Below are 144179 nucleotides of genomic sequence, written 5' to 3' on the forward strand. Positions count from 1 at the left end.
CTTAACTCACTCTGATGAACACATAAACATAGAAAAACAGAAAACAAGTCCAAACAATGAAATAATTGCAAAATTTTATTCTGAGTGTCCAGAAGTAACATTGTAAGGATATGTTCACTTTTTTTTAAGTTTATATCATGTTGCAGAAGAAAATAATGGAAAATCTCCAAATGAGCTTAACTCACTCCAATGCGCAAGTAAACATAGAAAAACAGAAAACAAGTCCAAACAATGAAATAATTGCAACATTTTACACTGAGTGTCCAGAAGTAACATTGTAAAGATGTTATGTTCACTTGTTAAGTTTTATATCATGTGGAAGGAGAAAAAAATGGAAAATCTCCAAATGAGCTTAACTCACTCTAATGTACACATAAACATAGAAAAACAGAAAACAAGTCCAAACAATGAAATAATTGCAAAATTTTGGACTGAGTGTCCAGAAGTAACAATGTAAAGATGTTATGTCAACTTTTTAAGGTTTATATCAAGTGGCAGGAGAAAAAAATGGAAAATCTCCAAATGAGATTAATGTACACATAAACATAGACAAACAGAAAACAAGTCCAAACAATGAAATAATTCCAACATTTTACACTGAATGTCCAGAAGTCACATTGTAAAGATGTTATGTTCACTTTTTAAGGTTTATATCATGTGGTAGGAGAAAAAAATGGAAAATCTCCAAAGTTTGTATCATGTGGCAGGAGAAAAAAATGGAAAATCTCCAAATGAGCTTAACTCACTCCAAAGCGCAAGTAAACATAGAAAAACTGAAAACAAGTCCAAAAAATGAAATAATTGCAAAATTTTACACTGAGTGTTCCAGACGTTTTTCTCCTGCCACATGATATAAACCTTAAAAAGTGAACATAACATCTTTACAGTGTTACTTCTGGACACTCAGTGTAAAATGTTGCAATTATTTCATTGTTTGGACTTGTTTTCTGTTTTTCTATGTTTATGTGTACATTAGAGTTAGTTAAGCTCATTTGGAGATTTTCCATTTTTTTCTCCTGCCACATGATATAAACCTTAAAAAGTGAACATAACATCTTTACAATGTTACTTCTGGCCATTCAGTGTAAAATTTTGCAATTATTTTATTGTTTGGACTTCTTTTCTGTTTTTCTTTGTTTACTTGCGCATTGGAGTGAGTTAAGCTCATTTGGAGATTTTCCATTTTTTTCTCCTGGCACATGATATAAACTTAAAAAAGTGAACATAACATCTTTACAATGTTACTTCTGGACACTCACTGTAAAATTTTGCAATTATTTCATTGTTTGGACTTGTTTTCTGTTTGTCTATGTTTATGTGTACATTAATCTCATTTGGAGATTTTCCATTTTTTTCTCCTGCCACATGATATAAACTTAAAAAAGTGAACATAATGTCTTTACAATGTTACTTCTGGACACTCAGTGTAAAATTTTGCAATTATTTCATTGTTTGGACTTGTTTTCTGTTTTTCTATGTTTATGTGTACATTAGAGTGAGTTAAGCTCATTTGGAGATTTTCCATTTTTTTCTCCTGCCACATGATATAAACCTAAAAAAGTGAACATAATGTCTTTACAATGTTACTTCTGGACACTCAGTGTAAAATTTTGCAATTATTTCATTGTTTGGACTTGTTTTCTGTTTTTCTATGTTTATGTGTTCATTCGAGTGAGTTAAGCTCATTTGGTTATTTTCCATTTTTTTCTCCTGCCACATGATATAAACCTTAAAAAGTGAACATAACATCTTTACAATGTTACTTCTGGACACTCAGTATAAAATTTTGCAATTATTTCATTGTTTGGACTTGTTTTCTGTTTTTCTATGTTTATGTGTACATTAGAGTTAGTTAAGCTCATTTGGAGATTTTCCATTTTTATCTCCTGCCACATGATATTAACCTTAAAAAGTGAACATAATGTCTTTACAATGTTACTTCTGGACACTCAGTGTAAAATTGTGCGATTATTACATTGTTTGGACTTGTTTTCTGTTTTTCTATGTTTATGTGTACATTAGAGTGAGTTAAGCTCATTTGGAGATTTTCCATTTTTTTCTCCTGCCACATGATATAAACTTAAAAAAGTGAACATAACAACTTTAAAATGTTACTTCTGGACACTCAGTGTAAAATTTTGCAATTATTTCATTGTTTGGACTTGTTTTCTGTTTGTCTATGTTTATGTGTACATTAAGCTCATTTGGAGATTTTCCATTTTTTTCTCCTGCCACATGATATGAACTTAAAAAAGTGAACATAATGTCTTTACAATGTTACTTCTGGACACTCAGTGTAAAATTTTGCAATTATTTCATTGTTTGGACTTGTTTTCTGTTTTTCTATGTTTATGTGTTCATCAGAGTGAGTTAAGCTCATTTGGAGATTTTCCATTTTTTTCTCCTGCCATATGATATAAACCTTAAAAAGTGAACATAACATCTTTACAATGTTACTTCTGGACATTCAGTGTAAAATGTTGGAATTATTTCATTGTTTGGACTTGTTTTCTGTTTGTCTATGTTTATGTGTTCATCAGAGTGAGTTAAGCTCATTTGGAGATTTTCCATTTTTATCTCCTGCCAAATGATATAAACCTTAAAAAGTGAACATAACATCTTTACAATGTTACTTCTGGACATTCAGTGTAAAATGTTGGAATTATTTCATTGTTTGGACTTGTTTTCTGTTTGTCTATGTTTATGTGTTCATCAGAGTGAGTTAAGCTCATTTGGAGATTTTCCATTTTTTTCTCCTGCCACATGATATAAACCTTAAAAAGTGAACATAACATCTTTACAATGTTACTTCTGGACACTCAGTGTAAAATTTTGCAATGATTTCATTGTTTGGACTTGTTTTCTGTTTTTCTATGTTGACTTGCGCATTGGAGTGAGTCAAGCTCATTTGGAGATTTTCCATTTGTTTCTCCTGCCACATGATATAAACCTGAAAAAGTGAACATAACATCTTTACAATGTTACTTCTGGACACTCAGTGTAAAATGTTGCAATTATTTCATTGTTTGGACTTGTTTTCTGTTTTTCTATGTTTATGTGTTCATTAGAGTGAGTTAAGCTCATTTGGAGATTTTCCATTTTTTTCTCCTGCCACATGATATAAACCTTAAAAAGTGAACATAACATCTTTACAATGTTACTTCTGGACACAGTGTAAAATTTTGCAATTATTTCATTGTTTGGACTTGTTTTCTGTTTTTCTATGTTTATGTGTACATTAGAGTGAGTTAAGCTCATTTGGAGATTTTAAATTTTTTTCTCCTGCTACATGATATAAACCTTAAAAAGTGAACATAACAACTTTAAAATGTTACTTCTGGACACTCAGTGTAAAATTTTGCAATTATTTCATTGTTTGGACTTGTTTTCTGTTTTTCTATGTTTACTTGCGCATTGGAGTGAGTTAAGCTCATTTGGAGATTTTCCATCTTTTTTCTCCTTCCACTTAGTATAAACCTTAAAAAGTGAACATAACATCTTTACAATGTTACTTCTGGAAACTCAGTGTAAAATTTTGCAATTATTTCATTGTTCGGACTTGTTTTCTGTTTTTCTATGTTGACTTGCGCATTGGAGTGAGTTAAGCTCATTTGGAGATTTTCCATTTTTTTCTCCTGCCACATGATATAAACCTTAAAAAGTGAACATAACATCTTTACAATGTTACTTCTGGACACTCAGTGTAAAATTTTATAATTATTTCATTGTTTGGACTTGTTTTCTGTTTTTCTATGTTGACTTGCGCATTAGAGTGAGTTAAGCTCATTTGGAGATTTTCCATTTTTTTCTCCTGCCACATGATATAAACCTTAAAAAGTGAACATAACATCTTTACAATGTTACTTCTGGACACAGTGTAAAATTTTGCAATTATTTCATTGTTTGGACTTGTTTTCTGTTTTTCTATGTTTATGTGTACATTAGAGTGAGTTAAGCTCATTTGGAGATTTTAAATTTTTTTCTCCTGCTACATGATATAAACCTTAAAAAGTGAACATAACAACTTTAAAATGTTACTTCTGGACACTCAGTGTAAAATTTTGCAATTATTTCATTGTTTGGACTTGTTTTCTGTTTGTCTATGTTTATGTGTACATTAAGCTCATTTGGAGATTTTCCATTTTTTTCTCCTGCCACATGATATGAACTTAAAAAAGTGAACATAATGTCTTTACAATGTTACTTCTGGACACTCAGTGTAAAATTTTGCAATTATTTCATTGTTTGGACTTGTTTTCTGTTTTTCTATGTTTATGTGTTCATCAGAGTGAGTTAAGCTCATTTGGAGATTTTCCATTTTTTTCTCCTGCCATATGATATAAACCTTAAAAAGTGAACATAACATCTTTACAATGTTACTTCTGGACATTCAGTGTAAAATGTTGGAATTATTTCATTGTTTGGACTTGTTTTCTGTTTGTCTATGTTTATGTGTTCATCAGAGTGAGTTAAGCTCATTTGGAGATTTTCCATTTTTTTCTCCTGCCACATGATATTAACCTTAAAAAGTGAACATAACATCTTTACAATGTTACTTCTGGACACTCAGTGTAAAATTTTGCAATGATTTCATTGTTTGGACTTGTTTTCTGTTTTTCTATGTTGACTTGCGCATTGGAGTGAGTCAAGCTCATTTGGAGATTTTCCATTTGTTTCTCCTGCCACATGATATAAACCTTAAAAAGTGAACATTCTATCTTTACAATGTTACTTCTGGACACTCAGTGTAAAAATGTGCAATTATTTCTTTGTTTGGACTTGTTTTCTGTTTTTCTATGTTTACTTGCGCATTGGAGTGAGTTAAGCTCATTTGGAGATTTTCCATTTTTTTCTCCTGCCACATGATATAAACCTTAAAAAGTGAACATAACATCTTTAAAAATGTTACTTCTGGACACTCACTGCAAAATGTTGCAATTATTTCATTGTTTGGACTTGTTTTCTGTTTTTCTATGTTTACTTGAGCATTGGAGTGAGTAAAGCTCATTTGGAGATTTTCCTTTTTTTTCTCCTACCACATGATATATGTGTACATGAACCTTAAAAAGTGAACATAACATCTTTACAATGTTACTTCTGGACACTCAGTGTAAAATGTTGCAATTATTTCATTGTTTGGACTTGTTTTCTGTTTTTCTATGTTTATGTGTTCATTAGAGTGAGTTAAGCTCATTTGGAGATTTTCCATTTTTTTCTCCTGCCACATGATATAAACCTTAAAAAGTGAACATAACATCTTTACAATGTTACTTCTGGACACTCAGTGTAAAATGTTGCAATTATTTCATTGTTTGGACTTGTTTTCTGTTTTTCTATGTTTATGTGTTCATTAGAGTGAGTTAAGCTCATTTGGAGATTTTCCATTTTTTTCCTGCTGCCACATGATATAATCCTTAAAAAGTGAACATAACATTTTTACAATGTTACTTCTGGACACTCAGTGTATAATTTTACAATTATTTAATTGTTTGGACTTGTTTTCTGTTTTTCTATGTTTATGTGTACATTAGAGTGAGTTAAGCTCATTTGGAGATTTTCCATTTTTTTTCTCCTGCCACATGATATAAACTTAAAAAAGTGAACAAAACATCTTTACAGTGTTACTTCTGGACACTCAGTGTAAAATGTTGCAATTATTTCATTGTTTGGACTTGTTTTCTGTTTTTCTATGTTTATGTGTACATTAGAGTGAGTTAAGCTCATTTGGATATTTTCATTTTTTTCTCCTGCCACATGATATAAACTTAAAAAAGTGAACATAACATTCTTACAATGTTACTTCTGGACACTCAGTGTAAAATTTTGCAACTATTTCATTATTTGGACTTGTTTTCTGTTTTTCTATGTTTATGTGTACATTAGAGTGAGTTAAGCTCATTTGGAGATTTTCCATTTTTTTCTCCTGCCACATGATATAAACCTTAAAAAGTGAACATAACATCTTTACAATGTTACTTCTGGACACTCAATGTAAAATTTTGCAACTATTTCATTATTTGGACTTGTTTTCTGTTTTTCTATGTTTGTGTGTACATTAGAGTGAGTTAGGCTCATTTGGAGATTTTCCATTTTTTTCTCCTACCACATGATGTAAACCTTAAAAAGTGAACATAACATCTTTACAATGTTACTTCTGGACACTCAGTGTAACATCTTGCAATTATTTCATTGCTTGGACTTGTTTTCTGTTTTTCTATGTTTACTTGCGCATTGGAGTGAGTTAAGCTCATTTGGAGATTTTCCATTTTTTTCTCCTGCCACTTGATATAAACCTTAAAAAGTGAACATAACATCTTTACAATGTTACTTCTGGACACTCAGTGTAAAATTTTGCAATTATTTCATTGTTTGGACTTGTTTTCTGTTTTTCTATGTTTATGTGTACATTAGAGTGAGTTAAGCTCATTTGGAGATTTTCCATTTTTTTCTCCTGCCACATGATATAAACCTTAAAAAGTGAACATAACATCTTTACAATGTTACTTCTTGACACTCAGTGTAAAATTTTGCAATTATTTCATTGTTTGGACTTGTTTTCTGTTTTTCTATGTTTACTTGCGCATTGGAGTGAGTTAAGCTCATTTGGAGATTTTCCATTTTTTTCTCCTGCCACATGATATAAACCTTAAAGTGATAATAATATCTTTACAATGTTACTTCTGGACACTCAGTGTAAAATTTTGCAATTATTTCATTGTTTGGACTTGTTTTCTGTTTTTCTATGTTTATGTGTACATTAGAGTCAGTTAAGCTCATTTGGAGATTTTCCATTTTTTTCTCCTGCCACATGCTATAAACCTTAAACATTGAGCATAACATCTTTACAATGTTACTTCTGGACACTCAGTGTAAAATTTTGCAATTATTTCATTGTTTGGACTTGTTTTCTGTTTTTCTATGTTTACTTGCGCATTGGAGTGAGTTAAGCTCATTTGGAGATTTTCCATTTTTTTCTCCTGCCACATGATATAAACCTTAAAAATTGAGCATAACATCTTTACAATGTTACTTCTGGACACTCAGTGTAAAATTTTGCAATTATTTCATTGTTTGGACTTGTTTTCTGTTTTTCTATGTTTATGTGTACATTAGAGTGAGTTAAGCTCATTTGGAGATTTTCCATTTTTTTCTCCTGCCACATGATATAAACCTTAAAAAGTGAACATAACATCTTTACAATGTTACTTCTGGACACTCAGTGTATAATTTTGCAATTATTTCATTGTCTGGACTTGTTTTCTGTTTTTCTATGTTTATGTGTACATTAGAGTGAGATAAGCTCATTTGGAGATTTTCCATTTTTTTCTCCTGCCACATGATATAAACTTAAAAAAGTGAACATAACATTCTTACAATGTTACTTCTGGACACTCAGTGTAAAATGTTGCAATTATTTCATTGTTTGGACTTGTTTTCTGTTTTTCTATGTTTATGTGTACATTAGAGTGAGTTAAGCTCATTTGGAGATTTTCCATTTTTTTCTCCTGCCACATGCTATAAACCTTAAAAATTGAGCATAACATCTTTACAATGTTACTTCTGGACACTCAGTGTAAAATTTTGCAATTAGTTCATTGTCTGGACTTGTTTTCTGTTTTTCTATGTGTATGTGTACATTAGAGTGAGTTAAGCTCATTTGGAGATTTTCCATTTTTTTCTCCTGCCACATGATATAAACCTTAAAATGTGAAAATAACATCTTTACAATGTTACTTCTGGACACTCAGTGTAAAATGTTGCAATTATTTCATTGTTTGGACTTGTTTTCTGTTTTTCTATGTTTATGTGTACATTAGAGTGAGTTAAGCTCATTTGGAGATTTTCCATTTTTTTCTCCTGCCACATGATATAAACTTAAAAAAGTGAACATAACATTCTTACAATGTTACTTCTGGACACTCAGTGTAAAATGTTCCAATTATTTCATTGTTTGGACTTGTTTTCTGTTTTTCTATGTTTATGTGTACATTAGAGTGAGTTAAGCTCATTTGGAGATTTTCCATTTTTTTCTCCTGCCACATGATATAAACCTTAAAAAGTGAACATAACATCTTTACAATATTACTTCTGGACACTCAGTGTATAATTTTGCAATTATTTCATTGTCTGGACTTGTTTTCTGTTTTTCTATGTTTATGTGTACATTAGAGTGAGTTAAGCTCATTTGGAGATTTTCCATTTTTTTCTCCTGCCACATGATATAAACTTAAAAAAGTGAACATAACATTCTTACAATGTTACTTCTGGACACTCAGTGTAAAATGTTGCAATTATTTCATTGTTTGGACTTGTTTTCTGTTTTTCTATGTTTATGTGTACATTAGAGTGAGTTAAGCTCATTTGGAGATTTTCCATTTTTTTCTCCTGCCACATGCTATAAACCTTAAAAATTGAGCATAACATCTTTACAATGTTACTTCTGGACACTCAGTGTAAAATTTTGCAATTATTTCATTGTTTGGACTTGTTTTCTGTTTTTCTATGTTTATGTGTACATTAGAGTGAGTTAAGCTCATTTGGAGATTTTCCATTTTTTTTCTCCTGCCACATGATATAAACTTAAAAAAGTGAACATAACATTCTTACAATGTTACTTCTGGACACTCAGTGTAAAAATGTTGCAATTATTTCATTGTTTGGACTTGTTTTCTGTTTTTCTATGTTCATGTGTACATTAGAGTGAGTTAAGCTCATTTGGAGATTTTCAATTTTTTTTCTCCTGCCACATGCTATAAACCTTAAAAATTGAGCATAACATCTTTACAATGTTACTTCTGGACACTCAGTGTAAAATTTTGCAATTAGTTCATTGTCTGGACCTGTTTTCTGTTTTTCTATGTGTATGTGTACATTAGAGTGAGTTAAGCTCATTTGGAGATTTTCCATTTTTTTCTCCTGCCACATGATATAAACCTTAAAAAGTGAACATAACATCTTAACAATGTTACTTCTGGACACTCAGTTTAAAATTTAGCAATTATTTCATTGTTTGGACTTGTTTTCTGTTTTTCTATGTTTACTTGCGCATTGGAGTGAGTTAAGCTCATTTGGAGATTTTCCATCTTTTTTCTCCTTCCACTTAGTATAAACCTTAAAAAGTGAACATGACATCTTTACAATGTTACTTCTGGAAACTCAGTGTAAAATCTTGCAATTATTTCATTGTTCGGACTTGTTTTCTGTTTTTCTATGTTGACTTGCGCATTGGAGTGAGTTAAGCTCATTTGGAGATTTTCCATTTTTTTCTCCTGCCACATGATATAAACCTTAAAAAGTGAACATAACATCTTTACAATGTTACTTCTGGACACTCAGTGTAAAATTTTGCAATTATTTCATTGTTTGGACTTGTTTTCTGTTTTTCTATGTTGACTTGCGTTGGAGTGAGTTAAGCTCATTTGGAGATTTTCCATTTTTTTCTCCTGCCACATGATATAAACCTTAAAAAGTGAACATAACATCTTTACAATGTTACTTCTGGACACTAAGTGTAAAATTTTGCAATTATTTCATTGTTTGGACTTGTTTTCTGTTTTTCTATGTTTACTTGCGCATTGGAGTGAGTTAAGCTCATTTGGAGATTTTCCATTTTTTTCTCCTGCCACATGATATAAACCTTAAAGTGATAATAATATCTTTACAATGTTACTTCTGGACACTCAGTGTAAAATTTTGCAATTAGTTCATTGTGTGGACTTGTTTTCTGTTTTTCTATGTTTATGTGTACATTAGAGTGAGTTAAGCTCATTTGGAGATTTTCAATTTTTTTCTCCTTCCACATGATATAAACCTTAAAAAGTGAACATAACATCTTTAAAATGTTACTTCTGGACACTCAGTGTAAAATTTTGCAATTATTTCATTATTTGGACTTGTTTTCTGTTTTTCTATGTTTACTTGCGCATTGGAGTGAGTTAAGCTCATTTGGAGATTTTCCATTTTTTTCTCCTGCCACATGATATAAACCTTAAAGTGATAATAATATCTTTACAATGTTACTTCTGGACACTCAGTGTAAAATGTTGCAATTATTTCATTGTTTGGACTTGTTTTCTGTTTTTCTATGTTCATGTGTACATTAGAGTGAGTTAAGCTCATTTGGAGATTTTCCATTTTTTTCTCCTGCCACATGCTATAAACCTTAAAAATTGAGCATAACATCTTTACAATGTTACTTCTGGACACTCAGTGTAAAATTTTGCAATTAGTTCATTGTCTGGACTTGTTTTCTGTTTTTCTATGTGTATGTGTACATTAGAGTGAGTTAAGCTCATTTGGAGATTTTCCATTTTTTTCTCCTGCCACATGATATAAACCTTAAAAAGTGAACATAACATCTTTACAATGTTACTTCTGGACACTCAGTTTAAAATTTAGCAATTATTTCATTGTTTGGACTTGTTTTCTGTTTTTCTATGTTTACTTGCGCATTGGAGTGAGTTAAGCTCATTTGGAGATTTTCCATCTTTTTTCTCCTGCCACATGATATAAACCTTAAAAAGTGAACATAACATCTTTACAATGTTACTTCTGGACACTCAGTGTAAAATTTTATAATTATTTCATTGTTTGGACTTGTTTTCTGTTTTTCTATGTTGACTTGCGCATTGGAGTGAGTTAAGCTCATTTGGAGATTTTCCAATTTTTTTCTCCTGCCACATGATATAAACCTTAAAAAGTGAACATAACATCTTTACAATGTTACTTCTGGACACTCAGTGTAAAATTTTGCAGTTATTTCATTGTTTGGACTTGTTTTCTGTTTTTCTATGTTGACTTGCGCATTGGAGTGAGTTAAGCTCATTTGGAGATTTTCCATTTTTTTCTCCTGCCACATGATATAAACCTTAAAAAGTGAACATAACATCTTTACAATGTTACTTCTGGACACTCAGTGTAAAAATGTTGCAATTATTTCATTGTTTGGACTTGTTTTCTGTTTTTCTATGTTCATGTGTACATTAGAGTGAGTTAAGCTCATTTGGAGATTTTCCATTTTTTTTCTCCTGCCACATGATATAAACTTAAAAAAGTGAACATAACATTCTTACAATGTTACTTCTGGACACTCAGTGTAAAAATGTTGCAATTATTTCATTGTTTGGACTTGTTTTCTGTTTTTCTATGTTCATGTGTACATTAGAGTGAGTTAAGCTCATTTGGAGATTTTCAATTTTTTTTCTCCTGCCACATGCTATAAACCTTAAAAATTGAGCATAACATCTTTACAATGTTACTTCTGGACACTCAGTGTAAAATTTTGCAATTAGTTCATTGTCTGGACCTGTTTTCTGTTTTTCTATGTGTATGTGTACATTAGAGTGAGTTAAGCTCATTTGGAGATTTTCCATTTTTTTCTCCTGCCACATGATATAAACCTTAAAAAGTGAACATAACATCTTAACAATGTTACTTCTGGACACTCAGTTTAAAATTTAGCAATTATTTCATTGTTTGGACTTGTTTTCTGTTTTTCTATGTTTACTTGCGCATTGGAGTGAGTTAAGCTCATTTGGAGATTTTCCATCTTTTTTCTCCTTCCACTTAGTATAAACCTTAAAAAGTGAACATGACATCTTTACAATGTTACTTCTGGAAACTCAGTGTAAAATCTTGCAATTATTTCATTGTTCGGACTTGTTTTCTGTTTTTCTATGTTGACTTGCGCATTGGAGTGAGTTAAGCTCATTTGGAGATTTTCCATTTTTTTCTCCTGCCACATGATATAAACCTTAAAAAGTGAACATAACATCTTTACAATGTTACTTCTGGACACTCAGTGTAAAATTTTGCAATTATTTCATTGTTTGGACTTGTTTTCTGTTTTTCTATGTTGACTTGCGTTGGAGTGAGTTAAGCTCATTTGGAGATTTTCCATTTTTTTCTCCTGCCACATGATATAAACCTTAAAAAGTGAACATAACATCTTTACAATGTTACTTCTGGACACTAAGTGTAAAATTTTGCAATTATTTCATTGTTTGGACTTGTTTTCTGTTTTTCTATGTTTACTTGCGCATTGGAGTGAGTTAAGCTCATTTGGAGATTTTCCATTTTTTTCTCCTGCCACATGATATAAACCTTAAAGTGATAATAATATCTTTACAATGTTACTTCTGGACACTCAGTGTAAAATTTTGCAATTAGTTCATTGTGTGGACTTGTTTTCTGTTTTTCTATGTTTATGTGTACATTAGAGTGAGTTAAGCTCATTTGGAGATTTTCAATTTTTTTCTCCTTCCACATGATATAAACCTTAAAAAGTGAACATAACATCTTTAAAATGTTACTTCTGGACACTCAGTGTAAAATTTTGCAATTATTTCATTATTTGGACTTGTTTTCTGTTTTTCTATGTTTACTTGCGCATTGGAGTGAGTTAAGCTCATTTGGAGATTTTCCATTTTTTTCTCCTGCCACATGATATAAACCTTAAAGTGATAATAATATCTTTACAATGTTACTTCTGGACACTCAGTGTAAAATGTTGCAATTATTTCATTGTTTGGACTTGTTTTCTGTTTTTCTATGTTCATGTGTACATTAGAGTGAGTTAAGCTCATTTGGAGATTTTCCATTTTTTTCTCCTGCCACATGCTATAAACCTTAAAAATTGAGCATAACATCTTTACAATGTTACTTCTGGACACTCAGTGTAAAATTTTGCAATTAGTTCATTGTCTGGACTTGTTTTCTGTTTTTCTATGTGTATGTGTACATTAGAGTGAGTTAAGCTCATTTGGAGATTTTCCATTTTTTTCTCCTGCCACATGATATAAACCTTAAAAAGTGAACATAACATCTTTACAATGTTACTTCTGGACACTCAGTTTAAAATTTAGCAATTATTTCATTGTTTGGACTTGTTTTCTGTTTTTCTATGTTTACTTGCGCATTGGAGTGAGTTAAGCTCATTTGGAGATTTTCCATCTTTTTTCTCCTGCCACATGATATAAACCTTAAAAAGTGAACATAACATCTTTACAATGTTACTTCTGGACACTCAGTGTAAAATTTTATAATTATTTCATTGTTTGGACTTGTTTTCTGTTTTTCTATGTTGACTTGCGCATTGGAGTGAGTTAAGCTCATTTGGAGATTTTCCAATTTTTTTCTCCTGCCACATGATATAAACCTTAAAAAGTGAACATAACATCTTTACAATGTTACTTCTGGACACTCAGTGTAAAATTTTGCAGTTATTTCATTGTTTGGACTTGTTTTCTGTTTTTCTATGTTGACTTGCGCATTGGAGTGAGTTAAGCTCATTTGGAGATTTTCCATTTTTTTCTCCTGCCACATGATATAAACCTTAAAAAGTGAACATAACATCTTTACAATGTTACTTCTGGACACTCAGTGTAAAATTTTGCAATTATTTCATTGTTTGGACTTGTTTTCTGTTTTTCTATGTTTACTTGCGCATTGGAGTGAGTTAAGCTCATTTGGAGATTTTCCATTTTTTTCTCCTGCCACATGATATAAACCTTAAAGTGATAATAATATCTTTACAATGTTACTTCTGGACACTCAGTGTAAAATTTTGCAATTAGTTCATTGTGTGGACTTGTTTTCTGTTTTTCTATGTTTATGTGTACATTAGAGTGAGTTAAGCTCATTTGGAGATTTTCCATTTTTTTCTCCTGCCACATGATATAAACTTAAAAAAGTGAACATAACATTCTTACAATGTTACTTCTGGACACTCAGTGTAAAATGTTGCAATTATTTCATTGTTTGGACTTGTTTTCTGTTTTTCTATGTTTATGTGTACATTAGAGTGAGTTAAGCTCATTTGGAGATTTTCCATTTTTTTCTCCTGCCACATGCTATAAACCTTAAAAATTGAGCATAACATCTTTACAATGTTACTTCTGGACACTCAGTGTAAAATTTTGCAATTATTTCATTGTTTGGACTTGTTTTCTGTTTTTCTATGTTTATGTGTACATTAGAGTGAGTTAAGCTCATTTGGAGATTTTCCATTTTTTTTCTCCTGCCACATGATATAAACTTAAAAAAGTGAACATAACATTCTTACAATGTTACTTCTGGACACTCAGTGTAAAAATGTTGCAATTATTTCATTGTTTGGACTTGTTTTCTGTTTTTCTATGTTCATGTGTACATTAGAGTGAGTTAAGCTCATTTGGAGATTTTCAATTTTTTTTCTCCTGCCACATGCTATAAACCTTAAAAATTGAGCATAACATCTTTACAATGTTACTTCTGGACACTCAGTGTAAAATTTTGCAATTAGTTCATTGTCTGGACCTGTTTTCTGTTTTTCTATGTGTATGTGTACATTAGAGTGAGTTAAGCTCATTTGGAGATTTTCCATTTTTTTCTCCTGCCACATGATATAAACCTTAAAAAGTGAACATAACATCTTAACAATGTTACTTCTGGACACTCAGTTTAAAATTTAGCAATTATTTCATTGTTTGGACTTGTTTTCTGTTTTTCTATGTTTACTTGCGCATTGGAGTGAGTTAAGCTCATTTGGAGATTTTCCATCTTTTTTCTCCTTCCACTTAGTATAAACCTTAAAAAGTGAACATGACATCTTTACAATGTTACTTCTGGAAACTCAGTGTAAAATCTTGCAATTATTTCATTGTTCGGACTTGTTTTCTGTTTTTCTATGTTGACTTGCGCATTGGAGTGAGTTAAGCTCATTTGGAGATTTTCCATTTTTTTCTCCTGCCACATGATATAAACCTTAAAAAGTGAACATAACATCTTTACAATGTTACTTCTGGACACTCAGTGTAAAATTTTGCAATTATTTCATTGTTTGGACTTGTTTTCTGTTTTTCTATGTTGACTTGCGTTGGAGTGAGTTAAGCTCATTTGGAGATTTTCCATTTTTTTCTCCTGCCACATGATATAAACCTTAAAAAGTGAACATAACATCTTTACAATGTTACTTCTGGACACTAAGTGTAAAATTTTGCAATTATTTCATTGTTTGGACTTGTTTTCTGTTTTTCTATGTTTACTTGCGCATTGGAGTGAGTTAAGCTCATTTGGAGATTTTCCATTTTTTTCTCCTGCCACATGATATAAACCTTAAAGTGATAATAATATCTTTACAATGTTACTTCTGGACACTCAGTGTAAAATTTTGCAATTAGTTCATTGTGTGGACTTGTTTTCTGTTTTTCTATGTTTATGTGTACATTAGAGTGAGTTAAGCTCATTTGGAGATTTTCAATTTTTTTCTCCTTCCACATGATATAAACCTTAAAAAGTGAACATAACATCTTTAAAATGTTACTTCTGGACACTCAGTGTAAAATTTTGCAATTATTTCATTATTTGGACTTGTTTTCTGTTTTTCTATGTTTACTTGCGCATTGGAGTGAGTTAAGCTCATTTGGAGATTTTCCATTTTTTTCTCCTGCCACATGATATAAACCTTAAAGTGATAATAATATCTTTACAATGTTACTTCTGGACACTCAGTGTAAAATGTTGCAATTATTTCATTGTTTGGACTTGTTTTCTGTTTTTCTATGTTCATGTGTACATTAGAGTGAGTTAAGCTCATTTGGAGATTTTCCATTTTTTTCTCCTGCCACATGCTATAAACCTTAAAAATTGAGCATAACATCTTTACAATGTTACTTCTGGACACTCAGTGTAAAATTTTGCAATTAGTTCATTGTCTGGACTTGTTTTCTGTTTTTCTATGTGTATGTGTACATTAGAGTGAGTTAAGCTCATTTGGAGATTTTCCATTTTTTTCTCCTGCCACATGATATAAACCTTAAAAAGTGAACATAACATCTTTACAATGTTACTTCTGGACACTCAGTTTAAAATTTAGCAATTATTTCATTGTTTGGACTTGTTTTCTGTTTTTCTATGTTTACTTGCGCATTGGAGTGAGTTAAGCTCATTTGGAGATTTTCCATCTTTTTTCTCCTGCCACATGATATAAACCTTAAAAAGTGAACATAACATCTTTACAATGTTACTTCTGGACACTCAGTGTAAAATTTTATAATTATTTCATTGTTTGGACTTGTTTTCTGTTTTTCTATGTTGACTTGCGCATTGGAGTGAGTTAAGCTCATTTGGAGATTTTCCAATTTTTTTCTCCTGCCACATGATATAAACCTTAAAAAGTGAACATAACATCTTTACAATGTTACTTCTGGACACTCAGTGTAAAATTTTGCAGTTATTTCATTGTTTGGACTTGTTTTCTGTTTTTCTATGTTGACTTGCGCATTGGAGTGAGTTAAGCTCATTTGGAGATTTTCCATTTTTTTCTCCTGCCACATGATATAAACCTTAAAAAGTGAACATAACATCTTTACAATGTTACTTCTGGACACTCAGTGTAAAAATGTTGCAATTATTTCATTGTTTGGACTTGTTTTCTGTTTTTCTATGTTCATGTGTACATTAGAGTGAGTTAAGCTCATTTGGAGATTTTCCATTTTTTTTCTCCTGCCACATGATATAAACTTAAAAAAGTGAACATAACATTCTTACAATGTTACTTCTGGACACTCAGTGTAAAAATGTTGCAATTATTTCATTGTTTGGACTTGTTTTCTGTTTTTCTATGTTCATGTGTACATTAGAGTGAGTTAAGCTCATTTGGAGATTTTCAATTTTTTTTCTCCTGCCACATGCTATAAACCTTAAAAATTGAGCATAACATCTTTACAATGTTACTTCTGGACACTCAGTGTAAAATTTTGCAATTAGTTCATTGTCTGGACCTGTTTTCTGTTTTTCTATGTGTATGTGTACATTAGAGTGAGTTAAGCTCATTTGGAGATTTTCCATTTTTTTCTCCTGCCACATGATATAAACCTTAAAAAGTGAACATAACATCTTAACAATGTTACTTCTGGACACTCAGTTTAAAATTTAGCAATTATTTCATTGTTTGGACTTGTTTTCTGTTTTTCTATGTTTACTTGCGCATTGGAGTGAGTTAAGCTCATTTGGAGATTTTCCATCTTTTTTCTCCTTCCACTTAGTATAAACCTTAAAAAGTGAACATGACATCTTTACAATGTTACTTCTGGAAACTCAGTGTAAAATCTTGCAATTATTTCATTGTTCGGACTTGTTTTCTGTTTTTCTATGTTGACTTGCGCATTGGAGTGAGTTAAGCTCATTTGGAGATTTTCCATTTTTTTCTCCTGCCACATGATATAAACCTTAAAAAGTGAACATAACATCTTTACAATGTTACTTCTGGACACTCAGTGTAAAATTTTGCAATTATTTCATTGTTTGGACTTGTTTTCTGTTTTTCTATGTTGACTTGCGTTGGAGTGAGTTAAGCTCATTTGGAGATTTTCCATTTTTTTCTCCTGCCACATGATATAAACCTTAAAAAGTGAACATAACATCTTTACAATGTTACTTCTGGACACTAAGTGTAAAATTTTGCAATTATTTCATTGTTTGGACTTGTTTTCTGTTTTTCTATGTTTACTTGCGCATTGGAGTGAGTTAAGCTCATTTGGAGATTTTCCATTTTTTTCTCCTGCCACATGATATAAACCTTAAAGTGATAATAATATCTTTACAATGTTACTTCTGGACACTCAGTGTAAAATTTTGCAATTAGTTCATTGTGTGGACTTGTTTTCTGTTTTTCTATGTTTATGTGTACATTAGAGTGAGTTAAGCTCATTTGGAGATTTTCAATTTTTTTCTCCTTCCACATGATATAAACCTTAAAAAGTGAACATAACATCTTTAAAATGTTACTTCTGGACACTCAGTGTAAAATTTTGCAATTATTTCATTATTTGGACTTGTTTTCTGTTTTTCTATGTTTACTTGCGCATTGGAGTGAGTTAAGCTCATTTGGAGATTTTCCATTTTTTTCTCCTGCCACATGATATAAACCTTAAAGTGATAATAATATCTTTACAATGTTACTTCTGGACACTCAGTGTAAAATGTTGCAATTATTTCATTGTTTGGACTTGTTTTCTGTTTTTCTATGTTCATGTGTACATTAGAGTGAGTTAAGCTCATTTGGAGATTTTCCATTTTTTTCTCCTGCCACATGCTATAAACCTTAAAAATTGAGCATAACATCTTTACAATGTTACTTCTGGACACTCAGTGTAAAATTTTGCAATTAGTTCATTGTCTGGACTTGTTTTCTGTTTTTCTATGTGTATGTGTACATTAGAGTGAGTTAAGCTCATTTGGAGATTTTCCATTTTTTTCTCCTGCCACATGATATAAACCTTAAAAAGTGAACATAACATCTTTACAATGTTACTTCTGGACACTCAGTTTAAAATTTAGCAATTATTTCATTGTTTGGACTTGTTTTCTGTTTTTCTATGTTTACTTGCGCATTGGAGTGAGTTAAGCTCATTTGGAGATTTTCCATCTTTTTTCTCCTGCCACATGATATAAACCTTAAAAAGTGAACATAACATCTTTACAATGTTACTTCTGGACACTCAGTGTAAAATTTTATAATTATTTCATTGTTTGGACTTGTTTTCTGTTTTTCTATGTTGACTTGCGCATTGGAGTGAGTTAAGCTCATTTGGAGATTTTCCAATTTTTTTCTCCTGCCACATGATATAAACCTTAAAAAGTGAACATAACATCTTTACAATGTTACTTCTGGACACTCAGTGTAAAATTTTGCAGTTATTTCATTGTTTGGACTTGTTTTCTGTTTTTCTATGTTGACTTGCGCATTGGAGTGAGTTAAGCTCATTTGGAGATTTTCCATTTTTTTCTCCTGCCACATGATATAAACCTTAAAAAGTGAACATAACATCTTTACAATGTTACTTCTGGACACTCAGTGTAAAATTTTGCAATTATTTCATTGTTTGGACTTGTTTTCTGTTTTTCTATGTTTACTTGCGCATTGGAGTGAGTTAAGCTCATTTGGAGATTTTCCATTTTTTTCTCCTGCCACATGATATAAACCTTAAAGTGATAATAATATCTTTACAATGTTACTTCTGGACACTCAGTGTAAAATTTTGCAATTAGTTCATTGTGTGGACTTGTTTTCTGTTTTTCTATGTTTATGTGTACATTAGAGTGAGTTAAGCTCATTTGGAGATTTTCAATTTTTTTCTCCTTCCACATGATATAAACCTTAAAAAGTGAACATAACATCTTTAAAATGTTACTTCTGGACACTCAGTGTAAAATTTTGCAATTATTTCATTATTTGGACTTGTTTTCTGTTTTTCTATGTTTACTTGCGCATTGGAGTGAGTTAAGCTCATTTGGAGATTTTCCATTTTTTTCTCCTGCCACATGATATAAACCTTAAAGTGATAATAATATCTTTACAATGTTACTTCTGGACACTCAGTGTAAAATTTTGCAATTATTTCATTGTGTGGACTTGTTTTCTGTTTTTCTATGTTTATGTGTACATTAGAGTGAGTTAGGCTCATTTGGAGATTTTCCATGTTTTTCTCCTACCACATGATATAAACCTTAAAAAGTGAACATAACATTCTTACAATGTTACTTCTGGACACTCAGTGTAAAATGTTGCAATTATTTCATTGTTTGGACTTGTTTTCTGTTTTTCTATGATTATGTGTACATTAGAGTGAGTTAAGCTCATTTGGAGATTTTCCATTTTTTTCTCCTGCCACATGCTATAAACCTTAAAAATTGAGCATAACATCTTTACAATGTTACTTCTGGACACTCAGTGTAAAATTTTGCAATTATTTCATTGTTTGGACTTGTTTTCTGTTTTTCTATGTTTATGTGTACATTAGAGTGAGTTAAGCTCATTTGGAGATTTTCCATTTTTTTTCTCCTGCCACATGATATAAACTTAAAAAAGTGAACATAACATTCTTACAATGTTACTTCTGGACACTCAGTGTCAAATGTTGCAATTATTTCATTGTTTGGACTTGTTTTCTGTTTTTCTATGTTCATGTGTACATTAGAGTGAGTTAAGCTCATTTGGAGATTTTCCATTTTTTTCTCCTGCCACATGCTATAAACCTTAAAAATTGAGCATAACATCTTTACAATGTTACTTCTGGACACTCAGTGTAAAATTTTGCAATTAGTTCATTGTCTGGACTTGTTTTCTGTTGTTCTATGTGTATGTGTACATTAGAGTGAGTTAAGCTCATTTGGAGATTTTCCATTTTTTTCTCCTGCCACATGATATAAACCTTAAAAAGTGAACATAACATCTTAACAATGTTACTTCTGGACACTCAGTTTAAAATTTAGCAATTATTTCATTGTTTGGACTTGTTTTCTGTTTTTCTATGTTTACTTGCGCATTGGAGTGAGTTAAGCTCATTTGGAGATTTTCCATCTTTTTTCTCCTTCCACTTAGTATAAACCTTAAAAAGTGAACATAACATCTTTACAATGTTACTTCTGGAAACTCAGTGTAAAATTTTGCAATTATTTCATTGTTCGGACTTGTTTTCTGTTTTTCTATGTTGACTTGCGCATTGGAGTGAGTTAAGCTCATTTGGAGATTTTCCATTTTTTTCTCCTGCCACATGATATAAACCTTAAAAAGTGAACATAACATCTTTACAATGTTACTTCTGGACACTCAGTGTAAAATTTTGCAATTATTTCATTGTTTGGACTTGTTTTCTGTTTTTCTATGTTGACTTGCGCATTGGAGTGAGTTAAGCTCATTTGGAGATTTTCCAATTTTTTTCTCCTGCCACATGATATAAACCTTAAAAAGTGAACATAACATCTTTACAATGTTACTTCTGGACACTCAGTGTAAAATTTTGCAGTTATTTCATTGTTTGGACTTGTTTTCTGTTTTTCTATGTTGACTTGCGCATTGGAGTGAGTTAAGCTCATTTGGAGATTTTCCATTTTTTTCTCCTGCCACATGATATAAACCTTAAAAAGTGAACATAACATCTTTACAATGTTACTTCTGGACACTCAGTGTAAAATTTTGCAATTATTTCATTGTTTGGACTTGTTTTCTGTTTTTCTATGTTTACTTGCGCATTGGAGTGAGTTAAGCTCATTTGGAGATTTTCCATTTTTTTCTCCTGCCACATGATATAAACCTTAAAGTGATAATAATATCTTTACAATGTTACTTCTGGACACTCAGTGTAAAATTTTGCAATTAGTTCATTGTGTGGACTTGTTTTCTGTTTTTCTATGTTTATGTGTACATTAGAGTGAGTTAAGCTCATTTGGAGATTTTCAATTTTTTTCTCCTTCCACATGATATAAACCTTAAAAAGTGAACATAACATCTTTAAAATGTTACTTCTGGACACTCAGTGTAAAATTTTGCAATTATTTCATTATTTGGACTTGTTTTCTGTTTTTCTATGTTTACTTGCGCATTGGAGTGAGTTAAGCTCATTTGGAGATTTTCCATTTTTTTCTCCTGCCACATGATATAAACCTTAAAGTGATAATAATATCTTTACAATGTTACTTCTGGACACTCAGTGTAAAATTTTGCAATTATTTCATTGTGTGGACTTGTTTTCTGTTTTTCTATGTTTATGTGTACATTAGAGTGAGTTAGGCTCATTTGGAGATTTTCCATGTTTTTCTCCTACCACATGATGTAAACCTTAAAAAGTGAACATAACATCTTTACAATGTTACTTCTGGACACTCAGTGTAACATTTTGCAATTATTTCATTGTTTGGACTTGTTTTCTGTTTTTCTATGTTTATGTGTACATTAGAGTGAGTTAAGCTCATTTGGAGATTTTCCATTTTTTTCTCCTGCCACATTATATAAACCTTAAAATGTGAAAATAACATCTTTACAATGTTACTTCTGGACACTCAGTGTAAAATTTTGCAGTTATTTCATTGTTTGGACTTGTTTTCTGTTTTTCTATGTTGACTTGCGCATTGGAGTGAGTTAAGCTCATTTGGAGATTTTCCATTTTTTTCTCCTGCCACATGATATAAACCTTAAAAAGTGAACATAACATCTTTAAAATGTTACTTCTGGACACTCAGTGTAAAATTTTGCAATTATTTCATTGTTTGGACTTGTTTTCTGTTTTTCTATGTTTACTTGCGCATTGGAGTGAGTTAAGCTCATTTGGAGATTTTCCATTTTTTTCTCCTGCCACATGATATAAACCTTAAAGTGAACATAATGTCTTTACAATGTTACTTCTGGACACTCAGTGTAAAATTTTGCAATTAGTTCATTGTGTGGACTTGTTTTCTGTTTTTCTATGTTTATGTGTACATTAGAGTGAGTTAAGCTCATTTGGAGATTTTCAATTTTTTTCTCCTTCCACATGATATAAACCTTAAAAAGTGAACATAACATCTTTAAAATGTTACTTCTGGACACTCAGTGTAAAATTTTACAATTATTTCATTATTTGGACTTGTTTTCTGTTTTTCTATGTTTACTTGCGCATTGGAGTGAGTTAAGCTCATTTGGAGATTTTCCATTTTTTTCTCCTGCCACATGATATAAACCTTAAAGTGATAATAATATCTTTACAATGTTACTTCTGGACACTCAGTGTAACATTTTGCAATTATTTCATTGTTTGGACTTGTTTTCTGTTTTTCTATGTTTATGTGTACATTAGAGTGAGTTAAGCTCATTTGGAGATTTTCCATTTTTTTCTCCTGCCACATTATATAAACCTTAAAATGTGAAAATAACATCTTTAAAATGTTACTTCTGGACACTCAGTGTAAAATTTTGCAATTATTTCATTGTTTGGACTTGTTTTCTGTTTTTCTATGTTTATGTGTACATTAGAGTGAGTTAAGCTCATTTGGAGATTTTCCATTTTTTTCTCCTGCCACATGATATAAACCTTAAAAAGTGAACATAACATCTTAACAATGTCACTTCTGGACACTCAGTTTAAAATTTAGCAATTATTTCATTGTTTGGACTTGTTTTCTGTTTTTCTATGTTTACTTGCGCATTGGAGTGAGTTAAGCTCATTTGGAGATTTTCCATTTTTTTCCCCTGCCACATGATATAAACCTTAAAAAGTGAACATAACATCTTTGCAATGTTACTTCTGGACACTCAGTGTAAAATTTTGCAATTATTTCATTGTTTGGACTTGTTTTCTGTTTTTCTATGTTGACTTGCGCATTGGAGTGAGTTAAGCTCATTTGGAGATTTTCCATTTTTTTCTCCTGCCACATGATATAAACCTTAAAAAGTGAACATAACATCTTTACAATGTTACTTCTGGACACTCAGTGTAAAATTTTGCAGTTATTTCATTGTTTGGACTTGTTTTCTGTTTTTCTATGTTGACTTGCGCATTGGAGTGAGTTAAGCTCATTTGGAGATTTTCCATTTTTTTCTCCTGCCACATGATATAAACCTTAAAAAGTGAACATAACATCTTTACAATGTTACTTCTGGACACTCAGTGTAAAATTTTGCAATTATTTCATTGTTTGGACTTGTTTTCTGTTTTTCTATGTTTACTTGCGCATTGGAGTGAGTTAAGCTCATTTGGAGATTTTCCATTTTTTTCTCCTGCCACATGATATAAACCTTAAAGTGATAATAATATCTTTACAATGTTACTTCTGGACACTCAGTGTAACATTTTGCAATTATTTCATTGTGTGGACTTGTTTTCTGTTTTTCTATGTTTATGTGTACATTAGAGTGAGTTAAGCTCATTTGGAGATTTTCCATCTTTTTTCTCCTTCCACATGATATAAACCTTAAAAAGTGAACATAACATCTTTAAAATGTTACTTCTGGACACTCAGTGTAAAATTTTGCAATTATTTCATTATTTGGACTTGTTTTCTGTTTTTCTATGTTTACTTGCGCATTGGAGTGAGTTAAGCTCATTTGGAGATTTTCCATTTTTTTCTCCTGCCACATGATATAAACCTTAAAGTGATAATAATATCTTTACAATGTTACTTCTGGACACTCAGTGTAAAATTTTGCAATTATTTCATTGTGTGGACTTGTTTTCTGTTTTTCTATGTTTATGTGTACATTAGAGTGAGTTAAGCTCATTTGGAGATTTTCCATTTTTTTCTCCTTACACATGATATAAACCTTAAAAAGTGAACATAACATCTTGAAAATGTTACTTCTGGACACTCAGTGTAAAATTTTGCAATTATTTCATTGTTTGGACTTGTTTTCCGTTTTTCTATGTTTACTTGCGCATTGGAGTGAGTTCAGCTCATTTGGAGATTTTCCATTTTTTTCTCCTGCCGCATGATTTAAACCTTAAAAAGTGAACATTGTAAGTGAAAAATATTATTCGGCCTTCTCTAAAGTTATCAGCTCCCATTCCTAAGCACAAGCCTAAACAATTCAGGACAGCGCCTGCTGAAACTGTTGTTGTCACATTGACCTCGGTATAGCACTGTTGTCTGCAGAATTCGTCTCTTCATGTTTTCGCTGAGCCTGACCGGAATGGGGCAGAGGACTGACGCTACTGCGCAGTCCTCCCCAAGGTCAGCTCCATGTATCAGCAGAGGAAGCACCTTTAAGTATCCTAACTCTGGGACTCACAGGCAGACTGACAGAGGATGCCCAACTGTTAACATACTTGTTTTATGTTCGGCATTGTCTCAGTTCTCCTCAGATCTGAGCTGCTTCTAATAAAGCTTTTCAACTTAACACATATCTGACTCCAGGAAACTCCATCTTTGGTCGACTCACTTAATAATCAAATCTCCGCAACAAATTGGCGTCACGAACAGGATTTCAACAGAACTACAGACTGGTAAGTGCAACATTCTTAGTTTGCCTTACCATGTCTGAGTTTGACGAAATCCAAAGAACTGTGTAGTTAAAGGGGATTGATTATCGACTGATTTACAATTAATAAGTGTGAACAATTCTTGTAAATATTCAAATAATAATAGCGTTATTTTGTTCAAAAGTAGAACAAAAGTGTTTCTTTGGGGAGGAGTGTGTGGGTATGTAGTATAAGATTATTGTCACATTATATGAGTGACGTTTTGGTTTCCGGTTCAGCATCAAGCTGTGTCCGGCACAGGGGGCCTCGTGAGAACCAAATCATCGGAAAATTAAGTTTTCGGGGGGATGAAAAAAGCCGCCTCGTTTGGTGTCAAGACCGAGAATCTGCCCTGTGTCCTGTGGGAAACGGGGTACGCCCAAATTCCATGTGCACATGGTGTAGAAATAATCACTCATAACCCACACAGGTCCCAGAAACAAAAGAAAATTAAAAGGAGTGAGGAGTCTCTGATGCTGTTGAAAAGCTAACGCCTTGTTTTTTAAGTGTCTATATAGGAATTGGTCAGTTTAGGGTGAAGAATAAATAGGATAATAAAATAACAATCTAAACTGTGACTCTATTCCAGAGAACGACTGCACAGAAAACCTTGATACACTGTTCTGTCTGCTCCTCTTGCAGAAAGATACTAAAATTCAAAACAGCTACTGTTTTTATGACCTTATCTATCCTCTCACTAATGTCTGTACACTCATGATGGTCTAATTAAGAATTTGCCATGACAATTTGTTGTCAGAAGGGGGATCGAGTAGAGTGGTGGTCTGAGGCTCCATGGACAGCGAATGGCCAACCTGGAGACAAAATCTCTCCAGCCTCCACCCTCCATTTGTGTAGAGATGGGAGGGCTGATGTGAGGTCTCAGATCGTCACCACTGAATCTTAACAAACTCAGTTCATCTTAACATCGTAAACATTTCCTGAGTGGTGTAGATAAGGAGAAAAAAAAAATTAAATAACAAAAGTATAGAAAAGTAGGCAAAGTGAAGAATGATTGCAGAAACATTTGTCGAGGACATACATATATTACAGACTAAAAAGAAAAAAGAAAAAGAAAAAGTTCATATTTTGCGACCACCATACTCGCACAGTTCCTCTCTCTGTCCACAGATCACTGCACTGAAACTGACCTGACATCCACTCCTGCCCGCCATCGAGACACCAACCACCAGGACTCAAAGACCCTCCCACCGTTCAGACAGCTCCACCCAGAAGGGAGATTGAAGTGTCAGATTCCTCCTCCCCTGACTCCTCCTTTAACCCCCCATAGGCCCAACGTCTACATCATCATGAGAAATGGGCGTCACAGGGGACGGGCAACGACTACACACATGCTGAAGAAGAAATGGTGTGTAAGGCCAGACAGGAGGAGAGGGTGAGACTGTGATAACACTTCAAAGCCTCTACAACAAATCCACTGTGTCATATGATGATGATGATGGTGATGATGATGATGATGATGATGATGATGATAATAATTAAGGTGACCATGGTGCAGAACACACCTTGCCTATGGTCAAAGTGGCCATTCTTGAGCACTCAACACTGGTGTTCAGGTCCCGAACGGTGCTGACATCACTGCAGCTACTAAAACATCTGTCAAACTTTTGAGTATGGCCTCAAGTTTGGTGAGCAAATGATGATTTTCTGCTCTGATACTCTGCAAGAACTATGCAGACATGCTAACCACACCCAAGATCAACTTCAATGGAAGAAGAAAGACTAAAATGAAAATATGTAAAAGAACTGCATGGTGCCAATTATGATGAACATTCTTTGACATGACGAGCTACAAACCAGTCAACAAGCTCGAGAAGGGGGCAGGAGGAAGGAGAGGTGACTCAGTGAACGTGTCTAACTGTGATACAAAAGGAGGGAGGTAACACACACACACACACCACTGCAAAGAAGAATTGCTTGCTAATGCAGAAAACAATACAGATTCACACAATCTTATTGCACAATCCAGTATGTGCATTACTCAGAAAATACACCCCCATGCACACATACATGATCAGCGTACATGCTGAGTACATTTTGTCTACATACATTTCTTGTAGACACTAGAATTAAAGCAGAATTTACTGAAACCCCAAACTGAGTGGACATTATGTGCACTACAAAGGTTCCTCTGGTCAAAAAGATCAATGAATGAGTAACTGTAACTGAAAGGAGAAGGCTTTTAAACATGCTTTTCTGTTTTGTCACATGTAGATTTGATAGGGAACGGCCTTGATGGTCAGACTAGGAATGTCTTTCTGTTTCCACACCTGATGGTGGCGTTGTCAGAAAATGCATGCATTCTAAGCTCAACACACACACACACACACATGTTCATGTCAGTGCCACACAGTTGTAATATGCAAGTGAATGGAAGTTTCAGTTTCCACTGTTTCTGTTAACATTTTGATAGAAGCACAATCTGATGTTTCTCTGTAGTAGACTGATTTTAGGTCAATTGATGAGTTGCACTGCACTGAACTTGTGTCTGTCTGTCCTGATGAAGCCAACAGTTGGTTTAAAAATAATAATAATGATACATACACACATGTTCTGGTCAGCACATAGATGACATGGGTGTGCATTGGCTATATCACTTATTTCTGCACAGTTTGAACTTTATGATGTCATCAGTGCCTCACTAGATAAACAAAAACAAAACAAAAAAACATTGTGATGATGCAAAGGTCTTTTTGTTGAAAGACACATGCAAGCTCGCAAGTGACAGAGAACACATCATAAATCTGGTTTGATTTCTCCAACAGGTGTGCACTCCCAGACTGGACCTCTGTTAAATGCTGATGCATTTTTGTTTGTTGATGTTTCTGTTTTGTTACTAACACAGTCTGTGGTTATGTTGTATCTATGCTGTTTGTTCTTAATCATGCTGTTCTGTCCTCAGGTTCTGCTCCTGTCCACTACTCAGTTCTAGACACTGAGCTTGTGGCTCTTGATGAAGCCTTTAGATTAGCAGCTGGTTAAACTAGTTAAACAGTGTACAAATCTACACTGATTCATGCTATGGATGTAACCACTCGAACTGTTAAATTACTAAATGATTATTGTCATAAATCTTAATATAAGTCACTGCAGAACTGATAATAGTTCATGTTCAGTGGGGAAGGAGATGAAAATATTTAGTTCTGGTCCAAATAATCAGTTAAAATTCATCCCATGTTTTGGTATGTATATGTGTCCAGCCATGGCAAAAGGGTTCACATGTCTACTTCGGGACATTTGGAGTTATTTACATAATCCGAAAGTGTGATATCTAAGCCTTCCAATAATGTCAACCCCATGTCCATCTGATCATTTTTGAGGAAGATGTGGTCATTTGAATGTAGGCACTCCTCAAACTGCTTTAGGGAGAAATTCAGCCTGAAAGATTTCGACCCTCTTGAGGAGCCAGGCCAATAGCTGCTCATTTGCATCACATTAACATGGTCACAACCCCCCACCCAGTCTACCTGTCAGTGACATCTGATGTCTGTTAGCCCACAGGACAGTGACAGTGTAGCAGTTTGGGAAAAAAAAAGGAATGAATGTAGTTCATGTCAATGTAAGGCAAGGCAAGGCAAGTTTATTTGTATAGCACATTTCAACAAGGTAATTCAAAGGGCTTTACATAAAGCATTAAAAAGCATAGAAAAGAGACATTTATAAAATCAGATATAACATCAAAATAAAAACAAGCAGGTAAAATTTAAAGATTAAGATTAAAAAATAAAATAGATACAAATAAAATAAAAAGATACAAAATAAAATCAAGAGTATATATAAGGTATAGAGGTTACAGTGCACTATTGGAAATTACTGAAATGCAGCGGCAAACAGAAAAGTCTTCACTCTTGATTTAAAAGAGGTGAGAGTTTCAGCAGACCTACAGTTTTCTGGGAGTTTGTTCCAGATATATGGTGCATAGAACTAAAATAAAGAAATAAAATATATCTAAGTGTGTGAAGGAATATTTTCCAGACCATGGACTATATTATCATCTTCAATACCAGTTCCTCCCCCACAATGTGGCTGTACCCACTCTGTCCATCACAGTTGATATGCGGACTAAATGATGACATCCCAAACGCACCCTCTTCTGCTTACTCTTCTGTGCTGTAACCTATGGTGCTGGGCATGTGAAGTATTTTGCCTCATCAGAACAGAAAGGCCGGATACGTCTGCCTGTCCATGGTCAGTCCAGGTGGGGCCAGGACAGGAAGACTGTCAACAGGGGGCAGAACTCCTGGGTTGCGCAGTAGCTGAAACTCGATAGGCTCTGCATCACTGTGAGTTTGAGCAAGCACCACACCAGGGGCTTCATGTACAAAGACTTGCGTGGATTTCCTACTAAATCTTGGCGTACGCCAAAACCCAGAAACTGTCGTACGCACAAATAAATTCAGATGTATCAAAGTGTGCGTACGCATGGATCCAATCACATTTCCTTTGTACATCCCAAATCAACGTGGAATTGAGCGCACATGCAGAGGTGCTAAACTCCTCCCCGTCCACGCCCCATTTACATATGCAAATCAATTTAAATATGCCCTGCGATTCACCTCTTTGATCAAATAACGCACTGAACAGAGAAAAGTAAAGGAATTTCACACAGTCTGAGCAAGAGATTCAAGAGTGAATGAAAAAAGTGAATGAAAACGCGCAGGGAGATTTTGTTTAACACCCTGTCAACTGGTATAAATATGACAAAAAAGACGTAAGTGGGAGCGTGTGTGTGAGTCTGTGGGATCAGAGCAGCGCACACACACACACACACACACACACACACACAATACACTCACAATACACATCGCTCATGCGTAAAGATGGCAGGACATTAAACACTTTGACTCATGTTTAATTTTTTTTTTTTTTTAATTTCTCACAATTAAAGAATGCAGAAGTGCGCCGCGGCTGACATTTCCAACTTTACGCCCGCTTTTACTGACATGGATACTGAACACAGAGAGACAATCAGGGGCTTGTTAGAAAGCTCTGTAGCTCTAATTTCACCAGCAGAAAAAAGCAAAGTAAACCAAAAACATGATATGTGAATGCGCACATGCCCAAATGTGCATGGCGCTGGTTTTCATCATATTTTATTTCAATTAAAATAATAAACTATTTACTCACCCAGAAGCCACCCATCGCGCACTGTTCCAGCCTCCAGCCTGTTCAATTTGCGCATCACATATGATTTGAACATTGATGGAATGAAAATGTTTCCTATTAACGTAAACGCATTCTGTGACGGCGCTTTTATAGCGATGTTTGTGATGTTTGAACTGTGAGAAACACAGAGTTGTGTGGAGTACTGTGTGAACTCAACTGACAAATGTTATTTGTACTATTTACATTGTTCATATTTAAAAGTCACATGGAGCTTTAAGCTATTCATAAAACAAAGCATTCAGAGATGGCAGGCAACAAGCCTCTGGCGGCCTCTGTTGGTCATATTAGCAAGTGCAAGTGTGGAAGCACAAACAAACACACACACACAGAACCACTAAAAACAATACTTCACTCCCACTCTGTGCTGATGTGTTTACCAACGAGTCACAAGCAGCCACTTCTGACACAAAACACATCTAACGGTGTCTCATATAGAAAGAAATTAAAAACATGACACAGTTAAAATGCTGATGTACTTTTATTTACATTTTTAAACAAAATTACACTTTGTGTGCTTCTTTTATTTTTCATCTTCAAAGACTTCCCAACAGCTGAAATGACAACTAAGCTCATCACTTATGCTTAGGATCATATTCTCATTTTTTCTCTTTCCAATATCTGACCCAGTGAAGTTCACCTGCATCACACAGAAACTGGTTTCTAAGCTCATTCTGGGCATAAGCAGATTAATGGATAGCAAACGAATCAAAATACAAAAGAAAGAAATAACAAGGGAAAACAGAGGTAAAGGCAATAAAGGTATAAGTTTAATATTTTGGAAAGATAATGCCTAGACAAAGAACAAAGACTTCAGACAAAGCATTTGGTTTTGCACCAAAAAAAAACAACAACAGGTTATAATAATAATTATATTGACTTTGGCTAGATGTCAACTCAACTCTGGACCACCAGTAAAGAAAAACAAGAACCAACCAATCACAAATTCTTCACCAAACAGTTTCTCTGTCACTGGAGGTTTTCATTCCACTCTAAACCAATGAGAAGTTTTCTTGGTATAAACTGGCAGCTAAAGAGTTCAGATGAGTTCCCACCGCTAAATGTGAAAGTAACCTTTATTTAATATATTTGTTTATATACATACATATGTGTGAATATATATTGATATATATATATCAATATATATACACACATACATACACACATACAGTGGTATGCAAAAGTTTGGTCACCGCTGTAAATGTTCATGATTTTCCTTTATAAATCATTGGTTGTTTGGATAAGAAATTTCAGTTAAATATATCATATTGGAGACAAACACAGTGATATTTGAGAAGTGAAATAAAGTTTATATGATTTACAGAAAATGTGCAATAATTATTTAAACAAAATTAGTCATGAAATAGTCAAGAAAAATGTTGCGCATCCTCCTTTTGCAGAAATAACAGCCTCTAAACGCTTCCTATAGCTTCCAATTAGTCTGGATTCTGGCAGAAGGTATTTTGGACCATTCTTCTTTACAAAACATCTCCAGTTCAATCAGGTTTGATGGTTTCCGAGCATGGACAGTCCGCTTTAAATCACACCACAACTTTTCAATAATATTCAGGTCTGAGGACTGAGATGGCCATTCCAGAACTTTGTATTTGTTCCTCTACATGAATGCCTTAGTAGATTTTGAGCAGTGTTTAGGGTCGTTGTCTTGTTAAAAGATCCAGCCCCGGCACAACTTCACCTTTGTCACTGATTCCTGGACATTGTTCTCCAGAATCTGCTGATATTGAGTGGAATCCATGCGACCCTCAACTTTAACAAGATTCACAGTCCCTGCACTGGCCACACAGCCCCACAGCATGATGGAACCACCACCAAATTTTACTGTAGGTAGCAAGTGTTTTTCTTGGAATGCTCTATTTTAGTTTCATCAGTCCACAGCACCTTATTCCAACATGAAGCTGGCTTGTCCAAATGTGCTTTAGCATACCTCAAACGACTCTGTGACGGGTGCAGAGAAAAGGCTTTTTCTGCATTACTCTTCCATACAGCATCTCCTTGTGTAAAGTGCGCTGGATAGTTGAACGATGCACAGTGACACCATCTGCAGCGAGATGATGTTGTAGGTCTTTGGACTAGATTGCAGTTGTACAGTTTACACCTATTGGTCTGTATCCAGTAATGTCCAATAAACATTTAACAAACTTAGTACCTCCTGGATTAAAACTATCAAATGTAATTCATTGCGGGTCGCCAGAAATGTTTTTGCGGGCCGCCATTGGCCCCCGGGCCACACTTTGAGAACCAATGCCCTAAACCATGATATTGAACAATCATTGTTTTCAGGTCATTTGAGTTGTTTTGAGGCTGCCATGTTGCCACTCTTCAGAGAAGATGCAGAGGAGAAAACACTTATGCAAAAGGAGGATGCACAAATGTATTCTTTTGTGGTGCCTAAATTTATGCACGACTCATTTTTTTTTTTTTTTAATAATTCTTGCAGACTTTCTGTAAATCATATAAACTTTATTTCACTTCTCAAATATCACTGTGTTTGTCTCCTATATGATATATTTAACTGACATTTCTAATCCAAACAACCAATGTATAAAGGAAAATCATGAAAATTTACAGGGGTGCCCAAACTTTTGCACACCACTGTATACATATACTTATGTGTACATACAGCACAAACAGAAATAATAATGAAAAAAAAGTTTTTGGTAACAACACCTGGAGCCTACATCAACATTGTGTGCCAGCTTATATTATAATTACATCTGTTAAACCTATCATTGAGAGCAAAGACCAAGGTTCAGCTACATGCAGCATGGCCCACTTTGAACAATGGACAGTCCTTCAGACTGGACACACAGAAAGACACCAAACTCTGTCCTGGCACAGAATTCTGATGGAAAACTGGTCTTAACTGATCAGTTAATATAGAAATGTCTCTGTTGTAGCCATTCAAAGTGTGAAGTGATGACTGTGTCCTACAGTGTCCTGCTTTTCAGTCTGATTTATACACCATCACATGACACTTGATAACTGTTGCTCGATAAAACCTAACCTAACCTAAGTCGCACATTTTCAATCAATGCAGGTTTCAGTCTCCATGTGACAACACTATAGGTGTGTTTCAATCTTTGATCAATGCAAATTTCATGGCTTTGACAAATAACAATATCAGCCTGATATAGGCTTCTTTTGGATCATAACAGAGTTGACATTTCCATGTTTTCCTTTATTATTCTGAACAGTATCAGAACACTATCAAGCCAATGTGTAGGATGAACGATTTAAGAGAGTAATATGGAGAAGATGTCTTGGTCTGACGGGTGAAGATAAAATGTCAGTGGAAAACTGCAACACTTTTTTTTTATCGTTAAATATATTTGTAAGTGTCATGCAATGGCGTATAAATGTTACTTTTTTTCTCCCTTGGTCTCTGGCAACACATGAATGACACACCGCTTGCTCCGCTAACACTGTTTATATTCCCTGCATCTAAAAGGCCAATTCCTGTGGATCCATTACTACTAGATGCTTGAGCTCTTCAAGTGATCACCACACTCCAAATGCACTACAACTCTGCACAGGACTGGGTGATCCGTGGCCACATTTACCTGTGAGATTTACTCAGTCCTATCAGACTCGAGTTTCTTTAGTGGTTCAGAGTGCATCGATCTGGAACATGGAATAAATATCTTAGACTTGTCATGTGTTTTAGGAGAGTAAAGGGTGTTGGCAACAAAATAAAACTACTGTGTTTGCAATTCCTCTGGTAGAGCTGACGAGGATCATAGGGAATGTGTGTGTGTGTGTGTGTGTGTGTGTGTGGGACCATCAGCATGAGTAGCCATGAATGAGTTGGCTGGGAGGGGCTTATATCCGTGAAACCGTTACACTGCTCTCGTGTGTATTTTGTGTAGGCTTTAACGAAACAAACACCAGGCTGTGTTGCATCGTTCCCTGCATTGAGGAATGTTCAACATCTGCCAATAAAATCATGTTATATGATTATTAAAAGCGCTGGCCTGCTGTTCACCCAACAATGGTGGACAACGTGTTGCCATTGCTTTAGCAACATTAGCAACTCTTTCTACATAGTCAGCCATGACAAACAAGCTGCCTCCAGCTCCGGGTATGTGTGAGTGCAGTGTTACAGTTGCTAAACATTGATTAGGCCACAACACTGACCGAAAAACAATGAATCGAAGATTAGAGTTCTACTTGTGTGTGTAATCTTGTATCTGGATCTCTGTTTGAGTCTCACAGTGACAGCGATGGATCAAGTTCATCCTCTGTCTCACACTCAGACATGGGGTGTCTTATTATTGCAGAGAATTGTGTGAAACTGTTGCTTTTCTAGTCTCCCCTGTGGAAGACCAATGCTGTCAACCAGGCTTAGCAGAGCAAGGGGAAGAGTAACAGGCGCAGGGGAGGTGCGTATTTATGTGTGAGTTTGTGTGTGCATTTAAGGATGTGTTATATTGTGATCCGTATGTACTGTATGTATATGGGTGTGTGCGTGTAGGCTTAAAACAGTGTAAGAGCCTCTCATAGCAGCACACATTTTCGTTTCTTCTTGGGCTCTGGGGGCTCCAATGCAGCCAATATCGCCTCATCAAACACATTCTTTAGGCCTTTCTGTGAACACAAACACACAAACACATGGGCTCAATGAGGCAGCATTGCAAAACAGACACACACAAGGCTGAAATAAAAAGAAAAAAAGGGGGAAGCACTTTTCAACTGAACAGAGGGAAAATAAATCAGAGAACAAACAAAAAAAATGGATAGTTCAGGTTTGATTAATTGTAGTTGGTTGAGGTGTTTGTGTGGAGTGGAGTTGGTAAAGTGCATAAAGTTTTTTGCATTTCCATTTCCACCAGAATGTCCACCCCTTGGGGTTTCAAAGTAAAATGTTTGCTCCACTCACTGATTGGGCTGATTGGACGACAAAAAACATCACTCTGTTTCGGTGCTTCAACAGGGTATATGCAGGAAGTTAATTGCAATACCTTTTTCAGACGTTTTCAAGACCTTCTCAAAATATTCTAAGACATTATCACCACTTCAAGCTGTAATCAGCAACACATTTTTTTTTTAACTTGTTTTAAGTTTTAACTTAAAACAGTTTTAGCTTGCAATTAAATCTATAGAGCACAACCAGACAAAGGAACTCATAAGCTGGAAAGGAACAAAGCTCAAAATAATAAATTAAACCCTGTTCTATTCAAGTATTTTACAAAGAGGCTTCGATCTAACAGAGGTGCCAACAGGGTATACACAGATTCTGTTGCTTCTCTTCACCTTTTTAAAATGTTTTTTTTTTTTACACCTGCTCTATATAAGCCCTTGATTCCCCACCCTGCGGCCATTCATTGAGTCAGAGTTAACTTATGTGTCAGTACCTCATACCAACACACTTCTAGATCCTCAACGACCCCGTTATAAACCTTTTAATGAGGTAAAAACATAATGTGAAACCTGCTGGGAAACAAAAACATCTGAATAAATAACTCCTTTTTCTTGAATGTGGTTGTATCGATTAGTTTTGCAAAACAGGTCGGGGACAAAGTGTCAACAACATAAATCCATGCATGCTGAAGTGCAAAGTGCAGCTGAATTAAAAGAAAGTAATGGGAAAACACACAACAAAAGCCCTGATGCTACAACACAAAAGAAAAACGAAAAACAGCTATTGTGTCACACACCTCCTGTGTTTGTCCCTGGATCTGCCTGTTGATAAATCACTGACATTTTAAAGCATAAAGACTATGCTCATTGCTTTTTCCCCTGAGCAAAGCTGCTTCCACCATGAGCTCAGCCATGTGAAGTAACCAGAGCTGCTCTAATGCAGTAAACCAGCAAAGGCCTTCAGCGTTGCTAAATTCAGTTCACTAACCCTGCTTCATTCTTCTCTGACAAAGCACTGAGAAAAGAAGGGAGCCAGACAGGAGAGCAAGTTCATGTGTCTTTTATTAAATCATTATACAGGCCATCTCACACAATCATAGATTTAATTGAAATGATCTTTTACCTGCCAAGACAGCAGGACGTGCACCACAACTGATGCCACATTCATATTTAAAATACATACTGCAGAGCTTTCACTTTGTCCACATTATGATAAGCTGCTTAAAATCATTTACATGTATTTTTCCTTCATCGATCTTCACTGAATACTCCATTGATGACAAATGGGGCTGCAACAACTAATTAATTACTAAATTAATTTCTCCTCTATGACAGTAAACTGGATATTTGAGGACACTTTCAATTTGAGTTTTGTTTGATTGATGAATCCGTATGGATGAAATGATTCCTTCATTGACTGATGGGATTCTAAATCTGACAGTAGATTTAGTTAGATTCTGTTTAGTTAGCAGCTGTAAAATGATGCTTGAGTTTGCTTTAGGCATGTTAGTGCAGCAGATTAATGGCATATATCAAGAGAATCATTCAAATTGGTATACAAGCATGACATTTGGCACAGATACTCACAGATAGGGTCACTTTTTGGGAAAAATGTGCTGGCCACCTAAAAATTCCACATGGCGTCCATTTTTTTCAAGCATAATATTTTGTGAAAATACTCTTAAGACTGTTTTTTTTCTTTTTTTTTTATGTGCTCATGTTCAAAATGGCAACCATTTTTCAAGATGGCTGCCATTTCTTTTGAATCCTTACATACATTTTTCAAATGGTGATGCTATCATCAAATTGGGTACAAACATTCTTCAAGGAACATTCTCATGGAAAAAGGTGTGTGTCTGTAAAAAATTCAAGATGGCGACCATTTTCAAGATGGCCACCATTTCTGTCAGAGCTCAAATTAATGTGTTAAGATTTTGCTGAATAGAGTGATCGTCATTAAACAAACAGGGCACACAATTCACTGCTGTGGAGCATGTGGTTCAGTGTTAGCTGATCTAGTTTTACTTAAACTGTAGTTCTTGACTAGTAGTAATAGTATACCCAAGTTTAGTGGTTACTCTGTGGCAGTGGTGGCTAATTGTGGCAATTTTTTCTGATAATGATTAAGGTGACCCATTCAATAAGTGCATAAAGCAAGACAGTATCAATTTGTTGTTAGATGATTAACAGAGTCCTTCTTGTGTCCACTAGATGGCAACTTGATAAACTTAAAATTATTTACATGAATCAAATGTTGTATGATGTAAAATAGCTAAACAGAACACAAGACATGTCCAGCAACCACATAAAGACAGGGGCAGCATATGAAGTCAAGTATTTATTAACTGACCAAGGATCAAGAGCTTTCACAACCTTTACCAGATACATACAACAAACATTATGACAAGATAGTGCAGTCAAATTATTCATTAAGTGTAAGGGAAAGTGCAGAATTGGATCTTTAAATGTGTTGATAAAGGCATCTTAGAATAATACACTCTTACACAAAACAGTCTGATTTGCGTGAAGTTTAACCTGCAGTTAACCCCTGAGCGATACAAACATGTTAGCAAACAAGCTAACGAACGTCGCCTCAAATGACTGCTGTCCGCTGCTACGAGCCATAAACAGCTGTACTTATCAGTTAGTGCTGGGACCGGTTAAACCAGCACAATCCTCTGTGTATTTTTACAGTGAGCTTCGCTGAGAGTGCTGCCATCAGAGAGGCCAACAACTTATCGGGGGATGTGATGTGAAGAGAAAATATCCCCTCCTCTCTTTGCTTTGTTTACATATGACGCAAGTATGTTAGTGCATGCACATAAATCCTCATTGAAAATGCATTGGAGGGTATGTTTTTCGAAAAAAAACTTTTTTTAACATGAGAGTCAGTGGGAGAATTTTTGGGCGATTCTCCACATCAATCAAATCGCCCCAAAAGAGGCAGGACAATAAAACATGACTTGAATCTTATGATTCTGATCATCCCTATTAGGGATGGGACTTTTTTGTCAACAAATCGACCGACAATCGACACGCGCGCACCTCGACAAAAAAATGAAAAGTAAAAAAAGTCGAAGTGTCACAAACACGTAAATTTCACAACCACGGAGGTCAAAGAAGCTGTGCACGAAAAGATGATCCTGCTGTCCAGGCTCTCTGCGCTCCGACATGATGTTTTCTCGCGTCACCGGCTGGTTCTCTCGAGTGGCTGCGCGCGTCGAAGCGTGTGTGTGTGTGTGCGTGCAGTGCGAACGAGGTTGCGCTTAAGTTTAGGACGGGGGTGGGTGAGCGACATAACACAAGCGCTACACAAATGAAGACGGCATCTCACCCAGTCAGGATCACTGTACTTCACTCTGGTGGTCACCTAACGAGCGCAGGTTCAAAAACCTGAGCCGTCTGCGAGTGGCGACACACGCGTTCGAGCGGAGAGTCTGCTTTTTTAACTTTTTTTTACCCCTCATTTTTATTATCGCTGTTCTGATGGTCAATAATGGACATTACAGCCAGTGTTACTTACAATGTAATGTTTATTTTTTACTAAGTTTGTATAGGTTTTTTACAAGTTATTTACAGTATTTTATTGTTCTTTACGTTTATATTTTCACATACTTTATTTATCTCTCCGTTCCTACAACAATATAAAGAGAAAATTAGAATTTTTTTGGCATATTGGTAATTAATCGTGATTAATCATGATTAATCCACAGCTACCCTGTGATTAATCTGATTAAAAATGTTTATCTTTTGACAGCCCTAATTAAAAGTATTTTATATGTTCAACAAGGAAGTACACCGCTGTTCCAATTGAGCAGTACATACATATTGAACAGTACATACTTCCCATACTCAAGTATGCAAGTATGTACTTGAGTATTGAGAAAGGGCCATTATGACTATTTGGCAGAAATGGTGGCCATCTTGAAAATGGTCACCATCCTAAATTTTGAGTGACACATTCCTTTTTCCAAAAGAGTGTTAATATCTGCCTAATGTTATGCTTACATCACCATTTGAACAATCGAAAAATAATTAATATTCGACAGGAACGGTGGCCATCTTTAAAAAATGGCGGCCTGCTTGAATTTTTGAGGGACAAGCATATTTTCCATTAATATGTCCTTTAGAGAGTATTTGTATCAAATGTTATGCTTGGTTCACTGAATAATTGATATAATAAGCATTGAATAGCAATCTTGAAAAATGGCCACCATATTTAATTTTTGAGTGGCCAATGCCTTTTTCCAAAATAGTGGCCCTTAGAGAGTATATGTGCCAAATTTCATGCTTGTACACCAAAGTGAACAATATTTTTTTTTTACTAATCTGCTGCACTGTGTGCTAACAAACAGTTCAAAATATACAGCCTAGAAGTGCACCAGACAGTTGTCCAGCAGAGGGAGATGTGAGCACATCTTGGTCAGGATGCATACTCTCTTCAGCTGTTTATCTTTGTGCCCTATTTGTGGACAGAGAGTTGTGATCCCAAAATGCAGGTACTAACTTGTGGATGACACTCAACAATTAATTATTTTACGAGCAATCAAGCCATTGGCAGGTTTAAAAGGATTCTACTTACACCAAACTAAGCTTTCAATGCATCAGAGCAGTTTTTGCTGCATTCCCAGTATCTGTCCCTCAACATATTCCTGTCTCCTTACACTGCATGGTTTAGCTTAGCATCAGCATTGAAAAACTTGTGTAGGATAAACAGCGTGTTTCCAAACAATGATAGGTCAATTTAAATCATCACTCAATCATCAAGAGAAAAGGGTGAGTAGGGCTGTCATGATAAATGCATAAATGAAAAGCCACAGTATTAATGAGTCTATCACAGGAGAAGACAAGATACCGCACAATCACACATGACGTCATGACGTATTAAGTTTCAGACACCGGTGGCTAAATGTGCGGTGTCCCTTTTACGAGCAGCATGTGTTGAACTGGTGTGCAGTGAACGTAGGGCTGGGCGATATGGCCTCAAATCAATATCACAATATATTGAGCAGCTCACCTCGATAACGATAAATGAACGACAAGTTCTAAGACGCTAGATGACGTCATCACCTAATTTGCATAATTGACCATGTATATGTGTGTGTGTGTTTTATGTCTGATATGTATCAAATGCAGTGATTTATTTTGTGTGAGACTGAGTAAAGAAACATTTACACCACTCTGACTGACTGCCTGAGCCCTTGATCAAGCATTTGTGTTTTTAATCCCTTGTTGTGTTCGCGTGGTATGTATTGTGTGAAGGTGTAAAAACCTGCGGCCATGAACATATCATCATTTAAAAACCAGGAAGCGTATCGTCATTAGCAACATATGCGGATCTCAGCGGTTCTGTTTTTGTTGTAAATTAGACTGTGGCAGCAGGTACAACAAGCTCCTGCTCTGGGGAGGACGTACTTAAAAATTGTCAGGTTTAAATCGGGCTCGGGCAGCACCCGCTGCTTGTTGAGAGGGATACGTGCTTTCACCACAAAAGTCTCCAATAACACCAAAAGTCGGGAGATTTGTCACAAGTCACTTTTGACAAAAAAAAGTCGCCAGGAGGAGTCAGAAAGTCACCAGATTTAGCGACAAAGTAAGCAAGTTGGCAAAATTGCTACCGCACCCGCCGCGGTTGCCGCTTCGTCTTTCCTCACTGTCTCTTTCCCTACTTGTTACTGAGGGCGTGGAGTCACATGACTACACACGCTGTACACAGCCGAGTGTCTTAAAGTGACATGAAGAGGCCGGCAGCCTGCCTACATACACACACAGACACAGTGAACGTATTGTGTCATTTCCTCTGAGACTGATGTTACACTGTGTCTACTAGTACTGCTCTCCACCACAACTCCACTGACTTTGTGTTTGACTACCGTGACAATCAGGCTTCTGGAAATATACTCGCCACAGTCCTCACTGTCTTTTAGCGACACTCTCTCTGACTCAGTTCCACATAGTCACATAATATGGTCATTATACCGTATTAGCCTAGTGGTGAACTTAGCAGTGATGGCTTCTGATAATATCACATTCCGCTGTTTAAAGTCACATTCATTTACTGCAATAAAAATTCCTTTACCGTGACAGCCCTAAAGACGACCCCTTTATCTATTCCTTGTTTATTTACTATAATTGAATTTGTAAGTCAGATCTAGACCTCGATGTGATAGTTCAGGTTTTCTATTATAATAAAAAATTAAATTCTGTTTTGGCTTTGCCATTTTTATAAAATGAGCGTTTTAAAGCTCCAATATAAAATGTGAAACAAGTGAAGAGGTCTGTATATTTGAATGCACTGTATTTGCAGCCATAGTCGTATTCTTATGCTCTTTTATCAGACATCAAGAGTAGTACAAAAAATACATAGCATTAGAAATAGAAGCTCTGTTTAGTGTTGAGATCGATCCCAGTGTGACGTCTCACTGTAGTACAAACCCTATCATTAATTACTACTCCATGTACAATGACTCCTGTACAAGAGCCACATTAATGAGTACTTGGCCTAAGTGAGAAAACTAAAAAAAGCATTTGTAGCAATCAACGTTTATAAATCAGGTGGAAAAGAGATTAAAGAGTAAAATCGAGCAAAACAAATGTCAGCAGTTACAAGTTGGAACAAGTTAAGCAAGTTATTTGGGGGAAAAACAAATATTAGTCATATAACAATGCAGTGTCTCTACAGACTAGTAGTTTGTGGCGAGAGTCAGACTGGTTGGTATCAGAAAAACGGAGGATTAGTTATTTGGCTGAGGCTAGTCAAGATAAAGCAGCACATGTAAATAGAGAGAGTGTGAAGGGGTAGAGGGAAGGAGGAAAATAAAAAATGCAGAGACTGATGGCAGAGCAATGGCAAAGGGAGTTTAAAATATACAGCATTTCCTCTTTCTCTGCGTCTCAGGTGGCTCGAGGGCAGCTAGGATAGCTTCATCAAATACATTCTTCAGCCCTCGCTACGAAGACAGGAGAAGGAAGAGAACAAGAGTATGATTAGCATGGCAAACACAGAAAGTAAGAGATGGCAGAGGAGGAGAGGAACATGGCAGTACAGGGACAGAACACAGGGCTTTCCTCTAAGACACAGACTAGCTAGCCATAGTACAAAAGTAGCCAGCTGGGGGGGGGGGTGTAATAATGCGAAAATTTACACTCGTCTTAAGTATAATAATAATAATAACACCACATTCATACTTATTTTTCTTTTATTGAGAATTTGGAGTAAAATAATATACATATACAACTAAAAAGTTGCTGTTGCGTAATTCTACTATTTAGGCCGGGAAAACGGATACGTCAATTTTCAGGTATGAGGGATCCTTATGATATTGTTTTGCAATTGCTTTGAGCAAACATGGAGGACTTTGACAGCGATGACTTTTCTGATGGCAGTGATTTTGAGGAGTTTCTCGGCTGCGATGACACTGTTGCTGATGATTTTGAACGCGGTGAACCAATAGACCGTGATTTATGTTTGAGACATAATGTTTGAAGACGACGAGGTCGAAGAAACAGACGAGGAGTTTCAAGGTTTTGAAAGTGACTGGAAGACTGAGAATTACCACCCTCATCGACAGAGTGCTTTCAACCTCACACCAGGGGTGAAAGTTGATTTACCTGCTGATGCCACACAGCTGCAGGCATTCACTCATATTTTTACGGAGGAACTATGAGATCATCTCGTTTCGAGACTAATAATTACAGTGACCAGGTTCAACAAACTCCATCAAGAGCAAATGTGGTCACACGTGACTGTGAGGGAGACGAAGAGATTTATTGGGATGTGTATGGGCATGGGATTCCTTGCGCTGCCAGTACTAAGATATTACTGGTGACAGAATAAACACCTCTAAATAATAATAATAATGATAATAATAATAATAATAATAATAATAATAATGCGTCCTTCTGAGCTAATGGGTAGCTCAGAAGGACGATCTCACGTTCTGTATGTGGCAGGACACAAAAACTGTCATGGTGCTGTCCAAGCATCACGATCCAACTCAGATGGGGACAGTGAATCGAAGAAAAGACGGAGCCAACCACGTCCCGGTGGTAGTGCTAGCTTCCCTCGCAGACTACCAGAAGTACATGAAAGGTTTGTTTGACTTTTGTTGGTCTTTTGAGTGCAAATGTGTCATGTGTCAAGAGTGTCAACTGAGTGTCGTTTGTGTTCCAGGCGTCTTTCTCATTTAACCTCAGATGCCCGAACCTTAGCCACCATGCAGGATGCAGCACAGGTTGGGCTGGGGCGTATGCCGTCCGTTGAGCCAGCCATTGCCTCCCTCATTTTGGCTCCTGATGAGGCCTTGAGGCCGGATGCCAGATGTCCCCGACCACAGTGCAGGGTCACAGACGACCTTCTTTCGAAGGCCTATGATGCGGCAGCACGTATGGGTCGTATTGGGAACTCCCTCTCCCATCTACTGCTGAGCCTGTCAACCTCTCTGCAACAGGCTCAAGTGGATCCTTCACTGCAGAGTCTAAGCGATGCCTCTTTACAGGCATTCACTTTCATGTCGAGAGAGTTAGGACGGACAATGTCCACTCTTGTCCAGACTCGCCGCCAGGTTTGGCTTGCTCAGTCGCCCCTGTCTGAATCATGTAGGAAGGTTCTTCTTGCTGTGCCAGTGGAACCAGGGGATCTTTTTGGCCCAGCTGCCTTGGAAGCACTGGAGAGGGCGGCCCAGGCCACGCAGACCAGGCAGCGGCTTTCTGGCCTTCGCAGAAGAGTCTCCACTCCTAGCAGGTCTAGGGGCCCCGCTGCTGTTCCCCGGCAGCACTCTCAGCCACCTGCTGGTGGCCTACGGAGGTCTCAGCGGCCTGCTCAGCGGCCTGCTCAGCAACCTGCTGACGGGTTTCGGGCCCCTGAGCGCCTGCCGTCTTGGCAGCCTCGTGCGCCGCAGCCTATCCGCCGTCCCCCCAGAGCCTCCGGAGGCCGGGGGGGCAGGCGCTAGGGGTGCGGGGCCGGCCGTCGGATGTTTTTCCCATCAGCAGCTCAGTTACTGGGCTGCCTGTACTTCAGACCCGTGGGTGGTTTCCACCTTGACCCGGGGGTACGAATTGCAGTTCCGACGCCGGCCCCTAGCCTTCGGCCGGGTCAATATGACTGTCGTCAGCGACCCGGCGAAGGCCTTAGCTCTAAATCAGGAGTTGTCTGCCCTCCTGGCCAAGGGCGCAATCGAACCAGTGGACCCTCTGCTACGTCCCGGGGGGCTCTACTCAAGGTACTTTCTTGTGGCGAAGAAAGATGGCGGATTCCGTCCCATTCTCGACCTGAGGGGACTCAACAGGTTCCTGAAGGTTCTGCCTTTTCATATGCTGACTGTGTCAGACACGCTTCGTGTGGTTGCCAGGGGAGAGTGGTTCACCACTGTCGACCTGAGGGACGCATACTTCCATGTCCCAATTGCATTGTACCACCGGCACTTCCTCAGGTTTGCCTTCCGCGGACAGCATTTTCAGTTCAGGGTACTTCCCTTTGGTCTCTCCCTTTCCCCGAGAGTTTTCACCAGGGTTGTAGCAGCAGCTCTGGCACCCCTGCAGAAGCAGGGCATGAAGGTCCTGCCGTATTTGGACGACTGGCTGGTATGCGCACCGTCCCGACCCCAGGTGGCTCAGGATACAGCCCGGCTAATTATGCACGTGGGCCGGCTGGGCCTGAACGTGAATTTTCAAAAAAAGCGGCCTGGACCCATCCCAACGGGTCATATACTTGGGATGGTTCTGGACTCGGTAGCCATGATGGCCTCTCTGGCACCTCGGCGTGTGGACGATATCCTCCTCCGCCTTCCCCTCTTCAGGGTTGGCAGGATGGTGCCGTTTATTCAGTTTCTCCGGCTCTTGGGAAAGCTGACCGCTGCTTCGTCTGTCGTTCCCTTGGGCTTGCTGTCTCTGCGCCCTCTTCAAATGTGGCTGAACAACCTCCACTTGGACCCCAAGTGGCACGGTTACCGGAAGGTCAGGGTGTCTCGGCAGTGCCTCCTCTCTCTGTCCCCATGGGGACAGAGGGAGTTTCTGTCTATGGGCGTACCGATGGGAACTATTCCATCCCGCCGGGAGGTGGTCACAACCGACGCCTGCCTCTCGGGGTGGGGCGCGGTGTGGCAGGGCAGGACTGTCCAGGGTCGGTGGCCGGCCCAGCACCACATGCACATCAATGCACTGGAGCTCCAAGCTGTGCAACTGGCACTCGTTCACTTTCTGCCTCAACTGGAAGGCAAACATGTGCTTGTTCGATCGGACAACAGGTCCACAGTTGCCCAGATCAACCACCAGGGGGGCACCCGGTCTGCACAACTACTCCGGCTATCTCGGAGCCTGTTGACTTGGGCATATCCCCGCCTGGCCAGTTTGCGAGCAGTCTTCATTCCAGGGGAACAGAACCAGGTCGCAGATTTTCTGTCGCGACAAAAGCTCCCACCGGGGGAGTGGCAGCTCCACCCGCAGGTGGTGGAGATGATATGGGGTCTTTTTGGCAGGGCGGAAGTGGACCTCTTCGCCTCGGCGGAGTCGGCACATTGCCCCCTCTGGTTCCCCTGGATGGAGGTGACCAGCCCCCTCGGCCAGGACCCTTTGGCTCACGATTGGCCGCAGAGACCACTGTATGCTTTCCCGCCACTGCCCCTGATTCTTCCTACGCTCCAGCGGGTGCTTTTGCAGGGCCACAGACTCCTTCTGGTGGCCCCCTTTTGGCCAGGGAGACTCTGGTTTCCACTGCTGCACAGCCTCTGCTGCAGCTCCCCATGGCGCCTCCCCTGCAGGAAGGACCTCCTTTCGCAGCGGCGGGGTCAGATTTGGCATCCGGATCCCGGTCGCCTCCAGCTCTGGGTTTGGCCGCTTCAGGGCCCGACCCTCTACTGAGGGAATGTACTGCGGGAGTCAGGGGTACTATTCTGAACGCCAGGGCCCCATCTACCCGGGTTCAGTATGAGAACAGGTGGAAGCTGTTCTCTGACTGGTGCAGGGATAAGACAGAAGACCCAGTGCGTTGCTCTGTGGCGACTGTTCTTGAGTTTCTGCAGTCTCTGCTGGATCGTGGTCGTTCTCATTCCACTTTGAGAGTCTATACAGCTGCTATTTCTTCCAGACATGAAATGGTCGAGGGTTCTACAGTAGGGTGCCACAGACTGGTGTCCCTCTTCCTTAAAGGGACACTGAGGCTGCGTCCTCCAAGGACCCTGAGGGCTCCAGCATGGGACTTGCCCCTGGTGCTGGAGGCCATGCGGTCACCTCCCTTTGAGCCTCTGACCCAAGTGGAGCTGAAATGGCTTTCTATGAAGGCTGCTTTTCTGCTCGCCATTACCTCCGCGAAGAGGGTCGGGGAGTTACATGCCCTGTCAGTGGCTGATACCTGCCTGCGATGGAACCCTGATGGTTCAGGTGTGGTCCTGTGGCCGAATGTGGCGTTCCTGCCCAAGGTGCTTTCACGTACGCATCTCAACCAGCCTATTCAGCTCGCACGCTTTGGCTCCCTGTCTGAGGAGGGTAGGTCGGAGCTGCTATGCCCGGTCCGGGCACTAGAAGCTTATGTTGCTGCTACGGCCGGTATACGGCGGTCGGAGCAGCTGTTTGTGTGTCATAGTGGCCCTAACAGAGGTTGTGCACTTTCCAAACAGAGGCTGTCCCACTGGGTTGTCAATGCCATCATGCAAGCCTATAAGGCCAGTGGCTGCCCCCCGCCATCCGGGGTGAGGTGCCACTCCACCAGAAGTGTCTCTACATCATGGGCGGCGCTGAGAGGGGTGCCCTTGGAGTCAATCTGTGCTGCGGCATCATGGACGTCGCCTGGCACATTTGCACGGTTTTATCGTGTCAACGTCGCTGCTCCGCATCTGATGGATGTGATCCTACGTCCGAGCTCTACTGTCTCTGATGAGTGAGGTGGGTGTCAGATTCTTTGTGACCTTGTTGGTATGAGTCATCCAGTGCCTTAAGCACCGCCTCTGGCGGTCAGTAAGGATGAAATAGAACGAAAGTTACGAATGTAACTACGGTTCTATGAATCCTGGAGGACCGCCAGAGCGTCCAGTCACTCAGAATCCTTGTGTTCTCGCGAGAAGATTCTGGGAACTGAGCCTCCGATGACACCGGAAGTTATAGCCTTCCCGGTGTCACGGGGAGGGTCACAAGTGACTATGTTGATATTAGGTACTCGAAATGCGCATGCGCGAGGTGGAGATATCCAGTGCTTTAAGCACCGCCTCTGGCGGTCATCCAGGATTCATAGAACCGTAGTTACATTCGTAACTTTCGTTTTACAGGCACATTTTCAAGGCCTTTCAGGCCTAAATGGGTTAAGCCTTCCTCTTCATGTTCTTTCTCCTCAATGAGGTTGACTTGGGTTCCAGTGCTGATAAGTGTTGGCATGTTGACCTCAGCATAATCTTTACCCCCAATTCTACGAAGAGTTTTGAGAGATGGTAGGTTCCTGGTGGGTTTCTGCCCCCACAGCTTGGTGGCTTCATTTCATTACAATCATGTAATTTTTAAGGTTGCTCCTCAGTCTGGTTTTTATTCTTTTAACAGCACTAGCACCCCTTTCTACCACTGCATTAGAGAGCGGTTGACACAAGCAAATTGTAGCCATGGCCAAGCCTCTTCCAGGATAGCTTGTTCCTTGACATTTTTTTCCAAGATGAAAGCTGTCATTGAGATATATTCACCTTACAGCACAAGGGTTGGAACTCTCCAACCTGCCATAACATATTTAAAGTTACTCCATTGTGCTAAAGCCTGGTCTGTGTTCAACTTCAGTTGCTCACAGATAACTTTAATGTGATCATCTCCATAGTTCAGAAACTATACATCTGAGCTCATATGGAGGCAGGTAGGGTCAAAGACAAAGCAGGCCTGGAACACAGGACAGGCCTCCTTGAACAGATTATCCAGGTTTTTCTGTTCTACGCTGTAGCTCTGGACCAATGTTTTAAAGGTCACATAGAGTGGTCCTGTTGCACATATATGTGAGTTATGGAGGTCTACTTACATATATTAAGTTATTTTTATGGTCAAAATCCTCCTAGTTGATGTAAACGAGCCGATTGAAATCTGTCCTTTTCGAAGCGCTTGTCAGTCGCGCTATTTCAGCCATAAATCTCGCCCGAGAAGACAGAGTGTGTTGTGATTGGCCAGCCAGCGTAGAGCCTTCCCACCTGTGTTGTGATTGGCCAGGTATCTGGAAGTGACGTAATCTATCACGTCAGCTCTCAGAAGCGCAGCTCCCTCTCTGGAGCGGTGGATGCATTGCTACTCATTATCAAAACATTGTTTTAACAGTGTTTAAAAATAGCTTCGTCACGACTCCCCGCCGCAGTCCCTTTATGACTTTAAACCGGAGTCAGACCCAGAGTCAGAAGACACTGTTGCTCGTGAAACACCTCCACAACGGACGTTATTCTTCTTCTGCGGTTCAATGTACGCAACCGGATGTGCCCGGACTACCGCCCGGAGCAGGACGATCGGTTGTTCAGGAGAACCGCTGCTTACGTAACTATAACAGGATTTTCAGTGATCTCGTTTAGCCCCGAGATTACAATAAAACACAACATTCTCAGCAGTGGCTGAACTGTTTGTTTCGAACCGTCAGGCTTCATAAACAAGGTAATGACGCAGATACACACCAAAAAAAACAGCGATAATAGGAACTTCCGGTCTAGTTCCGCTTTAAGAAAAAGCATGATTTTAGGATCCTTTTCACCACTGAGTTCTAAAGCTGCATATTGACCATCATAAGCAACATACACAAACGATCAAGACCAACTCAGCAATACAACCTATTTACACAAAACCATACAAAAATAATAAATAAAACCATTATAAACCATATAACCCAAAACCACATAAACAAGCTATATTAAAAATCAAGTTTTTAGTACAATATTCTATATTTACTCAAAAACAAAGGGGACAGACAATTCCAATTAAAAACATACCTAAAAACATGACATGAAAATGAGGAAGACAGGCTACTGAGGAACAGAGCAGTAGGAATGGCATGATACCACTTCTTCGTTAATATGGTGTGCATGGTGGTGCTGGTGCATTTACCACCGACAGACATTCAAGCTATTTCAAAGAGATAATTCTCCAACTATATAACAAATATTCTTCTCCCATAAAGAAGAAAATAACAGCCGATGACATGACTCAGCTCAAATGATGTTACTGATTTTTATTTACATTCACAGTCTGTGGATAGAGAAGCTTGCGATATATGGGATTTTAGGATTTACATTTTTCATCTGTCCAATATCTGATCCAGTAATTTTGTCCAGTATGGGATCAATGGCGAGTATCTTATTAGCTCAGCAGTAAGACAGAGTAAGAAAACATAGAAAACACAAACCATATGAAGAGTCCTGACCAGTCAATATTTCTACCAGTGTTGTGCAAGTTGACACTTTTCATTAACTAGTTCAAAGTTCAGTTCACACATGATCAAAGGGAACTGTTCACGTTCATAGTTCACCATTTCAATTTTGAACTAGGTCAAACGTTCAGTTAATATTTTTTTAGGTAAGAAATGAAAGAGAAAAACTGAACTTTTTTTTCCAAACTATGACAAATTGAAATCGAAATTGAGGTCGTTTTTCAGAGCAGGTGGACATAACTTGCACAGAAAGGTTAGGTTTTTAATGTCGGCGTCTTGGCAAGACAGTGGGTAAAATGTCCGTAAAATAATAATTGGAGCCGGTATCACCTGTGTTCTCTGTGTCTGTAACTTTTCTCCTTTCACTTCCATTTGCCATTTTCAGAGTAGACTGCTGCCTGCGCTGCTCCAGCAAAGAGTATGGGTGTATAAAAGGCTATTATTTTGCAGTGCCCATAGGCCCTCCTTCCTCCTGACATGTGTGCCGTCTGTGGTGAGCACTTGTTTAAAGGGCTGTAAAGTCCAAGTCGACTGGTCGACTAATTGGTCGTCATGTTCTGGGTCGACTAAATGTTTTAAAAATTATTATTATTATTTTTTAATGGTGAATTTCAATAGAAGGAAAGTACTAAGTGCTTATGGGGGTGTTTTAGAGCACCCATGTTTCACAGGTAACAGCATGTCTTCAGAGAACACCCCCCTTGTTTTCCACTATCTTGGTTTAGGCCAGCCCAGTGGGTTGTTGTCTCTCCACGGCTTACGAGAGACAGACAGATTAGCGTTGCCATTAATTAGACGGATTTTGAGCTTTTCATTTTAGACTACAGTCAGTCCTCCTGTCGCATCCATGTCAAAGACATCAGTGTGGCAGCATTTTTCAAAAGTAGATGACGGTAAAAAAGCGGAATGCAAACTTTGCAAGCAACAGTTTGCTTTTCACAGCTCTACTACAAACATGGCATATCACTTAAAAATGGTAAGCTAAGGTTTTGAGTAAATGAACATATCAGAATTGGCATATTTCAATGTTTTAGTCTAATAATCGTTGATTGGTTTTATAACTGCAGGCGCACCTGCCCACAACAGCGGCATCGTCCCACGGTCTATTTGTGTTTCAGCCACGAAGCTGAGCTCCTATGTTCAGTCTCACTCTGTGTGAGGACATGCTCAGAGACAAATAATCTAAATATTCCTCAACAGTTATTGTGCTGATATTACTAGTTGACATTTTCGGATATCACGGGCTATGGTATTACGCAGATGAACGTAATGCAAAACGCTGTCAGAACCGTCAGACTCTGTTGAACTCCAGCCGCAGCGCGGCTCTTAATTTGAAAAGAGCTGCACACTTTTTTAATTTAAAAAGATGGTTGATTTACAGCCCTACTCGTTTTCTATGCGGAGGGCGGTGTTCAATTACGTGCTCCATGTTTATATTGAGATGTGTGAATTTAGGTAGTTTTGGGGATAAACATGGATGAATACACAGGAGATAATTGTGTCTAAATTTATGTTTACTGTTCATGTGAATAGCTTCAAGAAATTCTTAAGGCAGAAATAATATTATTTCAGAACTGTCTGTGTACGCGTGAGTGTCAAAATAAAGCCTCACAGCACAGAAGAGATTCTGGTCTGCTCTCCTTGTGTCCTGACCGACACACCATCTTGGATGCTGTAATTCCCCTAAACGAATCAGCTGTAGTCCCTTAGCTCCCTGACAACGAGAGTCCGGCGTTGCTATGCTCATTGTTATGGCTTGTGTGCGCAATGCATAGGTAACAGAGTGAAGCGAAGAGTTGCGCCGGTGGGCAGTGAGTGACAACGACATGCTGTTTGTAAAGTGCGAGCAGGTCGTGTCACTCGACTCATCAGGAGAAAACAAATTCCATAATGTTTAATTGGACCTCAATATTGACGTTCATTTCACACAATCTGAACTAATTTACCTTAAAGTTTTTTTTATTTACAAATGTGTTGCGTTCAGTTCAAATTTCACAGAGAAATTGAACACAAAAATTATCCTTTTTCATTCATAAAACTTAAATCAAAAGTAATAGTTGTCACTGTCACTAAACCAGCATGCAAAACAAAAATCATGTTAACACTTTCTATGAATACCATATCTATAGTGCATTATGAGAGCATTCAACTGTTGATATAGTGCATCATAAAGCATTATGTGTGTTTATGAGTGTAGTCATAATGCATTATGATCGATTACGACGAGCATTATAATTTACAATGAATGCGCTCCTAATGCACTATACTGTAGATGTGGTATTCATAGAAAGTTTTACCAACATCATTTCAACCACAGCATGCACAGGCCAGGGGAAAATGCACAGGTTCCTCATTTCCTCCACTTTCTTAATGTTGTTAATATGATGGTGTACATCCTGTGTGTGTGCATGTGACTATAATCATGTTTGTGCACACAATAAAGCATCTTATTACCTGTGTGAGGGCTGAGCATTCCACATATTTCACAGCCTTGAGGTCTCTCGCCAGCTTCTCAGCCGTCTCTGGAGTGATGGGTTTCTGCTTGTTCTTGGCCAGCTTCTCTATAGTTGAGGGATCATCCCGCAAATCGATCTGTGTCCCAACTAGGAGGAAGGGGGTCTTTGGGCAGTGATGGGTGATCTCTGGAACCCACTGGAAACACAAACCAAGAATGGGGCAACAATAAGCAGACTTCCGAGTAGTAGCACTTAAACAGCAGTCTAATGTGAGCACGAGCAGACATTGTTCCTAATGAGCTACTACTTGACTTCCTGTTAATCCACAGATGAGTTCCTATACAATGCTTAGTTTTTCCAAGCATACTGATGTGATCATTAATGCCTCCGTCTATTGTAGGATGCTTGCTGCCTGTGGAGGTCCACATCATAGTACCACACACGCAAAGGTGACTTTGTGCTTAACACTGTTCAATTGCGTGGGTGTCCCCCCACCATCAAAACATGTATGAATGTGAAGACACATTCGGTCAGGTTGCTCCACTGTAGTGCTCAATCGCAGCGGCTCTGATCAACCCTCCATCTTGTGCAATTTTAGTTCCATCATGACAATAAAGATCCTTCCTTCCACTGAGTTTTATACATGACTTCACAACATAAAGTTTCTGCCAGGTAATCATTTTACTTGCATACATTTTTTTTCTGTTCATATTTGATCCGAAAACTGCTAAAACAGTCAGGTCCATAAATACTGGGACATCGACACAATTCTCTTCTTTTTGGCTCTATACACCACTACAATTGATTTGAAATGAAACTAACAAGATGTGCTTTAACTGCACACATTCAGCTTTAATTTGAGGGTATTTACAAATCAGGTGAACGGTCTAAGAAATACAACACTTTGTATATGTGCCTACCACTTTTTAGGGGACCAAAAGTAATAGGACAATTGACTGAAAAGCTATTTCATGGACAGGTGTGAGCTATTCCCTCATTATGTCATCTTCAATTAAGCAGGTAAAAGTTCTGGAGTTGATTCCAGTAGTGACATTTGCATTTGGAATCTGTTGCTGTTAACTCTTAAAGGGATAGTTCGGAATTTTGAACATAAGACCTATTTTCCAACTCAGCCGGTGTGATGGAGACCTCTGGAGACGTTTTCAAGAAATGTCATTCAGTTCTTGTAGTTGCAGAGTTCGCTGATGCTATGGCTAGCGCAAGACAATGATACAAGTTAGCATGGCATTAAAAACACTCATACCGACTCCACAGTGCTCCCGAGGCAAATCGATTGTAACGGCAGACTATCGATGTACATATCTGTGTTGATAGAATAATATTTGAAACAAAACTAACGTTGCATCGCATGAATTTTTGAGGGACTACTTTCTCAGCACTATACTTCCGGCAGCAGAATCAGTCCGCCGCTGCCGGAAGTATGACGCGCTGCTGCTGAGACATAAATCCTTCAAATTGCGAGGTTGGTTTTATTTCAAACATTCTATCAACACAGATATGTACATCGATAGTCTGCCGTTACACAGTCGGCCATTTGTCTGATATAAGCATGTGCGCCGTGACACACAGATATCAGTACTGACACATATCAGACATAACATATATATATACAGTGGTATTCAAAAGTTTGGGCACCACTGTGATTTTCCTTTATAAATCATTGGTTGTTTTGGATAAGATTTCAGTTAAATATATCATATAGGAGACAGGAGAAGTGAAATAAAGTTTATATGATTTACAGAAAGTGTGCAAGAATTATTTAAACAAAATTAGCAAGTGCATACATTTAGGCACCCTTTTCATTTTATTTATTTCAATACATTTAGCACTAATTATTGGAACTCAAAATTGGTTTGGTAACCTCAGTGACCCTTGACCTCCATACACAGGTGAATCAAATCATGAGAAAGGGTATTTAAGGAGGCCAATTGTAAGTGTTTCTCCTCTTTGCATCTTCTCTGAAGAGTGGCAACATGGGAGCCTCAAAACAACTCTCAAATGACCTGAAAACAATGATTGTTCAACATCTTGGTTTAGGGGAAGGATACAGAAAGCTATCTCAGAGAAACAATGACAAACGCAGACCACAAAGACTGACATATTGTGAATTAGGGCTGCAGCGTTGGCGCGTCATGTTGTTGTAAATCACACACCGGACGCTTCATGCTCATCTGTAACTGCAGTGCAAACAAACACGACCAAACACACACTCGAGCTATACACAGGATGTGCTGGGGGCAGTACTGCTCGCTGTTTACATCCCGAAGCAGAGAAGAAGAACGCACAAATTTGCTCGAAAACAGATCCAAAGTTTGGGAACATTTCATGTTATATGCAATCTCTGTGAAGCACAACTCTCATTCCATGGTAGCACTACGGCGATGCACGAACACCTTAAACGCTGACACCCCAGAGCCACTGTATCATTGCGTACGGGTTAGAGTAGTACTGCAGAGAAGTGAGTTCACAAATGAGACGAACCCTCCTCTCTCTCTCTGACCACTTGCTGCCTGCTTTGGGTTTGGTTTGTGTTACTTTGTTTAATCCTCACCACACCTCACTTACAAACCACACTGCACACATTACTGACTTTACAGATTACAGACTTCGTTATTAGGTTGTTTTGGAGTTGTATTTATAAATAAAATTCAGTTTAAGTTACTTTAAAAATGTGTGGTCTCCCTCTTTGTCTTGCTCTCTGAGCCAGGGCTATGACACAAATAACTTTGATACCTCATAGATATTTTTAAATCACATGCTCATTTATTAATTAACCATCGGCCTATGATGCAAGTACATAATATGTTTGTGTCTATCAGTCGGAAAATCATGGAAGAAGCTAGCTTAGCGAACGCTAGTTCACCTACGTTAATGGAAATAATCAGTGAATTACAGGCGAAGCTGCTTCGACATACTTAATTTCAGTCCCTGTCGACACTAGCATTTATAATGAATTATAAACCATTTTGACTTATCAACTGTGTGATTTGGAGCATATTAATTTGATATTTAAGCTGTAAGAAATCTGTGATTAATTGTTTCAGGTATTTAACTGTAAATGTCGTGTTATTAACCCATTGATGGCGTATTGCCACATTTCTACCATTAAAGCCGGGAGTGCTGCTGCATAATTCTACCATTGACACGAGGAAAGCGGATACGTCAATTTTCAGGTATAAGGGTTCCTCATGACATTGTTTTGAAATGTGTTCGAGCAAACATAGAGGACTTTGGTAGCAAAGAGATTTCGTAAGGCAGTGATTTGAGGAGTTTCTCGGCTTCGATAACATCATTGCTGATGACTTCGAACGTGCTGAACCAATCGACCTGGATTTATGGTTAAGACATAATTATGTTTGAAGACGAGGAGGTCGCCGATAACGACAATAAGTTTGAAGGTTTTGAAAGTGACCTAAGACGGAGAATTACCACCGTGTTTACAACCGCACACCAGGGGTGACAGTGGATTTACCTGCAGATGCCACAGCGCTGTAAGCACTATCAACGTCACATGTGAAGCAGACTGTTACAGTCATTACATGCTGTTCTTGTTCTTCACAGTCCATCAGGACTAAATCAAGGCACTGACACAAGTTGATATTACTTTATTTGCTTATTCTTTTTTTAATTGAAAATAGCGCTGTTCACTTTACTTTAAAAAACATTTTTTGTGAAGGTGTAATTAACTAAATCTCAATTTCCCAGGTGTAAGCTCTCAAATACTTTTTGAATGTAATTCCTATCTGCTACAGAGGCTGAGACATCAATCATTTAGTAGGCATTGACACTGAATTTGAAGCTCAGGTTTTCGAGGTCCTTTCTGAAATCACCCAGAGGTTTGACAGGCATTTTTTCCAGGCGGTTCAGGCCTCAGTCCACTGTATGTAGGTTAAACAGAAGACCAAAATAGGTGCTAACGAATATAATCGTGATTAATCGACAAAATCATCAATAGACTAGTCGACAACAAAAAATTTAACTTTCTTTGACCAGAGGAATTCAAACATTTTTCATGACAATAATGATAAATATGTGACAAATAAATGGGCTTAACTTGCCTTCTCTTTAACATTTTCAAAGGAGGAGGGGGACACGACGGAGAAACAGACGAGGAAGACGTCTGTCTGAGGATAACTCAGAGGTCGTAACCTGTCATAATCTTCCTGACCTGGAGAAACAAAAGAAAAACATGTTTCACACCAACAAAACTAGAGCTGAAACAATTATTCGATGAATCGATTATTAATCGATTACTAAATTAATAGGCAACTATTTTGATAATCGATCATCGGTTTGAAGCTTTTTTCATGATTAAAACAAGATTTCTGATTGTTTTAGCTTCTTAAATGTGAATGTTTTCTTTGTTTCTTTGCTCCACATAAACAAAGAAATCATTAAAACTGAATCATTTTGGTTTATGGACAAAACAAGACATTCAAGAACATTGTCATTTCCAGGTTTGACAAACTCTGATCAACGTTTTTTAACATTTCATGGACCAACTGATTCATCGATCAATCGAGAAAATAATCGACAGATTACGAAAATAATCGTTAGTTGCAGCTCTAAACAAAACTAAATTTTTTTTTAAAAACTAAGGCCTTTTGCACACCATACAGTTTCTTTCATGTTCACCTGTATCTAGTCAGTGCTAACTTTCACATCAGTGACTGAGTGATATCATGGCTTTTATTCTAAGTTGATTTTGTCTTCTATTGCTTTCACAACAAACCAATCAGAACACATGAACACATTGAAAACATGACATGAATAAAATGTCCATATGAGGAAACAAACAAATGGAACGTCCATCACATCTTCAGTCTGTCTGGCAGTAGGGCTGTAATCAACCAAAGAAACTATAAGTCGACTAAAGCCCTGAAATTAAGACTAAAAATCATATAATCGGGGGCTCTTTTCAAACTAAAAGAGCCGCACTGCGGCTGGAGTTCAACAGAGTCTGACGGTTCTGACAACGTTTTGCATTACGTTCATCTGCGTAATACCATAGCCCGTGATATCTGAAAATGTCAACTAGTAATATCAGCACAATAACTGTTGAGGAATATTTAGATTATTTGTCTCTGTGCATGTCCTCACACAGAGTGAGACTGAACATAGGAGCTCAGCTTCGCGGCTGAGACACAAACAGACTGCGGGACGCTGCCGCTGTTCCGGGCAGGTGCGCCTGCAGTTATAAAACAAATCAACGATTATTAGACTAAAACATTGAAATATGCCAATTCTGATATGTTCATTAACTCAAAACGGCAACCTTAGCTTACCGTTTTTAAGTGATATGCAAACCAAAAGCAAACTGTTGCTTGCAAAGTTTGCATTCCACTTTTTTTTACCGCCATCTACTTTTGAAAAATGCTGCCACACTGCTGATGTCTTTGACAGGGATGCGACAGGAGGATTGACTGTAGCCTAAAATGAAAAGCTCAAAATTCATGTCTAATTTATTGCAACGCTAATCTGTCTGTCTCTCATTAGCCACGGCGCACATTACAACAACACAGTGGGTTGGACTAAACCAAAATAGTGGAAAACAATTCCTCAAAATTATCATCCAAGAACCACCATCATCACTATATGCTGACTCCACCCATTTCTCCCTGTTGGGCTTCTTCTTTTTTTTTTTTAATCACTGATCCTTGTTAATTTATTTGTTCAATCACATTGTGATTAAATGCAAATAGTGAAGGTGCATCAAAATCTATGTCAGAGTAAATGTGTGTATTCACAAAGACACTGCAACTAGTTATTTCCGAGACATAACTTGGACTTCAAGCAAAACCCTAACCCTAAAAAAGAGATGGCTTGAAAATGAAAATACATACCTGCTGTATCAAACAAGCCCAGAGTGTAGGGTTCGCCTCCAATCATTACTGTAACAGCATAGTTATCAAACACCTGCAACGCAGACAAAAAACTCAAGTGAGTCATCATAAAGTAGTGAACAATTAATGAAATATATTTGACACTGCTGTAAAAAGGTCCAATGTTTCTTTGCCGGGTTCACCCAGTGCTTTGGAAGTTAATACATCTGATAATTTGATTGCAGAGCATTAATGCACAGTATTTTATTTTTGAATTTTAATTGAATCATGGGGTACCAAGAGCTCCCCAATCCTGTGCTATACAAGTCTTTTAAGCTGATAAACAATTACCAATGAGATCAGCTCACAGGGCTCGGCTAAACTTTCACACAAAACTTGCAATTTAATCATAAAACAGTATCAATGTTAAATTGTTCATTAAGCTAGAAACTGATTGAGTTTAACCATCAACTGAGATTAACAGCTAAAATTTGAACTAGGCTTCCTCTTTTCTTCTACTTTGGTGTTTGGTGGCAGTTGTCGTCTGTAATGTTGCATTATTGCACTATTATAGTTAGGCATACACTTACCGTAGGCACATATTCAGAGGGAAACTTGTTTGTGGTGTAAGAGATGAGCAGGCAGGTTTTACCCACAGCACCGTCACCAACTACAACACACTTGATGGTCTGCATAGCTGCGTTCTACAGTCTTTTCTATTCATTCAAGATCTGAAACATAAAAACAAATGGAGAGAAAAACCTTTTTAATTCACAGTACTAATACGTTGTAGACACTCTCCCCATAAGATATCAATACCTATAATCTACAGAGAACACACATAAATGAACTATGAACTAAGGCCCGCATACAAATCTCTGTATGGACACGGGAGGTTCATGAACATTTTCTGACATTTTATGGACCAAACAATTACTTTAATTAAAAGAATAAACAGATTAATCGATTATAAAAAAAAAGAATCATAAGTTGCAGCCCAAACTAAAATCAGTGTCAATGTACTTCACAGTCACTCCACATTTTGTGGCTGTGTTCGTGTAGATTTAAATCCATTTGGATGGAGTACATATGATAGAAAAGAGAAAACACCAGATTGGCATTGTTCCCCATCCATAACATTCTCAAGAAAAAAGCTGGAAATCCAATCAACAACAATACTTTACACAATAAAAGATGTTAATGACTACTGGCTCATATGAGTTATTATACCACACTCATAAGTTACCAAAAGGTTAACATTATTAAGTTGTAGTACAGGTTTTTTGAAGTGTGGTTGTTTGAAGTTCTGACAATGCTGTCAACGCTGTGAGCACCCCCGGCTTGTTTCCTGTGCAAGCAACCAGCATGAGACATGGATACAGCAGGGACCCCAGAGATTCAGATTTTAGCAATTTAACAAAAGGATAACCAAATAAAATCTTAAGAATGCTTTTGAAAAATGCTCACTATGCCACAAGTCCATCAAGAAAATCAGTGTGTTTTTAGCTCTCCTTAATCTCTTTCATAAATCCAAACAAAGTATTTTAAACATTGAAATAAAAAAAATAACACATTTGAACTTGTTGATGGGGGCAGCACTGCATCGATAACTGTGTGCTGTGATGTAAAACCACTGATTTTCTCTATGGAAGTTGGTGCAGAGTGAAAAAAATGGTTTACAAAGCCATACTACTGCCCAGTAGGGAAAAATAGCAGTAAACGTAGTTCTTATAATATCACAGATGTATGATTTTATTAAGCGAGCCTGATTTGCCCGCATTTTATTTCATAAGCTGCATCGCAAATAAACAATCCTATTTTCTCTCTCGCTGCAAACACAGCCTTGTCGCTGCCTTCTCTCTTACCACATGAAGTGCCTTTACATCACGTGATTCAGTGGAGTTGGAAGGCCGCCTGCATTTGAGAGTCTACAAGCGTGTAAAGAGTGAGTATGGCACAGGACATAGAAGAAAGTGTGTGCTAAGGAGAAAATGGATGGTGGTTGTGACGAGAATTACACAACCACCTGACCCGAGCTTGTGCCAAAAAATAGGTCTGCATTCGGCTTGTCACTCGCGAAAGCAGGCTTTCAGCAGTTCTGTGCTAAATACACCAGACTCCTCGATTAAAGGTGAAGTAAGTAGTTTATAGTGACATCTAGAGGAGAGGCTGAAATTTACAACAACGAACTGCTCCTCTGCTCACCCCCTCCCTTTCCTGAGCGCTACGGTATCCTCAGCCGGTCAAATGTCGTCCTCGTCGTCTTTCTCCGTGTCAGCAGATGAGGTTCTAGTATTTATTCAGACAACGAGAAGGAGGGGGAGAGGGCGAGGATGAGTTAATTGTCATCGGGACGATCAATATTCTCTCTCGGGACGACCACGGGACGAAAGAGAATTTTGACTGACTACATTTTTCTGTTTAAGTTTTCAACACTTTCTGTGAACCAGAACGGGTTCGCGGTCGGTGTGAAATACTAATGTGAAAAGGTAAATGGCTGCGCGCTCATGTTTGTGTTGTTCAGTGAGACGCAGAAACTGCTCCTCTCTCACTGTGCGCCGCTGGAGCCGCAGCGCGGCTGTCTGCTTTGCGCGCCCGCACTGCATGTAAACATTTCATTAATGTTGACATGTTTGTTTCACTCACTGAATGAAGCCCCGCCAGGCTTAGCGTTGCTTGTTTATTTATTTAAAATAGATTTTTTTATACACCACGGCTTTTTCTATACCGGGGAACAAGAGCGCATGCGCCCCCATGTAATCAGCGCAGCACACGCATGTCCAGGTGCCGATTGAAACCCAAGTCACATTATCAAGTGCGTCATTATTACGGTTACATCATTCTTGTCAATAAAGATGTTATATTTAGGGATACACCGATAATTCGGCGGTCGAAACAGAGCGAGTTCACTGTGGAACATCACCTGTTAAACGATGGAAAGTCTCCAAACCAGTATGCGCAGAGAGAGAGAGAGCGAGCGAGAGAGAGAGATCTGCGCTCTTGGTCATTAGTTAATTTACATATTTTTGTGTAGGTAATATGTTGTGAAATATGTTTAAACTTAAATAAACTACATCTACAAGTAGTTATGTCTGGTTGTATTTGTTCGTCCTGTTATTGACGTCATGCTGTCATCACCTGACAGTCTGGCTGATTTAAAGCCCCCAGATGCAGCAGATGCAGCGCACACCAGATGCGCGCGTCATTGATATCATGCGCAAATACAGATATTCGCATATTTGTGTTTTTTCAAAAGTCATTTTTGAGTAATTTTGACAGCCCTAAACAGCCTCATGCAAATCTCAATGCATGGCCCTCCTCATGATGACTACAACCCACTAAATGCAGTCACTAAATGGTGGAGTAGTGGCATTAGGTCCGGTAGCCCACAGTTCTGTGACTGAGTGTGTTGGTTGTCATCTACAACACAACAAATCTAGTCTGGAAATAAATAAATTATTTATTATCAACATAATGTATTGTGTTTTTATTATATTATCAGTAAGTAACAACTGAAAATGTAAAAAAAGATTTTCGGGACGAATCAGGATGATTCGGGACGGTTCAAAATGTTTTTCGGGACGTTTCCGGGACGGTGGTGAAAAAAGTTTTAATCCCTGCAAAGTAAAAAAGAAATGTGGTGCTTTTAGGATGGAATGGCTGTCGGAGAATGTGGAAACAGGAGAACAAGTGGTGAAACTGGGTGAGATTTTTTATTTTTCGAGTGAGACAGGTCCGCTCTGCAAAACATGCAGCGAAGCCAAAGTAAGAAGCAAGTTTTCGGATGGAAAAATGTGGACTGAATGGAAGTTGGACTACCTCAAACGTCATATTCAGCAGAAAGCTAATTTGAAAGCTGTTGGAATTGTACGAAGACTCAAGATGGGACAGGGAATCGGCCAAAGCCGGTAGCTCAGCGGTTGAGTGGTAAACCCTCAAAAATATTAAAAGTAAACTAATGGAAATTGCTGTTGTAATTTGATTCTTTTAATAAGCCATGCAACTTGCTATGATCCCATGTGTTGAACAGGTGTGATACTGGTGTGTGGCTACAGCGTGCACAACTGTTGCTCACAGTGATCCTCAGTGCGCTCAGGGAGCTTGCGTATATGCTCAGACACATGAAAAATTAAAGGGAACATTGACAGCCCTACATTACATACACATGTTGCATGAGTTAAACTCATTGACAGCTCTCTAATATATAAGACTCAGCTTTAAGTCGCATCCCTTCATTTCAAATGCCAATGATCACAGAATTTGACAGACAGAAAAACAACAAAGCTGGTGGTGCCCTGAACCTTTTGCACAGTACTGTATGTATACACACACTAAGGGATGTCACGGTTAACGGTGTAACGGTAAACCGCGATAAAATTATTGACGATAATAATTACCGTCTTCATTTCAAAAAAAATTATTATCTCGGTGACTCTGCGGGCTCAAGCTAGCACGATGTCTGCCGTTAGCATCGCTAGCGGAAGCGGCACTGTGAAACAATAATCTATCCAGTCGTGCTTTGCAGCCATTGCCCCGTATGAAAAACTATCAAAGCGGAGCAAAAATATAACAAACGCTATTAGTTATTGCTTCGCTAAAGACCCCAGGTACGAGCTCCATGGTAGAAAATACTTTTCTCAGACGGTACTGCCACAGCTTTATGATGAATGCCGTTGTAAGCTAAAAAAAAAACTATAATTGGGTAAATGATAGAATAACTGACTGGTTTACACTACATATTGTGCAATTTTGGCTCAGATTTCGTTCTACTTTTAAAATATATCTAGAGATCTACCTTAAACTTTCAGGTAGCATTTGTGCCAGGGCCATGTTTACTGTTTTTGTACTGGAAATGTTCACTAGTGTCCAGCCAAAGCAATTTAATGTGATAGTTGTCACAGCTGTTTATATACAATGTTTCAATAAGTAAAATATTGTATTATTGTGTAAAGGGAGATGACTCATGTTTACATTACATCATTAAACTTTATTATAAAGTTTCAGTGAATCTCAAATTTCCATATCGCTCAGCCCTACATATACGTATATGAAAACTCACCCATGACAGTATAGCGCGGTGCTGGCGTCACGTCATCATCTCAGACAACTACCGTGTGTGTCCTGCTCTCTTTCAGCTGGTGAATAATCCATCTGTTTGTTGTTTTTGTGACGATGAAGTCTGCTAACACGTTAGCATAAAGATCGCTAGCTTAAAATGCTAACAGTCCACACCCCAGCAGTCTCTGTGCTTTCGCTGTCATTGTGAAGATGTTCAGCCACAGACAATTAGTGTCATGTTCTCCTTGTCTTCCTTTGTCAAACAAAGCTTTTGTTGATGACTGCTTTGATGACAATCACACTTTAATTTCGCACTGCACACACATAAGCACAGGAAAGTTCCAGGCCTATCTCTCCCCCTCCCTCGCTCTCTCTGAGTGAGAGCTGCATATTAATTAGCCATGTGTATTCTCCGTGATCGTCAGCTGATTGGCTGAAAAAGCAACAAAGGCTCTGGAATGTGAGATCACCACACCGAAACTAGGAGTGATTCACAGTGATAAAACAACCTTAATTCAAACACAAAGTTTATGGTTTTAAGACCCACAATACTGTGTCAATAATGTTAACATGATAGTACAGCTGCAGCGCCCACCGCCAGCATATTAAAAATGCATAGTATTTAGGACTATCAATGCTTTCTGAACATATTCACACACTTTTTAAAAAATACCGCGATAATACCGAAAACCGCGATAATTTTGGTCACAATAACCGTGAGGTGCAATTTTCATACCGTGACACCCCTACACACACTAGGTATTTTACCGAACCGTTTGGTACGCCCTGTTTGGTTCAATACACATCGGCAAACAGTGTTATTTCGGTACGTTTTGGCCCGTTGCAAAACGTTATCAAAACTTTGTATAGCCGTGCAATTTGATCCAATTTGCTCTCACGTCTCCAGGAGCGGAGACATGAGAGCAGCAATGCACTTGCCACTCATGCCACAGAAACAATGTTTGAAGAGGCACCGTCTTCGTTTAAGTGTGGGGTTATTTTGGATTCAGCGCAAACTACGATGTGAATGAGAAAATGACTGTCAACAAACAAACCACGGTGTGAAAGCATTACGTTGCAAGCATCAATTATGCACCGCAGTGAAGTTAGTTTTAAGTTGGATATCCGACAGACATTCACTCCGGGTAAACGTCTTTAGCCTCTCATCACGAGGCTGAAGTTGGCTCCACATTCACCTACAGCGAGACTCTGAGCAGCCTCTCATTTATGTCATCATCACCATTCTCTTTCACTTGGAGCAGCACGGTGTATTTGTAGTTGTAGTTTCTGTGAGTGGTTTAAAATTGTGTTTATTTGTATTGGATAGCACTAAACTTTACGTTTAAAGCTCACATAGAGTGGTCCTGTTTAAGATTAAGAGTCCCGCAGTGGGGAAATTTCCAATCTCTGCATTTTAACCCATCCGTGAGTTACTGAACACACAGAGAGGTGAAGTACGTGCTAACCCAGAGCAGTGAGCTGCCTGTATTCAGCGGCGCTCGGGAAGCAGGGTGCCTTGCTCAAGGGCACTTCAGCTGCGGACAGGTCAGGGTTCGAACCGGCCTGAGCACATATATGCTAGTTATGGAGGTCTACTTACATACATCAACTTGTTTTTATGGTCAAAAACCTCCTAGTTGCTGTAAACGAGCTGATAGAAATCCTCTTTTCTGACGGTGTTTCCCAGTCCCAACATTTGAGACTCAACTCTCTCACCCAGAAGACAGAGTCTTGTGATTGGCCAGTATATTCAGCACACCCGCTCTCAGAAGCACAGCTCCCCAGACTTTTAGCCAGCAGGGCGTTCGGGCGCCCCGTACTGAAAATAATAAGAAATCAGACGCCCTACTTTTAGGCAGGACGCCCGAAAGACGCGCTATTTTTCCCCCGGTAACCACCAAAACGATGTTGTGATGACGCACGGGTATAGACTAGGGCTGTCAAAAGATTAAAATTTTTAATCAGATTAATCACAGGGTAGCTGTGGATTAATCACGATTAATCACGATTAATTACCATTCGTAAATATGCCAGAAAAAATTCAGATTTTCTCTTTATATTGTTGTAGGAACGGAGAGATAAATGAAGTATGTGAAAATATAAATGTAAAGAACAATAAAATACTGTAAATAACTTGTAAAAACCTATACAAACTTAGTAAAAATTAACATTACATTGTAAAGAACCCACATTATAAGACAATATAAATAAATAGAAAAAATAAAATACTGTAAATAACTTTGAAAAAACTTTTTTTTTTAAAACTACACATTGCACTGTAAATAACTGACATTATAAACAAAATATAAAGTATAGAAGTTATATAGTTTTCTTGGGGGAACTAAACCCACAGCAGGAGAAGCACTGCTTCCACTAGTTAGCGTCAGCTAGCATTCTGACGCTAATGTTAGCTGCTGTCTGTGTCCCCGTTAGTTAGACAGTGACTGTTAATGTTATGATTATATCATTATCTGCGCCAGTAGCGCCACTTACAACTGTGTCTTTCTTTCTTTTTTCTTCCTCTTCTAACTACCTGATTGATAACTCCTCTTCATTTTCCTTCAGCTTCACACAGGTTAACATGAGGAGACGTGGGGCCCCGTTAGGGAGGTTTCCTACTGAGATGTCATTGCAAATCAACCACTGTTGTTTAAGGGGGACAGGGATGCGGCTGCTCACTGATGCATTAAGGTCCGAGTGTCGGGAGCCCCCCTATCGGCTCGGGGCCCCAAGCAGTTGCCTGTCTTGCCTGTTCATAAACTGCACGTCTACCCGTAGCGCGTTAATGCGATAAAAAAATTAACGCGTTAATTCCACAAATTAATCATCCTGCCTTAACGCGTTAATTTTGACAGCCCTAGTATAGACCTAACGAGCGTGTGCTGGCAGCAAAAACTACGGCCAGCACGTGCTCATTAGGTGTCCACCAGAGTGAAGTACAGTGATCTTGACTGGATGAAATGCCGTCTTCAGTTGTGTAGCGCTTGTGTTATGTCCCCCACCCCCGTCGTAAACTTAAGCGCAACCTCGTTCGCACTGCACACACACACACACGATTGGACGCGCACAGCCACTCGAGAGAACGAGCCGGTGACGCGCGCCCCATCATCTAAGAGAGCAGGGAGCCTCCTCAACCTCCGTGGTCATGAACTTTTACCTGTTTGTGACACTTCGACTTTTTTTTACTCACAATTTATTTTTATTTATTTTTTTTGGGGGGGGGGGGTCCGGAGGGCAAGGGGGGTAACACCCTCTAAAAAAATCCTAGCTAAATGCCTGCAGCTCCCCTCTCTGAAACGGTGGATGCACTGCTACTCATTATCAAATCATTGTTTTAACAATGTTTAAAAATAACTTCTTCACGACTCACAGACCGAGAGTCAGAAGACACTGTCGCCCGTGAAACACCTCCACAACGGACGTTATTCTTCTTCTACGGTTCAATGTACGCAACCGGATGTGCACGGACTAGTGCCCGGACCAGGACGATCTGCTGTTCCAGAGAACCGGTGTTTACATAACCGGACTGGGTTTTTTCAGAGATCTCGCTGAGCCCGAGATTACAATAAAACACAGCGTTCTCAGCAGTGGCTGCTATTGTTAAGACAAAGTTTGTGGTGTGATTATATCTGTGCTTTTAATTATTTTTACAATGTAATATTGCCTTTGCTAGTCTGAGTAGTTTTATATTAAGATATCCAAAACGTACCGTTACCGTGGCCCAAAAACCCTGATGCATAGTAGGGATCGACCAATTATCGGCCTGGCCGATAATATCGGCCGATATTCGGCATTTTTGCGATAATCGGCATCGGCCGTTTTTTTCACCGATAACCGATATAATTAATTAAAGTATTTTAAAACGCCCTCCTTTGGCTCTGATGCAGCGTCTCTGCCTGAAGTCACCACTCTCTTGGTTGTGTAACAATGTCCCGCCCACAACTCTCACTGATTGGCTAGTTGGCGCAAGTGAGTCAGTGACAGCCAATCAATCCACACTGAAGCCTCTACATGCAGCGCCACAGACTCGGAGGAGAAGCGGCGGACTGCTCCGGTGAGCAGCAGAAAGGTAAGGTAGTGAGAGTTTCAAAGCCCTCTAGGATGTTGACAGTTTTAAAAAATACCACAGCCTTATCCTCTAGTATAAGGGAGGAAAACCTGCGCTTTGGCTCTGGAGATTAAACTACTTCCACACATGTATCGCTACATTAATTGCCGCGACTGCTTTAGAGCTGGGGCCAGACGCACAATAATAATAGGAGACCCTTACGGTTATCATTACTTTGTGGGAATAATTCATCTCCTAACGTGTCTCACCCCGTGGGGCGGCTCCCGGTTGATCAATAAACACCCGCGGTGATTATAGCCTATAAGTTTAACAGCACACGCTAACGTGTCCTTGTTTGTTTTCAGTCGCCTCTCCCTCAGCGCTCTCTTTTTTCAATCAATAAATTTACCGTCGCGTCTACAACTCACGTGTGTAAAGTAGACTTTATTGTTTTAATTTCCAATTGCCAAGTGCCTTATTCTTATTTATGTAATATGACATACAGTTCTAAGAACAAGATTGTACATTTAATCTTCTGAGATTCCAAATATGACTTAATTTCTCTAAATATATAAATAAATATAATAATAAATAAGGAACTATAAGTGAAAAACTCTGTTAAGCACTGAAAGTTGTGTCTTTATTTACTCATTATGCTGTTTGATGTAAACATTTTCATAAATAACTATTAAATCTTTAAAATGAATGTAGTGAGCCAAGGTTCAGGCCACCCTCTTTATTGGTTTGCTCTAAATCAGGCTGAATCAGATGTAGACTAACTGAGAGAACATAAGAGATCATTAATTAAATGTTATTCATGTAGGCTATCATAAGAATATGATGTAGTGGAAGTTTAATAGACAGTTTTGCTCTAATAAATGAATATATATTTTCTCTTTTAATTCTCACTCTTTCTTTTTGTCTCTCTTTCTCTAAATCCTCATTACAGATGGATGGATCCAAGAATTGGGTGAAAAGTACAGTATGGCAGTATTTCACAAAGCCAACCCCAGGAAGGGCAGTGTGTAATACCTGCAAAGACATTAATGATTATGTGATTATGTTATTATGTTAATTATGTGTTCATGTTTTTTTACAAAAAGTTAAGGCCATTTTGTCAGTGTAAACAAACCGTATACTGTATTCAATTTAATCCCAGGTGTGTTTCTCAAAATTTTGACACTAAAATGTTCATTTTTACTGCAAATAAATATCGGTTCTACATATCGGCTATCGGTTTCACTTGGTTATTAATAATCGGTATCGGTATCGGCCCTGAAAAACCCATATCGGTCAATCCCTAATGCATAGCGAAACGTGGGAAAACTATACCGTTGCATCCCTAACACACACACACACACACACACACACATACATACAGTACATACACATAATATTTGATCAAACGTTTAGCGCTGCAGCCTATTAAACTACTTACCCTTGAAAAAACTTCTTATTTGCACCACTGCTGCCTGATTGAGGATGAGATGAGAGATCATGCTATAGACCTCTCAGTATGGTGAAACCAGTCATGTTGTCCTAAACACAAAACAGCAAGTTCAGGGAAATTAACTTGTTTTATATCCTGCTAAGGATGCACTATATAATCTATATATAATCAGTATATCATAGTGATGGGATCGTCAGTTCATTTGAGTGAACTGAATCACTTGAATCAGTTCATTAAAATGATTCGTTCAAAAGATTTGTCCACCGAATCGTTCAGTTCTAAGCAGGAGCCTCAGTGCCCCGCTACGTGACTCACCTCCTCCCTGAGTGCAGTACGTGCGCGCCGCGGGTCATAGAGTGAGTGAGTGACAGCGCGGACGAGATTCATGTCCTCAGCGTCAGTACACCTGCTCTCTGTGTGTCAGTTCATCCCTCAGCATCAGTTCACCTCCTCCCTGTGTGTCAGTTCGTCTCTCAGCGTCAGGTCACCTCCTCCCTGTGTGTCAGTTCGTCTCTCAGCGTCAGTTCACCTCCTCCGTGTGTCAGTTCGTCTCTCAGCGTCAGTTCACCTCCTCCCTGTGTGTCAGTTCGTCTCTCAGCGTCAGTTCACCTCCTCCCTGTGTGTCAGTTTGTCTCTCAGCGTCAGTTCACCTCCTCCCTGTGTGTCAGTTTGTACCTCAGCGTCAGTTCACCTCCTCTGTGTGTCAGTTCGTACCTCAGCGACAGTACACCAGTTCTGTGTGTCAGTTCGTACCTCAGCGACAGTACACCAGTTCTGTGTGTCAGTTCGTACCTCAGCGTCAGTTCACCTCCTCCCTGTGTGTCAGTTAGTCTCTCAGCGTCAGTTCACCTCCTCCCTGTGTGTCAGTTCGTCTCTCAGCGTCAGTTCACCTCCTCCCTGTGTGTCAGTTCGTCTCTCAGCGTCAGTTCACCTCCTCCCTGTGTCAGTTCGTCTCTCAGCGTCAGTTCACCTCCTCCCTGTGTCAGTTCGTCTCTCAGCGTCAGTTCACCTCCTCCCTGTGTGTCAGTTCGTACCTCAGCGTCAGTTCACCTCCTCTGTGTGTCAGTTCGTACCTCAGCGACAGTACACCAGTTCTCTGTGTCAGTTCGTACCTCAGCGACAGTTCACCTCCTCCCTGTGTGTCAGTTCATCTCTCAGCGTCAGTTCACCTCCTCTGTGTGTGTCAGTTCATCCCTCAGCATCAGTTCACCTCCTCTGTGTGTGTCAGTTTATCCCTCAGCGTCAGTTCACCTCATCTGTGTGTCAGTTCATCCCTCAGCGTCAGTTCACCTCATCTGTGTGTCAGTTCATCCCTCAGCGTCAGTTCGTACCTCATCGTCAGTTCACCTCCTCTCTGTCTCTCAGTTCGTTCGTACGCGCGAATCATGAGTGAGTCAGTGTATTGACAGTGTACGAATCACAGCAGCACGGCCGGGCAGACACAGTTCACAGTCACTCCCTCTCCCTCCCCGCTCGGCGCTCGGGGCACGTTGGCTGGCGTAGTTTGCCGAAGATTCACGAGTGAGTGACGGCGACGGCGAATAACTTCACGAGTGATTCACAGGACCCGGCAGTTCCACTCCCGGCTGCCACGCTCGCTGCTGAGCTCAACTGAACTAAAAATGGAACGAATCAATTCATGAAGTGATCCCATTCAGTTCGTTCACTCAAATGATCCGTACTTTCGAACGAATCACTCCTGACCGACACAACACTAGTATATCATGGGCATGGGAAATAAAGCAATCTATATCATCTATATCTACTAGGGATGCACCGATTGCCATTTTTGGGGCCGATTCCGATTTCCGATTTTTCCAGAAGTTTGACCTGCCGATACCGATTTTAGCCGATTCCGATTTAAATTTTTTAAACCACTTTACAGCATACAGAAAGATATATATTTTTGCATATTTTCTTTAATATAAAATTTTAACATAGAAATACAATCAGTTCACATCCAATATCCAACTAAAAATACAAAAACGAATCACTACCTGTATGTGTAGTTTATTTAAAACTACGTGTCGGGAGTCCCCCTATCGGCTCGGGGCCCCAAGCAGTTGCCGCCGCCTTGCCTGTTCATAAACTGCACGTCTACCCGTAGCGCGATGAAAGTGAGAAAGTGAGTTAATGCGTTAAAAAAAATGAACGCGTTAATTCCACAAATTAATCATCCTGCGCTAACGCGTTAATTTTGACAGCCCTAGTTTATATATTTGTTTCAATCACTGAACGAAGCCTGTCAGATTTGGGACAAGAGTCAGGATCTTAAATCACTTGCACAAAACTTTTGATCAGCACTCAGCATTTGTTTGTTTGTAGGCCTGTCACGATAACAAATTTTGCTGGACGATAAATTGTCTCAGAAATTATTGCGATAATCGATAATATTGTTGTTCTGAGATAATTTTCATCTAATACAATGATAATGGTATAATAATGCAGGTACACCTTTTCAAAGAGAAATAAACTTTTATTTTTAAAGAATATTTAACACTAGAACACAATAAATTAACAAACAAGCAAAAGCAATAAATAAAATGGGTGAGCTGCACTCTGCTGTGGTAGGCTACGCCAGGAGTCCCGCCTCCCCACACACCATGCGACTGACAAGTGACTGACATGAGGGTTCACTCCTCGTTACTCTGGCTTTACACGGCAACGCTCCAGGGTGAAACAGACAAAATATTTTATCAGATGTGCCTTTCGTTTAGACGGCGACTGCGTTTTTGGGGCTTAAAAACGCAAAAAAATGAACCCACCCTCCAAAGAGGAAATCTTAAAAACGCTCCAATGTCTCGTTCCCGTCTAAAGGGTTGAAAACGTGTTTTCTGAGCTGCTCACGCTGGCACGACGTTGAAGTTGGCACCACATTCGACGCTGAAGTTGGCACCACATTCGCCTCAGGTTCTCTAAAGAGAACCGGGGACGAATGTGGTGCCAACTTCAGCGTCGTCACGCTGGCTATCCTCCGACGCTGATGTCAGATCCATGTGCAGTTACAGACAAACAACAACAAACATGTGGATTAGAATCCATCAGTCGCACATTCAAGTCGCCTTAGCTGCTCTGATACCTATCCAGGATTCATTTCAGCAATGTTTTGGTTTTTGACTGTGGGCGACTCAGCGCTACTAGAGAGAAGTAGAAGGAAGTTTCAGCGCATGCGCGCACTCCTGGTGTTGTTGTATGGCAGTGCTTCACAGCACCACCTAGCCACCTGGCATGCATACTACATCAAATTTCACACAGTTTAGGACCCGAGAGAGAGAGACGGGGAAAACAAAAAAGCATGCAAATGACATTTATCGCGGCCAGAAAAATGATCGAGCTAATTTTAATTATCGTGCGATAAATTGATTTATTGAATATCGCGACAGGCCTATTTGTTTGTCATTTAAACGTGTGCGCGCAGAGAGCGCGAGGCATTGTTGGCACGGGGCGGGAGAGAGAGAAACACACACAGAGAGAGAGAGAGAGAGCGAGCAAAGAGAGAGAGAGAAAGAGAGAAAGAGAGAGAGCGAGAGAGTGAGGTAATTTACTTATTGTTGTGTGTAGGTAATATGTTGTGAAATATGTTTAAGCTTAAATAAACTACACATACAGGTAGTGATTCGTTTTTGTATTTTTAGTTGGATATTGGATGTGAACAACATGGTTCCATAACACTGCACTTTTAAGATGTGCGTGAATATTCCACAGCATTATTTAGTTCTATTTTATAGTGGTAATTCAAAAAGTCACACTTTAAGTTATTATGTTCCATGGTAGCATGTTCAAATGTATCATGACAATTGCTTTTGTATTTTTATATATACTTCTATTTTATAGTGATTCGTTTTGTATTTTTAGTTGGATATTGGATGTGAACTGATTGTATTTCTATGTTAAAATGTTCTATTAAAGAGAAAAGATGCATAAATATATATCTTTCTGTATGCTGAAAAGTGGTTTAAAAAATTTTGATCGGAATCGGCTAAAATCGGTATCGGCAGGTCAAACTTCTTGAAAAATCGGAAATCAGAATCGGCCCCAAAAATGGCAATCGGTGCATCCCTACCAGAAACAGTGTTTTGGTAACACTGAATTTTTTTGGGGGGGGGATAAAACGTGCTTTATGAGCAAGCTCAAAGTTTCCTTCTCCTATTTTGATGTACAGGTGCATCTCAATAAATTCCATACTCTAAATGAAATACAAAACTTGCTCTCATTTGAAAAGAGGACTTTGGACCACTGAGCAATAGTCCAGTTCTTCTTCTCCTTAGCCCAGGTAAGACACCTCTGAAGTTGTCTGGGGTTCAGGAGTGGCTTAACAAGAGGAATATGACAACTGTAGCCAAATTCCCGGGCACGTCTGTGTGTGGTGGCTCTTGATGCCTTAAACCCAGCCTCGGTCCATTCCTTGTGAAGTTCACCAAAATTCTTGAATCGTTTTTTCCTGACAAGCCTCTCAAGGCTGCGGTTCTCTCGGTTGGTTGTGCATTTTTCTTCCATACTTTTTCCTTCCACTCAACTTTCTGTTAATGTGCTTGGATACAGCACTCTGCGAACAGCCAGCTTCTTTGGCGATGAATTTTAGTGGCTTACCTTCCTTGTAAAGGATTCAATGATTGTCTTCTATAAGAACAGCAGTCTTCCCCATGATTGTGTAGCTTTGTGAATCAAACTGAGAGACATGAAGGCTCTGGAAACCTTTGCAGGTGTTTTGAGTTGATTAGCTGATGTGACACCATAAAGTTACAGTAGTGAACTTTAAAGACTTAAACTACTTCGGTCTGTGTGTATTGAATGTATATAATACACAAGTTTCATTATTTGAGTTGAATTACTGAAAGAAATTAACTTTGCCATGATATTCAAATTTATTGAGATGCACCTGTATATCTGTAGCAGCATAACAGCAACAAATAAAGACAAAGATTGTACAGGGAACGTTCTGTTTCTGTGTGGATAACACCATAAAGCCGACCTAGACAGGAAGTTCCAATTAACTATGTTTTTTGGTGATCTACCTCAAACATTTCAGCCACTGCTGAGAACGCTGTGTTGTTTTGTAATCTCGGGGGTTAGCGAGATCTCTGAAAAAACCTGATCTGTTTACGTAAACAGCGGTTCTCCTGAACAGCAGATCGTCCTGGTTCGGGTACTAGTCCGTTGTGGAGGTGTCTCACTTGCAACAGTGTCTTCTGACTCTGGGTCTGACTCCCCACCGCAGACCCTTTTACGCGGTGGGGACGCCATTGTCTCCCCGTGACAAAGCCATTGTCACGGGGAGTCGTGACAAAGCCATTTTTAAACATTGTTAAAACAATGTTTCGATAATGCAGCAGGGATCAGCTCCGCCTCTGTGGACGCTGGGTGCTCACATTGAGCCGGCACAGAGCAGCGCTATCTCGGCCTGTCCTGAGGACCAATCGCAGCTCTTGCCTTCTCCGTTGTCCCTTGATGGAGTGACGGACACTTAAAAAATATTTTGTGCAGTCGGAGACGACGCAGAGGCTTTTCGACAGTCTCTGCGTCGACGCAGAGTCTCTGCGTAACCTACGCAGAGCACTTTACGTATAAAGTATAAATTGGGCTTAACTGTCGCCACTTATCACCTATTGTCATGCACCGTCGTCACAACCCCCGCTCTGTATACCCCATAGTAATGTCCATTTACCCGTTGTTACTGCGTTTCACCGTAATGCATAGAGTGACCACGGTTTTTGGCTTCTCGCGATCATAAAAACATTAAAATCAAAGAAAACCGATTAATGCGCAGCGCGACGTGCATCCCATGCTAGAAAAAGACCCTGAACGCACCAGTGTTACTACGGCTCCAACTGACGTGTGTGGATCAATAATAAGAGGAGAGAACGTGGAAACAGGACAGAAAGGCAGCCTTTGGTTGAGAAGAAATGTAGGACAACATCAACATCTTTCTGCAGTGCTTTCAAACGCGTGCTCCTCATATCACTGATCCACACGTCACTTGCTAACTGCAGGCACGTAACTGGTGCGTTCAAGGTGTCCCTCCAGCATAGGAATTTACACACATGATCAACAACAAAGGAGCTACGGTGGAGCTGTGAAGTACTCTGCCTGGCGGGGTGCCAACATTCACGGTGAAATGTCTGCACTGTCGTCACTTGGTCGGGAGGTGTAAAAATCGCCTATACCAAAGTGGAACCACTAAAACATGACTGAGTCTTGTTTTTTCACATTTTGGGGACTGGTATGGCCCACTGAGTCCCAAATATAAGTACTAAAAGATTAAAAAGTTGATTTTGCACAACAGGGGACCTTAATGTTGACCCCTGTCAACATTAAACTCAAAATGTCGAGAATAAAGTTTAAATGTCATGAAGACTTTAATCTCGACAGAGATTTAGGGTGAATTCCAATTCCTTGCTTAACCCTCAATCTTAACCCTCAATCTCACAAATGCGCGCTCCCTCTAGTGCTAGTGCTGTCCCGATTCTCAGAAAAATTAAGTTGAGGGGCAAGTTTAAGGACTGTATCGCCCTCAATATTGAGATTTTCAGAGACCACCCTTGGGAGCAAGGGCTACCCAGAATGCATTGTGTGTTTTCACAACAAAGATGGCGTCGAAAGCAGCGAAACGAGTATGCTACAAATTAAGTATTTTCTTTGTTAATAGAGATATAACAATTATGAAAACCATTGTATTATCTTAATTTAGGCCCATATTATGGATTACTGACGTCATTGTTGCGTAACATTTATTTTTTATTTTACCTACCTTATTTTTATGCTACCTGGATATTTGGACCAATGTTCCAAGGGTTCAACATATTTTAACGTACGACGATCATAATAATTGTGATTGTTATGCAGACTCATACGTCAGGATTTTGGGACGTATATTGATATTACGCCATTACATTCCCACCAAACTACAACAAAGTTAAGCCTCGGGCAACAAGTAAAAAACATTTATAAAATTTGTTTTACATCTAATGGAAAGTGTATTTGCATTTTTTTTAAAAAGAAGAAAAAACATCAGTTAATAAGTAGATACGTAGATAAGTGAATGTAACTGATATACAAACTTGCAAGCAAAAACATCCAAGTTTGTGTCCATGGACAACAGCCACACGTTTGTGTTCATTGGTCAGCATGTACTACTGAGGACTTAAATATGCCGAGAGCAGGCTGATGTGGGACTTCATCCTACATAAAGCCTATTTCCACACTGGAGGGAACACTGCGTACATGTATTAAATAACTTGCATTAAAATCACAAAACGTCATCAGATCTGAGCAGAGAGCATGTCTGTACAAACTTAACCATGATATAATTAACAACCACTGATTACGATTGGATTATCCAAGTTTTTCGCTCCAGGTTAATCTCAAAATATTCCGTTATGAACAGAAGCGCACGCTCAGCTATGGGTCTTCACATACGACCCCGAGTAAGAAGATTTCCCCGTGCTATTCTCTCAAAATACTGAGCATTGGTGGAAAAATGCAAATCTGTGAGATCGGCATGGTGACCACGAACGATTTGAGAAACTCAAAACGATACTAATCAGCATGAACGACACAGTAAAACCATGTAAATGTCGCATAGCGGGAATGACGACAGGCAAAAGAGTGACCATATCCAAGCCCAGATGCACGCAGCCTTCGCTGCTGTATTTCGGCCTCAATCTGGCCTTCTTCCTGTCGGTGGTTTGAACAGACAAGCCACCAGCTGTCCGTGTTCTTAATAACCTCAGTCACTTTTGCAACACAACACACGATTGTACAATTAATGTCGGCTTCAATTCACCAGGAAAAAAAACAGTGGCTACGGGTTTGTTACGCTTTTTTATGGAGCTCCGTTGTGATTTATGTGCTAGCGATTTGACTTTACTTACATACTGACAAATGCCATATTTAAATGAAACCACCAATCGATTCGACGAGGTGTGTGAACTCAGTTCGACGACAGTGATTTGCTTAGCAGTCCCTAACATTTGTGTCCTCCACTGTCGGCTTCCTGGCTAAGCTAACCTTAGCGGATGCTGGTGGTCAAATTATGCATCTTAACTGATGATTACAGGTAATAAATCACGCGAGTACACAGCACATGTACTGTTGACGAGATTCAAACTACACGTCAACCACAGCTGCATGATAATTACATAAATATTTACATATTTCTCTTACCGTATCCTCTATTTGGGTCTTTACGCCGGGCGTTGTCAGCTCAGCGCTAGGGGCTTCCCAGTCCACGGAACAGGGACACGTTGCGTTGCATGAACTACTACGTAATTACGTTGATTGAGTTTTACAAAAATAAAAAAAATAAATTTTTTCTACATGAAAAAATATATTTTTTAAAGAGTGGATGTAAAAATTAGAAACGTATAGGAAAAAATAATATCAATTAAATAAACATTTAATTTAATCAAAAAATGATTTTAGTAAATGCAGAATGGAAAAAGGGGAAATATTTCCCAAAAATACATGCACATTTAAACCCAATGGTCTAGTTATGTACGTGATTTTACATACACACCGAGGGCAGTGTCTAAATTCAACACGACCTACATAACTGGACTGTACTGTCTCTGTCTGCCACTTGAGGGCAGTGTAACCCAACGACCAATATAGTGAATGTGATTATGGGGTTACAAATGGGTCAAGAGCAGCAGAAGTTCAGACATGAGTCGTAAGAAAAAACAAACTTTATTTTCCAAGTGGATCCATGTAGTATAAAGAAACACTCAATAGTCACACATTAACACAGAAGAACTCAATCTTGTTCATTAAAAAAAAAAAAAACCTTCAAAAAAGGCAAGATGATTTGGAGGCATCTTTGTCATCCTAGCTGGACACACTCTGCAGCAAAGTAATGTTGTCTCCTTTCAACATGATTCTCCCTGAGAGCAAAGACAGAAGTGGAGCAGATAAGGAAGATGGATGAGCGATACAAAGTTTGAGTTCTCTGCTCGACAAAGCAGTGATACAACAACTCTACATGTGCACGCTACATGACCAAACAAAGCAGCACCCCAGCCAACACAAGTACATATTTAAAACAAAAACTATCACTTTTATATTTACAAACAATGAGTGTCAAAATTAAGGGATAGCTCCCTTGTTTGTTTTTCCTATTGACTGAAATCATTTAAATTAAATACTTTTGTGGAGAAAACATGACATTCAACATTGCCTTCATTATGGGAAAACAATAACATTTTCTGGATGGCGAAAATAATCAACAGATTAAATGATCAGCAATAGTTTTATCAATCCTTATTTTTTTATTTTTTTTGGTGTTCTGTTCACTGTCATGCTTGTGTAAGCATTGGTTCTTCTTGAGGGCTGTAAAATACTGTATACCTCAAATATATCATCATTACGATATCAACATGCGCAATATACACATTGCAAACTGTGAACTGTGAAAAATGTTTCCCCCACATTGAGTCAACTGCGGCAAACTCCAACTGCGAGTGCCAGTCGGTGCACCGCCTGCAATGAACAATGTCTCATTCCTAAACTTTCACACCATTAATATACCTTTTTGTGATTTCTTTATCCTAAAACATAACTTTGATTTCACTGGTGATAACTTGCACAATTGCATCCACACCCTATCACGCCTCTCATTTTCAGTTAGTTATTTGTCTGATGCATGTTCAGACAGGGGCTACTTCATGATTTAAGCAGAGAATCTGTATTCTATTTTAAATGGTCTGTAAAGAGAGCACTAATTACAGAATATATGCATGTGTGTTGTGTCATAAGTGATGTCAGTAATAATACATGAAAGTTTCAAACCAAAAGGAGGTCAAACAGTAGGGTCTGCTCTTACCCAGTGGCTTTCTGTTCTTAGTCTTCATGTGGACTTCCTCGGCATCATCTAGAACCAGGTTCATGTATTCATCAAAACCCTGAGACAGAGGAAGAAAGCAAAATAATTAACTCTGCTGCCTCACAAAGGAACATCAAACTTTCTCCATAACACCAACTTCTTTGAGACTATTTTGTGAGCTGCTCATTTCAGGCATTTCATTCACCAGATGGCACGTCACAGAGAACTGTCATATGAATGGATGGTGAACTTCAAAATTACAGTGGTTAACAGCAGCTCACCAGAACACACTAAAATGAGGGAAGACTTGGACATATTTATCCCTATAATTATAGGGATGGGGCCAATTCAATCCAGTATCTTGTTCCGATAAAGACGTAATTCACTACTTCCCGATCCAACTGTAGAGATGTCCGATACGTCTGCGCTTTAATGTAGTCTGCTGAAATGTCTCCACAAGTGATTCCCTGACTGCTATGCTAGCTGGCTGCAAAAAGTGGAATTGATTTCCTGAGTGGAGGTGTTTCTCAATGGGACGCAGAATAATGATGCACGCCTCAGTTCAGGAAATGCTCTCCACTGTTTACAGCCAGCTAGCAGGCGAGTATTATTGACTGTGATAAATGTTGTGTTATTAAAGCACACATTCGAGTCCACTGTATGTAGGTTAAACAGAAGTCTAAAATTGGTGCCGACAAAGATAATTGTGATTAGTAGACAACAATACAATCGTTAGTTGCAGCCCTACATGCACCCCAGGGTTTCCCCCAGTGTTTTACAAATTACAAATTTACAAATTAACCACTAGATATAACTACAGTGAATTTGTCTCTTCTTTTTGAAGAAATGGCTAAAGAGAAGGGTGACCCCAAATACTAGAAGATGTGACATTATTTAGACTGGGCCTATCTTTCCTTGCTTCAGCGTGCCCTACACTCAAAAGGATAAGGACACAATGAAGCTCCTTTCCTAAGCATTTAGAGAATTCAAACATCTCTTATTATGGGTGTCACCCTAACCCACTCACTTATAATTGCCATACTCACAAAATTGAAACATTGAAAAATAAAGAATTTGCACATTTTCTTCAAACAGAAACAGAGCAAATGGATAACTTACAATAATACAGCCCTCTATCCGCATGTTGACCTGTTCATACAACCAGACCTGGATACGCGAGCGCTGGAGGTGAGGAAATCATAGTAGGTGAGAAAATTCCACTGCATACAACACAAAAAATCAGAAGTGAGTATAAAATGGCATTGTCCTAAATACTTACATTCTGAAGATACCTGAAAATTAGGTTCTGGTATGGGGAGTTAAGGAAGTAAAGTGATCAAACAAACAAAATTCACAGTAATGTTTTCCTTCCTCATAATGTTGCCTGATGCTCACAAGTTAAGACTTCTCCAAACATCACTTTCTGAATTGGGAAAAAGATGCATCAACTTTGCTGCTCCATCGGCTTAGAATGGTCTCACAGGATGCCTTTAAATTAAACTCTGAACAACTTGTGGCGCTATTCCACCATACAGTCCCTGCACGACACGGCTCGATTCTACGCGGTTTGGCATGTTTTCCATTACTATAGTACCTCCTCAAGGTGGTGAGGAGTCGGCGTAGCACAGCAACACAAACTGCCATGACAGTTTTAAACCCAACACAAAAACTAGTGACTTGTAAAACAGCTGTTCAGTGCACTGAACCATTAGACTCAGTTAAAGGAACCATATGTAAGAATGTGGCCAATAACAGTTACTACAGGTCATTTAGGTTTCGTTTTCTGACGTAACTGGCAACCTGTGTTTGCTCGGCAGCTGAGACTCTAATGACTGCAATGATTGGTGAGTTCAGTTTGTTATATTAACATTATTACTGAGTCTCTGTGACATATTAGGAGGATTTTATGGCCAGTTGCTTTAAATTTATTACATAATGCACCTTTAATTTAAAAAAAGTGTTCATAGAACCGTTCGGTACTCGCTGCATTACCGGAACACAGCTTGCCTCTGTGATCGCTGCTTTTGGCAGTGATGACGGTAAACACACCAGACCCCTCTGTTAAATATTAAGATTTTAGAAATGTCTGCACTTTTTTTTTTTTTTTTTTCTTAAATCTCAGTCTTCCTTAGGTTGGATAATGATGAAATGAATGAATGAAATGACATTTGAAAGCCTTTCTAAGGATTTAAACATTAGAAAGATTTCGAATTTAATTAATTTAATGTGAATTACTGAATATTTAATTTCAACTAATTAGAGCAGTGAAAAGTTATTTTTTTTTACCTCATGGAAATCCTACTATAACTATGCAGTCATTTTAGGGCCCTAGAATTCAGTGAAGCTCAGACCTGACCTCCATGGCAAGTTTCAATAATGTTTGTGCACGTTAATCCCCTCAAAATTTACCAGAAAGCCACAGCTATTATTATAATAATAATTACAATAATAATAATGATGATCTGAAGGACAACAATAGTTTCCTTGGACAAATTCGTGACCCTGCCTCTAAATATTCCTTTAATAGTACCATGCCGTTTTTAATTTTACATTTGGCAGAATATCTCTTCTGAAAAGAGCAATACACCATTTACTATACGAACGTTCGATAATTTAATAAACACAGTCTTAACGGCATCAATCACTTTGAAGGCAAATGCAGAATCAAACGCGGTTAAATCTCTATAAAATCACAGGGAAAAGAAGCATATCAGTTTATTAGAGAATGTAAATATAACATAATGTTGATATTTGATTGAACACGATACTTTCTCAAAACAATAACTGATAGATGGTCTAATTACATAATTCCTTGCTTCGGCTCCATTAGTACGGCCTGTTAGCCAACACAAAACAACACACAGTACAAATAACCGAAGTCCTGCACGGAGCTCTACTAAAACTACGTCTGTAAGAACCAAACTAATTAATCTCCGTGAAAACAGGCCGATTTAACGCGTATTCGCCTCCGATATTAAGCTCGAACCTCGTTCACGTTCATTGAAAACAAATTATTACTTTGCTAAAACGCTGTATAGCTAGCTTAGCTGCTAAACACTCAGAGCGTGTGACTCGGTTTCCGGAGATTAAAAGGATACAATGGGCTGCACCATAACCTTCTGGACCTTCTGTCCTTGTCCCCTGTACGCCATCGTTTCAGCAAAACACCAGCGGCAGCGCGAAGAAGGAAATATCTGCTGTTTTCACTGAGACAACTTCCAACGTACAACACACGTCGATGACAATTTGCTCCAATGGCGGGCTTCCCCTCCGCGTGCGCCGCCAATGTAGGACAACGCGAAATGAATCAGCGCCTTCTTCTTCTTTTTGTTTTACGGAGGTTAGCATCCATCTATAGGTGCATTACCGCCCCCTTCTGCTCTGGAGTGTGAACCAGAAATTCACTTACCCTATAAATTATTTTCCCAATTGTATCCTACCTTATAAAAATACTATTCTGACTGGTGCTTTCTCTCTCACTAACATTACTCCCTTTAAATTAAATTACGGATCCTCTAATTTCCTTCGATTATTTTTCATCACCTCTCCATATGCTCCACATGTCATCCACCTCAAAAGTACTTTCCAGTTCCTCCTTTTCCTTTTTTCTTTTGCCTAGTGAAACTGTGATACCATGCAAGGCGTGAAGAGAGCAAGCCCCAGTTTTCACCTCCCACTGCTCAAAAATGCATTTAATACTTAATCCCCATATAGAGGACATATCATATCATATTAATAACCTTTTTTTTTTTTTTTTTTTTTTTTAAGAAAAAGAAGACAGAATTCCAATTAAAAGTCAGAATATTGACTTTAATCTTACACATATGAGGAAGAAAATATCAGAATTAGGAGATTAAAGTAAAAGAAAAATCTTGTTTCTGTATAATTCTCATTTTAATTATTCATGTTCAGTTTGTAGCATTTGCACTATGGTCAATAAGGAGGCACTCCACAAGACCCAACCCTCCAGTCTCACCTCTAGGCATGCCATTATAAAATGAATACGCGGACGATGTTGACTTTATTGACAAGAAAAGAGACACACTAGAAACAGTACTACCTGAAAGACTCAAACTTATTCATGAATGAAGTTAAAACAGAATTTGGGTTCAAATGCAGGTCCTTCTAGAAAATCTGGATCCACAAATCAAAAATCCCGCGAGACAAAAAGCTACAGCTGTTCAATGCCACCTGTGTGTCAGTGATGCTCTACAAAGGCAACAGCTGGGCAGCTCGCAGACAGCCACAGACAAGGTTGACGCCTGCCACCGAAAAAACACCTACAAACAATCACAGGACATCGATGGCTAAACAGTATGATCTCAAATAAAGCTCTGTATAAGCTGTGCTGTCAACAAAAGTAACACATGCCAGGTGGTCCATGTTTGGCAACCTTTTAAGAATGCCAAAGACGGCACTGCAAGAACTTAGTGAGCATTCTGAGGGCAGACCTCAAAAAAAGAGGACGAGGACCGTTACGGTCAAAGCTCAGGAAGCTGGAGAAGAACAGGACACAGTGGAGAGGGTTGAACAAAGAGTGTCCAGACCACTGCAGCAGCAGAACACAGTGGATGATGATGATGTGCAGCTTGTAAACACAATCACAATTATTTTAGACAAATATTGAGAGTAGGACTATTTGTTGGTATTCGAGACTAAAGCATTTGTTTACTCACATACACATATACATATTTACTCAAATCTGTAAGTGGATTTTAGCAGGAACTATATGTGCATTTTGTCACAATCCACTCTCACCGCACCTTCCGTTATATTGTTTGTTGTTGCTCCCTGCTGCTCTGTGTTCTCTCTCTCTGCAGGAGGCGTGGTTGACCTACTTTCCAGAAGACGCTGGTGATCGTTTCCACCTGCGCGGCTCCACCCCACCTGCTCCTGATCATCAATCAGGAGTGCTCACCACCGTCAGTTCGTTGTTTCGCACCAGCCGGTGTAGTCACACGTTTACCTCTCTACTCGCTGAAAAGAACCTTTGTCCGTTTCTTATGCTGCGTTCCAGAGGCCATCCAAACAAATGGGACGTGGGACTTATCCTACCTCCAACTAGAAAAAGTGCACTGGAATGCCTGTCGCAGTGGGACTTCCTACTCGCGAAGTCAGGGGCTGATCGACCTACCCCGACTTCACCAAAATGAGAATAATGGCGGCTCCCATGGAGTCACACGAATAGGCTATAAACTTTACTTTTCTGTGTATAGACTTGTTTTAAACACATCAATTTTATCACAACTTGTTTTCCATGTTATGGCGTGAAATTATGTCGTTGTTGTTATCTGTCAGCATGAAGATATGTAGGGCTACAGTAAGAGTATACTCATGACATTATGGATATGTAACGCTTTTACATATACGGCTCGCTTGTGTATGTAAGTAGACTGAATTGCTGACAGTCAAAATGCCTCTTCAAACATAAATCTAAAGCGCCGCGATTGTCACTGTTTTCTAACATTCGACTTCAATTGCTGGAACGCTTTGAAGTAGGAGCTAGTAAAATTCAGGTAGGATATGTCCCACATCCCATTTGTTTGGATGGCCTCTGGAACGCAGCATCAATACCCAAGTATGCCAGTATGTACTTGCTTACTTGGAAAGTACATACTTGAGAAGTACGGGAGTACACAAGCACGATTCTTCAATTGGAACAGCAGCTACTTCCTTGTTCTACTGTTTGAATGGCGGTTGGCTAAAGCTACAATAAATGAAACATTAATATTATACAAAAGTTCACACTGTCAGGTCAAAATGTTTACATTAAAAACAAAACAACATGTCAACAACAAATCCATCGATCACACCAAGTATGTAATGACGGAGCCGTCTGAGCCAGCGGATCATTTCATCAGGACAGGCCGAGGTAATGCTGCTCTGTGCCGGGCACTGTGAGCACCGAGCTGATCACCTCTGACAGCGCCGCTGTCATACTATAAATACGTCATATCTTATTACATAAACCACATGTTTGGATTCTAAATGACACATTTCTCGCCTCAAATGATTCAAAACTGCGTTCCGGGACACAGAAAAATATTTATATCAGGTTTAAATTAGTATTTTATCCTGCTATGTTCCGCCGAAATGCATTCTGGGATATATGGCTTTCCCAAGTACGCTCAAGTCACCACCCGATGCATACTTGGTAAAATGGGCAGAGCGAGAACACTTCCGGGTATGAGAACCGTACTCGCTGCTCACGTTCTTGAGAAATGGAACAGTACTTGGACTGAGGCTGATGACGTTTTCACAAGTACGGGAGTACGCAAGTACGGACAAGTACACACAAGTATGGATATTGAGAAACGGCCTTTGACTCCCTGGAACTTACCTGCTCTGCTCTCCAGGGGCCTCATGTACAAAGGTTGCGTACGCACAAAAACGTGGTGTACGTCCTTTTCCACGCTCACGTTCAGATGTATGAAACGTGAAATGACCATGGAAATGTGTGGTGCCCCACGCCAACTTCATGGCTGGCGTATGCATGTTTCCACAGCTATTGTTCCTTTGGCGACACTTAGTGGTGATGCTGGGAAACTGTTAATAATGTAAAAACAAGTAGTCATCAGAGTGATGTGCACATTAGAGACACACTTATGAACAATTAACACCTTGCAAATGGTGCAATCCGATGTGAGCGAGTATTTAGGAAACGCAAGGATTTACTTGCATATGATGATAATTGGATCATAAGTCGATTTCGGTCAGGAGTGTGCCAGTAAACCCTGAGCCGAGCCGAGCCAGCTGTGTGGGACGGAATCATCTGAATGTCATCCAGGTTCATCAAATTCATCAAAAGAAAATAAAAGCGCCATCACAGAATTTGTTTACATTAATAGGAAACATTTTCATTCCATCAATGTTCAAATCATATGTGATGCACATATGCAGCTAACTAACATCGTGGCAAGGCCTGGTTCAACGCACTCATTCATTATGACTAACGGCATGGTGGGAACAGGCTGGAGGCTGGAACAGTGTGTGATGGGTGGCTTCTGGGTGAGTAAATAGTTTATTCTTTTAATTGTCCCGTATGTAAACCAGCGCAATGCACATTTGGGCATGTGCGCATTCAAATATCATGTCTTTGGTTTTCTTTCTTTTCTGCTGGTGAAATTAGAGCTACAGAGCTTTCTAACAAGCCCCTGATCGTCTCCCTGTGTTCAGTATTCATGTCCATAAAAGTGGGCATAAAGTTGGAAATGTCAGCTGTGGCCTACTTCTGCATTCATTAATAGTGAAAAAAAAGAAAATTGTGTATGTGTGTGTGCGCTGCTCGGACGCCACTGCATTTACAGACTCAAACAAACGCTTTTTCACGTCTTTTTTGTCATATTTATCCCTGTTGACAGTGTACCAAACAAAATCTCCCTGCGCGTTTTCATTCATTCACTAGAATCTCTTGCTTAGACTGTGTGAAATTCCTTTACTTTCCTTTGTTCAGTGCGTTATTTGATCAAAGAGGTGAACCGCAGGGCCTATTTAAATTGATTTGCATATGTAAATGGGGCGTGGACAGGGAGGAGTTTGGCACCTCTGCATGTGAGCTCAATTCCACGTTGATCACCACGTCTCCTGCCGCTCAAAAACATGGAAGCTCCAGCGACTCCTCCACTCCTGGTGATTTCTTCTGTCTCCCTCGTCTTCCTCGTCGTCATCTTACCTTGTCTGCCGCTTCTCTCCAAGTCTTCATTCCTCCTCTTCGGGGACGCCTGCTACACCTCGTCTGCTCCAGTGAAGACATCGCTCCCCTCCAGCGAAGACATCGCTCCCCTCCAGTGTATTCATCTCCATCTTCTGGGCCGTCGGCTTCTCCTCATCTACTCCAGTGAGTTTGTTCGAACTGACCAACATGGACTCGGCAGACAGCGGTGCAATTAGACAGGCACTAGCAGCACAAGGCAGGGCCGGTTTTTGCTATGGGCAATGTGGACGACCGCCCAGGGCGCAATCATGTGAGGGCACACCGCGCACAACACGAGCGCCCTCAAAAAAAAAATAAAAATAAAAACAAAACTCGCCAGTTTTCTAGACTACCGCTGATTTCCATGTCAAGTTAGTGGAATGGGCACTGGGGCGCCCTCATTGTCACGTCAACTTGCTGCACAGAGTCATAAAGGTAGTGTGTGTGTCAGAAGAGGCAAGGGGGATCAACTTGCGACTGCAGTCTGCAGAGGTTGGCATGGGGGAGGGGGGCGAGGGATAGACACAGCTTCCAAATAAATTGTATTTCATTCCTAAAATGAACATAGATATATACCTACATGTAATTAATTGGGTGATGTGAAAAATGAAAAAAAAAACATCTGTGCAGTCATCTACGTGACTCACGTGACTCCGCTTGATTGACGGGCAAACGGACGGTGTTGGCAAAGGTAATGCGAGTATTCCAGTTACCCCACTCCCAAAAGCCAAAACCATATCTGACCTGGACGGCAGACCACTGGCCGAGGTTACTCACTGAACCGAACCTTTCACCATAATCCTGTCGGGCAACCACCAGGAGGAGCTCCAGCTGTTCCTGATTCCCTCTTTCTCGGCTCCTATCGTTCTGGGTCTCCCGTGGTTGGCTCGTCACAACCCCCAATTTGACTGGACGAACGGCCAACTCTCTGGGTGGAGCACCAACTGCCATTCCCGATGCCTTCGTTCAGCCCATCCGGTTCCTGTACCTACCCCAGAGACTGTTCCTGAGCCTCCAAACCTCTGTTGGAGAATAAGCTCTACGTCAAGGCTGAAAAATGCTCTTTCCACGCCCAGTCAGTCCCTTTCCTGGGGTTTATCGTCAAGCAAGGAAAACTCTCTCCCGAACCGGCCAAGATCTGCGCGGTCACTCTTCCTCAGATTCGCCAACTTCTACAACGGTTCAGTCGCGAACTACAGTCGAGTAGCCGAAACTCTCACCAGCCTCACTTACCCCCTAAAGACATTCCAGTGGTCTGAGGAGGCCGAGACCACCTTTTCCCGCCTGAAGGGGCGCCTCCGACACAGGGGCTAGAGCGGTCCTCTCCCAGCGCGATTCCAAACGACCAGAAGCTCCATCCCTGCACCTTCTTCAGTCGTCGCCTCTCCCCTGCTGAGAGAAACTATAACGTGGGGAACCGAGAGCTGCTACGAGCCTCCCAGCAATCACAGAAACAGGCCAATCGACACCGGATCCCGCACCCGATTATCAACCTGGACAAAAAGTATGGCTTTCCACCAAGGACCTTCCGCTCCAGGTTGAGTCCCGCAAGCTGGCACCCCGGTTCATCGGTCCATTTCCTGTGGACCGGGTCATCAACACCACCTCCGTCCGTCTGAAACTGCCACGGTCACAACATACACCCCACCTTCCACGTCTCCCTCCTAAAACCAGTGGTGGAGTCGGAAAAAGTCTTCATTCCTCGTCTTCTGGGACGCCTGCTACACCTCGTCTGCTCCAGCGAAGACATCGCTCCCCTCCAGTGTGTTCGTCTCCGTCTTCTGGGACGTCGGCCTCTCCTCATCTACTCCAGTGAGTTTGTTCCTCGTCGAAACGCAGACACAAACTTTGTCGAGTGAGGTGAAGCTCCTGTCTTCTCCGGTTCAGCTGCTGTTCGGTTCACTTCTCACTTGTCGTACTCACTCCTTGCTTGATTAGCTTCATGACCTGTACACCTTAGGTAAATAAATATTACCTCTGATTTTACTTCTCGTGTCTGCATTTCGAGTCCAATAATCGAATTCCTTAGACGTCTCTCCTTAAGAGAGAGGTAACACATTTCCACTGCAGGAAACATCCAGTGGAATTTCAATAATAATAAGGTATAAAATTGCTCTGATTTGTATGTCAATAGTTGGTTGGTATATGATGGATTCTTAGTCACACATACTTTTGCCTATGAATTCGTCATTTTCGGTGCTTGTGCAGTTCAAATACAAGCACTCACCTCTGGTTTCTCTAATGTTACAGACTTTTAAAGATCGCTCACTCATCTTCTACCGCTTTATCCTTCACATGAAGGATAGGCAAAAATAAGCCTCGGCTTCAGCTTATTCCTTTTTCGGTTACAGAGTTTCTTTATAATCTTTTTGTGAGAAAATGTTGACTGTAAGTCTGTGGTAATAGACAGCTCCACTATTTAGAGTGTCCAATTTGTCTCTCCCCAAATCTGCATGTTTTTGGACTGTGGGAGGAAACCAGAGAAGCCACACACATACACTGTGGAAGAACCCAGGTCTTCTTGCTGCAAAGAGTGCTAACCACTACACAAGAGTCAGAATTCTGAGATTAAAGTAATAATTATGACCCTTTTTTCCACATGATAATTCCAAGATTAAAGTCAGAATTCACCGTTCACTGCCCAAGACGCCTGATGAATGAGGAGAGTCGACTCTTTCTTTTGGTACTTTCTGTGTTTTTGTAAAACTCTTGGCAAGTTCTGCGCTGAAAATGTGATAAATGACTCTCATGTACTTGTATGGTTATTGGCAACATTTTTCTTTATGTCTTTACAAAACTGTTTCAGTTTTATCAGTCCATAAATGAACCCCATGCCATTATTAACCTCTAGAGTGTGCTGTGCTACACCAAATGCTGCAACAAGCACTGGAGCGGCATTTCTGACGTGTATGAGAACAGGTCTAAACCGACTTAAAACTACAATATCTTAATGTATATTTTGTTGTATTTCATCAACAGACACTCTATTCTGAGTGGAAAATGAAGTTTGTTTTCCCTTGTAACAGGACTGGGTCATATGGTAACATATCACAATATACTTTTTTATATAATGCCATATCGATATATGTACATATATATACACAGTATATCACAATATAAATCACATCAGTGTTTGTGTAAGGCTGGGGAATATGGACTTTAAATAATATCCCAATATTTTTTTAATATGAGATATGAACACTTTTCATTTCAGATAATACCTGCTTTATTTAGTTACTATTTAATGTGTATGTATTTATTTATGTGTGTCTTATAAAGTGACTTTTTAAAAAATATAATTTTGTCCATTCCATGTATATGTATATATGTGTGTGTGTGTGTGTGTGTGTGTGTGTGTGTGTGTGTGTGTGTGTGTGTGTGTGTGTGTGTGTGTGTGTGTGTGTGTGTTTGTAAAGGATAAACAAATATATATTGTTTTTACGTCTTTATTTGTATCCACAATTAAGAATAAATATTACATCAGGACACACATTTGACAGGTGCAATAATTGCTCAGACAAGATTCAGTCATGTGATAACAACAACCTCAGTACAGCAGTGTTGAGGACATACACAACATCTCCTTCCAATAATGGAAGGGATTGAACAGTATTTAGCCAGTTGTTTTGCTTTCACTTTTGTAAATCTTACAATTCTGAGTCCTCTAGTGACAAGTCTATGTACATGGCCCAAACTTCCAAATATGAGCACAACATATTGGCATATATAACAAAGACTACAAATCTGCTGTACAAGACACTGCTATTTCACTAGCTTTTTTTAAATAGGCTTCCTCTAGACATGGGTCAAAACAACAACATACTCCCAGCATTAAATACATTCTTATTGCGCTCATCAATGACAACAATATCAGGTCGGTGGCATCTCTATCACAGAACATAGGCATCTCCACATGACACAAAGAAAACATTTGGGGCTTAACAAAGCAGTTCATATGTATGGACTGTAGGTGGAAAGATGGAACACACACACACACACACACACAGGATACTCTGCCATCATGTGTGTTCTTTATGATGTCTCCTCTTTCCTTGTCTGACCCTCGACCAAAGGAACTGCCCTGGTTAGTAACCTCCTCTGTACATCACTTCCTGTTCCTGCTGGTGGCAATTGTTCTGAGGGAAGGGAAGGCAGGCGAGATGGGGAGAGAGGAGGTTAGGGGGAGGTTGTTGGTCGTCCTTTGTTCCCGTGTCTAGCTCACCTGGCTGACCCCCACCTTACAGTTCTGACCCCTGTGGGTCAGGCAGACACCCTGCTGGTGCCTGCTTCCTGCTTCGCTGACTCACAGGATATTCACAGCGTGCAGTTAAAGTTAGACTGCTAGTCCCAGCAGCAAATACAGTGTATTGGCTAAGTAAGTCTAAGTAAGAAATTTCCACTGTTGAATCGCAAAGTTGTGATGTCACTCATCTTCACAAACATGAATACAATTCCTCTTATACCACAGTCATATTATCGATAGGCCTGGGCAGTATGGGAAAAAAAAATCTAATCTCTTCAGTATCGATTTACATTACACTATACACTCACTCATCTACCACTGTATCCTCCACATAAGGGGCGCTGGGACATTATTATATTATTATATAAATCTTATTATTATATTAATCAAATACATTGTTTGTAAGGCAGGGTGAGATGGTGTCACGAGGCGCCAGATCTGTTAAGTGTTTTTGTTTTGTTTTGTAGTGTCTGGTTAAGTTTATGTTTCATGTCACATTTTGGTGTTGGGTTTGTATTCTTCCCCTTTTATTTTGGTAAATGTTCATGTTTTCCTGTCTCGCTGGCACTTCATCTGCCTTGACACACCTCCCCTAATTCACCTGGTGATCCTCTATATCAGTAGTTTCAGACACGCGGCCCCGCGGGCCGACGATATTCACACTAGAGCTGAAACGATTAATCGATTAATCGATTATTAATTGATCACTAAATTAATCACCAACTATTTTGATAATCGATATTCGGTTTGAAGCTTTTTTCATAATTAAAACAAGATTTCTGATAGTTTTAGCTTCTTAAATGTGAATATTTTCTTGGTTTCTTTGCTCCATATAACGAAGAAATCATTAAAACGGAATCATTTTGGTTTGTGAATAAATTTCTAGCTTTGACAAACACTGATCAATATTTTTCTGACATTTTATGGACCAAACGATTCATTGATTCATCGAAAAAATAATCGACAGATTAATCGATTATGAAAATAACCGTCAGTTGCAGCTCTAATTCACACTCACACTCACACACTCTCCACCCGCAGGTGCCAAGGAGAAGATATCCGGAGGGCAAGGGGGGGGACACCCTCTAAAACAATCCTAGCTAAAAGCCTGGCCAAGTGTCTTGACATGCGTTCATATTCTGAACCGTTATTAATAAAGATTGAGAAGACTGGACAGTTGTACTTTTTTTGGAGTACTTACTTGATGTGGCCCAGCCTTACCCAGACTCTAACTCATGCGGCCCCCAGGCAAATTGAGTTTGAGACCCCTGCTGTATGTAGTGTTCGCAGTCCCTCTGTCATGTGCCAGTGCATCGTTTATGCTTCCAGAAAGAACCTCCAGGGTCTCTGCAGGTTTCAACAAGTCAAATTTAAGACTTTTTAAAAGACCATAATGAATACAATTTAAGACCCAAGAAAAATTGGTACCACACATTGAACTTGCACTTACCCATCTTATGCAAGCAATTCGGCTTAGCTGTGGGCTTTCGTTAAGTTTTCTCCGCTGCTATGCGAAGCTGTAACACACCGCGGTGTGCGCACAGCATACTAGCTAGCGGCCTACTTTAGTTCCGTGTTGTAAGTTATGTCAGTGCATCCTCAAAAATGGAAACATTTCAAAGTGAGATTAATAGATTTTTAAGACCTTTCAAAATTGCATTTAAGACCTTTTATGAGATTTTAGGAGAATTTAAGACATTTTAAGGCCTTAAATTCAAATGATTGGATTTAAGACTTTTTAAGACCCCACGGATACCCTGACGTCATGTCCACGTCTGTCTCGCTCTTTTGCTCAGTTAGCTCAAGTGCTAAGTTTTGTTTTACTTTCTACTATTTTAGTATGTGTCCTGATATAGGAGATATATGTTGATATAAAGATGCACACGGGTTGTTTCTCTGTTTAAGAGTGACAATGCACTGTAAAATAATCCAGTTTATAATATGTATTACATGATCTCAATATACACTTATTATTACCATCCATAATCTATTGCTGTATCCTCCAAATGAGGGTGATTTCAGATAATACCTGCTTTATTTCTTTCGGGTTTTAATGTTAAATTTAGGATTTAACCCTTTAACACCTAAGTCTCATAATGTCCATCTGGACTTTGTTGGAGTTTTTGCTACATTTACACTAGCATGGGTATTATTAAAAACAGAGACTTTCCCCTTCGTTTGTGCCTTTCGTTTACGCACAAACGGTGATTTTGCCTCTGAAAACGATTCTTTCTAAAAACTCTGGAAAAAGTGATTTATGAAACGTTTTCACGTTTATTTACGGAGTTATAGGCAATCTACACTCCAAAAGTGTGACCTATTAAATTTGGTTATGATCATGGAAGAATTCCTGGTGGCAGTAGCATTTCGGTTGGTGCATGAACTTTTTACATGTTTTCATTTGCAAATACAGCTCCTATATTACGTAGAGGAGCAGAGACGTATTAGGGTCTCGGAGGTCAGCACTTTTAGAACTTCTTCTGTCATGAGCCAGACCGCGTCATCGTTGCCGGTTTTGGGTCCGACCTGGGCAGACTGCTGTTCAACATGGTAAATATGATTATTATCAATGCAACAGCCTTTAAAAACAGGAAAATACATCACAGGCACATGATGATATCCAAAATCCAGATCTAGTCTCATGTCGCCATATAGATATAATATAATGCCCAGCCCTATTTGTGTGCCACTATGTGTCTCACATGTATCATTTCAAATGATTCAATTCACCTTCCATTATTGGTTAGAAAAGCATGAAAAATCATCATCAAAATTCCTTTGTTTTGTGTAAACCTGCACACCAGCAGCCACAAAATCCAACAGCATGCTTCATCTCATATCACTGTTCTTTATGTCAGCGTCACTGCCCGGCAACACATTTTTACTTTACTGTGGGCTTAGAAACACACGAGAAACTTTACATTTTAAAGATATCTTGAATATTTAAAATCAGCCATCACACATCCATCAGCCATGACATACACACTGTGTTTATTCATCTATAAGAATACATGCCAGATAAAGTGTAACAGGCTGTTACATGAGCAAAGTGAAATGCATATGCTGCGTTCCATTTGTCGTCAGAACTCAGATTTTCTCTGTGGACTTTGGTGTGGGGAGTGAGTGATTAACAGAGTGACAAAAACTCAAGTTTCCAGTCACAAAAGGCAGTCTAATGCTGGCAGAAATATTGAAGACTTATGTAGGCATCCTTTTTATAAGGTGAGCCATGGGTTAAGTTTATTACTTCAACCCACGGAGTGGGAGTGAAGTATTGTTTTTAGTGGCTCAGTGTGTCTGTCTTTCTGTTTGTGCTTCCACACTTGCACTTGCCAATATGACCAACAGAGGCTGCCAGAGGCTTGTTGTGTGAATAGGGTGATGCCATCTCTGATTGCCTTGTTTTATCTAGTGTTCTTCTTGGCCTCCATGACTGATGCTGCGTTCCAGAGCCCATCCAAACCAGTTGGACGTGGGACTTATCTTACCTCCAATAAGAAAAAGTGCACTGGAATACCTGTCGAAGTGGGACCTCCTACTCGCGAAGTCGGGGCTGATCGACCTACCCCGACTTCACCAAAATGACGTCAGAGAATAATTCAGATTTGCTGCCAGAGAAAGTGACTTTGTTTCAGCGCCAGTGGTTTGGTGAGTTTTGTGATGGCAGGTTTTTATACTGTGGATGAAGCCTCTACCCATCATACACCCATTCACACTAAGAGTGACGCACAGGTTGGTGTTTGTCTCCACATGATGGTATCGTGTATCAGCATGGTGACAGCAGGTCTTTATCAGACGACTGTGATTACTGACATGTTTATTCCTCCGTTTATTCAAATTGGACAATCAGTTTGCTTCTGTAAAGGGCGGGGTGACCCTTTACTGCAGGACACAGACCAATTATAGAAACAAGTGTGCTCTGATCGGGAGCTGATCTTCTGTGCCCAGACTTTGCCAAATATGGAGTTTGCTAATGTGACACATGATATAATTATTTATCTGTGCTCGAATTCCATTTTCAATCAGAACAGGCTGAAAAAGAAGATTTGAGTATGTGGTAATGCATTTATAAGCATTCATCCATTTTGCTCTGTTTACTGAAAACAAAACAAAGTCTCTGTGTGTTTGACCCGTGATGGACTGGTCACATGACTGGGCTGTGACCTCTGACCCTGCGCCTCCTGCCCTATGTCATACTTGGTAATATAAAACACACTCAATAGATCAGCTACTGTTGGGAATCATGATGCTGAAGTTTGCATCCAGATTTGCAGGCTCCCAGGTGGCAGTTAAGGTTAAACTTAAGGGAAACGTAACAATGACAATCACATTTTGTACACTTCCGACTGACATGACAAGTATTGACTAGGGCTGTAATGATATGTATCGAAATCGAAATCGCGATACTCAGAGCCACAAACCTGTCTCGTGGAGTGAGAAAATAGAAACGCGAAACGCCCTTTCTAACTCCCAATTATATTATCGTATTAATTGTGATTAATTCATTACAGTCATCATTTCCGCTTGTATTTCTTGAAAGTCAGTAACTTTTTTTTCCCGCTCCTGCTGTTTGATCCATCGGTGTTTTAACTGTGTTTGGTGAATATAAGAATGGTTTATATGAGCTTTTAGATGAGTTTCTGACTTTTCTGTGGGTATGCAGCATGTCCGTGTTTGTTAAAGTTAGACATGGTTTATGAGGCTTTTGTCGCTGCGTCTGACGCTGCCCCCGGGGACATCAGTAAAGAAGAGATTAACGATTAAAAAACATAACGCGTTAATGTTGTCTTACCTTTGCTGTTTATCAAAACAAGTTATTTCCAATGGAACAAAACTGCTTCTCATGAAGAACTACACTTCCCAGCATGCTTTGGGGACAAATCCCAGTCTGATTGATCATTACTTTGTATTTTGTATCAACAGTATTATTTTGTTACAGAAAAGAGAGAAATCTTTGGTTGTTTATTTATTTATGTTCAAATCTGCTGCTGTTCACAGTGTTTTAAAATATTGTTATTAAATCTTACATTAAGTTGTTATATAAGTAAATATTTAAAAAAAAAAGAAAAAAAATGTGGACTATAATGAACCGTGGTTCAAAAATCGTGATACAAATCGAATCGTGAATTTGTGTATGGTTACAGCCCTAGTATTGACAAAGTTAGAGGTGTGATCATTCCCCTTAACTGCAGAGGAAGGAGCTGTAAATGTGGATGCCAACTTCAGCATTGTTACAGACTCCAATTAAGTTAAATATCTTGTTTATGTGTTTTTTGCAAATTCCTCTTTTTGTTTTTCGTTTCTTAATTCTCGAGACGGCGGCGGACAGACCGGAAGCAGAAGTGAAGTGTAAAAACTTCAAAATAAAAGCGTGCTAATTTATTAGCCCGCATCCACCCAGGGATTTATTATGTATTGTCTTATAGCCTATAACCCTGTATGATTTGGAATACAATTATGTTGAGAAATGGATCTATAGTATGTGAACTGGCTCATGACAAGTCAGACAAAACATAATAAATCCCTGGGTGGATGCGGGCAAGTCTTTTGTTTTGTGGATAACATTTGTTTGTCCTCGTTTCCACGCCATCCCTCCCCTTACCATTACGGGCACTCCCCTTACACGCGGGCACGCCTCCTCAACACTGATTGGGTGGAGATCACGTCTGACGTGATGACGTTGTCGTATTTGAAGAAGGACGAGAAGCGAGAAGTTAGAAAGAGAGGAACGCTGCAGAACTACGCAAGTTCTAAAAATGACGGAAGAAAAGGTAAGAATGGTTTAATACACAGTTTGATATTGAACACTGTATTTATTGTCGTTATTTATACATTATAGATTAAGTCAATTAAGTTTAGTTTGCTAACCAGTCGTGACTCGTGTCTACATGTTATAACCGTAGCGACTGTATCAGAAAGCAAGAGAAGCGATTTTTTTTTCTAGTTTGTTTTAATGATTTCTTAAATGCCTTTACTCATACAGGTTATAACATTGACAAAGTGAGTCACATTTTCCACTAAGAAACGTTTACGATAAACTACATGCTCTTTATTTAGTTTTGTCTAGTCATTTTTTTAAATCTTTAAATGACTGAAGTTGCATACAGCTTTGCTAATTTGAAAACGTGACCTCAGTTCTACAATTGTAAAGATGAAACATTTGATAATGAATAATATATTTCACGTTTAGAGATAAAAAGTTCTGTTGAATCACAGTCAACAGTTACATTAATTTCATTTCAGTTAGCCTACATATATTTTAGGACAGGTAAAGTCTTATAGGCAAATGTAATCCAGTTAATTTCTACTGGATTGTCGATGAAACATGTTCCCTATTAAAAATACAAAAGAAATGTAATTAAATATTAAATATTAAAATTCTCTTACAGAGCAACATGACCTTTCCTGCTGGAGCAGGCCCTGAGCTGAGGCAATGTGACTCAGACACTTTTCAGTGTCCGATTTGCCATTTGAAGATTTGCAACATTTGCATATGACACATGCTGGCACAATTCTGATTGTGATGATGATCGTCTACAGGTGCCATCGGATGCAGATGACCATATATACAGCAAGATGCCGTACATCTTTCCTGCAAAAGACTTGGTTAGTCTAAGCATTTCTTTCATACATCAGTAAACACACAGATGTGTTCTGTCTCATTCAAACTTATCTGTGTATCCATTTAGGGCAGTGATGTTACTGTGGTCAGCTGCGATGATGCATCCACAAAGAGTCTTGTGGTACGTAAGGAAGTGCAAATAATCAGGGAAAGAAATTGTCTTATTCAAAGTACTTGAATATATACAGTGTTGCATATTTATGCATTGTAAAATTTCATTTTAGGAAAGGGCCCAACAGGCAAAAAAGAAACGGCGTGAGTCCAGTTGCCTGTTAATTAAAGCAATTACTGAGGATCAAGGCATGCTGCAACACCTTCAAGTGAGTTTGTCAAAAAGGCATTTTGTCTGGGATTTATTTATTTATTGTATTTATATATGAATACCCAAACTAAAAACCTATAATATATTTATAGAAAATCATCAGCAGCAGCACAGTGTCTCCCTGGGCCAAGAAGGAGGACAGGGTCGTCATTCTTTTTGAAGACGACGACCAAGTGGATGAGGTGATGAGCTTCTTGTCTGGAGTACTTGAAAGTACAAAGACAGACAAGAAGTACGCTGATCCAGTGGCTTTCGTCATGGATGTACTTTTGCCAGAGGTGAGATATCAGACACTGATTCAAAGACTACATATTTTATATAACTGCATATGTCTCCTTTTAACACATGGTCACTGTCCAACACAATCTTAATCTTCGCCCTGGCAGTTGTACGCTCCATTTCCCTGGACAAAACCACTGAGATGTACAAATGTGGAAATAAGTTTGACTCGAGGTAAGTCAGATAGTTTATAAAACTGTTAAACCAACTTTCACAGCAGTGTATATTCCCAAATGTATGTGAGTGTCATTAATAACTTCATCATTTTGTTGTATCATTTTGTCTTATCAGTGAGATAACCCTGCTCAGCGAACAGCTTCAGAGCCAGAGCCTGTCGGATGAAGCAAGGCTGGAACTCGAAAGCCTCTTGGCCAGATTCCAGAGCGCTTTAGAGAGTGAGGACTTTCTTCAGCGGCTGTGATTCGAGTCAAACTGTTTTCCATCCATCTGTCCATTCCCTACCACTTTGTCCTCCACTGAAGGGTCACGGGGGGTGCTGTGCCTATCTCAGCTGACATAGGGTGATAGGCGGGGTCACACCCTGAACAGTTCACCAGTCCATCACAGGGACACATATAGAGACAAACATCTGTTCACTCACACTCACACACCTACGGCCAAATCACCTAATCCCCAAATCTGCATGTTTTTGGACTGTGGGAGGAAGCCGGAGAACCTGGAGAAAACCCACGCACACACGGGAAGAACATGCAAACTCCATGCAGAAAGGCCCTTGTTCCAGCAGGGGCTCTTTGTCAAAAGTGTAAAAAGTTTATTTTGTGTTACACAAATAAAAATAATATATCATTAATTTCTTGTACTCATTACATGGATTTGAAAGTTATACAACTTTCTGTGCAGAATCAAGTGTTTCAGAGCTTTTGTATGACATTTGTCAAAATATCCACTGATGTCCAACTGTGTTTGATTCAGATACCAGAGTTTCACATATCTACCTGGAAATAGGTAACAACTCCTTAATGACATAATCAGCAATAGTTCAGTTTATTGTTGATTTTGTTGAAAGCTTTGTTGAGTGATTTCGTAGTTGTACCTCATGGGAGTGTAAAAACAGAACAAGTAGACTTCTATAGTTCTAATACTTTTTCTGTCAAACAGACTAATAAGACATTCAAAAAGTGTAGGTTATTAAACACAACTTTTTATAACCTACAGTTTGCTGTGATCATGGAAGTTTGCAAAAATAAATTAAATCACTCACAAACGTTACATTTTACAGAAGCTATTGCTGTCACAGTGGAAATGTTTTTTGGGGATCAGTATCACGTTATAATGTGATACTGTAATATATAAACGTGATCATTATATTTTATAAACGTGATCATTATATTTTATAAACGTTATAATTATATTTTATGAATGTGATACTTTATTTTGTAAACGTGATTATTATATCAGAAACGTGATAATTATGTGTATGTGTATAATCTGCATTTATATATTTTAGCAGTTTGGCTATATTATTTAATAGTTTACAAAGTGGCTTGAATTATTCATAAATTGCCTACAAAGTACACTTATGTGTTCATAAATGTCAACGAGTATTTTATTCGTCTCTATTATTGTCGCACACTGTGGTAAAAAGTCTCTGTCAATGAGTTTGCAAGGGATATGCGTGTATAAATAAAGTTTCGTCAAAAGCAAACGTCATCACGTCAGAGGAGAGGGGCCTGCGTGTAAGGGTAGTGTTGAGGAGGCGTGCCCGCGTGTAAGGGGAGTGCCCGTAATGGTAAGGGGAGGGATGGCGTGGTTACTCCGGCCCGGAGTTAGACCTACTTGCTCGTTTCCCCATTGGCAGCCATGTTTTGAGTGCTCAGTCAATGCTGACCATGTCTATTGCTGCGTTCCAGAGCCCATCCAAACCAGTTAGATGTGGGACTTATCCTACCTCCAACGAGAAAAAGTGCACCGGAATGCCTGTCGAAGTGGGATTTCCTACTCGCGAAGTCGGGGCTGATCGACCTACCCCGACTTCACCAAAATGACGTCTGAGAATAATGGGCGGCTCCCATGGAGTCAGATGAATAGGCTATAAACTTTACTTTTCTGCGTGTAGAGTTGTTTTAGATACAGCGATTTTATCACAACTTGTTTTTCATGTTATGGCGTGAAATTATGTCGTTGTTGTTATCCATAAGTATGAAGATATGTAGGGCTACGGTAAAAGTATACTCATGACGTTATATGTATCGCTTTTACATAAACGGCTTGCTTGTTTATGTAAGTGGAGTGAATTGCTGACAGTCAAAATGCCTCTTTAAACATAAATCTAAAGCGCCACGGTCATCCATGCGTTTTAACATTCGACTTCAATTGCTGGAACGCTTTGAAGTAGGAGCTAGTATAATTCAGGTAGGATATGTCCCACATCCCATTTGTTTGGATGGGCTCTGGAACGTAGCATAAGTACTGTACCACATGCAACCTCGGAACTATTTATTTAAAATGCATGCATGCTCATAAACTGAATTTGTACAAATGTGGACTTTGTTTTATATAAGTTGGCTCTTATTCTGAAGATTCTGTAAATGTAGCAGAAGTTCTCCAAGTGAAATAAGTTTGTGGTAATGTGCAGCTTTGCTCTCACATGGTGGACTTATCACACCTTTTTGTTTTGGGTGGTGATTGTATGTCTTCATAGCTTTGGTTCTTACTGCACGTTTGACCTCTGACCTGTGTTGTTTGAATGGATTGTGCCACAATCAGTGACTCAATCAATAAATGACATGTTCAGAAGGGATTACCAGCTCGGCCACATTAGTCACACCAGGTCTCGGTACAGCAGAGAAAAAAAAATTGTTTCCGACTCGTTCACAGTTTTTCTATTAAACAATCCGTTGAATAGCTGCTGCCTCAGACTTGCTCATGTGGTGCTTATCTTGTTTTAACAGCAGAGTCAAGATGCACAATACATTTATTGTCCCTCCAATTAACACAGTGAATAATACGCAGGCCTGATAAGGGCTTTTTGTTTTAAACTGTGTTTGTGAAACCGAGGAAATGTGCAGGCATTTTTCATTGTGAGGTTGTTTGGCCGCCGCTCTGGCAATCCATCCAGAGCTGCGTCGGAAATGGCAGAGGTCATCTCGCTATACTTACTGTAGATATTAATCAACTCCAAACCACTATAAAAACTCTCCTGTTTACATGCTGTTCAGAGCAAGAATGTGGAGATACACCAGCAATACTCACACATTCATAGGTGAGAGCTTCCTAAAATAACTTAAAAAGGGAAATATGTGAAATATGTAAACGGTGACTTTTGGCGTTAAAAAAAAACCTTGATTGTGGAACATGATTGTGCGTTTCCGAAACACAGAGACACACTCATACTATTTCCATGCATACACACACACACACACAGAAATAAAGACACCAATGCAACAGCCTTCATTAAATAACACCATGTAGCGCAGGGGTCTCAAACTCAAATGACCTGGGGGCCACTGAGTGTCTACTTTGGTCAGTCCAGAGTTCCTACACATTTTCCCTTTCAAAATTCCATACTTTTCGAGACTCAAATTCACAGACTTCTCGGAGGATTTTTCAGTCAATATTAAACATGTGAATACCAATTGTTAGATGCTTATTATGCAAATAAATGGTTTTAAAATCCTTCACTCATTCTTCATGAAGCCAGCCCTCGGAAAACATGCATCGACCTATGACACTCTCACTGGCTGGCTTGACGACACATATGGAAAAAAATTAAAGGTCCCATATTATATCCTATTTCTCCAAGTTAACCTTGTTCTAGGTTTTCGGATGTCGTTGCCCTCGCCAGCATCTCACGTGTTTTATGGACAAAGCGGTGACAACAATTCCAGGAATTTAGTGTCTTGTGTTGTCCCAGTGAGCATGGAAGTCAACATCACGTGTTTTATCTCCTGTACTTAGACTGAGGAGGACCACAAAACACGAGTGAGTCATCTTTTTTCACACTTTGGCAACTGGTAGGGCCTCCAGAGTCCCCAAAATAAGCATTAAAATGATTAAAAAGTTGATTTTGCATAATATGGGACCTTTAAATAACCTGAGAATCGCAGTCAGTAACAGTAACAATGGTAACCCGACACCATTCTACAGCCAGCTTGATTAGTTTCATATCATCTAAAGGTAGGCATGTTTGCATTAGTAACTTTAATTGATTTGTATATATTAATATATTTTATTTTAGAAAGTGAGATAATAGTCTGGAAACAACACCCTTTCCCTTTTTTCCATACTTATCCAGACCTGGAAATTACTCAAATTAAATTCCATGCTTTTCCATACAGCGTAGGAACCCTGTTAGTAAGGGGCTACTGAAGTAAAAGAAAAAGAAAAAAAGAAGGCCTTTTTTGAGAAAAAGACATGGAAATAATAATATTTATGATGATATTTCACATAATTGCATATTAAAATTGATATGGAACGGAAAAAAAAGTAAATATAAACGTATTTATGACATAGTAAAAATAGTAACAAAGTAACATAACATAGTAATATAATAGTAATAAAAACAACATACAGAAATAACTTACTTACTTATAACTTACTTGGAGCTGCAACTAATGATTATTTTCCTTAATTAAACTACACTGATGTAACGGCCTTCACTCAACTACACCATGTAACAACCTTCATTAAACTACACTGATGTAACGGCGTTCACTAAACTACACTGATGTAACGGCCTTCATTAAACTACACTGATGTAACAGCCTTCACTAAACTACAACATGTAACAGCCTTCACTAAACTACACCATGTAATGGCCTTCACTAAACTACACCATGTAATGGCCTTCACTAAACTAGACTGATGTAACAGCCTTCACTAAACTACACTGATGTAACGGCCTTCATTAAACTACACCATGTAACAGCCTTCATTAAACTACACAGATGTAACGGCCTTCACTCAACTAACCCATGTAACAGCCTTCATTGAACTACACTGATGTAACAGCCTTCACTCAAGTACACATTGTAACAACCTTCATTAAACTACACTGATGTAACAGCCTTCACTCAACTACACCATGTAACGGCCTTCACTAAACAACAAAATGTAAAAGCCTTCACTAAACTACACCATGTAACGGCCTTCACTAAACAACACTGATGTAACAGACTCCACTAAACTACACTGATGTAACGGCCTTAAATGAACTACACCATGTAACAGCCTTCACTAAACTACACTGATGTAACGGCTTTCACTAAACTACACCATGTAACAGACTTCACTAAACTACACTGATGTAACAGCCTTCACTAAACTACACCATGTAACAGCCTACACTAAACTGCACTGATGTAACGGCCTTCATTAAACAACACCATGTGACGGCCTTCACTAAACTACACCATGTAACAGACTTCACTAAACTACACTGATGTAACAGCCTTCACTAAACTACACCATGTAACAGCCTACACTAAACTGCACTGATGTAACGGCCTTCATTAAACAACACCATGTGACGGCCTTCACTAAACTACACCATTGAACAGCTTTTACTAAACTACACTGATGAAACAACTTTCACTAAACTACACCATATAACAGACTCCACTAAACTACACTGATGTAACAGCCTTCACTAAACTACACCATGTAACGGCCTTCACTAAACTACACTGATGTAACGGCCTTCATTAAACTACATCATGTAACGGCCTTCACTAAACTACACTGATGTAAAAGCCTTCACTAAACTACACTATTGTAACGGCCTTCACTAAACTACAATGATGTAACGGCCTTCATTAAACTACATCATGTAATGGCCATCACTAAACTACACTGACGTAGCAGCCTTCACTAAACTACACTGATGTAACGGCCTTCACTAAACTACACCATGTAACGGCCTTCATTAAACTACACCAAGTAATGTCCTTCACTAAACTACACCATGTAACAGCCTTCACTAAACTACACCATGTAATGGCCTTTGTTAAACTACACCATGTAACAGCCTTCACTAAACAACACTGATGTAACGGCCTTCATTAAACTACACCATGTAATGGCTGCATTAAACTACACCATGTAATGGCTGCATTAAACTACACTGATGTAATAGCCTTCACTAAACTACACCATGTAACGGCCTTCACTAAACTACACTGATGTAATAGCCTTCACTAAACTACACCATGTAACGGCCTTCACCAAACTACACCATGAAACGGCCTTCACTAAAATACACCATGTAACATCCTTGACTATACTACACTATGTAGCGGCCTTCACTTACCTACACCATGACACGGCCTTCATTAAAGTACACCATGTAATAGCCTTCACTAAACTACACCATGAAACGGCCTTCACTAAAGTACACCATGTAATGGCCTTCACTAAACTAGGCTGATGTTACAGCCTTCACTAAACTACACCATGTAAGGGCCTTGACTATACTACACTATGTAGCAGCCTTCACTTAACTACACCATGTAACGGCCTTCATTAAACTACACCATGTGACGGCCTTCACTTAACTACACCATGTAACAGACCTGACTAAACTACACTGATGTAACGGCCTTCACTAAACTACACTGATGTAACGGCCTTCACTAAACTAGGCTGATGTACCAGCCTTCACTAAACTACACTATGTAACTGCCTTGACTATACTACACTATGTAGCGGCCTTCACTTAACTACACCATGTAACGGCCTTCATTAAACTACACCATGTGACGGCCTTCACTTAACTGCACCATGTAACAGACCTAACTAAACTACACTGATGTAACGGCCTTCACTAAACTACACCATGTAACAGCCTTCATTAAACTAGACTGATGTAACGGCCTTCACTCAACTACACCATGTAATAGCCTTCATTAAACTACAATGATGTAACGGCCTTCACTTAACGACATCATGTAACAGCCTTCACTAAAGTACACTGATGTAACGGCCTTAAATGAACTACACCATGTAACAGCCTTCACTAAACTACACTGATGTAACGGCTTTCACTAAACTACACCATGTAACAGACTTCACTAAACTACACTGATGTAACAGCCTTCACTAAACTACACCATGTAACAGCCTACACTAAACTGCACTGATGTAACGGCCTTCATTAAACAACACCATGTGACGGCCTTCACTAAACTACACCATGTAACAGACTTCACTAAACTACACTGATGTAACAGCCTTCACTAAACTACACCATGTAACAGCCTACACTAAACTGCACTGATGTAACGGCCTTCATTAAACAACACCATGTGACGGCCTTCACTAAACTACACCATTGAACAGCTTTTACTAAACTACACTGATGAAACAACTTTCACTAAACTACACCATATAACAGACTCCACTAAACTACACTGATGTAACAGCCTTCACTAAACTACACCATGTAACGGCCTTCACTAAACTACACTGATGTAACGGCCTTCATTAAACTACATCATGTAACGGCCTTCACTAAACTACACTGATGTAAAAGCCTTCACTAAACTACACTATTGTAAAGGCCTTCACTAAACTACAATGATGTAACGGCCTTCATTAAACTACATCATGTAATGGCCATCACTAAACTACACTGACGTAGCAGCCTTCACTAAACTACACTGATGTAACGGCCTTCACTAAACTACACCATGTAACGGCCTTCATTAAACTACACCAAGTAATGTCCTTCACTAAACTACACCATGTAACAGCCTTCACTAAACTACACCATGTAATGGCCTTTGTTAAACTACACCATGTAACAGCCTTCACTAAACAACACTGATGTAACGGCCTTCATTAAACTACACCATGTAATGGCTGCATTAAACTACACCATGTAATGGCTGCATTAAACTACACTGATGTAATAGCCTTCACTAAACTACACCATGTAACGGCCTTCACTAAACTACACTGATGTAATAGCCTTCACTAAACTACACCATGTAACGGCCTTCACCAAACTACACCATGAAACGGCCTTCACTAAAATACACCATGTAACATCCTTGACTATACTACACTATGTAGCGGCCTTCACTTACCTACACCATGACACGGCCTTCATTAAAGTACACCATGTAATAGCCTTCACTAAACTACACCATGAAACGGCCTTCACTAAAGTACACCATGTAATGGCCTTCACTAAACTAGGCTGATGTTACAGCCTTCACTAAACTACACCATGTAAGGGCCTTGACTATACTACACTATGTAGCGGCCTTCACTTAACTACACCATGTAACGGCCTTCATTAAACTACACCATGTGACGGCCTTCACTTAACTACACCATGTAACAGACCTGACTAAACTACACTGATGTAACGGCCTTCACTAAACTACACTGATGTAACGGCCTTCACTAAACTAGGCTGATGTACCAGCCTTCACTAAACTACACTATGTAACTGCCTTGACTATACTACACTATGTAGCGGCCTTCACTTAACTACACCATGTAACGGCCTTCATTAAACTACACCATGTGACGGCCTTCACTTAACTGCACCATGTAACAGACCTAACTAAACTACACTGATGTAACGGCCTTCACTAAACTACACCATGTAACAGCCTTCATTAAACTAGACTGATGTAACGGCCTTCACTCAACTACACCATGTAATAGCCTTCATTAAACTACAATGATGTAACAGCCTTCACTTAACGACATCATGTAACAGCCTTCACTAAACTACACAAGTTAATAGCCTTCACTAAACTACATCATTTAACGGCCTTCACTAAACTACACCATGTAAAGGCCTTCACTAAAGTACACTGATGTAACAGCCTTCACTAAACTACAGCATGTAACGGCCTTCACATAACTTTGCTGATGTAGCAACCTTCAATAAATTATCCCATGTAATGGCCTTCACTAAACTACACCATGTAACGGCCTTCATTAAACTACACCATGTAACAGCCTTCACTAAACTACACCATGTAACAGCCTTCATTAAATTACACCATGTAACGACCTACACTAATCTACACTGATGTAACGGCCTTCACTAAACTACACCATGTAAAAGCCTTCACTAAACTACACTGATGTAACAGCCTTCACTCACTAAACTACACTGATGTAACGGCCTTCATTAAACTACACCATGTAACGGCCTTCATTAAACTACACCATGTAAAAGCCTTCACTAAACTACACCATGTAATGGCCATCACTAAACTGCACTGATGTAACGGCCTTTACTAAACTACACCATGTGACGGCCTTTACTAAACTACACCATGGAACAGCCTTCACTAAACTACACCATGTAATGGCCATAACTAACCTACACTGATGTAACAGCCTTTACTAAACTACACCATGTGACGGCCTTTACTAAACTACACCATGGAACAGCCTTCACTAAACTACACCATGTAATGGCCATCACTAAACTACACTGATGTAACAGCCTTTACTAAACTACACCATGTGACAGCCTTCACTAAACTACACCATGGAACAGCCTTCACTAAACTACACTGATGTAACAGCCTTCACTAAACTACACTGATGTAACAGCCTTCACTAAACTACACTGATGTAACAGCCTTCACTAAACTACACCATGTAACAGCCTTCATTAAACTACACTGATGTAACAGCCTTCACTAAACTACACCATGTAACGGCCTTCATTAAACTACACTGATATAACAGCCTTCACTAAACTACACTATGTAACTGCCTTGACTATACTACACTATGTAGCGGCCTTCACTTAACTACACCATGTAACGGCCTTCATTAAACTACACCATGTGACGGCCTTCACTTAACTGCACCATGTAACAGACCTAACTAAACTACACTGATGTAACGGCCTTCACTAAACTACACCATGTAACAGCCTTCATTAAACTAGACTGATGTAACGGCCTTCACTCAACTACACCATGTAATAGCCTTCATTAAACTACAATGATGTAACGGCCTTCACTTAACGACATCATGTAACAGCCTTCACTAAACTACACAAGTTAATAGCCTTCACTAAACTACATCATTTAACGGCCTTCACTAAACTACACCATGTAAAGGCCTTCACTAAAGTACACTGATGTAACAGCCTTCACTAAACTACATCATTTAACGGCCTTCACTAAACTACACCATGTAAAGGCCTTCACTAAACTACACCATGTAAAAGCCTTCACTAAACTACACTGATGTAACAGCCTTCACTCACTAAACTACACTGATGTAACGGCCTTCATTAAACTACACCATGTAACGGCCTTCATTAAACTACACCATGTAAAAGCCTTCACTAAACTACACCATGTAAAAGCCTTCACTAAACTACACCATGTAATGGCCATCACTAAACTGCACTGATGTAACGGCCTTTACTAAACTACACCATGTGACGGCCTTTACTAAACTACACCATGGAACAGCCTTCACTAAACTACACCATGTAATGGCCATCACTAAACTACACTGATGTAACAGCCTTTACTAAACTACACCATGTGACGGCCTTTACTAAACTACACCATGGAACAGCCTTCACTAAACTACACCATGTAATGGCCATCACTAAACTACACTGATGTAACAGCCTTTACTAAACTACACCATGTGACAGCCTTCACTAAACTACACCATGGAACAGCCTTCACTAAACTACACTGATGTAACAGCCTTCACTAAACTACACTGATGTAACAGCCTTCACTAAACTACACCATGTAACAGCCTTCATTAAACTACACTGATGTAACAGCCTTCATTAAACTACACTGATGTAACAGCCTTCACTAAACTACACCATGTAACGGCCTTCATTAAACTACACTGATATAACAGCCTTCACTAAACTACACCATGTAACAGCCTTCACTAAACTACACTGATGTAACAGCCTTCACTAAACTACACTGATGTAACAGCCTTCATTAAACTACACCATGTAACGGCCTTCATTAAACTACACCATGTGACGGCCTTAACTAAACTACACTGATGTAACGGCCTTCACTCAACTACACCATGTAACAGCCTTCATTAAACTACACTGATGTAACGGCCTTCACTCAACTACACCATGTAACAGCCTTCACTCAACTACACCATGTAACGGCCTCCACTAAACAACAAAATGTAACGGCCTTCACTAAACTACACCATGTAATGGCCATCACTGAACTACACTGATGTAACAGCCTTTACTAAACTACACCATGTGACGGCCTTCATTAAACTACACCATGTAAAAGCCTTCACTAAACTACACCATGTAAAAGCCTTCACTAAACTACACTGATGTAACAGCCTTCACTCACTAAACTACACTGATATAACGGCCTTAAATAAACTACACCATGTAATAGCCTTCACTAAACTACATCATTTAACAGCCTTCACTAAACTACACCATGTAAAAGCCTTCACTAAACTACACTGATGTAACAGCCTTCACTCACTAAACTACACTGATGTAACGGTCTTCATTAAACTACACCATGTAAAAGCCTTCACTAAACTACACCATGTAATGGCCATCACTAAACTACACTGATGTAACAGCCTTTACTAAACTACACCATGGAACAGCCTTCACTAAACTACACTGATGTAACAGCCTTCACTAAACTACACTGATGTAACAGCCTTCACTAAACTACACCGATGTAACAGCCTTCACTAAACTACACCATGTAACAGCCTTCATTAAACTACACTGATGTAACAGCCTTCACTAAACTACACCATGTAACGGCCTTCATTAAACTACACTGATATAACAGCCTTCACTAAACTACACCATGTAACAGCCTTCACTAAACTACACTGATGTTAACAGCCTTCACTAAACTACATCATGTAACGGCCTTCACTTAACTGCACCATGTAACAGACCTAACTAAACTACACTGATGTAACGGCCTTCACTAAACTACACCATGTAACAGCCTTCACTAAACTACATCATGTAACGGCCTTCACTTAACTGCACCATGTAACAGACCTAACTAAACTACACGGATGTAACGGCCTTCATCAAACTACATCATGTAACGGCCTTAACTAAACTACACTGATGTAACAGCCTTCACTAAACTACACCATGTAACACCCTTCACTCAACTACACTGATGTAACGGCCTTCATCAAACTACATCATGTAACGGCCTTAACTAAACTACACTGATGTAACAGCCTTCACTAAACTACACTGACGTAACAGCCTTCATTAAACTACACCATGTAAGGGCCTTCATTAAACTACACCATGTAACGGCCTTCATTAAACTACACTGATGTAACGGCCTTCACTAAACTACACCATGTAAAAGCCTTCACTAAACTACACTGATGTAACGGCCGTCACTAAACTACACGGATGAAAAAGCCTTCACTAAACTACACGGATGTAACAGACTTCATTAAACTACACCATGTAACAGCCTTCACTTAACTACACCATGTAACGGCCTTCACTAAACTACACCATGTAAAAGCCTTCACTAAACTAAACCATGTAATGGCCATCACTAAACTACACTGATGTAACAGCCTTTACTAAACTACACCATGTGACGGCCTTCATTAAACTACACCATGTAAAAGCCTTCACTAAACTACACTGATGTAACGGCCGTCACTAAACTACACGGATGAAAAAGCCTTTACTAAACTACACGGATGTAACAGCCTTCATTAAACTACACCATGTAACAGCCTTCACTAAACTACACCATGTAACGGCCTTCACTAAACTACACCATGTAAAAGCCTTCACTAAACTAAACCATGTAATGGCCATCACTAAACTACACTGATGTAACAGCCTTTACTAAACTACACCATGTGACGGCCTTCATTAAACTACACCATGTAAAAGCCTTCACTAAACTACACCATGTAAAAGCCTTCACTAAACTACACTGATGTAACAGCCTTCACTCACAAAACTACACTGATATAACGGCCTTAAATAAACTACACCATGTAATAGTCTTCACTAAACTACATCATTTAACAGCCTTCACTAAACTACACCATGTAACGGCCTTCACTAAAGTAAAATGATGTAACAGCCTGCACTAAACTACACCATGTAAAGGCCTTCACATAACTTTGCTGATGTAGCAGCCTTCAATAAACTACCCCATGTAATGGCCTTCACTAAACTACACCATGTAACGGCCTTCATTAAACTACACCATCTAAAAGCCTTCACTAAACTACACTGATGTAACGGCCGTCACTAAACTACACGGATGTAAAAGCCTTCACTAAACTACACAGATGTAACAGCCTTCATTAAACTACACCATGTAACAGCCTTCACTAAACTACACCATGTAACGGCCTTCACTAAACTACACCATGTAAAAGCCTTCACTAAACTACACCATGTAATGGCCATCACTAAACTACACTGATGTATCAGCCTTTACTAAACTACACCATGTGACGGCCTTCACTAAACTACACCATGGAACAGCCTTCACTAAACTAAACTGATGTAACGGCTTTCACTAAACTACACCATGTAACAGCCTTCACTAAACTACACCATGTAACGGCCTTCACTAAAGTATGCTGATGTAACGGCCTTCATCAAACTACATCATGTAACGGCCTTAACTAAACTACACTGATGTAACAGCCTTCACTAAACTACACCATGTAACACCCTTCACTCAACTACACTGATGTAACGGCCTTTATCAAACTACACCATGTAACGGCTTTCACTAAAGTATGCTGATGTAACGCCCTTTACTAAACTACACCATGTAACAGCCTTCACTAAACTAAACTGATGTAACGGCCTTCATCAAACTACATCATGTAACGGCCTTCACTTAACTACACTGATGTAACAGCCTTCACTAAACTACACCATGTAACAGACTTCTCTAAACTACAATGATGTAACGGCCTTCACTAAACTACACCATGTAACGGCCTTCACTAAACTACGCTGATGTAACAGCCTTCACTAAACTACACCATGTAACGGCCTTCATTAAACTACACTGATGTAACAGCCTTCACTAAACTACACCATGTAGAAGCCTTCACTAAAGTACACTAATGTACCAGCCTTCACTAAACTACACCATGTAGCGGCCTTCACTAAACTACACCGATGTAACAGCCTTCACTAAAGTACACTGATGTAACAGCCTTCACTAAACTACACAATTTAACGGCCTTCACTAAACTACACTGATGTAACAGCCTTCACTTAACTACACCATGTAATGGTCTTCACTAAACTACACCATGTAACAGCCTTCACTAAACTACACTGATGTAACGGCCTTCACTTAACTACACCATGTAATGGTCTTCACCAAACTACACCATGTAACAGCCTTCAATAAACTACACTGATGTAACGGCCTTCACTAAACTACACCATGTAACGGCCTTCACCAAACTACACCATGTAACAGCCTTCACTAAACTACACTGATGTAACAGCCTTCACTAAACTACAGCATGTAACAGCCTTCACTAAAGTACACTGATGTAACAGCCTTCACTAAACTACACCATTTAACGGCCTTCACTAAACTACACTGATGTAACAGCCTTCACTTAACTACACCATGTAATGGTCTTCACTAAACTACACCATGTAACAGCCTTCACTAAACTACACTGATGTAACGGCCTTCACTTAACTACACCATGTAATGGTCTTCACTAAACTACACCATGTAACAGCCTTCATTAAACTACACCATGTAACGACCTTCACTAAACTACACTGATGTAACGGCCTTCACTAAACTACACCATGTAAAAGCCTTCACTAAACTACACTGATGTAACAGCCTTCACTAAACTACACCATGTAACAGCCTTCACTAAACTACACTGATGTAACGGCCTTCACTTAACTACACCATGTAATGGTCTTCACTAAACTACACCATGTAACAGCCTTCATTAAACTACACCATGTAACGACCTTCACTAAACTACACTGATGTAACGGCCTTCACTAAACTACACCATGTAAAAGCCTTCACTAAACTACACTGATGTAACAGCCTTCACTAAACTACACCATTTAACGGCCTTCACTAAACTACACTGATGTAACGGCCTTCACTTAACTACACCATGTAATGGTCTTCACTAAACTACACTATGTAACAGCCTTCACTAAACTACACTGATGTAACGGCCTTCACTAAACTACACCATGTAACGGCCTTCACCAAACTACACCATGTAACAGCCTTCACTAAAGTACACTGATGTAACAGCCTTCACTAAACTACACCATGTAAAGGCCTTCACATAACTTTGCTGATGTAGCAGCCTTCAATAAACTACCCCATGTAATGGCCTTCACTAAACTACACCATGTAATGGCCTTCACTAAAGTACACTGATGTAACAGCCTTCACTAAACTACACCATGTAACAGCCTTCATTAAACTACACCATGTAACGACCTTCACTAAACTACACTGATGTAACGGCCTTCACTAAACTACACCATGTAAAAGCCTTCACTAAACTACACTGATGTAACGGCCGTCACTAAACTACACGGATGTAAAAGCCTTCACTAAAATACACGGATGTAACAACCTTCATTAAACTACACCATGTAACAGCCTTCACTAAACTACACCATGTAACGGCCTTCACTAAACTACACCATGTAAAAGCCTTCACTAAACTACACCATGTAATGGCCATCACTAAACTACACTGATGTAACAGCCTTTACTAAACTACACCATGTGACGGCCTTCACTAAACTACACCATGGAACAGCCTTCACTAAACTAAACTGATGTAACGGCTTTCACTAAACTACACCATGTAACAGCCTTCACTAAACTACACCATGTAACGGCCTTCACTAAAGTATGCTGATGTAACGGCCTTCATCAAACTACATCATGTAACGGCCTTAACTAAACTACACTGATGTAACAGCCTTCACTAAACTACACCATGTAACACCCTTCACTCAACTACACTGATGTAACGGCCTTTATCAAACTACACCATGTAACGGCTTTCACTAAAGTATGCTGATGTAACGCCCTTTACTAAACTACACCATGTAACAGCCTTCACTAAACTAAACTGATGTAACGGCCTTCATCAAACTACATCATGTAACGGCCTTCACTTAACTACACTTATGTAACAGCCTTCACTAAACTACACCATGTAACAGACTTCTCTAAACTACAATGATGTAACGGCCTTCACTAAACTACACCATGTAACGGCCTTCACTAAACTACGCTGATGTAACAGCCTTCACTAAACTACACCATGTAACGGCCTTCATTAAACTACACTGATGTAACAGCCTTCACTAAACTACACCATGTAGAAACCTTCACTAAAGTACACTGATGTACCAGCCTTCACTAAACTACACCATGTAGCGGCCTTCACTAAACTACACCGATGTAACAGCCTTCATTAAAATACATCATGTAACGGCCTTCACTAAACTACACTGATGTAACAGCCTTCACTAAACTACACCATGTAACGGCCTTCATTAAACTACACTGATGTAAAAGCCTTCACTAAACTACAGCATGTAACAGCCTTTACTAAAGTACACTGATGTAACAGCCTTCACTAAACTACACAATTTAACGGCCTTCACTAAACTACCCTGATGTAACAGCCTTCACTTAACTACACCATGTAATGGTCTTCACTAAACTACACCATGTAACAGCCTTCACTAAACTACACTGATGTAACGGCCTTCACTTAACTACACCATGTAATGGTCTTCACTAAACTACACCATGTAACAGCCTTCAATAAACTGCACTGATGTAACGACCTACACTAAACTACACCATGTAACGGCCTTCACCAAACTACACCATGTAACAGCCTTCACTAAACTACACTGATGTAACAGCCTTCACTAAACTACAGCATGTAACAGCCTTCACTAAAGTACACTGATGTAACAGCCTTCACTAAACTACACCATTTAACGGCCTTCACTAAACTACACTGATGTAACAGCCTTCACTTAACTACACCATGTAATGGTCTTCACTAAACTACACCATGTAACAGCCTTCACTAAACTACACTGATGTAACGGCCTTCACTTAACTACACCATGTAATGGTCTTCACTAAACTACACCATGTAACAGCCTTCATTAAACTACACCATGTAACGACCTTCACTAAACTACACTGATGTAACGGCCTTCACTAAACTACACCATGTAAAAGCCTTCACTAAACTACACTGATGTAACAGCCTTCACTAAACTACACCATGTAACAGCCTTCACTAAAGTACACTGATGTAACTGCCTTCACTAAACTACACCATTTAACGGCCTTCACTAAACTACACTGATGTAACGGCCTTCACTTAACTACACCATGTAATGGTCTTCACTAAACTACACTATGTAACAGCCTTCACTAAACTACACTGATGTAACGGCCTTCACTAAACTACACCATGTAACGGCCTTCACCAAACTACACCATGTAACAGCCTTCACTAAAGTACACTGATGTAACAGCCTTCACTAAACTACACCATGTAAAGGCCTTCACATAACTTTGCTGATGTAGCAGCCTTCAATAAACTACCCCATGTAATGGCCTTCACTAAACTACACCATGTAATGGCCTTCACTAAAGTACACTGATGTAACAGCCTTCACTAAACTACACCATGTAACAGCCTTCATTAAACTACACCATGTAACGACCTTCACTAAACTACACTGATGTAACGGCCTTCACTAAACTACACCATGTAAAAGCCTTCACTAAACTACACTGATGTAACGGCCGTCACTAAACTACACGGATGTAAAAGCCTTCACTAAAATACACGGATGTAACAACCTTCATTAAACTACACCATGTAACAGCCTTCACTAAACTACACCATGTAACGGCCTTCACTAAACTACACCATGTAAAAGCCTTCACTAAACTACACCATGTAATGGCCATCACTAAACTACACTGATGTAACAGCCTTTACTAAACTACACCATGTGACGGCCTTCACTAAACTACACCATGGAACAGCCTTCACTAAACTACACTGATGTAACGGCTTTCACTAAACTACACCATGTAACAGACTTCACTAAACTACACTGATGTAACATCCTTCACTAAACTACACCATGTAACAGCCTACACTAAACTGCACAGATGTAACGGCCTTCATTAAACTACACCATGTAATGGCCTTCACTAAACTACACTGATGTAACAGCCTTCACTAATCTACATAATGTAACGGCCTTCACTAAACTACACTGATGTAACGGCCTTTATTAAACTACACTGATGTAACGGCCTTCACTAAACTACACCATGTAACAGCCTTCACTAAACTACACTGATGTAACGGCCTTCATCAAACTACATCATGTAACGGCCTTCACTTAACTACACTGATGTAACAGCCTTCACTAAACTACACCATGTAACAGACTTCACTAAACTACACTGATGTAACGGCCTTCACTAAACTACACCATGTATTGGCCTTCACTAAACTACACTGATGTAACAGCCTTCACTAAACTACACCATGTAATGGCCTTCATTAAACTACACTGATGTAACAGCCTTCACTAAACTACACCATGTAACGGCCTTCATTAAACTACACTGATATAACAGCCTTCACTAAACTACACCATGTAACAGACTTCACTAAACTACACTAATGTAACGGCCTTCACTAAACTACACCATGTATTGGCCTTCACTAAACTACACTGATGTAACAGCCTTCACTAAACTACACTGATGTAACAGCCTTCACTAAACTACACCATGTAACAGACTTCTCTAAACTACACTGATGTAACATCCTTCACTAAACTACACCATGTAACAGCCTACACTAAACTGCACAGATGTAACGGCCTTCATTAAACTACACCATGTAATGGCCTTCACTAAACTACACTGATGTAACAGCCTTCACTAATCTACATCATGTAACGGCCTTCACTAAACTACACTGATGTAACGGCCTTTATTAAACTACACTGATGTAACAGCCTTCACTAAACGACACTGATGTAACGGCCTTCATCAAACTACATCATGTAACGGCCTTCACTTAACTACACTGATGTAACAGCCTTCACTAAACTACACCATGTAACAGACTTCACTAAACTACACTGATGAAACGGCCTTCACTAAACTACACCATGTATTGGCCTTCACTAAACTACACTGATGTAACAGCCTTCACTAAACTACACCATGTAATGGCCTTCATTAAACTACACTGATGTAACAGCCTTCACAAAACTACACCATGTAACGGCCTTCATTAAACTACACTGATATAACAGCCTTCACTAAACTACACCATGTAACAGCCTTCACTAAAGTACAGTGATGTACCAGCCTTTCCTAAACTATACCATGTAACGGCCTTCACTAAACTACACTGATGTAACGGCCTTCACTAAAATACACCATGTAATGGCCTTCACTAAACTACACCATGTAACGGCCTTCACTAAACTACAACATGTAATGGCCTTCACTAAACTACACCATGTAACGGCCTTCACTAAACTACACTGATGTAACAGCCTTCACTAATCTACATCATGTAATGGCCTTCACTAAACTACACTGATGTAACGGCCTTTATTAAACTACACTGATGTAACGGCCTTCACTAAACTACACCATGTAACAGCCTTCACTAAACTACACTGATGTAACGGCCTTCATCAAACTACATCATGTAACGCCCTTCACTTAACTACACCATGTAAAAGCCTTCACTAAACTACACTGATGTAACAGCCTTCACTAAAGTACACTGATGTAACAGCCTTCACTAAACTACACCATGTAACAGCCTTCACTAAACTAAACTGATGTAACGGCCTTCATCAAACTACATCATGTAACGGCCTTCACTTAACTACACTGATGTAACAGCCTTCACTAAACTACACCATGTAACAGACTTCTCTAAACTACAATGATGTAACGGCCTTCACTAAACTACACCATGTAACGGCCTTCACTAAACTACGCTGATGTAACAGCCTTCACTAAACTACACCATGTAACGGCCTTCATTAAACTACACTGATGTAACAGCCTTCACTAAACTACACCATGTAGAAGCCTTCACTAAAGTACACTAATGTACCAGCCTTCACTAAACTACACCATGTAGCGGCCTTCACTAAACTACACCGATGTAACAGCCTTCACTAAAGTACACTGATGTAACAGCCTTCACTAAACTACACAATTTAACGGCCTTCACTAAACTACACTGATGTAACAGCCTTCACTTAACTACACCATGTAATGGTCTTCACTAAACTACACCATGTAACAGCCTTCACTAAACTACACTGATGTAACGGCCTTCACTTAACTACACCATGTAATGGTCTTCACTAAACTACACCATGTAACAGCCTTCAATAAACTACACTGATGTAACGGCCTTCACTAAACTACACCATGTAACGGCCTTCACCAAACTACACCATGTAACAGCCTTCACTAAACTACACTGATGTAACAGCCTTCACTAAACTACAGCATGTAACAGCCTTCACTAAAGTACACTGATGTAACAGCCTTCACTAAACTACACCATTTAACGGCCTTCACTAAACTACACTGATGTAACAGCCTTCACTTAACTACACCATGTAATGGTCTTCACTAAACTACACCATGTAACAGCCTTCACTAAACTACACTGATGTAACGGCCTTCACTTAACTACACCATGTAATGGTCTTCACTAAACTACACCATGTAACAGCCTTCATTAAACTACACCATGTAACGACCTTCACTAAACTACACTGATGTAACGGCCTTCACTAAACTACACCATGTAAAAGCCTTCACTAAACTACACTGATGTAACAGCCTTCACTAAACTACACCATGTAACAGCCTTCACTAAACTACACTGATGTAACGGCCTTCACTTAACTACACCATGTAATGGTCTTCACTAAACTACACCATGTAACAGCCTTCATTAAACTACACCATGTAACGACCTTCACTAAACTACACTGATGTAACGGCCTTCACTAAACTACACCATGTAAAAGCCTTCACTAAACTACACTGATGTAACAGCCTTCACTAAACTACACCATTTAACGGCCTTCACTAAACTACACTGATGTAACGGCCTTCACTTAACTACACCATGTAATGGTCTTCACTAAACTACACTATGTAACAGCCTTCACTAAACTACACTGATGTAACGGCCTTCACTAAACTACACCATGTAACGGCCTTCACCAAACTACACCATGTAACAGCCTTCACTAAAGTACACTGATGTAACAGCCTTCACTAAACTACACCATGTAAAGGCCTTCACATAACTTTGCTGATGTAGCAGCCTTCAATAAACTACCCCATGTAATGGCCTTCACTAAACTACACCATGTAATGGCCTTCACTAAAGTACACTGATGTAACAGCCTTCACTAAACTACACCATGTAACAGCCTTCATTAAACTACACCATGTAACGACCTTCACTAAACTACACTGATGTAACGGCCTTCACTAAACTACACCATGTAACAGCCTTCACTAAACTACACTGATGTAACGGCCGTCACTAAACTACACGGATGTAAAAGCCTTCACTAAAATACACGGATGTAACAACCTTCATTAAACTACACCATGTAACAGCCTTCACTAAACTACACCATGTAACGGCCTTCACTAAACTACACCATGTAAAAGCCTTCACTAAACTACACCATGTAATGGCCATCACTAAACTACACTGATGTAACAGCCTTTACTAAACTACACCATGTGACGGCCTTCACTAAACTACACCATGGAACAGCCTTCACTAAACTAAACTGATGTAACGGCTTTCACTAAACTACACCATGTAACAGCCTTCACTAAACTACACCATGTAACGGCCTTCACTAAAGTATGCTGATGTAACGGCCTTCATCAAACTACATCATGTAACGGCCTTAACTAAACTACACTGATGTAACAGCCTTCACTAAACTACACCATGTAACACCCTTCACTCAACTACACTGATGTAACGGCCTTTATCAAACTACACCATGTAACGGCTTTCACTAAAGTATGCTGATGTAACGCCCTTTACTAAACTACACCATGTAACAGCCTTCACTAAACTAAACTGATGTAACGGCCTTCATCAAACTACATCATGTAACGGCCTTCACTTAACTACACTTATGTAACAGCCTTCACTAAACTACACCATGTAACAGACTTCTCTAAACTACAATGATGTAACGGCCTTCACTAAACTACACCATGTAACGGCCTTCACTAAACTACGCTGATGTAACAGCCTTCACTAAACTACACCATGTAACGGCCTTCATTAAACTACACTGATGTAACAGCCTTCACTAAACTACACCATGTAGAAACCTTCACTAAAGTACACTGATGTACCAGCCTTCACTAAACTACACCATGTAGCGGCCTTCACTAAACTACACCGATGTAACAGCCTTCATTAAAATACATCATGTAACGGCCTTCACTAAACTACACTGATGTAACAGCCTTCACTAAACTACACCATGTAACGGCCTTCATTAAACTACACTGATGTAAAAGCCTTCACTAAACTACAGCATGTAACAGCCTTTACTAAAGTACACTGATGTAACAGCCTTCACTAAACTACACAATTTAACGGCCTTCACTAAACTACCCTGATGTAACAGCCTTCACTTAACTACACCATGTAATGGTCTTCACTAAACTACACCATGTAACAGCCTTCACTAAACTACACTGATGTAACGGCCTTCACTTAACTACACCATGTAATGGTCTTCACTAAACTACACCATGTAACAGCCTTCAATAAACTGCACTGATGTAACGACCTACACTAAACTACACCATGTAACGGCCTTCACCAAACTACACCATGTAACAGCCTTCACTAAACTACACTGATGTAACAGCCTTCACTAAACTACAGCATGTAACAGCCTTCACTAAAGTACACTGATGTAACAGCCTTCACTAAACTACACCATTTAACGGCCTTCACTAAACTACACTGATGTAACAGCCTTCACTTAACTACACCATGTAATGGTCTTCACTAAACTACACCATGTAACAGCCTTCACTAAACTACACTGATGTAACGGCCTTCACTTAACTACACCATGTAATGGTCTTCACTAAACTACACCATGTAACAGCCTTCATTAAACTACACCATGTAACGACCTTCACTAAACTACACTGATGTAACGGCCTTCACTAAACTACACCATGTAAAAGCCTTCACTAAACTACACTGATGTAACAGCCTTCACTAAACTACACCATGTAACAGCCTTCACTAAAGTACACTGATGTAACTGCCTTCACTAAACTACACCATTTAACGGCCTTCACTAAACTACACTGATGTAACGGCCTTCACTTAACTACACCATGTAATGGTCTTCACTAAACTACACTATGTAACAGCCTTCACTAAACTACACTGATGTAACGGCCTTCACTAAACTACACCATGTAACGGCCTTCACCAAACTACACCATGTAACAGCCTTCACTAAAGTACACTGATGTAACAGCCTTCACTAAACTACACCATGTAAAGGCCTTCACATAACTTTGCTGATGTAGCAGCCTTCAATAAACTACCCCATGTAATGGCCTTCACTAAACTACACCATGTAATGGCCTTCACTAAAGTACACTGATGTAACAGCCTTCACTAAACTACACCATGTAACAGCCTTCATTAAACTACACCATGTAACGACCTTCACTAAACTACACTGATGTAACGGCCTTCACTAAACTACACCATGTAAAAGCCTTCACTAAACTACACTGATGTAACGGCCGTCACTAAACTACACGGATGTAAAAGCCTTCACTAAAATACACGGATGTAACAACCTTCATTAAACTACACCATGTAACAGCCTTCACTAAACTACACCATGTAACGGCCTTCACTAAACTACACCATGTAAAAGCCTTCACTAAACTACACCATGTAATGGCCATCACTAAACTACACTGATGTAACAGCCTTTACTAAACTACACCATGTGACGGCCTTCACTAAACTACACCATGGAACAGCCTTCACTAAACTACACTGATGTAACGGCTTTCACTAAACTACACCATGTAACAGACTTCACTAAACTACACTGATGTAACATCCTTCACTAAACTACACCATGTAACAGCCTACACTAAACTGCACAGATGTAACGGCCTTCATTAAACTACACCATGTAATGGCCTTCACTAAACTACACTGATGTAACAGCCTTCACTAATCTACATAATGTAACGGCCTTCACTAAACTACACTGATGTAACGGCCTTTATTAAACTACACTGATGTAACGGCCTTCACTAAACTACACCATGTAACAGCCTTCACTAAACTACACTGATGTAACGGCCTTCATCAAACTACATCATGTAACGGCCTTCACTTAACTACACTGATGTAACAGCCTTCACTAAACTACACCATGTAACAGACTTCACTAAACTACACTGATGTAACGGCCTTCACTAAACTACACCATGTATTGGCCTTCACTAAACTACACTGATGTAACAGCCTTCACTAAACTACACCATGTAATGGCCTTCATTAAACTACACTGATGTAACAGCCTTCACTAAACTACACCATGTAACGGCCTTCATTAAACTACACTGATATAACAGCCTTCACTAAACTACACCATGTAACAGACTTCACTAAACTACACTAATGTAACGGCCTTCACTAAACTACACCATGTATTGGCCTTCACTAAACTACACTGATGTAACAGCCTTCACTAAACTACACTGATGTAACAGCCTTCACTAAACTACACCATGTAACAGACTTCTCTAAACTACACTGATGTAACATCCTTCACTAAACTACACCATGTAACAGCCTACACTAAACTGCACAGATGTAACGGCCTTCATTAAACTACACCATGTAATGGCCTTCACTAAACTACACTGATGTAACAGCCTTCACTAATCTACATCATGTAACGGCCTTCACTAAACTACACTGATGTAACGGCCTTTATTAAACTACACTGATGTAACAGCCTTCACTAAACGACACTGATGTAACGGCCTTCATCAAACTACATCATGTAACGGCCTTCACTTAACTACACTGATGTAACAGCCTTCACTAAACTACACCATGTAACAGACTTCACTAAACTACACTGATGAAACGGCCTTCACTAAACTACACCATGTATTGGCCTTCACTAAACTACACTGATGTAACAGCCTTCACTAAACTACACCATGTAATGGCCTTCATTAAACTACACTGATGTAACAGCCTTCACAAAACTACACCATGTAACGGCCTTCATTAAACTACACTGATATAACAGCCTTCACTAAACTACACCATGTAACAGCCTTCACTAAAGTACAGTGATGTACCAGCCTTTCCTAAACTATACCATGTAACGGCCTTCACTAAACTACACTGATGTAACGGCCTTCACTAAAATACACCATGTAATGGCCTTCACTAAACTACACCATGTAACGGCCTTCACTAAACTACAACATGTAATGGCCTTCACTAAACTACACCATGTAACGGCCTTCACTAAACTACACTGATGTAACAGCCTTCACTAATCTACATCATGTAATGGCCTTCACTAAACTACACTGATGTAACGGCCTTTATTAAACTACACTGATGTAACGGCCTTCACTAAACTACACCATGTAACAGCCTTCACTAAACTACACTGATGTAACGGCCTTCATCAAACTACATCATGTAACGCCCTTCACTTAACTACACTGATGTAACAGCCTTCACTAAACTACACCATGTAACAGACTTCACTAAACTACACTGATGTAACGGCCTTCACTAAACTACACCATGTATTGGCCTTCACTAAACTACACTGATGTAACAGCCTTCACTAAACTACACCATGTAACAGCCTTCATTAAACTACACCATGTAACGACCTTCACTAAACTACACTGATGTAACGGCCTTCACTAAACTACACCATGTAAAGGCCTTCACATAACTTTGCTGATGTAGCAGCCTTCAATAAACTACCCCATGTAATGGCCTTCACTAAACTACACCATGTAATGGCCTTCACTAAAGTACACTGATGTAACAGCCTTCACTAAACTACACCATGTAACAGCCTTCATTAAACTACACCATGTAACGACCTTCACTAAACTACACTGATGTAACGGCCTTCACTAAACTACACCATGTAAAAGCCTTCACTAAACTACACTGATGTAACGGCCGTCACTAAACTACACGGATGTAAAAGCCTTCACTAAAATACACGGATGTAACAACCTTCATTAAACTACACCATGTAACAGCCTTCACTAAACTACACCATGTAACGGCCTTCACTAAACTACACCATGTAAAAGCCTTCACTAAACTACACCATGTAATGGCCATCACTAAACTACACTGATGTAACAGCCTTTACTAAACTACACCATGTGACGGCCTTCACTAAACTACACCATGGAACAGCCTTCACTAAACTACACTGATGTAACGGCTTTCACTAAACTACACCATGTAACAGACTTCACTAAACTACACTGATGTAACATCCTTCACTAAACTACACCATGTAACAGCCTACACTAAACTGCACAGATGTAACGGCCTTCATTAAACTACACCATGTAATGGCCTTCACTAAACTACACTGATGTAACAGCCTTCACTAATCTACATAATGTAACGGCCTTCACTAAACTACACTGATGTAACGGCCTTTATTAAACTACACTGATGTAACGGCCTTCACTAAACTACACCATGTAACAGCCTTCACTAAACTACACTGATGTAACGGCCTTCATCAAACTACATCATGTAACGGCCTTCACTTAACTACACTGATGTAACAGCCTTCACTAAACTACACCATGTAACAGACTTCACTAAACTACACTGATGTAACGGCCTTCACTAAACTACACCATGTATTGGCCTTCACTAAACTACACTGATGTAACAGCCTTCACTAAACTACACCATGTAATGGCCTTCATTAAACTACACTGATGTAACAGCCTTCACTAAACTACACCATGTAACGGCCTTCATTAAACTACACTGATATAACAGCCTTCACTAAACTACACCATGTAACAGCCTTCACTAAAGTACAGTGATGTACCAGCCTTTCCTAAACTATACCATGTAACGGCCTTCACTAAACTACACTGATGTAACGGCCTTCACTAAAATACACCATGTAATGGCCTTCACTAAACTACACCATGTAACGGCCTTCACTAAACTACAACATGTAATGGCCTTCACTAAACTACACCATGTAACGGCCTTCACTAAACTACACTGATGTAACAGCCTTCACTAATCTACATCATGTAATGGCCTTCACTAAACTACACTGATGTAACGGCCTTTATTAAACTACACTGATGTAACGGCCTTCACTAAACTACACCATGTAACAGCCTTCACTAAACTACACTGATGTAACGGCCTTCATCAAACTACATCATGTAACGCCCTTCACTTAACTACACTGATGTAACAGCCTTCACTAAACTACACCATGTAACAGACTTCACTAAACTACACTGATGTAACGGCCTTCACTAAACTACACCATGTATTGGCCTTCACTAAACTACACTGATGTAACAGCCTTCACTAAACTACACCATGTAACAGCCTTCATTAAACTACACCATGTAACGACCTTCACTAAACTACACTGATGTAACGGCCTTCACTAAACTACACCATGTAAAGGCCTTCACATAACTTTGCTGATGTAGCAGCCTTCAATAAACTACCCCATGTAATGGCCTTCACTAAACTACACCATGTAATGGCCTTCACTAAAGTACACTGATGTAACAGCCTTCACTAAACTACACCATGTAACAGCCTTCATTAAACTACACCATGTAACGACCTTCACTAAACTACACTGATGTAACGGCCTTCACTAAACTACACCATGTAAAAGCCTTCACTAAACTACACTGATGTAACGGCCGTCACTAAACTACACGGATGTAAAAGCCTTCACTAAAATACACGGATGTAACAACCTTCATTAAACTACACCATGTAACAGCCTTCACTAAACTACACCATGTAACGGCCTTCACTAAACTACACCATGTAAAAGCCTTCACTAAACTACACCATGTAATGGCCATCACTAAACTACACTGATGTAACAGCCTTTACTAAACTACACCATGTGACGGCCTTCACTAAACTACACCATGGAACAGCCTTCACTAAACTACACTGATGTAACGGCTTTCACTAAACTACACCATGTAACAGACTTCACTAAACTACACTGATGTAACATCCTTCACTAAACTACACCATGTAACAGCCTACACTAAACTGCACAGATGTAACGGCCTTCATTAAACTACACCATGTAATGGCCTTCACTAAACTACACTGATGTAACAGCCTTCACTAATCTACATAATGTAACGGCCTTCACTAAACTACACTGATGTAACGGCCTTTATTAAACTACACTGATGTAACGGCCTTCACTAAACTACACCATGTAACAGCCTTCACTAAACTACACTGATGTAACGGCCTTCATCAAACTACATCATGTAACGGCCTTCACTTAACTACACTGATGTAACAGCCTTCACTAAACTACACCATGTAACAGACTTCACTAAACTACACTGATGTAACGGCCTTCACTAAACTACACCATGTATTGGCCTTCACTAAACTACACTGATGTAACAGCCTTCACTAAACTACACCATGTAATGGCCTTCATTAAACTACACTGATGTAACAGCCTTCACTAAACTACACCATGTAACGGCCTTCATTAAACTACACTGATATAACAGCCTTCACTAAACTACACCATGTAACAGACTTCACTAAACTACACTAATGTAACGGCCTTCACTAAACTACACCATGTATTGGCCTTCACTAAACTACACTGATGTAACAGCCTTCACTAAACTACACTGATGTAACAGCCTTCACTAAACTACACCATGTAACAGACTTCTCTAAACTACACTGATGTAACATCCTTCACTAAACTACACCATGTAACAGCCTACACTAAACTGCACAGATGTAACGGCCTTCATTAAACTACACCATGTAATGGCCTTCACTAAACTACACTGATGTAACAGCCTTCACTAATCTACATCATGTAACGGCCTTCACTAAACTACACTGATGTAACGGCCTTTATTAAACTACACTGATGTAACAGCCTTCACTAAACGACACTGATGTAACGGCCTTCATCAAACTACATCATGTAACGGCCTTCACTTAACTACACTGATGTAACAGCCTTCACTAAACTACACCATGTAACAGACTTCATTAAACTACACTGATGAAACGGCCTTCACTAAACTACACCATGTATTGGCCTTCACTAAACTACACTGATGTAACAGCCTTCACTAAACTACACCATGTAATGGCCTTCATTAAACTACACTGATGTAACAGCCTTCACAAAACTACACCATGTAACGGCCTTCATTAAACTACACTGATATAACAGCCTTCACTAAACTACACCATGTAACAGCCTTCACTAAAGTACAGTGATGTACCAGCCTTTCCTAAACTATACCATGTAACGGCCTTCACTAAACTACACTGATGTAACGGCCTTCACTAAAATACACCATGTAATGGCCTTCACTAAACTACACCATGTAACGGCCTTCACTAAACTACAACATGTAATGGCCTTCACTAAACTACACCATGTAACGGCCTTCACTAAACTACACTGATGTAACAGCCTTCACTAATCTACATCATGTAATGGCCTTCACTAAACTACACTGATGTAACGGCCTTTATTAAACTACACTGATGTAACGGCCTTCACTAAACTACACCATGTAACAGCCTTCACTAAACTACACTGATGTAACGGCCTTCATCAAACTACATCATGTAACGCCCTTCACTTAACTACACTGATGTAACAGCCTTCACTAAACTACACCATGTAACAGACTTCACTAAACTACACTGATGTAACGGCCTTCACTAAACTACACCATGTATTGGCCTTCACTAAACTACACTGATGTAACAGCCTTCACTAAACTACACTGATGTAACAGCCTTCACTAAACTACACCATGTAACGGCCTTCACTAAACTACACCATGTAACAGCCTTCACTAAACTACACTGATGTAACGGCCTTCATCAAACTACATCATGTAACGCCCTTCACTTAACTACACTGATGTAACAGCCTTCACTAAACTACACCATGTAACAGACTTCACTAAACTACACTGATGTAACGGCCTTCACTAAACTACACCATGTATTGGCCTTCACTAAACTACACTGATGTAACAGCCTTCACTAAACTACACTGATGTAACAGCCTTCACTAAACTACACCATGTAACGGCCTTCACTAAACTACACCATGTAACAGCCTTCACTAAACTACACTGATGTAACGGCCTTCATCAAACTACATCATGTAACGCCCTTCACTTAACTACACTGATGTAACAGCCTTCACTAAACTACACCATGTAACAGACTTCACTAAACTACACTGATGTAACGGCCTTCACTAAACTACACCATGTATTGGCCTTCACTAAACTACACTGATGTAACAGCCTTCACTAAACTACACTGATGTAACAGCCTTCACTAAACTACACCATGTAACGGCCTTCATTAAACTACACTGATATAACAGCCTTCACTAAACTACACCATGTAACAGCCTTCACTAAAGTACAGTGATGTACCAGCCTTTCCTAAACTATACCATGTAACGGCCTTCACTAAACTACACTGATGTAACAGCCTTCACTAAACTACACCATGTAATGGCCTTCACTAAACTACACCATGTAACGGCCTTCACTAAACTACAACATGTAATGGCCTTCACTAAACTACACCATGTAACGGCCTTCACTAAACTACACCATGTAACGGCCTTCACTCAACTACACCAAGTAACGACCTTCACTAAACTACACCATGTAACGGCCTTCACTAAACTACACTGAACTAACGGCCTTCATTAAACTACACTGATGTAACAGCCTTCACTAAACTACACCATGTAACGGCCTTCATTAAACTACACTGATGTAACAGCCTTCACTAAACTACACCATGTAACAGCCTTCACTAAACTACAATGATGTAACAGCCTTCACTAAACTACACTGATGTTAACAGCCTTCACTAAACTACATCATGTAACGGCCTTCACTTAACTGCACCATGTAATAGACCTAACTAAACTACACTGATGTAACGGCCTTCACTAAACTACACCATGTAACAGCCTTCACTAAACTACACCATGTAACGGCTTTCACTAAACTACACTGATGTAAACAGCCTTCACTAAACTACATCATGTAACGGCCTTCACTAAACTACACTGATGGAACAGCCTTCACTAAACTACACCAAGTAACGACCTTCACTAAACTACACCATGTAACGGCCTTCACTAAACTACACTGAACTAACGGCCTTCATTAAACTACACTGATGTAACAGCCTTCACTAAACTACACCACGTAACGGCCTTCATTAAACTACACTGATGTAACAGCCTTCACTAAACTACACCATGTAACAGCCTTCACTAAACTACACTGATGTAACAGCCTTCACTAAACTACACCATGTAACAGCCTTCACTAAACTACACTGATGTAACGGCCTTCACTAAAATACACCATGTAATGGCCTTCACTAAACTACACCATGTAACGGCCTTCACTAAACTACAACATGTAATGGCCTTCACTAAACTACACCATGTAACGGCCTTCACTAAACTACACTGATGTAACAGCCTTCACTAATCTACATCATGTAATGGCCTTCACTAAACTACACTGATGTAACGGCCTTTATTAAACTACACTGATGTAACGGCCTTCACTAAACTACACCATGTAACAGCCTTCACTAAACTACACTGATGTAACGGCCTTCATCAAACTACATCATGTAACGCCCTTCACTTAACTACACTGATGTAACAGCCTTCACTAAACTACACCATGTAACAGACTTCACTAAACTACACTGATGTAACGGCCTTCACTAAACTACACCATGTATTGGCCTTCACTAAACTACACTGATGTAACAGCCTTCACTAAACTACACTGATGTAACAGCCTTCACTAAACTACACCATGTAACGGCCTTCACTAAACTACACCATGTAACAGCCTTCACTAAACTACACTGATGTAACGGCCTTCATCAAACTACATCATGTAACGCCCTTCACTTAACTACACTGATGTAACAGCCTTCACTAAACTACACCATGTAACAGACTTCACTAAACTACACTGATGTAACGGCCTTCACTAAACTACACCATGTATTGGCCTTCACTAAACTACACTGATGTAACAGCCTTCACTAAACTACACTGATGTAACAGCCTTCACTAAACTACACCATGTAACGGCCTTCACTAAACTACACCATGTAACAGCCTTCACTAAACTACACTGATGTAACGGCCTTCATCAAACTACATCATGTAACGCCCTTCACTTAACTACACTGATGTAACAGCCTTCACTAAACTACACCATGTAACAGACTTCACTAAACTACACTGATGTAACGGCCTTCACTAAACTACACCATGTATTGGCCTTCACTAAACTACACTGATGTAACAGCCTTCACTAAACTACACTGATGTAACAGCCTTCACTAAACTACACCATGTAACGGCCTTCATTAAACTACACTGATATAACAGCCTTCACTAAACTACACCATGTAACAGCCTTCACTAAAGTACAGTGATGTACCAGCCTTTCCTAAACTATACCATGTAACGGCCTTCACTAAACTACACTGATGTAACAGCCTTCACTAAACTACACCATGTAATGGCCTTCACTAAACTACACCATGTAACGGCCTTCACTAAACTACAACATGTAATGGCCTTCACTAAACTACACCATGTAACGGCCTTCACTAAACTACACCATGTAACGGCCTTCACTCAACTACACCAAGTAACGACCTTCACTAAACTACACCATGTAACGGCCTTCACTAAACTACACTGAACTAACGGCCTTCATTAAACTACACTGATGTAACAGCCTTCACTAAACTACACCATGTAACGGCCTTCATTAAACTACACTGATGTAACAGCCTTCACTAAACTACACCATGTAACAGCCTTCACTAAACTACACTGATGTAACAGCCTTCACTAAACTACACTGATGTAACAGCCTTCACTAAACTACACTGATGTAACAGCCTTCACTAAACTACACCATGTAACGGCCTTCATTAAACTACACTGATATAACAGCCTTCACTAAACTACACCATGTAACAGCCTTCACTAAAGTACAGTGATGTACCAGCCTTTCCTAAACTATACCATGTAACGGCCTTCACTAAACTACACTGATGTAACAGCCTTCACTAAACTACACCATGTAATGGCCTTCACTAAACTACACCATGTAACGGCCTTCACTAAACTACAACATGTAATGGCCTTCACTAAACTACACCATGTAACGGCCTTCACTAAACTACACCATGTAACGGCCTTCACTCAACTACACCAAGTAACGACCTTCACTAAACTACACCATGTAACGGCCTTCACTAAACTACACTGAACTAACGGCCTTCATTAAACTACACTGATGTAACAGCCTTCACTAAACTACACCATGTAACGGCCTTCATTAAACTACACTGATGTAACAGCCTTCACTAAACTACACCATGTAACAGCCTTCACTAAACTACACTGATGTAACAGCCTTCACTAAACTACACTGATGTTAACAGCCTTCACTAAACTACATCATGTAACGGCCTTCACTTAACTGCACCATGTAATAGACCTAACTAAACTACACTGATGTAACGGCCTTCACTAAACTACACCATGTAACAGCCTTCACTAAACTACACCATGTAACGGCTTTCACTAAACTACACTGATGTAAACAGCCTTCACTAAACTACATCATGTAACGGCCTTCACTAAACTACACTGATGGAACAGCCTTCACTAAACTACACCAAGTAACGACCTTCACTAAACTACACCATGTAACGGCCTTCACTAAACTACACTGAACTAACGGCCTTCATTAAACTACACTGATGTAACAGCCTTCACTAAACTACACCACGTAACGGCCTTCATTAAACTACACTGATGTAACAGCCTTCACTAAACTACACCATGTAACAGCCTTCACTAAACTACACTGATGTAACAGCCTTCACTAAACTACACCATGTAACAGCCTTCACTAAACTACACTGATGTAACAGCCTTCATTAAAGTACATCATGTATCGGCCTTCACTAAACTACACTGATGTAACAGCCTTCATTAAAGTACATCATGTAACGGCCTTCACTAAACTACACTGATGTAACAGCCTTCACTAAACTACACCATGTAGCGGCCTTCATTAAACTACACTGATGTAACAGCCTTCACTAAACTACACCATGTAACGGCCTTCATTAAACTACACTGATGTAACAGCCTTCACTAAACTACACCATGTAACAGCCTTCACTAAACTACACTGATGTAACAGCCTTCACTAAACTACACGATGTAACAGCCTTCACTAAACTACACTGATGTAACAGCCTTCATTAAAGTACATCATGTAGCGGCCTTCACTGAACTACATTGATGTAACAGCCTTCATTAAAGTACATCATGTAACGGCCTTCACTAAACTACACTGATGTAACAGCCTTCACTAAACTACACCATGTAACGGCCTTCATTAATCTACACTGATGTAACAGCCTTCACTAAACTACACCATGTAACAGCCTTCACTAAAGTACACTGATGTAACAGCCTTCACAAAACTACACCATTTAACGGCCTTCACTAAACTACACTGATGTAACGGCCTTCACTTAACTACACCATGTAATGGTCTTCACTAAACTACACCATGTAACAGCCTTCACTAAACTACACTGATGTAACAGCCTTCACCAAACTACACCATGTAACGGCCTTCACTAAACTACACTGATGTAACAGCCTTCACTAAACTACACCATGTAACGGCCTTCACTAAACTACACCATGTAACGGCCTTCACTAAACTACACCATGTAACGGCCTTCACTAAACTACACCATGTAACGGCCTTCACTAAACTACACCATGTAACAGCCTTCATTAAACTATACCAGGTAACAGCCTTCATTTAACTACACCATTTATTAGCCTTCACTAAACTACATTGATGTAACAGCCTTCATTAAAGGTACAGTTTGTAGTATATCTGGGGCTATATAATCATAAATCTAATTTAGTATTCATATGGCCACCTGCGTTGTATAATCGTTGTATGTAATTATTGTATTATTTTCGTGGCATTAGTATAAGCCATTTATAATAACATTGCCACAGGCCACTAACACATTGCCACCGTTAGCACTGAGATGCCATGTTTCTACAGGAGCCTCACAAGCGTTGCTTTACTTGTAGCGGAAGTCCCGCCTCCATTGACAGAACAGGAAGCCTGTAGAGAGCACGTGTGGTTAATATATTTCACAGTGGTTTACATTTTGAGAATGGTGGACCACAGGACCACACTTATTTTCATGCTGACAAAGGAACACCAGTACCTGACCGTACGTCGTGAGCGCGACAGAAGATGCCAGAAAACACGAGAGAACATCGGTATTGCATTTCCCAAGTGGAGATCACTGATGAGGGACAGAGGTTTATGCACTGACACCGACCGACGTCGCCTGGTTTCTGCTGGACAGGTAATTTCACATTCTCATCTAAATTTGTGTACTGTAATTTTATATCTGTAACTAGAGCACAGGGCAGTGTTTGTGTTTGCCTAACCCTAAACCCATGTATTCCACTCTGTTTGAATGGAAACATTGTGAGCTCCTCAAATATTCTACTCTGACATTAATGACTTTACAAACGTGGTGTGTTATAATGTATGTTTTTCGACCCAGTCGTGTTGTCCCGGTGGGTTTGTGTTTGTGTACCGGACCAGACCCGCCCCCACTTAGCAGGTAACTTTAGCTGCTAAGAGACATGTCTTCATGTCACATGTTTGCAGCTTATATGACATGGGTGTACCATACGATCTACAGCTCTAATGTTGTGAGTCGCGAAGGCATGACGTCATTGGGCTGAGACGATGGTTTGTTATGCTACGAGTGGATGTTAAAAATAAAGTTCCGTGAGCACACAGCAGCGTCCATATATTTGTGGACATAACATTGGCGACAAAGATGGAGCTTCCTTTTTCACCGTTGCCCTCGTTACTCGCTCTGCCCGGGGAGCCGCCGATCCCTTGGTCCCGCTGGCACTACTCGTTCGAGACGTTTATTACGGCTGCCGGGCTAACCGATGCTAGTGACGCCAGGCGCCGAGCCATACTGATCCACAGCCTGGGGAGCGAAGGACAACTGATCTTCCGTACTCTCGGACCTGCGCAGACATATGCGGACTGTGTCACCTTACTCACCGGACATTTCACTGCTCCACAGAGCGTCATCGTCCGGCCCACTTCACTCAAACGTCGATGCCATCCTACGCCTGCCTGAGCCCTCCTGTCCTGCACAACTATCGTCGTTCCTGGGAATGACTGCCTTTTACCTGCGTTTCCTTCCCTGCTACTCTGAAACCACTGCACCACTGCGTGCCCTCCTCAAGCAGGGTGCAGCCTGGTCTTGGACCCCTTCTAGGCTCAAATTCCAGCTCACTTCCCGCCTGTGCTTGCCCACTTCGACCTGCAGAGCCCTACGTTTGTGACCTGTGATGCCTCTAACACCGCAGTTGGTGCTGTTCTGTCTCAACTCCAGCAAGGGGACGAACGCCCAGTGGCGTTTGCTTCAAGGTCACTCACTCCAGCTGAGCAGAAGTACTCTGTGGGTGAGAGGGAAGCGCTGGCCTGCGTTTGGGCATGTGAACGGTGGCATATGTACCTGTACGGACGCCACTTTACACTGCGGACGGACCACCAGGCCCTTACAGCCCTGCTGGCCACGACGGGATCGGGACACAAGCCACTACGCCTATACCGGTGGTCGGAGAGGTTGCAGGCATATAATTTCAGCACACAGTTCACTCCTGGTCGGGACAACATTGTGGCAGATCTGCTCTCCAGGGTCAAGCTAGACTCTGCTGGAGACATTTCCCAGGACCCTTCGGTGCCGGAGCTTGTCCTCATGCTGCACACGCCCCTCCAAGGAGCCGTTTCTCTGCAGGAGCTCCAAGACGCCTCGGCACAGGATTCTGTCCTCAACCAACTCCGCACTTTCATCCGAGAGGGCTGGCCCAGGAAATTTTCGGAGGAACTAGCGCCTTTTCACCGCATTAAGGACGATCCCTCCTGCGTGGCAAGGGATCTGTGCACGGTGGTCCCAAGCGCCTTGAGGGCACGTGTCCTGGCCATGATGCATGAAGGTCACCTGGGCGTTGTGAAGGTCAAACAACGCTGCAGGGGCTTGGTCTGGTGGCCGGGCATCGACAGGGACGTGGAGACAATGGTGAAGGACTGTACAGCTTGCCTCACCAGTGGTAAGACAGGCCTGCCCCTACCTCCGCAGCCCCTGCCGTGGCCGCCAGCACCGTGGACCCACATCCAGGTGGACATCTGCGGTGAACTTCATGGCGTCCCTCAGCACCAAGGAGCTGCCCACCGGTTCTGTCACTGCCAGGGTGGTCATCAACTTCCTGTCATCTCTGTTCGCCCGCTGGGGTGTGCCCAATACCGTCACGACTGACAATGGACCCCAGTTCATCTCTGCCGATTTCTCCTCCTTCATGGTGGGGCGGGGAATCAAGCATATTAAAACGGCCTTTTACCACCCCCAGGCCAATGGTGGTGTGGAGAGGTTCAACCAAACCCTCAAGAATGGGCTCAGAGCACACCTAGCCGGCGGCCTCCCATTCTTATCAGCACTGCAGAGCACCCTCCATTACAGGGCCACGTCCCATGCCACAACAGGCAGTTCTCCAGCCCTCCTGATGCTGGGACGTGAAATGCAGCTTCCTTTGGATCGCCTGCGCCCTCAGACGGTGATGCTCCGGCAGTGGCGCCGTCGCCGAGCAGCAGAGTGGCAGAGCGGCAACTAACCATGAAGCAGCGTTTTGACAGGAAGCATCGGGTGAAGGGCCATTCACTTGTAGTGTTAGACTGGGTCCGGGTCCGTCGACACAGCCGGTCCCACAAGCTGGTTTCATTTTGGTCTGAACCACAGCAAATCACCGCACAGCTGGGACCAGCGACCTTTCGCCTGGCTGACAATTCACGCTGGCACGCCAGCCATCTTAGATGGGTGAAACCACCGTCTGCCTCTGACCAGGCAGTTGCAACAGATGAACGCTGCACAGTTCTGGATTGGGACTTCCCTGAGGCACAACGGGGAGGCACAACGGGGAATCCCACCTGGGCAACCGCTGAACGGCTGAACCTCTGCAGCCCGAGCTCCGCCCATTTCGGGTCCGCAGACGGCCTCTCTACCTCAATGACTATGTTGTAAATTGATTACTTAGCTAGTGCATAGCCTGTTATGTGGCAGAATAATCCACAGGGCTATGTGGGTAATCCGGCAGTCTACCCGGGTTATCCAGTCAGGTTGGCCATGTTCAGGCCAATGTAAGGCTAAGTGTGTTCTTATGAAGGGGGGAGGGGGGTACCATACGGTCTACAGCTGTAATGTTGTGAGTCGCGAAGGCATGACGTCATTGGGCTGGGACGATGGTTTGTTATGCTACGAGTGGATGTTAAAAATAAAGTACCGTGAGCACACATCAGCGTCCATATATAACATAACAATGGGCATTATAAAGCTGTACACGGAGGGAAATATGTTGACTGACCCTGTAAACAATGTAAAGCTTTTCATTTATTTCAGTATGGTGTTATTTTACAGCTACAGTTCTCTGAATACTGTACGTCCTTTTGTTTTATGTCCTGTTTACGGGAATGTTTGAACAGATGAAGGTTTACGTCACTTTCAAACCCAGATGATGAGACGATGCTCTGATGAGGAGCATCTTCCACCAATCACAGTGTAAGTTATGTTGTCAGAACTGACAGAAAAAATACTCTTCAGGTGAATCATGACTATGTTTTACATAGCTGTACCAAACAATTCAACTGTTATAGTACATTATCAGTAATATAGTAATATATTAATGAAAATGACTTGGAGACTCAAAAGCCAGGTATTAACCAGTGTGAAACTGTGTATACTGTCCTTGTGGATCAGGGAACTTCATCTGTTAATACGGCCACATCATGACGAGGAGGGAATTTGATCAGGGAAGCCACTGTAGCGCTCAGGTGAAGGTAGGGGGTTCAAGATTCAAGATTCAAGATGCTTTATTTATCCCGAGGGAAATTATTGCGCAACAATTGGGAGGTAAAAGTGGAGATGTACAAGAGTTAAAAGATACATAAAATAAAATAAAATAAAAACAAAAATAAAAGTAAAATAAACAAATAAGACAAATGCAACAAAGTGCCAAACAGAAGGAAAAAGACATACAACAGTAACTTACAACAGTAACTTAAATGCAACAATGCCACAATAAAAAAGAATCAAAAAAAGAATCACAGTCAATGTAGGTATATATAATATACAGCAGTACGCACGGAAATAAAATAAGTACAACTAAATATGGTTAGCAAATGTTGAAAGTGATAAACAGTGATAAGGTGACTAATGATATCAGCATAGTGCATACAAAGTAAAGTGATGAAGTGATATGGGTAAAGTGACATTTGGATCAGGACACAGTGTCTCCACTGTTCCTAATGCGGCCAGAAGTAGCTAAATTAAACAGCCTGATGGCCACAGGAAGAAAAGACTTCCTCTGGCGTTCTGTGTTACACCGGGGGGGAATGAGTCTGTTGCTGAAGGTGCTTCTGCTCGAAGTCAGCAGCTGGTGGAGAGGGTGAGAGTTGTTGTCCAGGATACTGTGCAGTTTACACAGCATCCTCCTCTCAGACACCACCACCAAAGAATCCAGCTGGACCCCCAGGACGGAGCCAGCCTTCCTGATGATCCTGCTGATCTTCTTGGCGTCTGCTGCCCCCAGCCTGCTGCCCCAGCACACAACAGCAAAGAAGATGGCACTGGCTACCACCGACTGGTAGAACATCCTCAGCATGGTGTTACATACGTTGAATGACCGGAGCATCCTGAGGAAATAGAGACGACTCTGGCCCTTCTTGTACACAGCCTCAGTGTTCTCCTCCTCCTTCCCCTCACTGACACAGCCAACAATTGCAGAGTCGTCAGCAAACTTCTGCAGGTGGCAGGACTCAGAGAGGAACTGAAAGTCTGAGGTGTACAGGGTGAACAGAAAGGGGGAAAGAACAGTTCCCTGTGGAGCCCCAGTGCTGCTGACCACAGTGTCAGACACACCATCCTGCAGTCTGACATACTGAGGTCGACCCGTCAAGTAGCCCGTAATCCAGGAAACCAGGGGAGGGTCCACCTGCATCGCCGTCAGCTTACTCCCCAGCAGAGCAGGCCGGATGGTATTGAACGCACTGGAGAAGTCCATGAACATGATTCTCACAGTGCATCCCGGTCTGTCCAGGTGGGCGCAGGCACGGTGGAGCAGGAAGATGATCGCGTCCTCCACACCCAGTCTCGGCTGGTAGGCAAACTGTAGAGGGTCCAGTGATGAGCTGACCAGGGGCCGAAGAAGTGACAGGACCAGCCTCTCCAGGGACTTCATCAAATGTGACGTCAGCGCCACCGGTCTGTAGTCTTGGACGCACCTTCTTCGGTACTGGTACCAGGCAGGATGTCTTCCACAGCACCGGGACCCTCTCCAGACTCATGCTGAGGTTGAAGATGTACTGCAGGACTCCGCTCAGCTGGGTCGAACATGTTTTGAGGACCCTCGGGCTGACACCGTCGGGACCAGCTGCCTTGCCCGGGCGGAGTCTGCAGAGCTCCTTCCTCACCTGCTCTGCAGTGAAGGTCTGTCTGCTGTGTGTGTTGATGGGGGGGGGAGAGGTGATGGCGGGGGGGTGGATGGGACAGGTAGGGTAAAGTCAGGAAGGAGTTGAGGGGGAGGGGTGTCAGCAGGGCTGGAGGTTTGGAGGTGAATGGTTGTAGAGGAGCTGGGGGAGGGGTAGTCCAGAGCCCTTTCATCAAATCTGTTGAAGAACAGATTCAGCTCGTTGGCTCGTTCAGTACCACCTCCTATTGTCTGGCTACCAGATGGTTTGTAGCCAGTGATGCTCCTCATTTCGCTCCACACATCCTTCACATTGTTCTGCTGGAGTTTGTGCTCCAGCTTCCTCCTGTAGCTGTCTTTGCCCTGTTGAATCCTCTCCTTAAGCTCTCTCTGGACCTGCCTCATCTGCTCTCTGTCCTCATCTCTGAAGGCCCTCTTCTTCTCATTCAGCAGGACCTTGATGTCTCTGGTGACCCACGGCTTGTTGTTGGGGAAACAGCGTACAGTCACTTTAGGAACAACGCTGTCCACACAGAAATTGATGTACCCCGTTATGCAGTCTGTGAGATCATCAAGGTCCTCTCCATGTGAATCACAGAGCAACTCCCAGTCTGTTAGTTCGAAGCAGCCCTGTAAAGCTACATTAGTCTCCTGTGACCATCTCCTCACAGTCCTGGTCACAGGAAGCTGCTGGACTTGGGGCTTATACAGGGGCTGCAGGTGGATGAGGTTGTGATCCGATCTTCCAAGAGGAGGAAGGGCAGTGGAGCTGTAAGCCTCCTTTACATTGGCATACAGCAGGTCCAGTGTCTCTTCCCTGGTGGGACAGTCCACAAACTGCTTGAAAGTGGGCAGTGTGGCAGCCAGAGTGATGTGGTTAAAGTCCCCAGATATTGCAATGAATGCGTCTGGGTGCCGTTTCTGAAGATCCGCGACGACGGTGTGTATGATGTCACTCGCGCGCGAGTGACATCATACACACATCTACATATCTAACTTATAGGGACACTGTGTAGTATTTATGGGTTTATATGACCCAAAATCCACTTTTTTATACATATTATGTGCTCCTGCATTGTCTAGTCGCTGTATAATATTCTTTGTTTCATTTTCGTAGTGTTTCAAAAAGTCATGTAAAATAACATGGTTGCGGGCCGCTACTGCATTGCCACTGTTAGCAGCGAGACGCCATGTTCCTACGGGAGCCTGTATAGACAATCGCGAGAGAACAAATCAAGCGTCACTTTATTTGTAGCGGAAGTAGCTCGCTCTCTCCCTCTCCTCACGAACATCATCTGCTGACACGGAGAAAGACAACGAGGACGACATTTGACCAGCTGAGGATACCGTAGCGCTCACGGAAGGGAGGTGGTGAGCAGAGGAGCAGTTCTTTGTTGTAAATTTCAGCCTCTCCTCTAGATGGCACTATATACTAGTTACTTCACCTTTAACAAACGCTATAAATGACTTTCAAAAATGTACACCACTTTTTCAAACATTGTTAGAAGCTAAATGTGACAAAATTTTATTTTAGGCATGAGCCGCTTTACAAATGGCACCCCCATAGGTTTCATTATGGAAAAAGAAACACAAAACACCTTTCTCTCGCTGCAAAATAAGCCCTTTCATAGAAGAAAAGTTTGGCTTATAGAGCTCAGACCCGACCAGCGGAACATTGCCATGAAGCAGCAAACTAAAGACAGAGGGAGGAATTACACTCCAGTGCCATGTGTTGTTTTCCTTGCCTCCTCCTTCAGATGCTGGACACCGAACAAGCCTGGATTCAGACAGTGATAGAGAAGCTTGCACAAGGACAAGGAGAGATGGGCAAAATTCAAATACCTGAAAAGTGAAAACTTTTTGTTGTGTATTTTTATTTTTCATTTAAGTGAATCTTTTAAAAATAATAGTATCAGGCATGAGAATTGTGCTTTGGAATGTCCTAGTGGTGATATACGGTAAGTCCACATCACCACACAGTCAGAAAAACTGTCTTGCCAATTGCCAAATTAGGTAGCCACCAGTGCTTTTTAAATATGGGCTATGGTGAGTATGGGAATCATTGTTGGTGGGCCATGAGAATTGTTAATAATTTTCAAACATTTAAAAAGGTCATTTGTTTTTTTTTTTAAAGTTCCGTCCAAGTTTCTTTATTTGGGCAATTTTATTATCACTGACATTGTAAAGAATTGGCTGATTCTCTTTCCTTGATTCAAACACCTTTAAGCAGCCCTGAACAGCCTTGTCAGAAGTTTGCGCTCTCTTCAAAGAGCTTTCTCTTAGTTGTCTTTGTAATGCAATTTTAATGCCTTGTATTGTTTATTTGTTCTTTCTTGTTTTGATTGTCTTTTAAATTTAATTTTTAATGTCTCATTTTAATTTATTTCCCTGCCTTTTTGAAGCACTATAAATTGCCTTTTGTCTGCATAGTGCCATATAAATAAATTTAGCTCAGTACTCAGCAGGTTTTATTGATATATTTTACATAATTCCATTTTACATTTCATAGTGTGTCCTAATTGAAAGTATCACCTAAAGCACATTTTATAGTTAGGTGTGTTAAACAAACAACACGTTTTTGCAAATATGTTTTATATCACAACACTTTGTGAACAAAATGATATGTTTGTAAAACATTTAATTCCATCTAAATTATGCTCATGGACTATATAGTTATCTGTTGACACTCGCCTTTGAAATGTGTGAATGTTTTGCTGACTGAGAGGATCATCATAATCATCGTCACTGTTATGAGCAAATCTTTCAATCAAAGTGACATTTGTGGCCTGACCTGTTAGTGCACAGCATAAGCTGCTGTACTTATACAGAAAAGGATCATTGATTCATCTATCTTCTTTGCTGTCAAACTCACCGGTAGACAAGGGTGTGAACTTCCAAACATGTTGGCAATACTTGTTTTTAGTACAGACTCATCTGTTCTTTCACCTGAAATGAAGGCAAATGAAGTTGGACTTCACTGTAAAACTGAGACTTTTGAAAATTCAAGACAAAGTGAAGTTTATTTAAACAACGTTTTTGCCTTGTGAGGCATTACGGTGTGAATGCAGTTTTACCACGTACAACCACTATTTTCCTGCTTACACTACACAGTCATGACACATTGAAAGGAACAGAAGAAGCAGCAATACACTCCAATGTCAATTTCCTCAATGCAGACACACAATTATGGCTAACAATGGCTAACGGTGGCTAACAATGTCTAACAATGGCCAACAGTGGCCAACAATGGCTAAGTGGCCCTGAAGTATTTACAGTCCTATCTGGCCAACAGGAGCTTCTCTGTACAGCTTGGAGATTCCATCTCTTCTGTTGACCCCCTCACCTGCGGGGTCCCTCAAGACTCCCATACTATTTTTGCTGTACGTTTTACCTAGGGGAAATCCTGATCAACCACAATATCTCCTTCCACTGCTATGCCGAAGACGTCCAGCTGTATCTCCCCCTAAAGGTTGATGGACAGGCTGCACTCCAACCATTGCTTGACTGTCTGGCCGACATCAAGGCATGGATGGGTGCAAGCTTCCTCAACCTAAATGAGCGCAAGACTGAGATCATTGTTTTTCTCTCCGGCCTTCTCCACCGATGCCCTGGGCCCTCTCGCCTCTAACATCAGGACTTCTGTTAGAAATCTGGGCGTGGTTTTTAACAGTGACTTCAAATTTGAGCAGCAGGTCAGCGCAGTAGTTAGAAAAAGCTTCTACCACCTAAGATCCCTTGCTAAGACCAAAGCCTACCTGCCCCAGAGGGCTGTTATGTCTTCATAACATCACAACTGGACTACTGCAATGCTCTATACACCTGCAGTTAGTCCAAAATTCAGCCGCCCGACTACTCACCTGTACAGAGAAGCGAGATCACATCTCATCGCTCCACTGGCTCCCCATCCGCTACCGCATTGACTTCTGTCTACAAATCCCTCCATGGTCTGGCCCCCACTTACCTGTCTGATATTCACCACCACATCCCATCTTGAGCACCTTGGTCAGCTGGCCAACTGTTTTTGGAAGTGCCCAGCACCAGGCTAAAATCCAGGGGGACCGCGCCATTGCGGTAGCACCCCCCAAACTCTGGAACTGCCTCCCCCTACACATCCGAGCAGCCCAGTCCCTAAATATTTTTAAATCCCAGCTAAAGACCCACCTTTTTTCACTTGCCTCCAATTAATATTTCCCTTTCAAGTACAATCCAACAGTGTCCCCTGGTGCATTATTTTAATTCAGTAATTATTATTTTGAAGCACTTTTTGTGAAGCACTTTGGTTGTGGCTCAGCCTTGTAAATGTTCTTTATAAATAAACTTGACTTGACTTGATCAATAGCTAACAGTGGCTAACAATGTCTAACAGTCGCTAACAATGGTAACGGTGGCTAACAGTGGCCAACAATGTCTAATAGTGGTTAACAATGAACAACACTGGCTAGCAATGGCTTACAGTGGCTAGCAATGGCTTACAGTGGCTAACAATTTGCGAACAATGGCCCTGATATACATCCATGTTTTCTCCCTTGGAGGTGACATCACTTCCAGCTCCAACTTTCTATACAAATGGGAGTTTTATTAATTTTTATTAGTTGAGCTCTTTGTGAAGTGGCTCAGTTTATTCTTGTGTCTCTGTTGGCAGCCATGTTTGCACAGTTCAGGCGGTTCACTAAGTAAACACTATCTGTCAGTACCTCATGCAACAAACCCAGTTTAAAGATTAGAGCGCTGACTAGCTCTGTTCAACTTAAAAACTGAACTGTAAATGTGGGTGAAAACATGTATTGTGTCTGCATGAAATGTTGTAGGCCAGTGTGTTCCTGATAATATCAATAATGACTCTCTTCAAGAGTCCCACTAATTAATTTTAACATGTCCACGTGTGATTTTCTTACTGTGCCATGACAAAATGCCATCTGTGAAACAGTGAAGAAATTATATCATGGGAAAGGTCACAAAAGTGAATAAAAACCGAATGAATTATGAATTAAATGCAGCAATGATCTCCATGAACTTCAAAAAATACATGGAAAATGTAATATTTTTGTACAGCAACACACTGGGTCTGGGTCAGACAACGGCAGGAGGATGTCTAAGAATTTGACTAGGGTTCCTGTAGAAGAAGTTCTGTAAAAGTCCACAGTGACATTTGCAGACATTTGCATTCCAAAATCACCAAATCAATCAAATAATAAAAGAATGTGTGTTGCTTATACTAAAAAAAATATAATGTTTATATGTAGGTATGGTTAGCTTGTCAATGCTAAAATCACACTTGACTTAAGAGAATGAGTCATCAAAATTATTTTCACATATTGCTTTATTTTCTTTTATTGTAACTCTGGAACACACTGAACTTACAGCTTTAGTCTGGGTAGGCAGACAGAGATCTTTGAAAAAGATGACACAGTAATTAACATTCACTTCCTGGTTGTGAACAAAACTTATTCTTTCCATGTTCACCTTGTCATAGGTCTCAGAAACCCTTGTTTTTTTTATGCCATTATTATTTTCTTGTTAGTATTTTGGAGTTAAAGGTGCGTTATGTAATGAATCTAAAGCAACTGGCCATCAAATCCTCCTAATATGTCACAGAGACTCAGGAATAATGTTCATATAACAAACTGAACTCACCAACAACAACAATACAGCCAAAATATTTGCTTTAAAAAACATATTTTACGGACCGCAAATCATGTTTTGGCATGTGGCGCCACCTACCGCCGTCTACCAATCATTGCAGTCAGTTGAGGCTCAGCTGCAGTGAAACAATCTTACATATGGCGCCTTTAAGCAAACTGCAGAAGAGTGGGCACACATTGATTAGTCAGTGTGTGTATGGACACAGATTATATCTGATATGGAGTTGAAACGCTCATCTTTGTCTTGATGGTTTGAAAACACTATTCTTTAAATGAAATGGTAGCATGGATGCAGCCTTGGTATCTGGTCCATACTGTCTGAACAAGTCAACAAAAACCAGAATGTAATTCACTCAGGACAATGCCTGTTGTCCTTGTAACTGCTTGTCTCAGAGTACAGCAGAACGCAAGGGCCATGTT

The 144179-nt window shown here is 39.8% G+C and overlaps 2 protein-coding genes across 3 annotated transcripts; both read right to left on the minus strand.

The window, feature by feature from the left end:
• Positions 1-30398: 30398 nt before the first annotated feature.
• On the minus strand, positions 30399-76237 carry LOC310924902 (cell division control protein 42 homolog). Of its 2 annotated transcripts, none has more exons than XM_083886755.1 (6): positions 76192-76237; positions 58063-58203; positions 57494-57566; positions 55709-55818; positions 51628-51825; positions 30399-34535 (listed from the first exon to the last, which is right to left on the minus strand). In XM_083886755.1, the coding sequence occupies exons 2-6, from the start codon at positions 58165-58167 to the stop codon at positions 34446-34448; spliced, it is 576 nt and encodes a 191-aa protein (XP_083742881.1). In that variant the 5' UTR covers positions 58168-58203; positions 76192-76237; the 3' UTR covers positions 30399-34445. The 2 variants fall into 2 exon arrangements, with proteins under 2 accessions (XP_083742881.1, XP_083742882.1); XM_083886756.1 differs by lacking the exon at positions 76192-76237 and adding an exon at positions 68017-68118.
• Positions 76238-76682: 445 nt separating this feature from the next.
• On the minus strand, positions 76683-81108 carry snrpe (small nuclear ribonucleoprotein polypeptide E). The gene is made up of 5 exons (XM_083886152.1): positions 80944-81108; positions 79125-79151; positions 78965-79027; positions 77846-77924; positions 76683-76907 (listed from the first exon to the last, which is right to left on the minus strand). The coding sequence occupies exons 1-5, from the start codon at positions 80995-80997 to the stop codon at positions 76852-76854; spliced, it is 279 nt and encodes a 92-aa protein (XP_083742278.1). The 5' UTR covers positions 80998-81108; the 3' UTR covers positions 76683-76851.
• Between the last annotated feature and the right edge of the window lie 63071 nt (positions 81109-144179).

This window comes from Microchirus variegatus (genome assembly GCF_963457635.1).
Source record: "Microchirus variegatus genome assembly, chromosome: 3".
NCBI lineage: Eukaryota > Metazoa > Chordata > Actinopteri > Pleuronectiformes > Soleidae > Microchirus > Microchirus variegatus.

Excerpts from the sequence above, each read along its gene's own strand:
- LOC310924902 (XM_083886755.1), bottom strand. The coding sequence starts at position 58,167 with ATGCAGACCATCAAGTGTGTTGTAGTTGGTGACGGTGCTGTGGGTAAA. Across the intron at positions 51,826-55,708 it reads TTGAAAATGTTAAAGAGAAG|TGGGTTCCAGAGATCACCCA; the intron begins GCAAGTTAAGCC and ends TTGTGTTTCCAG. Across the intron at positions 34,536-51,627 it reads AATGCTCAGCCCTCACACAG|AAAGGCCTAAAGAATGTGTT; the intron begins GTAATAAGATGC and ends TTGTGTTCACAG.
- snrpe (XM_083886152.1), bottom strand. The coding sequence starts at position 80,997 with ATGGCGTACAGGGGACAAGGACAGAAGGTCCAGAAGGTTATGGTGCAG. Across the intron at positions 77,925-78,964 it reads GGATAGAGGGCTGTATTATT|GGTTTTGATGAATACATGAA; the intron begins GTAAGTTATCCA and ends CCTCTGTCTCAG. Across the intron at positions 76,908-77,845 it reads TAAGAACAGAAAGCCACTGG|GGAGAATCATGTTGAAAGGA; the intron begins GTAAGAGCAGAC and ends CTTTGCTCTCAG.